Source organism: Gossypium hirsutum, chromosome D13 (genome assembly GCF_007990345.1).
Source record: "Gossypium hirsutum isolate 1008001.06 chromosome D13, Gossypium_hirsutum_v2.1, whole genome shotgun sequence".
Taxonomy (NCBI): domain Eukaryota; kingdom Viridiplantae; phylum Streptophyta; class Magnoliopsida; order Malvales; family Malvaceae; genus Gossypium; species Gossypium hirsutum.
Window position 1 is genome coordinate 24,410,440 of NC_053449.1, and position 144,179 is coordinate 24,554,618.

The 144,179-nt window shown below is 32.2% G+C and overlaps 6 protein-coding genes and 2 long non-coding RNA genes across 10 annotated transcripts; 5 read left to right on the plus strand and 3 right to left on the minus strand.

Annotated features, from left to right (window-relative positions):
* Positions 1-6,981: 6,981 nt before the first annotated feature.
* LOC121225077 (uncharacterized) lies at positions 6,982-8,617 on the minus strand. Its single transcript, XR_005922872.1, has 3 exons — positions 8,549-8,617; positions 7,992-8,075; positions 6,982-7,221 (listed from the first exon to the last, which is right to left on the minus strand). It is a non-coding gene; the product is annotated as an uncharacterized lncRNA (long non-coding RNA).
* Positions 8,618-15,821: 7,204 nt separating this feature from the next.
* Positions 15,822-19,579, plus strand: LOC107920064 (bZIP transcription factor 29). The gene is made up of 5 exons (XM_016849572.2): positions 15,822-16,139; positions 16,269-17,673; positions 17,748-17,880; positions 17,968-18,052; positions 19,001-19,579. Exons 2-5 carry the CDS (start codon positions 16,409-16,411, stop codon positions 19,219-19,221), a joined length of 1,704 nt encoding a protein of 567 aa, XP_016705061.1. The 5' UTR covers positions 15,822-16,139; positions 16,269-16,408; the 3' UTR covers positions 19,222-19,579.
* Positions 19,580-33,053: 13,474 nt separating this feature from the next.
* On the plus strand, positions 33,054-37,466 carry LOC107920288 (tRNA-dihydrouridine(47) synthase [NAD(P)(+)]-like). Of its 2 annotated transcripts, XM_041108918.1 has the most exons (10): positions 33,054-33,481; positions 33,626-33,742; positions 33,829-34,065; positions 34,182-34,425; positions 34,512-34,867; positions 35,231-35,503; positions 35,712-35,993; positions 36,120-36,240; positions 36,808-36,977; positions 37,061-37,466. In XM_041108918.1, the coding sequence occupies exons 1-10, from the start codon at positions 33,200-33,202 to the stop codon at positions 37,157-37,159; spliced, it is 2,181 nt and encodes a 726-aa protein (XP_040964852.1). In that variant the 5' UTR covers positions 33,054-33,199; the 3' UTR covers positions 37,160-37,466. The 2 variants fall into 2 exon arrangements, with proteins under 2 accessions (XP_040964852.1, XP_040964853.1); XM_041108919.1 differs by lacking the exons at positions 36,808-36,977; positions 37,061-37,466 and having other exon boundaries at positions 36,083-36,232.
* Positions 37,467-37,919: 453 nt separating this feature from the next.
* On the minus strand, positions 37,920-39,929 carry LOC107920287 (amidophosphoribosyltransferase, chloroplastic). Its single transcript, XM_016849908.2, has one exon. It carries the CDS (start codon positions 39,927-39,929, stop codon positions 38,160-38,162), a length of 1,770 nt encoding a protein of 589 aa, XP_016705397.2. The 3' UTR covers positions 37,920-38,159.
* Positions 39,930-56,499: 16,570 nt separating this feature from the next.
* Positions 56,500-58,024, plus strand: LOC107920540 (uncharacterized). The gene is made up of 3 exons (XM_016850292.2): positions 56,500-56,776; positions 56,923-56,988; positions 57,692-58,024. Exons 1-3 carry the CDS (start codon positions 56,729-56,731, stop codon positions 57,737-57,739), a joined length of 162 nt encoding a protein of 53 aa, XP_016705781.1. The 5' UTR covers positions 56,500-56,728; the 3' UTR covers positions 57,740-58,024.
* Positions 58,025-58,725: 701 nt separating this feature from the next.
* LOC107920539 (probable ribosome-binding factor A, chloroplastic) lies at positions 58,726-60,722 on the minus strand. 2 transcript variants are annotated; one of them, XR_005922873.1, is made up of 4 exons: positions 60,278-60,722; positions 59,753-59,926; positions 59,446-59,660; positions 58,726-58,976 (listed from the first exon to the last, which is right to left on the minus strand). XR_005922873.1 is itself a non-coding variant. In XM_041108920.1 (3 exons), exons 1-3 carry the CDS (start codon positions 60,590-60,592, stop codon positions 59,511-59,513), a joined length of 639 nt encoding a protein of 212 aa, XP_040964854.1. In that variant the 5' UTR covers positions 60,593-60,702; the 3' UTR covers positions 59,243-59,510. The 2 variants fall into 2 exon arrangements, 1 of the variants encoding a protein (XP_040964854.1); XM_041108920.1 differs by lacking the exon at positions 58,726-58,976 and having other exon boundaries at positions 59,243-59,660; positions 60,278-60,702.
* Positions 60,723-75,912: 15,190 nt separating this feature from the next.
* LOC107918802 (auxin-induced protein 6B) lies at positions 75,913-76,836 on the plus strand. Its single transcript, XM_016848393.2, has one exon. It carries the CDS (start codon positions 76,068-76,070, stop codon positions 76,524-76,526), a length of 459 nt encoding a protein of 152 aa, XP_016703882.1. The 5' UTR covers positions 75,913-76,067; the 3' UTR covers positions 76,527-76,836.
* Positions 76,837-136,519: 59,683 nt separating this feature from the next.
* LOC107918398 (uncharacterized) lies at positions 136,520-137,794 on the plus strand. Its single transcript, XR_001690089.2, has 2 exons — positions 136,520-137,097; positions 137,388-137,794. It is a non-coding gene; the product is annotated as an uncharacterized lncRNA (long non-coding RNA).
* The last annotated feature ends 6,385 nt before the right edge of the window (positions 137,795-144,179 follow it).

Here is a 144,179-nt window from a genome sequence, read left to right on the forward strand (position 1 = left end):
TTTTTTTTGCAGGTAGCAGGTGGGGAAGGCCATGCCCTAGGCCGGCGGCCAGAAATTGTGAGGCAAGTGTACGAAATCCGCCGAATTATTGGGGATTTTTTGATAGAAGGACCAAATTGTAAAAAATGTAAAACTTCTAGGTCGAAATGTAATTTTGAAAAAAATTAGGGTCAAAATATAATTTTAAAAAAGTTCAAGGGTCAAAATGCAATTTCAAAAAAGTTTAAGGGTCACAATGTAATTTTAAAAAGTTTAGGGGTCAAAGTGAAATTTTAAAAAGTTGAGGGGTCCAAATATAATTTTTTTTTAAACAGGAAATCACGCCGGACAAAATTCAGTGATTAAAATAGTTTTAACGGAAAAACATTGACTCGATGTGGTGATAGAATCTACTATCGATAGTTGTATAGGATAGGTAGGCATCCACCCTTGAACCTTCCCTTATGAAAATATATTTACTTTACTAGCTGACTAGTAGACGTGATGTCCTTGAACTGTTCTACCGTTTGTGTAAACAATGATATACCTCACACAACTACCTCACTGGTAAGGGTCTAGTTCTCATGGGTATGTTCATATAGTCGTGAACATCTCCTGGTTCTACAAGAGTTTGAAAGAGCTATGCCCTAATAGTCTTCTTGAAGTGGCCCCACTTCACTCTCACATAGGTGACTTATGTTGCTCGGCTCATCGAAACACATAATGGTCATTAAAAGCATTGCTTAACTTATCTCCTTCTTAGCCACTGTTTACATCATAGGAACAGACTTGGGATAAGAACCCCCACAGTAACCTCACCAGGTCTATGCAATTAGGTTGTCTTTTTGAACCTAGATCTTCAGATCTCCAGTCAACTAGGTAGGGTTTTCCTTCACATAGCGCCTTTTTATTTTCATGGGCTTTACTTTCATTCCTTTTGATGTTTTATCAACATGATCTCGATTTAAGCTTTTAGTTAGAAGATCCAAAATGTTATCTTTTGATCTTACAAAATCAATAGAGATAACTCCATTTGAGACCAGTTGTCTAACGATATTGTGTCGACGATGCATATATCTCGACTTTCCATTATACATTACATTAGCAAGACACCCTCATACTTCAAGTGGTTATGGTTGGTTGTCTAATTTTCCATAACTTATATGGTGCCTTGTCCCTTTTCTTGGGCGGGGCACCTTATTTAAAAGGTAATTAGTTGATAGAAAAGCTTCCCCCATATTTCTGTGATACCTCAGAACTTCCTAGCAATACATTATATTTTCCTTTAGAGCCTGATTTTTCCGTTCGACTACTCCATTTGATTGAGGAAAGTATGGTGGTGTCACTTCATGAATAATACCATGTTTTGTAGAGTATTCACCAAATGGTTCAACATATTTACCACCACGATCACTTCTCACCATCTTAATCTTTTTTATTAAATTGGTTTTCAACTTCCTACTTATAGAGAATAAATTTTTCTATAGCTTCATCTTTGCTCTTAAGCAAATATACGTAGCAATATTTTGTGCTATCATCAATGAAGGTAATAAAATATTTATTCCCTCCTCTCGTTTGAACAATCTTTAAGTCACAAACCTCGCTATGTATTAGATAAAGTGGTTTTGTACTTCTTTCAACAGTTTGAAATGAAGACTTTGTTAATTTTGCCTCAACATAAGTTTCACATTTATGTTTAAAATTGATGTGAAATGAAGGAATGAGTTCTAAATTAATTAATTTAAGTAAAGTAACATAATTAAAATGTCTGAGTCTACCATGCCATAAATTGAATGACTCAAGCATATAAACAGAAGAAGAAGAAATATTCTTATTCATAGTTTTTGCTTTTATAGAAATTGCGTTACATATCCCCTTCTCACAAACATTCCTCCTTTAGAAGAAACATTCTTATTCATAGTTCTTGCATATGTTAGGCACATAAGTCCATATCGGACACTTCCTTGGAAATTTCTTCCACGGCATTGGCCTCATTAGCTCTAACTTTCTTTGAAATCCTATAGTCAGATGACTTGTGCCTCATCTTGTTTCAATTGAAGCATTTTCCTTGAAATTTTTGCTTCTTAGAAACACCTCATTTTGGTCCCAGTTTAGACCTATTCTAAGGTTGTTATCCTTTATTGAAGTCCTTCTTAACTTCTATGATGTTTGCCTTAGCATCATTGACATTTGCTACTTTATTGAGCCTTTTCCGTACCTCTATTGTCTTCTTCAATCCAAAGTCTGACAATTAAATCTTCCACTGACATTTTTTTTCTTTTGTGCTTTTGGTAATTCTTGAAGTCATTCCAAGTAGGAGGCAGCTTCTTAATAATGGCTGCCACTTGGAAGGATTCACTTATCACCATCCCTTCAACAAGAATTTCGTGAATGATCAGTTGAAGTTCCTGCACTTGATTCACAACTAGTTTAGAATCAATCATTACAAAATTCAAGAATTTAACAACTAAAAACTTTTTAGCTCCAGCATATTCGGTTTTGTATTTATGGTCCAATGATGTCCATAATTCCTTAACTGTTTTCTTGACGCTATACACTTCGTACAATGCATTCAACAATCCATTTAGGATGTAGTTTCGGCACAAGAAATCAGAATCTTTCCAAGCTTCAATAGTAATGAAAGAGGTAACTTTATCTACCTCACCCTCTTTAACAGTAAGAGGGTCATCTTCAAAAATTTGGCCAAGTTCAACATGGTCAAATAAAACAAAATTTTCTGTTGCCAAGTCTTGAAATTTTATCCCGAAAATTTTACAGGTTTCTCGTTGTGGCTTATAGCAGTTGCCACCGGCAACACTGAGTTTTAAATCGAAGATTGCGTTTGAACCAAAGCTTCAAATTGCGAATTGATTGAATTGGTGGGAGTTTCCATTTTTTGTTAAGAAACAAAACCAGAATTAGAAAAATTATCAACTTTTGTTAGACGACAGAAATCTAATAAAAACCCAAAACAAAAGTTTATACGGTCTAATAAAAAATACAATAAAATAATCTACCAAGTAGGTAACCCTAAAAGAGAGGTGGTGCACTTGGCACGCTTAAATACCAAGTCTTTCAAAGAACTAATTCTAGATATGCATTCTCATATTGGCTTTTTTTAATTCACTGTTGATTTTTTTTTCTTTCATGTCACAATTTTGAAGCTACAATTTAAACTTTCACAATTTAAAGCCACATTAAGGTCACCATAAACAGAAAAATTTCCCTTGGATTTGTTAAACGGCAGGATTAAATCCTGAAACAAAATTATTTAATTAAATCTTGTTTGGAAACAAAATCAAAATAAAATCTGTTAAACGGTGGGAATTAATCCCGAAACAAAATTATTTGATTAAGTCTTCGTTTGGAAACAAAATCAAGATCGAATAAAGACTGTTAAACTGCGGGAATATATCTCGAAACAGATTTATACGATTAAGTCTTCGTTTGGAAACAAAATCAAGATCGAATACAGATTGTTAAATGGTAGGAATAAATCCTGAAAAAGATTATTCAATTTAATTCTAATTTGGAAACAAAATTAAAATCGAATAAAATCTGTTAAACAACGGGAATAAATCTCAAAACATATTTTATTTAATTTTAATTTCTGGTTTGGTAACAAAATCAAAAATAGAATAAAATATGTTGAATGGTGGGAATAAATCCCGAAACAGATTTTATTTAATTTTAATGCTCATTTGGAAACAAAATAAAATATGTTGAACGGCGGGAATAAATCCCGAAACCGATTTTATTTAATTTTAATACTCGTTTGGAAACAAAATAAAAAATGGAATAAAATCTGTTGAACGGCGGGAATAAATCCCAAAATAAATTTTATTCAATTTTTATTTTGATTTTCAAATAAAAATAATTTTTTTTCTTTTCGCTTTGGTGTCTCGTTCGTCTCGGATTAGAGAATTGCAAAATAATAAAATTTGTATTAAGATTATTTGACAAAACACGTTAGCGATAAAATATATAAATATAAATAAACAAATATTTATATATAAAATAAAATAAATTGAATAATTTATATTTAAAATATCATATACGAAAAACTAATAAATAAGATAACGAAAACCATAAATTGAAAAGAACAATTGATTTTTACTAAATGTTGAGGCATGTTTTACACAGTTTCCTTAAAACAGATTCAGCCGCTCCTACGGTACTTGGAGAAACGTTGGTCAACTGTCTCACAAGATACAACAACACGATTATTAAAGCAGTAGCACCTCTACAGTGATCAACGAACAAACCTTTCCTTCTTCCATCACCGGAATGTTGGAAAAGATGGAGAGGAAAAAAGAAGAATTTTGGAGAGGGAAATAAACTCGATGTTAGAGAGAGTGTGTAAAAAAATTTTGAAGAATTCAGATTGGAGGAATTTTGGAAATATCCATGATTAAAGATACAAAATCGCATTAAGAAGCAATTAAATCAATTTGATTAAAATCAAATTAAATTGATTGGAATCAAATAAAATCAGGATATATGTCCTTTTAATTCAAATTTTGTATATTTACTGAGAAAAATAAATTTCGTGTTGGGCTAAAATATCCGCATGCCCATTTTGGGCTTGACCGGTTCAAACATTTTGCATCGCCCACATCGTGCGAGTGTGCTCCAACCCCGATGGGTTTGGATTTGCACCCCCTGCGCGTGAGGCAAGGTTTTAAACTTAATCATTCAATTATTCTTTAAGTGGGTTCTCATATATATATACATCTCACACTTGGTATTTAACCAGTGTGGGATCTAAGCTTTGCTTTTCCTCAAAAAATATTCACAAATAGCTTATTTTGAGCATATGATATACCATTGTAAAGGTCTCATGGAGTAGAATATAAAACCATAATTTTATAATTCAATTCTCCACCTTTACCAATCGAGAATATGCCTCAAAATTTTCAAAAAATTACAATTTTTTCAACGTTATTTATAAAACTCTTTAATTAGGAGATTCAAAATTAAAATTAATAAAATTAATTAGTTTGAGATATCATATTTGAGCTTATCTATAGACGATAACGATGAAAAATGAAAAACATTTTGTTTCCTCTAATGCAAGATTGATTTAATTGCATAGTAAGAATACAAGCAAAACGTGCATGCATAGTTACTTGTTAAATAGAATTATTTTGGTAGCAGTGAGACTTGTTGTTGAAGTTAAATCCCTAAACTTAATTAAGCAGGAATGTAGGCTGCCACTATTTCATTTGATTTCAATTGGAGATTCAATTTATTTCTTTATTAAATGCTTGAAATATGATTCCACAAAGTTAAGTCTTACTTTTAATCCTAGAATTAAATTTTATATTTTCTTTTAGTTTAAGTGCAAGAGGGAAATTAAGAATTCTTTTAGGGGTTAGAATTGAATTGTAAATTTTGTGAGAGGTTAAAGTGTAACTTCATCGAGTATTAATTTAAGGGACTAAACATAATTTCTTTTATATTATAAGGTCAAAATATAATTTTATTATCCCTAAAGGGACCAAACAAAAGAATATTTGAGTATAATTAGAGCACTTCAATTACACTTTCCAATTCTTTAAGAAGGATGAGAATTGAAGTAATAACACATGTAACTACACTCAAATCTAATTTTTTTCAAATTTACTTTTATACAAGTTAAAAAAAATTATATTATAATCATGAACATGCATAAATTTTTGGGATGGTTATAGCAAATATATATATATTATAAATCCTAAAAAATATATATTATAAAAAATAATTTATGTATTTTATAAAGTTATACCAATAAATTATATTGTTTAGATACTAAAAAAAATTCTAAATTTATGGTTAAAAAGTTTATTATAAAAAATATTTTACATGTTATAAAAGTATTGTAATATATTTATTTATAAAACTTAGCTAAGAAGTATGCACATAATTTATTTTTGTTCATGTTATATATTATAAAAATAATATACTCATTCATAAAAAATGTTATAATTTTTTTATGATAATTTATTTATAACAAAAAAAACTTTCTAAAGTTATGAAAAACATTTAACTATTTATAGGAAGTGTTATGACAGTCGTTGAACAATTTATAGACTTTTTTTTTTATAAAAGTTATATATTATAAAATTTATATTATTATTTATTTATTTTACGTATTATAAAAATATATAACCTAACATAAGTCTTTTCTCAAATTAAGTTTATATAAGCTTTCATAATTAAAGTTATAGAATATTTGGACTGTTAACTCAAATATTATACAACCAATGCTAATTATATAAACTAAAAAGGCTTTCTTGTACCATATCATGGGATATGATACCATTTGAGAAAATGGTGCCAAACACAAGCACAATAGGCAGCTCGTGAACTCTTTAATTTTAGACTATTGCGGTTTAGGGTTATTTGATTCTTTTTAATTTTTTCGAAATGTGATTAAGTGTAACACCCCTAACCCATAACCGTCGTCGAAAGAGGTTAAGTGGCATTACCGGACTTTCAACTCAATTCAGATCGATAATTCATCAAACATTTAACAAATACCATTTCATTTCAGAAATTTTCAATCATTCATATTCATAAGATGCTTAAATTGAGCATACAAATCTTAATTCATACATTTGGGACCGAATTGATAACATATAAAAGTTTTGAGAAAACTTAGAAAATTTTCGAATAAGGATCACATGCCCGTGTACTCAGGCCATGTGGCATGAAATAGGCTTGGTTTAAGCCACTTTTCACACCCCAAAACACATGTACCTAAACCATTCATATAGTACCAAATTCACATACAATATGAGCAACTATAAACAACCATTTCAATGCATATATATGTCATTTCAAACCAATCATTTACAAACTCAAATCAATACCATTTGTGTATTTAAACACATATCAAACTAATATGATTCAACTTCGTTCCTATCCTAATATCAAATAACATTCACACATTTTCCAATCACCAACTCATCACATACCAATATTATCATATGCATCAAATCCTTCATAAACAAACTTGCCAAAAAAATATCATCTTATACACATCTGACCGTTATAACAACTAAGCCAAATCTCATGGCTTAAGAACATCAAAACATATAACTATGCAATAAACTAAAGTAACCAAAAACATATTCCCATAAACTAGCCTATACATGCCATATTTACACAACTTCCATGAGTTTAAAAGTACCGAGAAATCGACTGGATAGTGTGATGCTTATCTCCGACGTTGTCCGAATCAAGCTAGCTAACGAACCTCTATAAAACACGAAGAAATAAATTGAGTAAGCATTAAAGCTTAGTAAGCTCGTATAATAGAATTAAACTTACCACATTGCACAATTTAAGTAATTAAATCAATATGTCCAACTCGAATATTCAAATGCCTATCACACATACACCTCAATAGGTTAGAGTCTTAAATATGCATATAATTAACATTTCATCCATGAATGATTCAATTTGGCATTCAACTCACATAGCATTTCATTCATACATTTCATAAAATCTTGTTTCCAGTTCCATACATCCTCATAGCACATCTCATGTTTCATCTGTACAATTCACATAGATCATATTCCATTTCATCCTCAATCATATAATCGGTAACAGTATAATGCCCGTTGAACCTAATGAAACATCGAAGGATACTCAGATGATACACATTATGTACATTAATCGGTAATCTATCAATTCATTATCATTTTCGCTCTTTCGAGCCATGATCGGTAAGCTCATTCCGAGCTGAAGAACGATAAGCTCTATCGAGCTGAAACGGTAAGCTCATACGAGATGTGGTGAGTCCACAAAAAAATGCAAGAGCTTGACCAAAACGGTAACCCTAGTGACATGTCACTCGTATCCTACGATTTTCTATAGTTCAAACGGGGCTCGATATTACTCAATACATTTCAAATTAAGCAATTCAATATCGTTTATTTCAACCATTCAATTCACATGTATATATACCTATTCATTTCATACAATTGCAATTAAATGAAATTTCGATTCTAATTATACGAACTTACCTCAAGTTGCTCGGATGGAAATTATCGACTATTCGTCTGCTTTTCCTTTTCCTCGATCTAATCCCAATCTCAGCTTATCTTGATCTATATATTATCAAAATTAGCTTATTTAATCAACTATTTATTCATTTTAGTCCAAAACACACATTAGGGCTATTTTACACATTTTCCCTTTAACTTTCACATTTTCTCAATTTAGTCCCTATTTCAAAACGACACAAAATACACATAATTTCATTAAACCCATGCTTGGATGAATCTTCCCTAGGTCCCTAGCAGCCCATTAATTCCATTTATTTTACATTTCAGCCCCTCAATTTGCAAATTTCACAATTTAATCCCTATTTGACATTTTTGTCAAAAATCACTTTACAAAACATATTAATCTATCAACAACTATTCATTTTCCATCATCAACATTCAAAAACATCAAGCTATCATCAATGGAAACTCACAAATTCATCAACCAATTCAAAAATTAGGACATGGACTGGCTAGAATACGGAACAACGATCTCAAAAACGTAAAAATTATCAAAAACTGAGCTCAAACCATACCTTAATCAAGCTATGTATGTGCCGAACCCTAAGTGTTCTTCAATGGAGTTTTTCTTCTTCAACATTCGGCCAAGGAAGAAAGATGAACAAAATTTTGGCTTTTGTTTTATTTATTTTATCTTTAATTTACTTATTTACTATTTTACCATTAAAAAAATTAGTAATTACACCAAATGCCACTCCACTATCATCCACTAATGCATAAATGGCCTATTTACTACTTAAGAACCTTTACTTTAATGTTCTATAGCTATTAGACACATTTATCTTATAGAACACAACTTTTACACTTTAAGCGATTTAGTCCTTTTTACCGAATTAAGCATTCAAATAGTAAAATTTCTTTACTAAACTTTCTCACATATATATTCACATGTTTTAAATACCAAAAATAATATTAAAATAATTTTTTTACCTCAGATCTGTGGTTCCAAAACCACTGTTTCGATTTAACTAAAATCGGGCTGTTACATTAAGAATACATTTGCTGTGCTAAAAAGGTATTATCCATATTAACATCGTCATCTTAGTGTAGCATAAAAAAACAAGGTCAAATCATACTATCATGTTGCATATTCTATAACTTGAATCATAGGTAGAATTGAGATGATTCATACTTGGAAAAGTACATAGAAGAAAAAGATATTGATAATCTTAAATTAATGATGCAGATTCAAATTCAGATGATGATAAATTTGGTCAAGAACCAATAGATAATAATAGGGAGCACATATTAAATATTAAAGAGGGAATAACCCAACAAATATGCACTAGAACATTCATAAAATTGCATATGATGTGTATTTTCTTGTTATTTTTATTAATAATCATATTATTAACTATTTTTTTAGACTAACATAATATCTATGATTATTTGGTTTTAATTGTTGTTACTTAATGAGAAATTATTTTTTTGGGTAAATTTTTGTTACTTAATGAGAAATTATTTTTATGGGTAAACTATCCAAATAGTCACTTTTGTTTGACTCAGGTTACATTTTAGTCACTTATGTTTGAAATGTTACATTTAGTCACTTACGTTATCGCGTTGTATCATTTTAGTCACTGAGTCGTTACTGCCGTTAATGGTTTAACGGTAAGCTGGCGTGACACGTTAAATAATTATTTCAAACAAAAATTTTAGGTTAATTTATACAAATGGTCCCCTTATTTGTTCATGTTGAGCAATTTAATTTTTTCTTTTATGTTTTTTAACTTTACTTTTTTTTCTTTATTTTTCATTATCTTCTATTTCTCCTTTTTCCTCCCTTCTCCATTCATTTTAACGTAGTTTCTATGTTTTCCATTTGTTAAAACTAGTCCCTATACTTTTATTTTTGCGAACAATTTAATTTTTTTGAGTGAAGCGAGCTTGTGGACTAATTTTAACAAATGGAAAACATAGAAAAACTACACTAAAAGAAATGAAGAAGGGAGGAAAACAGAGGGAGAGGCAGAAGAGAATGGAAAAAAATGAAAGTTAAAAGAACATAAAAGAAAAAAAGTAAATTGCTCAAAATAATAAAAAAAAAAGAATCAATTGTAGAATTTAACCTAAAATTTTCGTTTGAAATGAGGATTTAACATGCCACATCAGCTTACCATTACACTGTTAATGGCAATTAACGGCTTAGTGACTAAAATGTTACAACGCGATAATGTAAATGACTAAAACATAACATTTCAAACATAAGTGACTAAAATGTAACTTGAGGCAAACAAAAGTGATTATTTTGGTGGTTTACCCAATTTTTATCATACTAAACATTTTTTATAGTAATTAATATTTCTTAAAATTATAAATCATATAATTATTTGTAGGGTAAACTACACCCATGGTCACTTTTGTTTACCTTAGGTTACGTTTTAGTCACTTATGTTTGAAATGTTACGTTTTAGTCATTTACGTTATCATGTTGTAACATTTTAGTCACTAAGCCATTAATTGTCGTTAATGGTGTAACGGTAAGCTGACGTGGCACGTTAAATCATCATTTCAAACAAAATTTTAGGTTAAATTATACAATTGATCCCCATATTTTTTTCATTTTAAGTAATTTATTTTTTTTATTTTATGTTCTTTAAACTTTCCTCTTTTTTTCCATTCTCTTTTGTTTCTCCCTCTGTTTTCATATCTTTCCCATTTCTTTTAACATATTAGGAAGTCGAATTGGCAGTGAAAAAAGAAGTAGGAAATCGACTATCATCATTTGCCTACAACCAAAACCCTAAAACCAAAACCCATAAACCCATACCATGCTTCTTTCTTCACTACCAATTCGACTTCCTGGTATGTTAAAATAAATAAAGAAGGTAGGAAAACAGAGGGAGAAGCAGAAGAGAATGGAAAATAAAGAAAATAAATAATGAAAGTTAAAAGAACATAAAAGAATTAAATTGCTCAAAACGAAAAATTATGGGGACCAATTGTATAATTTAACCTAAAATTTTTGTTTGAAATGATAATTTAGCGTGCCACGTCAGCTTACCATTACACCATTAACGACAATTAACGGCTCAGTGACTAAAATGTTACAACACAATAACGTAAGTGACTAAAACGTAACATTTCAAACATAAGTGACTGAAATGTAACATAAGGTAAACAAAAGTGACCATGGGTATAGTTTACCCTTATTTGTATTACCAAATATGGCATAACACACTCTCTATAAAATTATAATTTTTTTTTTTGTAATTACAAGAAAATATCATTAAATTACTCTATCCTATCTAACAAAAGTTATGTTGTAATTGATGAGTTAGGTGACTGAGTAAAAGAAGAAATGTTTTATGAGTGTTTATTTGTCACACTGGCACGCTAATATTTTCTTACAATACTACCAAATCAATAAATTCCATTTAAAAGACTATCTCCTCTCCACAAAAAATAATGTCCAAATCATTATAATTTGGCAATCTTTAATGTTTTTTTTTTCACTTTCGCTTTAATTTTTTTTGATTATTTTAACTTTTAAATTTTAATTAAATAATTTTTTGGAAAGATTAAATTTTCAACGTTGATAGTACACACATTCTTCATGCAACTTTTAAAATACATAAAAATAGTAAAAAATTATTAAAAATAATTATCAATGTCCGCACTCAACAATAAATATATTACACAAATTGTTACGTAAACTATCATGTTAGTATAGATAAAATTTTAACAGTTCGATCAATTTTTCTATTAAAAAAATTAACTAAAATTTTAAAGTTAATAGCCCATGAAAAAAATTAAAGCTAAAAAAAAGATAAAATAGAAACTAAATTTATTATTAAACTTGTATGAAAAATTAGATTCATGATCCTGGAGTTTATCAAACAATACATCCTAATGTGATTAGGGTATTATTTAATGTCATAATAAAAATTTAGTTTCTTGAGCTTTATATTCTTTTATCAATTTAGTTTTTTTTTTAATTAATTTGACTCTCAACCTTTTAAAAATAGTCGAATTTGATTATCAATTTTTTTTAAAAAAAAGTTGAATTGTTGTTTTTTAATGGAAAAATTGACTAAATGTTAAAATTCAAAAAACGAGAGCATGCATGACAATTCACATACACTTCATGCTATTTTATTGAATTTTAATATTTATTATTTTGAATGTGTTTATAAATTTTAAATTATTTATTGGCATGGCATGGCATATAGGATAAAATCGTGTCATGTTAGCATGAAATACATGTGACTTATCAAGCAGGTTTGCCAAGCCAAAATCATTAAAAATTAAAGTTTTAATTAACATTTCCATTAAAAGAAAGTGATTTAATCTTTTTAAAGATTAATGGTCAAATTTAACCAAAAGTTAAAGTTAAATTAACAAAAAATATAAACATTAAAAACTAAATTATTTATTATTATTATTATTATTATTATTATTATTATTAGATTTATCTAAAGATGTAGTTTAGTGTTAAAAAAAAACTTAGCTTGAATGAAAAAATAGTTTTGATTTGGTTAAATAGTAAATAGGGGCGAACCATCATTTATATTGGATTTTAATAGAGTTGGTCATGTGATTTCTTTAAACAAGGTATAAACATTAAACATAATTACAATTGTATTATATTAATATTTTAGACAATAAAAATCTAAACATAACACAAATTTGTTGGGCTTGAATTAAAAAAATTTTACATATCAACTCTATATGTTGGCCCAATAGTTAGGATATTCACTGTCCCAAATGAGATTTGAACTCAAGTCGCATTAGTCGCATTGTTGTTAAGGCTTTACCCTACTCTTAAAAAAATGACTTATAGAATCCCAGAAACTATTGATTCATAATTTCTATTTAATAATGTGTTTTTGTTATAATCAAATTTAATAATTCCAATACAAGAATGGGTGGAAGGTGGAAGAGATGTTGAGGTATTGAGACAATGAAACAACAGTATGCGTAACAAATGGGCTCATACTTGAGCTTCCTACCTTCTTCCTTACTCAACACATTATGCTTGTGGAGATCAGTATGTTCTTTGTCTTGCCATTCTTGTATGTTTACCCTATCAATCGTCTTTATCAGAGGTTGCTTGGCTTGTGAAATCAACCCCTATCTCTCCACCAATATGATAAAGATAATTATTATATAAATATTGGAAGACTAAATTTGTTACTAGATAAATAAATAAATAAATCTCACATCGGCTTTTTGTCACTCATCTAATGACAATTAACAAGAGAGTGACTCAAATATTTAATTTTAAAAAGTTTAGTGACTAAAACAAAAAAAAACTAATAGTTAGGTGGCCAAAATAAAATGAAAGGTATAATTGGGTGACTATTCTTGCATTTTATCCTAATTGTTTTGTCAAAGTTTCTTTTTTTCATATTTGATAGTTATATTGAGGTTTGATTAAATTTGGAATGGAGTCATGTCGTCGGAACCTTTCTTATTACTGCTTTCGCCAGTGATAGAATTTGAACACCTAATTTTAGAATATAAAAAATTTTCACTTCATCCAACAGATGTTGATATAAGAGAGTGTTTGTTACAATGAAAAATAATTGATTACAATATTATTCCAAGTTTGGTATCAGTGTGGTCGGTTTCACACTGGCAATGCTAAAGCAGAATAGGCAACACTTTTTTCCACATCGATGAAAATTTCGGTCCGCACTTGTTTCGGTCAATTTTGGTTGCACCAACTAAAACATGGTGCACGTCCATTAATAATATTAAAAAATATAAAACTTTTAACTATTTACTATTATACTACAGACTTAATTAGAATCTATTAACTAATGAAAAAAATATTACATTGAAAAATAAAATTTAACATTTTTATTTTTTTAAACATATTTTAATATTTAAAATATAATAAAAAAACCACACAACCAATTATCAAAGAAAAAAAAAATTCTTATTGATCATTCAGTTTCTTTTATAAAAAAAAATCCCCTCACCCTTTTGATTTTTTTTCTTTTTAATTTTGAATTTATTGAACAATGATTTTTTTATTTGTGAATTTTTAATGAGTATTTATATAATTGATGAATATTTTATATTTGAACTTTATATAGGTTCTGTTTGTTTTACTGAAAATAGCTTTCAAAAAATAATTTTTGTAAAATGACTTATTTTTCTAGAAAAGCCATTACTTTTTGGTGTTTGAATGAATCTATGCAAAATATTTTATGTTATTTGGCAGATTTCCTAATAATATTTTATAAAAGTTGTTTCCAATAAAACAAATATACATTTGAAATTTTCTTATCTTTTCATTGTTTAATTGAGTTTATTTTATATTTATAAATTTATATTTTATATTGTTTTTTGTAAATTAAACACAACATAAATATATTTTTTATAAAATATTATAGTGCAATTTCCTTTTAATAGTTGAAATTTATTTTATAATAAGAAAATAATTTGTAATAATCAATGTCATATATAAACTTAATCATAAATAATGTTTAATTAAAACTTAATTTAAATTACATATATTACACATATGAGAGTACATATTGACACATTAGAGTTGTAAGGGATAAATGAAGCTAAGCATTATTTAAGCAAATACTCATATTTATATAATTAAAATATTCATATTCTTATACTAGGTTAAAATATGTCATAAGTCATTGTACTCTTCGTAAATTTGAAATTTAGTCCATGTACATTTATTTTTGGGTTAGTCCTACTTTTTAGATATCAAAATTCAAGTTCAGCTATTAGCATTATTAAAAATATTTTGTTAAATTCATGTTGTCATTTTTTAGTTACATGAATACCGAGTATTTATTATTTAAAAATATGACATCAACAAAGTTGCCAAAAAGATTTAACAAGGTTAACAATTAGACATGATTTTCAATTTGAAAGGTAGAGGGACTAAATTCTAAATTTGTAAAGAGTATATAGACTTATATCATATTTTAAGCTTTATACTACAAAATATTTATTATTAAAATATTATTTAATAATAATTTTAAATAATATTAAAATAAAATTGAAACATTAAATAATTTATTAAAACAATAAATAATTTATTATATGATTAGATATATATAATTAAATAGGTATGTTTAATAATATTGAAAAATATAATAGTAATGGATTTAATAGAAAGTACATAAGAGTTGGTGCGACAAAATTAACATTTTTTTTATTCAACTTATTCATAATGAAAACATAATTGTTGCATGTTCTTCTGACTTCTGTTCTCTATCTCTATGGTTTTAATTTATTGTTTAAAAGTAAGTAAATATTTTATAATAATTTTAAAATATATTTTTCATTAGCATTAAGATGATTCCAATTTATATACAATTATGAATAAAGATTAATACTATTTACTTTTAGGATATGATAATGTATAGGTAATTTTAAAAACATATTTATGTGTTTCTTTTTTAACATTTTACTTAATAATTGTAGGGCACTTATCAGACCTTTAACAACAATGTAGTAAATAATAATTAAATAATTGAAAAAGACACTGAAATTTTTAAAAAAAAAAAATCTGAATAGTACCTGCATTTACAAAAATTATAAATTATTTACGTTCACAATAGCAAAATACATTGATGCACCATATTTCATCAAAATGTGAAAATGTTAAATTAAATAATTTAATGAATCACATTCGATTGGAATATATTCCATTGAAACACATAGTAAAAGTGGAAAAATAAAATATGATTGCTAAATAAGCTGCGGATATAGAGGTCGGAATGAAATTGAAATGCAAACCCCCCTAAATGCAAATTCAAATGAAATTCCTTTTTCTTCTTTAATTTCACGCGTCGATTACGTGCATGTCATGAAATCCGTGTCCCCTTCATCGAAACCCCCACAAATTAAATTAAATTTCACAAGAAAATATTTCCTTTTTTTTCCCTTTATCAAGGTTTCTAGACCGAGAAACCCAAACCCAAATTTTCTAATATTTTAAATCATTTTTTTCCACTGTGAAATTAAGAGAGAGAAAGCGCCTGCCGCTAAATTCGGCGGAGATTTTGGTGGTGTTGCCACCTTGCTAACTTGCACCTCCGCTGCCCCATTTGTTTTTTTGCTAAATTACGCCGGACGGCCATTGTTTTTGCTCATTTCTTTCCCCTTGCTTTGACCTATAATTACAAGGTACTTAAGACATTACTTTTATATTCATTGTTCTAAATTCTGCGGATTCCACTGTATCTTTACCCCCCCCTTTTTTTTGTTTCTACTGTCAAATTCTCTCTATCTCACATTTTCTTTTTTTTTTTGCAGATTCTGGTGAGTTTGATTTGCTCATATTGTTGTTGTTTTTCTGTTTTGGAGTGAACTGGGTTAAGCTTTTAATTGTCCAAAGTTTTCATCTTTTTGAGTTTTTGTGTCATCATTGTTTGTAAGAAAGAAAAGAAGAAATTATGGGTGATGGTGAAGAAGGTAACACTGATGTGATGCAAAGGATTCAATCTTCATTTGGAACATCATCATCTTCAATCCCTAAGCAACCTTTATCGATGAATCATCTTGAGATACCTCAGTTGAATCCTAATCAAATCAGAGGAGCTGCTAGACATTTCTCTCATTTTGGCCAAAACTTTAACGGCGGTGCTGCTGCTGGTACCGGTGATGGTGCTACTAACAAAAGAGTTGGTATCCCTCCTTCACACCCCAACCAGATCCCACCCATTTCACCTTATTCGCAGATCCCCATGTCCCGCCCTTCAAACCAGCAAATGGGTTCTCAGAGTTTTAACTCGGGACCAACTCATTCGCGGTCTTTGTCTCAGCCTTCATCCTTCTTTTCACTCGATTCATTGCCCCCTTTAAGCCCTTCCCCGTTTCGTGATTCTTCATCCATGGCAGTCTCAGACCAAGTTTCCACCGATGTGTCGATGGATGAAAGGGATGCAGCTGCTTCACATTCTTTGTTGCCACCGTCGCCTTTTTCAAAGGCGAATTCTCCACGGCTTGGGGAAAGCTTGCCGCCGCGAAAATCGCATAGGCGCTCCAGTAGTGATATTCCGTTTGGGTTTAATACGATAATGCAATTTTCGCCGCCTCTTATTCCTTTAAGGGGTTCTAGTAAGCCAGCTCAGTTGGTGAAAAAGGAAACCAGTGATGGCAACGGTGAAGGAATGGGTGAGAGGAAATCAGAAGGGGAAGTTGTCGATGATTTGTTTTCGGCTTATATGAATTTGGATAACATGGATGCGTTGAATCCTTGCGACGGTAAGAACAATAATGGTAATGAGAATCATGAAGATTTGGATAGCAGAGCAAGTGGAACGAAGACGAATGGTGTTGATAGCAGTGATAACGAAGCTGAAAGCAGTGTGAATGAAAGCGGGAACAGTTCGCGTGGCGGAATGAATTCGACCGAGAAGAGGGAAGGGAACAAAAGGGCCGCAGGAGCAGACATTGCTCCGAGCGGTAGACATTATAGAAGTGTTTCAATGGATAGTTTTATAGGGAATTTGAACTTTGGTGATGAATCTCCAAAGTTACCACCTTCACCGGGGAATCGGCTCGGACAACTCTCACCTAGGAATTCAATCGATGGGAATTCGGCTGCCTTTAGTTTGGAGTTTGGAAATGGTGAGTTCACCGAGGCTGAATTGAAGAAAATTATGGCAAATGAGAAGCTTGCTGAGATTGCAATGACTGATCCAAAGCGCGCAAAGAGGTATCCTATTGTTCAAGTCTATTGCTTGATAACAAAAGCATTTCACTTAAACATATTTTGTTTGGCTTTTGAAGGATTTTGGCCAATCGTCAGTCTGCTGCTCGTTCCAAAGAACGGAAGATGCGGTACATTTCAGAGTTGGAACACAAGGTTCAGACTCTGCAGACTGAAGCTACCACATTGTCTGCTCAGCTAACACTTTTACAGGTTGAGGATTTAGAGTGTGGCATGTTATAGCAATATTTTCTATTTTTAGTTTTCTTATTTCTTATCATCAACTTTAAATTTATGTAGAGAGATTCTGTTGGGCTTACAAATCAGAACAATGAGTTGAAGTTTCGTCTTCAAGCCATGGAGCAACAAGCACAACTCCGTGATGGTATGATTCGATTTCCATTTCCTTAAAACTGTACCTTTCTTTTTTGGACAAAGTACTAAGACTTTTGAATTGTAAAGCATGCAATTATGGTTGACTGATTGGATGTGTTGAGCAATTATTGGCTGTTTGTTTAACATGCTTTTAACGAGTGTTTTGTGTTCTTAGTTAGCGTGTTCGCATTTTCATGCTCGCAGCTGCACATGCTACAAAATTTTGTCCTTGCGTTAAAACCGATTCAGGAAAAATGTCCCTTGTATGGTAGTGTCCAATTGTTCTTCCCATCTTATGTGCCATTTTTTTTGGGTAATACTGCAAATATGCTGCTTATACTTTTACAGAACTAGGAGAACAAAAAATTAGTAAACCATGCCAAGCTTTTAAGGTTGCAATAAATATTATTATCTTGTATAGGAAACATATGGATTTTACTTTTAATTGATTATGGTGCGCCATTTCATTTCATTTTTTCATGGTGCAAGTGCATTTTCCTTGCCCTTTCCATCATCCTCATATTTAGCATCTTCGAAGAAATGATGTTTCAAAGATGGTAAGTAAGGTGCTGCAGTATTTTTTATATTTCACGCTAGGAATAAAATATAAAAGACTACTATTAGGAAAGTTGTGCCATAATCGTTGGTTTCGTCTTGAAGCTACATTATAGATCAATGGTGGAAGCTTAAATTGCACCAAAAATCATATTGCATTGATTAGCCATATGCCTCTGCCTGCTACTCATGAAGTCTCATATAGGTCATGGCATTAAACCTACTGAACTTTGTGATAACTTTTCTCCTAAGCGGAGTTGGTTCTTTGCATATATGTTGTTCTAATTCATCCTTTCGATAACTCTGATGATTTGTTGTACCAAGTTCTCCATTCTATAACTGCATTGCCTGAAATTTTATGCTCGAGTGTCTTATCCTTCATTTTTGTGTTGCATTTGGAAAGCTCTAAATGAAGCATTAACTGCGGAGGTCCAACGATTAAAACGTGCTACTCAACAGCTAGGTGGTGATTCCGACCCTTCAAAAGGCATGGTTTCCGAGCCGCTTTCTGTTAATCAGCAGATGTTCCAGCTTAACATATCTCATCAGATGCAGCAGCAGTCACCTCCACAGCCCCAACAACAGAATGGGAACACAACTGCAAAAACTGAGTTGAATCAGTAGCTTGGTCTCTGGGAAGCTTTGGAAACCCATGATATCCCCGTCTCTCTTCACCTCGGGTATTCATTAGTTTTCAATTTCCCGACTTCGGAGGATTTCAACCTGCATCAGATATTCTCCATCTTTAGATGATGGGACGAAGTAAAAACATACATCAGCTTGAATAATCATAATATCGGTTATAATCAAATCTTTTTAATTTATTTATTTATGGTAGATAAATCATATTGGAATGTAAGCATTAAGTTGACATACAAGATTTGTTGCATTAACATTACAAGAGTTTATCTTTAACTCTTCTGTTATATTCTTTTTTTTATTCTCTTCTCATTTCAGTAAAGAGTTTGGGCATTTCATTTTAGCGACTGTGTTTTTTTTTTTGTCCAGTTTGTTCTATCAATTGATTTTCAATGTACTTTGGGTATTTGCACAAGTTCAGTTTTATTGCACCAAAATGTAGCAAAACCAAACTTGTGAACTGAGAGAAGGAAAGCTAGTGTTTTCATCTCATGTCTGTGTTTAATCATTCACTAAGCAGGCATTGTGATAAGATTGGGGCCTGGAAGCAATTAATCTGAAACCTTTCTTTCTTAAAATATCAGATCAGCAAAAACTATCACAGAAGAGGTTTCTTTGTCATATTGAGAACATAGTTTCTTGTTTATTTTTGTAATCTAGGTTTATTGTTTTTTTTTTTGAACAATCCAGTAGAAAATAAAAATGAAGTTATAAGAAATCTGTGATGAAATTTCATAAATCTTGAAATCCCATTATTTACTAAGGACAAAATAAAGAGGATTAAAAAGAAATATCCTCAAGTTAGATACATACATCTAGGAATAATAATGATAACTGTTAGAGCTTTATTTAGAAAAGGTCATGATATACCTATAATAGAAGTTCTATTAGATAAAAGATTTGAAAATCCAATAAAAGCACTTATTGGAGGAATTCAATCAAACATGTGTAATAGGATTTAAAGTTAAATCAAATTACTTTATATCCATTACAGACCCTCTAATAGAAGAGTGTTTATGTTTAAGAATTCAAACAAAAAATTTTGAAATTAATGATTTAGCAGAAGATCTAGCAATAAGTTGGACTTCTATTAATGAATATACAAATACTGCAGAAGTAGAAATAAAAGAGATTAATAATAAAATTATTGAGCTCTTTGAACCTAATAAATTTACTACAGAAATACAACTACAATTATTATATCTAAGAGATCTATCAATACCAAAAGACTGGATGATAGAGAAAATAAGTAGTTCAAGTACTTCTAAACCTATAGTACTATAGAATACATGTCATCTGGTGATAAATTATATTTTGAAAACAGATGCCTCACAAAACAAAAATAATATCTGATACCAATTACAGACATAAGTTCAAGTTCTACACCAATAGGAATGAAAACAGTTCATATACCTATTTTTCAAATTTTCTAATAACCAGAAAAATTTATAAGTTACAAGACTATCAAAATTTTAAAATATATAATAGAATTTCTTTTATTAAGAACTTGTTCATATACCTGAAAAATTTCATCTATTTTTCCTACAGAACCAAGTAGAAATTCTAGAAACACTAGAATGAAAGAAATACAAGTTTCAACAATCATTCAACAAATGAAAGTTGGTAAAAATGATGTAATTACATTTTCAAATTTCCAATCCAGGAAATATTAGACATATATTGAAATTACATTTCAATTTAGAGAATATAAAACATATTCTTTACATGTTTTATTAGATATAGGAGTTACAACCAGTAGTTGCAGAAAGAATGTCATTTTTGTAGAAAAATGAGAACCTACAAAACATCCAATAAAGGCAATAGGAATAGATGGTAATGAAACCACAATTCAATATAAGGCTAGAAATATACCTATATACATAAACAATGTAAGATTTGTGATACCAAAAATATTATGTTTTCCTGCAATGCATGGAGATATATTATTAGCAAATAATTTTATATATCAGCACTTACCATTTTCTATTGATAAAAATTTTATTATATTATCTGTAGAAAAATCTTCTATAGAGATACCATTAATAGAAAATCATAAATTTTTGTGTGATAAAAATTTTACACCACAAAGAAAAGAACAGATTAAACAACTAGAAACAAATCATTGGTTGTTAAAAATTTTAGAAGATAATTTTAGTGAAGAACCATTAAAATTATGATAAAATAATCCTAGATATTGTGAAATCAAATTGGAAAATCCTAATAAGATTATTAGAGTTAAACCCATGATCTATACTAAACAAGATATAGATGAATTTGATATACAAATTAGTGAATTATTAGAAAAATGATTAATAGAAAAAACTAATAACCCACATTCTAATCTTGCTTTTATGGTAAAAAACCATGCTGAAATAAAAAGAGGAAAAGCTAGAATGGTTATTAATTATAAAAAATTAAATCAAAATATTATTTTTGACGGATATTTTATTCTAAGAAATGATGTTTTAATTAATCAAGCTAAACAAGCAAAATATTTTAGTAAATTTGATTGTAAATCGGGATTTTGGCAAATCATGCTAACCAAAGAATCTAAACCTTTAACAGCTTTTAATGCTCCTAATGGACATTATCAATGGAAAGTAATGCCATTTGGATTATGTAATGCACCTCAAATCTTCTAAAAATGGCTGGATTCTATATTTAATAAATATAAAAAAATTTGTGTAGTCTATATAGATTATATTTTGGTATTTTTAGACACATTAGAAAAACATAAAAAACATTTAAATATTATTTCTCAAGAATTCATAAAACATAGAATCATATTAAGCCCTAAGAAAATAGAGCTAGAAAAAATAGAAATAGAATTTTTAGGATTAAAATTGCTTGTAGATGGTCTTAAATTACAAGATCATATTATATTAAAAATAAAAGAATTTCCTGAAAATATTGAAGATAAAAAGCAACTTCAACAATTTTTAGGAATTATTAATTATGAAAGAAACTTCTTTCCTAACTTATTTGAAAAAATAGGTAAGTTATATGAAAAATTAAAAAAGGATAAACCTTTTATCCGGTCTAAAAAAAACTCCGAAATTATACAAAACTTAAAATCTGAAATAAATCATATTTCAAAATTATTTTTACCTAAACAAGGTGATAAATTAATTTTGGAAACAGAAGTCTCACAAAACTATTGGGGATGTATATTAAAGGCTAAAACAATAAGTAATGAAGAATTAATATGTGGATATAGTTCAGGTAAATTTAAACCAAATGAAATTAATTATGTTATATATGAAAAAGAATTATTAGCAATAAAAAAGGGAATAAAAAAATTTCTTATATACTTAGCACCTGAAAAATTTATAATAAAAACTGATAACCAGGCAGTTAAACAATTCCTTACTAATAAAAGTTTGGAAATTGTACCTAGAAGAATTAGATGGTATAATGAATTATGTACTTTTAATTTCGAAGTTTTATATATAAAAGGTACTAATAATATTATTGCTGATTATCTTAGCAGGCTTGATGGATAGAAGTAAAAAACTTCTAGAAAAAGCTAGTGAATGGGCAACTGTCCATAAAAGACCCAACAAAGGGTAAACAACAAATTCCAATCAAGGATTTGTGAATATAACTATTCAAGCACCATTTTATCATAACCAAGGATATTATGTGCCATACTCAATGGTAAGACAACCAGTTTTATCATCAAATACTGTAAGCCAATTACCTTGGTCCCAATATCCTAATTCAGCATTCTAAGCCAGTTATGCTGAAATGATAAAGAGAGCAGAAAATTTGTTGAAGCAACAACAAATTCAAGAAATAAAATATTTTTACAATCCAGGTTTATCATTAGAATTATATAATTTTATTAATGAGATATGGAAAAACTATATTTTTACAAAATTTTCACAATTTTTAGTTGAAAAAACAGCTAAAGATAATGAAGCTGATAATTTATTATTAAAATCTATTTTATATAGCGATTGAGATGAGTTTGAATTAGAATATAAAGATATTAAGGAGATAAACAATCTTCTTGATATATTTTAATATTTTATTAATAAAGGAAAAAAATAGTCCCATTATGAATAAGGTATTTAGACTATGCTTATATAATAAAGCTAGACAAATATTACCAGTAGAAATTTTTTACAAAATAAATGGAGCTATTTGCAAACAGCAAGCTCAATTTCAAAAAACTCTTTCAGAATATTTTTTACAAACTTATATTTTTACTAATGATATAGAGGAAAAATTTCCTACTATAAAATTTAGATTGGATCATGAACTATTTGATATAACCAGTATTGAATGGGATTTTACTAAAGAAATAATAGTTTAAAATTTTTCTTTTTATCCTTTAAAAGGTTTTCCTGCGTCCATTAAGTCTATTAACAATGATGATTTTTACTATTATTTTCATATCGAAATTAGTAGCCTTATTGATATAGCTGAAAAAGAAAAATTCTATCTGCCATATGAATTATGGATTATTCAAAGGATGATTGGAAGCCCCCGACTATCGGCAGTAAAAGAAGACAGAGAACACTCGAAGAAAAACATTGACAAGTGTTACAACAATCCCAGATATTATCAAACTCAAACAGGGATAGACTTGACAAAAGCCCAATATTTACTTCATCAACAAATTTATAAACTATGGACTGATGGAAGAAGAATATTGGCATACGACACTGGAAACATCCAGAATGATAGAGATGAAGAATCTTTGCGGTTATTAAAAAAGATAGTCGAAATGAAGATCGAAGATTTTCCATCTCACATTATAGAAGAAATCAGAAGCACATGGGAGACTTGGAATTCATCACCAAGACTTTCATTAAATTCACTACATCTAGATGACATTGAAGAAATGAATCTAGATAATATTCAAGAAGGATAAAGCCAAAATAGGCAGTTGTAAAAGACAAAGTGACTTGAAAAACAAGGCATCCAGATTGCAAAGTGGAACTATCAATTAATAAAAAATTAATGATAGAAGCAACCATGATGCAAGCAATGATGGAAGTAACCATTAAAGCAAGTTAATGATGTGGAAGAAACCATTAATTCATCTATGAAACATGGAAAAAACCAGGACAGGATCCTTATCAACAAACTGTGCGGGATTCAAAAAAGAATTAAATAAAGTTTTATAATTTTATAAATAGAGGATGAAGGAGCCTAGAGAAGGCATCATTGTAATCTTAGCTTTCTTTTCTTTTTAGATGATAAAAAGTTTTCCTTTACTTCTGTAAAATTCTAATAGTCTTCCGCATTCTCCACTCCCTATAATTGTAGTCTTCCACATTTTCCACTCCTTGTAATTAGTATCAGAGCATCGGAGTAACGATTTTTGGAAAATAATATCGTAGTATTCATTGTAAGTCTTTATCTTTTATTTACAATTCAGTTTATTTCATGATTATTTATCTTAAAACCCATATATCTGTCATTCTGTCTTTCTATTGCCTGTTTATGTCTGAGTGAGACTTTAGGCCTTTGAAAGAAAAGACGTAAAAGATAATAGAAGGTTTTAGGTACCAAAGATAAATTTCATGGAAGAAACTGTAACACCCTAACCCATATCCATCGCCAGATTAGGGTTATAAGGTATTACTGGACATAGCACAGATTAAAACAAACATTTACTACCTTTCTTGTTTTGTACTTCAATCTTATTAATACACAATTTATAAATCATAGCACATTCAAATAATTATAATACATATAGTTCATTTAACCAACTAAAACTCAAACAAGCTTCACGACTTAAAAATCATACGCAAATCATGCTTTACAATTTTAAGCATGTCAATGTCCATTATTACTCTAATATTCGAATTAACTAATGTGCAACAAAACCATGTTACAAATACTCAATGCATATCATGTTCGAATTATATGTCTTTAACATTATTGGCCTTTGCTTCCTGAATACATGTTCAAATATATATAACTTTACATTTCATACATCGAATAAATGTCAACACAAATATCTCATAGACTATCTGTTAATCATAACATCTTTATAAATTCTGAACATGCACATATTAAAAATGTAACAACCATATTACAAGGCCTAGTTTTTATTTTGTTCTTATACATATATGCGACATTAATTAATGTTATACTATGACCAAACAACTTGAACCTATTATAAACCATTAATTAAGTCACCGAATAATACACCATATTTAACCACAAATGATAGTTTCAATAATATACATAATCTACTAAAATAATCGAATAATAAATATAATTACTACGAACACTTTATGCTTAATAGTATACCCACTTTTAATAGATTTAATGAAACTTAATATAAGGCTTAATAACTAAAAACATAATTAACATTTCACAATTTTTTCTTTAAAACTTTCATAGAACCAAAACATGCATATTTTTCATTTACAACTTGCGCATATATGTACATAATTAAACCATTTCCAAGTGTCCATATTTCATTACCTTACAAAATTAAAGAATACCTATTCGGTTTTGTATATATACATATATCAACCCCTTAACCTAATATACATATACTCATAAACTATCATTTCTAAACCCACTTATGCATTTGTAACATGCCATTTCCAATTTCATAACAAAGCCACAAATCTTAATTCATTACTCACTCAAACACACAAACATTCATATACTCCATTAATAAGCCGAATATAAGTAGTTACCAACCTTTACAAGCATATTTCAATTTATAAAACATAACCTATATTTACTTAATTACTAAATCCAAACATATCATACATATCGTTTATATATATATAACAAATAACCCAATCATTTAACTTAACATTATTTATCTTAATACATACATCAAACACATTTACATCATCTACTTTAATGCCAAGACACATGAATGAAACACCACCATATATATATGTGTGTGTTTTACCATATAATTACTATCCATTTAAGATTAAACCATGATCAAAATATACTTAAGCCATAATTCAACCAAAATCGAACACAAACACGAGACTTAAGCCATTTTCACTTGGCTTTAATACATACACTTTCAAAATTAAGCTAACTCCAAAGCTAACCTATACATGCCATGGTTTCAAAAGAAATTTCAGCTTATAAAATACCATAGTTAGTCGATAGTGTGATAGGCTTTACTGACGATCCCCGAGCTCGTAACAACTTCAAAATCTATAAAACAGAGGTAAACAAATACGAATGCACAATAAACTATTTAAAGCTTAGTAAGTCATAAGCATAAGAATGTATTTTAATTAAGGCAAATAACATGTTAACTAGTAAAATTGAAGTCATATAATTTACTATATAAAAATATCATACACTATAAAGTCATACTTTGATCACATATACAATTTATATAATCAACTGTATCCTTTTATAAGTGCATACAAAACTTTCACCTTAAACAACATAATTAACACCAACAAGGTCGAATCATATATATCTATATATGTCAAATATGTTAATTCAAAAATTATATTCACATACTTTATATAATTACAAGGAAACAACTTACCTTATTTTCATACTTACATTTAACTAACACATACCTGAACATATAATTAAATTTCATATTCGATCTTCGTTTAACATTGCCCGATGAACCGTTCGGAATTAAAAAGGATACGCGGATGGTTGGAAAGCTCATACAATGCCAACGTCCCAGACGTGGTCTTACATGTAATCACAGATCGACACTACTGTCCCAGACAAGGTCTTACATGAAAACATAAATCGATGCCAACGTCCTAGACGTGGTCTTACACGAAAACATAAATCGATGTCAATGTCCCATACGTGGTCTTACATGAAAACACATATCGGAAATCCTAACATATCGGAAATCCTATGTCATGACATAATTATCCTATCTATTCCTAGGGTTCGTACGGGGCTTTCGGATACTGAAACTTGATCAAATCAAACTCAAAATACATTTCTTATGCTCAAATCACATTTGGCCAACACCAATTAAAATTCATAAAATTTCATTTATCATGTAACCTATATATACAGTCAAATTTAACAGCATTTATATGCTTATAGACTTACCTCGGATATCGACAGACAAAATTGACTAATCGACTACTTTCGACTTTTCCCGATCTAATTCCGTTTTCTTCGGTTCTCAATCTAAACATATTCAAATTTAACCCTTTTATTCATCAAATCATTCACTTTTATCCAAAAACACATAAATGGGAAAATTACCATTTTGCCCCTAATATTTTACACTTTTTGCAATTTAGTCCCTATTGCATAAAACACAAAATACACAAAATTTGCACACATCATGCTAGGGCCAAATATTCATAGTCTTCATACAAGCCCACACATTTCATTTATTTTTCATTTTAGTCCCTCAAAAATTTATTTTCACAATTTAGCCCTAATTACTCAAATTCACAAAAAATTTAAGGACAAAACATGTTAATCTAAAACATATATTTCATAATCCATCATCAAACATCATAAAACATAATTATTCATCAATGGCATAACTCAAAATATTCATCAAAATAAAAAATTCTAGCATGGATTTTGAAGAATACGAAGCAACGATATCAAAAACGTAAAAATTATCAAAAATCGAAACAAAAACTAACCTTAATCAAGATGAACAAGTGCCGAAACCTACTAAGCTTTCTTCTCTTTTTATTTCTTTAATTTTCGGTGTAAAAAGATGATAACAATGGTTTAATTTTTGTTTTATTTTAACATATATCAACCTTTTATTGTTTTACTAATTTAACCTTTAATATTAAATATATAAAACATATAATCTAAGGATAAATTTGACCATTGCCGCCCACTATCAATTAAATGGCCTAATTGCCACATAAAACCTCCATTTTATAAAGACAACAACAATTAAGCACTTTCATATTTAACCCTCAAATTTTCACTTTACGCGATTAAGCCATTTTCTCAAATTAAGCACACAAACAATAAAATTAAATCACGAAACTTTTACACACGTAAATTCACACATAATTAACACAGAAAATAATATTAAAATATTTTTTTAACTTGAATTTGTGGTCCCAAAATCACTATTTTAATTAGGGTCAAAATCGGGCTGTTACAGAAACAGATTGTCTATATAAAGATAAAATTTGCAATCATACTATGCATATTGACTCTAAAAATGAAAATAATATTTCAGCTCTAAGTAAAAGTTTTAATAGTTTAATAGATATTACTTCTATATATTTTAATAAATTATATAATAAAGTAAGTAATATAGAACAACAAGTAATTAATTTAGGAGAAGTAACAGATTTAGATTTGAACAATGAATCTAAAAAAATATTATCTAATGTTAATAATAAATTAGAACAAGTTCTTATTAACAAAAATATAGAACAAGAGGTAGATTTAGGTCCTTTATATTATGGAAATAGAAATATAATCTTAACTTTGTTTGAGGAAGAAGACACTTCTTTAGAAAAATCATCTTCTACTAATAAAAAACATGAAAAACATAAAAAAAAAAAATACTCATCAACAAGAATATGATTTCCAATCCTATAAACAACTTATAGAACATTGGAAATATAAATTTACTAAGAGTTCAGATAAAAATGAAAGAGTAGAATATTTAAAATTAATAAAATAACTTTATGAAAAACATAAAAATTTATTTACTTTATTTAACAATATTATATATTAAATTATAACACTACAGACAATAGTAGTTCTAGTAATTCTGATAATTATATAAGCATAGAAGACTTAAAAGTTACAAGTTATAATTCTGATGAAAAAAATACTTCAATAGATGAAGATGAAAATATAGAAACACCAGAATCTATGGATACCGATAGAACAGATCTATATGGAAATAGAAAAATTGAGTCAGATCTTCAAAAAGATGATTATTTGAGATCTTTTAATAAAGACTTAGAAAAAGTTGAAAATACAACTAGAATTTTTGGTAATAAAACCGAAGATATAGCTACAAATGATATAAAACCTGAATATCTAAGAGAATCATCTACTCAACCAGTTCCACATAGTATAGATGATTTAAATAAAAGAAATGTTGCTCAATGAGGAATATATTTAGACTTAACTAATATTCCTATATCAGACTATGAAAAAACCATAGATGATTGGGCACAATCTATGACTATTTTTGTAAACAACAATAATACATGGTCAAAAGAAAATTTTTTAAATTATTTTGTTAGAACATTTCAAAGATATGTTTTACAATTTCTCAGACGATGGGAAGGATCTGAGAAAGGAAAGGAACAAAAAGGGTAGTATAGGAACTCCTAAAGATTTTCTAAAAGGCTTAACTTTTATTCTAAAAATAGAATTTTATGGTTATTTTGACAAAAAAAGATCAAGATGATATATTAGTTATATTCTGTCAAAAATTAAATTATGTGATATTAGATATTTAGAAGAATTTTCTAAAAAATTTCTTCATGAGTATCGAAAACTAAAAAATGAAAATATAGAATTTTGAAAAAACTAATATTTTCATAAATTGACACCACTATGGGATAAGATATGTATAAAAAAACATATCTCTTATCTAGAAAAACATAATAAAATAGCTGGAGTACCACCAGAAAATATAGATTCGATAGGAAATAGGATAAATTTTGCAAAAGAGAGAATAACTCTACATTGTTTGCAAAGTAAAGCTTCTAAACAAGTCAAGCATAATTTAAGTACTAAATATTGTACAAAAATCCTAGAAAATCAATGAGAATTTGGATGTAAATCAATACGTCGTAACATTTATAAAAAAACATAAGAAGAAAAATAGAAGATATAAATTAGTTAGATGGAAACCAGGAAATAAAAAATATACTGGTTATAATAAAAAGAAAAGATTTGTTAGAAGAAAAACTTCTAAAAAACCTAAAAAAACAAATTTGTAAATGTTTTATATGTGATGAAGAAGGTCACATAGCACTAAATTGTCCTAATAAAGGAAAAAGTGCAAAGAAAATGATAAAAACACTTGAAGAACAAGATTTAGAAATATGTTATGAAGAAATATTATATGAATTAATATCAGAAACAAATTCTGATACAGAGGAGGAATATATATTTATGTTTAATATAGGAAGTAGTTCTAATAATCAATTAGAATAAATTCCTAGTAATGAATAGCAAGATATAAAATTAGAAAATTTAATTGGAGAAGAAAAAGACATTTTTTGATGAAATGATAGAAAAAATAAATAAAAATCATATTTCTAAAGAAGAAATATATAAAATATCTAAATTCAAAATATGGAGTCAAAGACATACAAAGAAAATAAGAGAAAATACGGTAGCAAAAGATACTAGAGGAGGATTAATAGAAAATACTAATAGTTCACATTATAGTCCTTGAAATGTTCCAACAAAATAATTTAAATTTTTTTCTTTTGCCCATGTATTATTGTTGTTTACAACAATAGTCATAGATTGTGATACCAAAAATATTATGTTTTCTTGCATTGCATGGAGATATATTATTAGGAAATAATTTTATATATAAGCACTTACCATTTTCTATTGATAAAAATTTTATTATATTATCTGTAGAAAAATCTTCTATAGAGATACCATTAATAAAAAATCATAAATTTGTGTGTAATAAAAAATTTACACCACAAAGAAAAGAACATATTAAATAACTAGAAACAAATCATTGGTTGTTAAAAATTTTAGAAGATCATTTTAGTGAAGAACCATTAAAATTATGGCAAAATAGGTCTAGATACTTGGTTCTGTAGGAAAAATAGGTATATGAACTGTTTTCATTCCTATTGGTGTAGAACTTGAACTTACATTATCCTCTTCTTCCTCTATTTGAGTATTCGAGGGTAAAATTAAATTCTCATTTGTTTTTATTATAGCAGTATTTTTAAAATATAATTTATCACCAGACGACATGTATTCTATAGTACTTACAGGTTTAGAAGTACTTGCACTACTTATTTTCTCTATCATCCAGTCTTTTGGTATTGATAGATCTCTTAGATGTAATAATTGTGGTTGTATTTCTGTAGTAAATTTATTAGGTTCAAAGAGCTCAATAATTTTATTATTAATCTCTTTTATTTCTACTTCTGCAGTATTTGTATATTCATTAATAGAAGTCCAACTTATTGCTAGATCTTTTACTAAATCATTAATTTTAGAATTTTTTTTTCTGAATTCTTAAACATAAACACTCTTCTATTAGAGGGTCTGTAATGGATATAAAGTAATTTGGTTTAACTTTAAATCCTATTACACCAGTATGTAAGTTTGATTGAATTCCTCCAATAAGTGTTTTTATTGAATTTTCAAATTTTTTATCTAATAGAATTGCTATTATAGGTATATCATGACCTTTTCTAAATAAAGCTCTAATAGTTATCATTATTATTCCCAGATGTATGTATCTAACTTGAGGGTATTTATTTTTAATCCTCTTTATTTTGTCCTTAGTAAATAATGAGATTTTTATTAATCCTCCTCTAGTATCTTTTGCTACCGTATTTCCACTTATTTTCTCTATGTCTTTGACTCCATATTTTGAATTTAGATACAATGAGATCGGTTGCCACGACGATGAGTTAAGAATGAAAAATTCTGAAAAAATCAAAGTTGGTTCACTAAAGAAAAAGAGAGAACCAGGGAGAACTCCAGAAAAAAAGAAAGAGATAAAAGTAATACTAAAATAAAATTTTATACTTTAATAAGTAGAATTTTAATAATATTTCTAAATTTTTAAATATGATTTTTAGATTTATTTTTGAATTTAATAAATTATTGGTAAACGTTATTATTATTGAATGTAAAAGGTTGGACATAATATTTATAAATTTATTAAGAAAATAATATATTATACAATTAAGTATATTTATAATAGATATTACTAAATTATAATATTTAAATTTTCTACATATATTATTTTTTATGAATTATATTAATGAAATTAATTTAATAATAATAGAATAATAAAAATATTATTATTTAATTTAAGGGTAATAATGTCATTTAATACATATCTAGCTAACTTAATACTATTACTTGTTTATTCTATTCAATCAACCAAACATCGTAATATCTATTATTTTTACATTCTATTTCTGCACATAGTTATTACATTTTTTATTTATTCTATTTTATTGAACCAAACATGGGGATTGAATGGTAGAGTGGTTTCAGAGGTTAGACTCAAAAGTTAATGGTATGGGTTTAAATCTTTCTAATAATATTATTTTTTCCCTTCGAGATGAAACAACGCCGTTTGCTTTACTGTCCACGTCGTATTCGTCCTCACTCTCCTCATGAAAACGGCATCATTTGCTTCTCAGGATAACAACAACATCGTTTCATTTCTCACTGTCCGCTTAGTAAAGGCGCGACACTTTTGCCCTATGAATATGTGGTTACTAGAGGTGTTCATGGACCGGGCCGGGCCGGGTTCATAAAAAAATTTCGGCCAGCATGCTAGGCCCGGGCCCGGCCCGAAATATGGGCCTGAAATTTTGTCCAGGCCCTACCCGGGAAAAAATTTCTTAGGCCCGAGCCCGGCCTGGCCCGTTTTTTAAAAATAAACACCAATTTTTTAAAAAAATTTTAAAAAAAGTATTTTAAAAATATTTTAAAAATATTTAAAAATTTAAAAATATAAAAAATATATATTTTATTATATATTCGGGCTGGGCCCGGGCCAAAAAAGTCGTGCCTTAGGCCCGGCCCTTTTTTTAAACGAACCTCATTTTTTGCCCAAACCTATATTTCGGGCCTATATTTTTACCTGAACCCTCCCATATTTTGGACGGGCCATCGAGCCGGGCCGGGCCGCCCGGCCCATGAACACCTCTAGTGGTTACCCACGTTGTGTACACTTACAACAACAATCCCACTGAACATAAACCCTAATCGGGAGCCACTCCTCGTTACTGGAAACAGAGCTTTAATCACTGCAGGAGATTGACAGGGAACTGAGTGCCCTCACCCAGTGAACTCGCCATCGATGGATGACTGTCCGAAAGATATCTGTGCGGTTACAGACTCTTCGACGGAAGGGGTCCCGGCTTCACAGCCGCCTTTGGACCCGGATGGAACTACTCAACGTTCACCGGAAGAGTTAGTAGCTCGAGCCATTGCACCAGTAAAGCGAGAGTTTCTTCGACCTCCACCATCCTCTAGAACCACCCAAAACAACCCCGCCTCTGACGCCAACGTCAAGCAACCTCAGGCAAACCTTGTCCAGGAAAAGAAATCGAAGCGGCAACTCAAACGAGAGCGTCGTCAGGTCCCAATTTTCTTAACCTAATCTGTTTCCCTTTACAAAAGCAATTGCTATTTGCAGGCAGGGAAAAAAATCTTTTTTTTTTTTGTTGTTGTTGTAGAATGTAAATTGAAAAGTGATCGTTGAAGATTTGTTTTTCTCCTTCAGGAGCAAAAATCTCCTTTGAATCTATGTCCTGAGATAGCAAAGACGGGAGATGTCAATGCATGTTCTTATAAAGATAAATGTCGTTTCAGCCATGACATTGAAGCCTTTATGGCTCAGGTATTTGAATGCCCATTTCCTGACTTTATAATTTGATCAAATTTTGCTAATTGGGTTTTTTAATAGTTTTTTTTTTTTGTATGTAGAAACCGGCTGATCTAGAGGGTGACTGCCCATTTATAAAAGCTGATGCACCCTGCCCTTATGGTTTAGCCTGTAGATTTGCAGGCACGCATAAGGATAATGCTCCCGCTGCTACTTCTAATTTATTGAAGAAAAGCTCTGAAGTCAATGGACTAAGCAAAGATGTTCAGAAGCTTTTGTGGAAAAACAAAATGCGCTTTACTAAAGCGGATGTTGTAGTTAAATCTCTTGGACTAGCGGTACAATGAAATAATTCTTTTATTGGTCCTTATTTCTTGCAATTATGTTCATTCCATCTTGTTGTATCATCATTATGGCTTATTGTTAGTAACTTGTTATCAATGCGATAATTCAGGGGCCCAACTGGAAAGTAAAGAAGCTGGTAGATAAGGAGGAAGACGAAGTTGGATTAGATGGTTCTCATGCTGCCGATAAGACCGATTGCAAAAAGGTGGTTGATGATTCAGTTGACTGTTCTGAGTGTCCTTCAACATTTCCAGCAGCAGTTAATGCTGAGGAGGCATGTGAAACTGATAAGTTGAGACCCTTGAAGAAGGCCAAGTTAGTGGTTGATGAAAAGAGCTCTGATGAAGGGGAAGGTGATAGACTTCTTGTGGATTTTTTATTCTTTGCTAATTTTTGAACTGATTAGTCTAGTCTGTAACTCAGTTGTGTAAATTGACAGGTGCAACTGTTTTGGAGAAGGATAATGAAAAAAATTCTGCTGAAACTGAACCGGCAGATAATGTACTTGCAGAACCTGATAGGAGCCCCAAGATATCTAATTTGAAAGATGCGACTGTTCTTGAGAAGTATAATGAAAAAAAATCTGCTGAAACTGAACCAGCTGATGATGTACATGCAGAACCTGATAAGAGCCTCAAGATACACCCTCGTGAAAAGATGCTTATTGATTTTAGAGAGAAGTTGTATCTTGCTCCTCTAACCACAGTTGGGAATCTTCCTTTTCGTAGGGTTTGCAAAACACTGGGAGCAGATGTGACATGCGGTGAAATGGCAATGTGCACCAACCTTTTGCAGGTATGTATATCACAACTGCCTAGTGATTTTTGGATCAGGGGCAAACTGCTACTTTTTCCTTCCAATAAGTGTCAGAAATTGAAATAATAGGCTGTGGTTAGCCAGTTAAAGTACACCCAAGGGAACAAATAGGCATAATTTTCTTCCTCAGCAAGGCATCCCAAATAAGAAACTAGTGATGTCTTGCATTAACTGGTTTGCTATTAGAATATACATCTTGATTGGAAGCTAACATTTAGTAGTTGAACTTCTTTTTGGCTAGCTCTTCTGGTGGCCTTTTCTTGTTTTTTACATTTGTTATTGCTATAAAAGTGCTTTCTGTGCTTCATATGTTTCTCTGTGGCGCTTATCCTGTGGCAACAGGGTCAAGCTTCAGAATGGGCTCTGCTGAGGCGACATTCATCCGAGGATTTGTTTGGAGTCCAGATATGTGGGGCATATCCTGACACTATAGCACGTACTGTTGAACTTATAGAAAAGGAGTGTACGGTGGACTTCATTGACATTAATATGGGGTGTCCAATTGATATTGTTGTTGATAAGGGTGCTGGATCTTTTCTTCTCACAAAACCATTACGTATGAAAGGAATCATTCAAGCAGCTTCTGGCACTGTAGATAAACCTATAACTGTTAAGGTACTTGCTGGCATTTAGATTATTAGTTCATTTGAGCATGCCTGTCATTTACATGTGTGCTCAGTTGCTCACACATCTGGATCTCTTTTTTTTTTTTTTTTCCAACTTTTGCTTGTCAATATTGCTCCTTTTTCTCTCTTCTTTACATGCACTTGTTACAATCATCAAGCAGTTTCAAGATATGTAATTGTACCTTTTGTTGTGCCAGGTGAGAACAGGTTATTTTGGAGGTAAAAACCGCATTGATTCGCTAATTGCAGATATTGGCAGTTGGGGTGCTACTGCATTGACAATACATGGTCGATCACGTCAGCAACACTACAGTAAACTTGCTGATTGGGATTATATATACCAGTGTGCTCAGAAGGCCCCTTGTACATTGCAAGTTTTGGGTAATGGAGATATTTTCTCATATTTAGATTGGAACAATCGTAAAACTGACTGCCCTGAGCTTTCTACGTGTATGATTGCTCGAGGGGCATTGATTAAGGTATGTATTTAGATTTTAACATGTTTTTTTATCTTTGACATTCTGCAAACATTCCATTATTTATCATACTGCTGAATTGTGCTTTACAGAATTTCAGTCTATCATAACAACTAAGTTGCTTTGCAGCCTTGGTTATTTACTGAAATCAAGGAACAGAGGCACTGGGATATCAGTTCTCAGGAGCGGTTGAATATTCTGAAGGAGTATGTACGTTTTGGCCTCGAACATTGGGGATCTGACAAAAAGGGTACGCAGTAATTCTTCAACAGGCATTCCTTTTTCAGAATGGAATGCATGTGATTTAGTTTGAATTCTCATACGTTAGCTTAGTGACCAATAACATTATGCTGGTCCTGTGGTTTGAGAAACGTTGTTCTATCTGCTGTGACTGAGTTGATAAAATAGAAACATTTTTCTTTCTTCTTTGGCCCAAAACTGTGTTGGTTTTAAGCTTAAACCATATTGTTAATTAGCATCACACTACCCCATTGGAATTTTAGCTTCCTGATTGAAGTTGTGAACCCATCCCGAGAAAATTTATGATATTCTGTTTTTCTGGATGAGCATTGATTTTATCACCCAAAATAAAAGCAGCAGTGGCTTCTACAATAGTACAAATTCAAAATTTATCGAGCATACTTGTACTGGTGCATAATTTTGTGGTTCTCTTTGTAATAAGGTTGGAGATGCCAAAATGTCGTGTAAATTGTTTTCAGACATTAATAATTTTTTATTTCTGCTGCTGTGAACATATACCTTGGTATTTTACAACTATTATGGTTTAAAGTTCTCTGGTATTTGACTGAATTTCCAGGTGTGGAAACAACTAGGCATTTCTTGTTGGAATGGCTTAGCTATGCATGTAGGTATATTCCTGTTGGTCTTTTAGATGTCATCCCCCAACGTCTGAATTGGCGACCTCCCTCATACTATGGACGAGATGATCTTGAGACGCTAATGGCCTCTGATTCTGCAGCTGACTGGGTATGCAGTTGCTTCTTACTATATGTCTAACCGTAATAACGCTAGTAGTGATCCTCTTATTAGTTTCGTCTTCACTCGTGCAGATCCGTATATCTGAAATGCTGCTTGGCAAGGTTCCAGATGGTTTCACATTCGCACCAAAGCACAAATCCAATGCTTATGATCGTGCAGAAAATGGCTAATTTTGTGCCATTTAATATTACTGCATTTTTATGAATGCAAGTCTTTTGGTTTGCAGATTATGTTTTTAATTCCTTAGGTTTATTTAATTGCAGAAACCGTATTGAGGTGATATCACTATCTTTCAATTTTGTAGTGAAGTTAGCGGTATCTGATACTAGCTCGTGCTGCTATCTAGCTTCTATTATTCAAGGGAGTATGCTCATCTTGCTCCAAATTTAGTACCATTTAACGACTATAACTATTAAATAATGTAATTGTACAAGATACTACAGATTACATTTTCATTTGAATGGATGCTTTGTGCCACTTGTGATTGAAAACTGTAGTTTTAAGATTAACAAGTTTTATCACGGAAAACTATTCAGAAGAGTGCAGTATTGATGAGAATAGATAACGTAAACATGATATAGCTGTTTGTGACTTGAATATGAACTTGATCCTGTAAGTATATTTATCATCGTACACAATTCTGGTTGTATTCCATTCCTTGGAGCTATTTTTGACGGTAGCGGATGAGCCTGGGGCGAGGGCCTAGTAACCAACTCTAGGTTTTAGGGGTGGTTTAGCTTGTGGTGGAACTGCTCAACCATAGAATTAATTGTCCTTTTGATGATTAGAATGAGATGGTCTAAGTACTACGTAATTAAAGCAAAAACCTTGCACGCAAAATCTGAATCATTAATAAAGCAGAACCCTTGCTGTAATGCCATGTTAGGGAAGGGATCTTCATTACTAATGCACTGCATCAGCTTGCTTCCATTTCCAGAATTTCTTTTTTATTAAATATCAGTGATAGAATGAAAGTAGGAAACTCGACTTCATAAAATGCATAAACAAAGCAAACACATCAACCCAGCGTCTATTAGAGATTAGTTTGTAGAGCCAAAATAGTGGGTCAAAATTGTATAAGCTTTAGAATTTAGATGAAAGCAAAAAGCGTGTATTGAGATCCACCCAAAGATAGATCTTTCTCCCCTCTAAAGTCATTGCTTGAAACAGCTAAATGTTGCTCTTTTGATACAGGGGATCAATTTCTTTCTCAACGTTCAAATCTCGTGGGCCTTGAATCCACCCTCCATCAATGGAATCCATAGGTCCATTCAGCCCATCATCCAAGAAATCCCCAACCCGTTTCACTTTAACCTCCCTTGGCATCACTGGGTATTTTCCTGAAAAGCAAGCATAACAGAAATTTGGAGACTCACTGCCCAACATCTTCTTCAAGCTTTCGAATGGCAGAAATGCCAGTGAATCACATCCAATGAACTCCCTTATCTCCTCCACACTCATTCTATTCGATATCAACTCCTCAGAGCTTGGTGTGTCCACTCCGTAATAACAAGAACCGATGATCGGTGGGCTTGCGATTCTCATGTGAACCTCCTTAGCCCCTGCTTCCTTAATCAACCTAACAATTTTTGAAGATGTGGTTCCTCTCACAATTGAGTCATCCACCACCACAACCCTCTTACCTTCCAATACACCACGAACTGGTGAAAGCTTTAGCTTCACTCCAAAGTCTCTAATCTTCTGCGAAGGCTCGATAAAAGTTCTTCCTACATAGTGAGACCTGATCAGGCCTTGCTGGAATGGCACCCCTGCTTTGGCTGCATAACCAAGAGCAGCCACCAGGCCAGAATCCGGAACTGCAATCACGACATCACAGTCAACGGGAGCTTCGGTAGCAAGTATTTCCCCAAAATCATGCCTTGATTCATAAACAGACCTTCCAAAAACAACAGAATTAGGCAAAGCAAAATATATATGCTCAAAAATGCATTGTTTTGGTTCAGGGTGGGGCATCAAGCAAACTGATTGAACCCCATCTTTTTTATCCACCACCAATACTTCACCAGGATACACCTCTCTCTCATATGTTGCCTCGATCAAATCAAGAGCACATGTTTCAGAGGCAAAAACCACAGCACCATTGCTCCTCCTTCCCATTACCAAAGGCCTAAATCCATGGGGGTCACGCACTGCAACAAGCTTATCCTCGGTCACAAACACCATTGAATAAGCTCCTTCAAGCTTCTCACAAGCTTCAACAATCCTCAAAAAGAAAGGCCTAGCTTTTGAAATAGCAATCAAATGAAGTACAACCTCAGTATCAGAACTAGTATTGAAAATTGAACCATTGTCTTCAAGCATAGCTCTCAAAGCTCGGTAGTTTACCAAGTTTCCATTGTGTGCAACCCCAATGGACCCAAACCTGTACCCAGCAACAAAAGGCTGCACATTTTTTAACATAGAAGAACCGGCAGTTGAATATCTAACATGTCCAATAGCCATTTCACCAGGTAATTGATCAAGTTTAGACTCGTTAAACACTTCAGATACTAAACCAACCCCAGTAACCGACTGAAGAACATTGTTATTCACTGCAACAATACCTGCACCTTCTTGTCCACGATGCTGAAGCGCATGGAGGGCCAAATAGCAGAGACGTGAGGCTTCAGGGTCACCAAAGATACCCACCACACCACACTCCTCACGGGGCTTATCGTCGTCATCATCACTAAAAGGAGGCACCAAACCGTCTTCATTTTTGTTTGCTGAAATGAAGTCAGAGATGGGGTTTTTAGAGGAGGTGGTAAACTGAGATTTCTGGGGATGAAGAACATGATTGCAAGGGAAAGAAGAGGGTTTTTGAAGGGTTTTTGGGAGGAGAGGAAAGGTGACTTTTTGAGGGGTGTTCAGAGAAAAAGAATGGTGTTTGGAGATGGGTTTTGAGAGAGCTGAAGAAGAAGACAAAGGAGAGGCTGCCATGGATGGTTTCCCTGCTGTTTTAGGAGTGTTTTCCCTGGGAAAGAAAATAGGAAGAGAGTTATGTTAAAGCAAAGATGGCTTAGGAAAAGCAGTGTCAATAGGCGTATAGGACTTAGGGTTTTGAGTTTTGACTAGTGAGGTGGCTTTGTCCCCACAATTTACTCGAGTTCTAAAAAATTTTGTTTTTGACCGGTTTGCTTCAATTAATTAGTCTATTCTCAACTATCATTAAGGGAAAATATCTTAATAATAGATTCAATATAAAAAAAACTCTTGGGATAAATTTTAAAATTGAATATGAATTTTAGTTTAATATGTAATTTTATTCATTAATTTTTTTTTTGGTGGAATACAAGAATAGAGTAAAACTTGAATAACAAACACGACTAGCACGACTCGAACTCAGTCTATACTTGGAGTGGTGATCACCCTGACCATCAGGCTATCACATTGGGTTCAATCCATTAATTTTGATTTTGTATAATTTTATACATAAAATTTTGATTCAATTCAATTCTCTCAATTTATTAACATAATTAGTGATATAGTATCATTTTATGTTTATATATTGCATATAAAAATAATTATATTTATCTAATATAAAAATAAATTGATGTATTTATTTCTTTAAATGTGTATGATTGAATTAAAATTAAAATTTTATTTATACATTTGAATCTCAATCAAAATTTCATGCGTATAATTACACAATCATAATTCATATATCAAATTGTACATTGAAACAAAGTTTATGTATAATTTTAAGATTTATTCATTTTAAAAATAATAATATATTAATTATATTATTTGATTGTACATTTATGTAAATGAGTTTATTGAGCCTTAGCATAGTTGTTATTATTGTTATTGCAACAATCAAGAAATGTGAGTTCAAACATACTAAAACATAATTTTACTCTTATTTAAAGATCGATAAAATAAAAAATTATACTCGTAATAGTTATACGCAGATAAGTGATTAAAAACAAAACTATGACTTTCAAATTCAAATTTTACTTCTATTTTGGGTAAAAATATCTCTTAATTACCTCTCAATTTCAAAATCGGGTAAGTTAATCTCATTGAAAAATAGAGAGTATTGTAGTTCATGTAAAATTTGAAAGTAAGTAAATAAGAACAATTACTTAAGTTATTGTTAAATTTATCCTTCCTGATAATAAGTCTTTCCATTTTAAAATCGAGCAAGTTAGACCCTATAAAAAAAAGAGAGAAATCTAATCCTTATTAATTTTGAAAATAAACAAATAAAAATAATTATTTACGTCATTAAATTTTTTATTCAATTTATCCCATGTGACAATAAGAAAAAAAAGATAAATTAATCTAAAAGAATTAACCGACCTATCCAATTTTTAGTACTATATGAAAATATTTATTTTGATAAATATTCTTTATATTATCCAAAAAGAAAAGGGCAATGAGTTGCTATAAATAAAAGCAGTAGCGGCTAAACAGCAGATCACTAGTTACATCACTCAATCTGTACAAAGTCTCATGTTTACACTACCCCTCTATTTATATTTTTCCCTATAATCCTCATTCTCACTATATATCTAATATTATTTACAATAATCATTTCACTAGCTTGTTGCCTCAAGTGTTTCATGTTTCTTTCGTTTTATATATTGGGAAATATGTTCATATTATTGTAAACATGTAACTATTATTTATTTATTTGAACGATAAATAAATAAAGTTAATTTTATATTTTACTATTATATATTTTGTGTTTTTACCTTTTATATTTTACATGCATAGTAGAATTGTGACAAACAAATATTAGCTCATTGATGGTCTAAGTTCAAACTAATAATAAGTGGCACTGTAAGAATGTTTACATTGCGAAAAAAACAACTTACTTCAGTAAACAATCTAAAGGAGTCTGTAATCCGTAAAAGAATCAAAGTAAGCATTTGATTCAAATATTGAGAAGGATTATTATGTCTTCTACAATTCCAATTGAGGAGATAGCTAGTCTTAGCTATCGGAGCAGTTGACTCCACGGGTAGAGATATAGATGTATTTATTGGCAAAATGATACATTGGACTACACTCAAGATGAATTAATTCTGAATCTGTTTGTGAATTAATTCACTTGTGACATTCATGGTGTGATTTACCTAAATCCTGAGTGAATCATTGACCATGCGTATGTAACTTATGTGCTTTGATATAAGTGGAGGTTTATACTCTAAAGATGATCGAGCCGATAGCCGGTATGTTGGGCACATGACTTGTGTATGGCATGTCTTTACTAGTAATAGTGGAATTCATAGCTCAATTAAAGAGTTAACGGTATCCTCTCATTGGCCTTGTGTGGATTGATAAATATAGAACGTGGTCACGGGTTACTTGTTCTCGAACGAGAAATTTATCACAATAATTTGTTGACAGTGATCATATTAAACATTAAGAAAGCACAATGATGACAATGAGATAAAATAAGATTGTATTGAGTGAACGGATTTAACTCAAAGGAATCAAGGATATCATATGAAGGTAACACACACATGACGAGGTCATTGGACAAAATAGTTGAATGAATTGTTTTTGTAAAGAGTATGCAATAAGGAGTTTTCAATTATGGTACTTCTTGTGGACTGACTCCATGATTAAGTAATTGTGAATTATTGGAACGATGCTTCTGGACATAATTGCAATTACTAAAGCTTAATTGTATATGTTTAATTGGTCCCTCTGCAAGCTCAACAAAAGCTTGATCAGACTGTATTTGAATCATAAGGAGATTCTACGATTTTAGAAATAATTTAATTGAGTTGATTTATTCGATGTGAAATTAAATTAGGCGATTGTAAAAATTGTTCAAGTAGCGAATTTGATTAAATAATTTTTTTTGAAAAATTAATTTGAAAAATCTAAGTGATTTTTGAGAAAATTAATTTTGATAAAGTAAAATTAAATTAATTAAAATTAACACGATATTTTTGAAAATTAATTTTCAAGTCAAACAATTGGCTCAATGGATAATTAAACTTGAAAATTGGACCTGAGATCGTAAATTGGGCACAAGAGCCCAAAACCAAGACCAAGACCCAAAAATTGGTCGAATCGAGCTTAGTATATGAAACTGGGCCGATGGTCCAACTAATAGTTGGACCGGACTGGTCGGACCATTATTGGCCCAGATCAAACCGATAAAAATCGAACCTATAATAGCCCATTTTCAGTGAAATCAGAATAGTAGTTTTGGGACCACTGATCTGACGTAAAAATATTTATTTTATTATTATTTTAATGTTTACATCATGTTAGTATCACCGTATAAAAATTTTGTTAAGAAAATTTATCGTTTGCATGCCTAATTCGATAAAAATGACTAAATTGCAAAAAGTGCAAAATTAGGGTCCTATATGCTAAAAGCACTAAATAGCTATGAAACATAAATTTTTGACCACTTAGATGGTAAATATACTATTTTTAATTTGAGTGGACAAGGATGAACATTAATTAGATGAATTTTAAGGTTTATAATAAAGGTTATATATGTAATTCAATAAATAAAAACAAATTAAGTAAAACAAAGGCAAATTTTCTTCTCCATTTCATCTTCTTGCCAAAATTGAAGGGAGGAAAAACACCATTTTAGGGTTCATAGCATTCGGTCAAGTCTCCTTGTGCATGTAAGTGATTTTTGGAGTCGTTGTAGCTTAATCTAGTTAGCCCAGGGATTAATTTGCAAAACTGTCAAAAGGTTAGGATTTTTCCATGAATGAAATCATTTTTTTTATGTTTGATGAAAGAAAATGGTTAGTTGTTGTTAGATAAACAACTTTTATTAAGTAATTTTCGATGAAATTGCCATTTAGGGATCAAATTGAAAAATAGAAAAAATATACATGGTGAAATTGTGAAATAAATAAAATGTAGGGCTTGCTAGGGACCTACATGAAATTTGGCTATGGTGGTTTGAGGGTGAATTGCATGAATTTTCATTTTTATGAGCTAGGGACTAAATTGTAATGAAATCAAAATTATAGGGGAAAATGTAATTTTGATAAAATTTGAATTTGGACTGAATTGAATAGAATAATTATTAAATTGGTCGAATTTATTCATTTAGATCAAGATAGACCACGTACGGCTCTAGATCGAGGTAAAGAAAAAGCTTCGGATTAATTGACTCCATTTCTACGCTTATCGTCGAGGTAAGTTCGTACGTTTAAATAGCATTTTTAATTATGTTTTAAATGCTATTATTTTATATAATGTCAAATTGTGTTTCAGTGGAAAAATTCAATGGCATTTCGTTGATTATCAGCTAATGAAAAGGGATAGCCTCGGTTATCAAAATAATGAAAAGGGATAACATCGACTATCAAATTATGAAATAGGATGGTGATGATCATCAAAAATGAAAAGGGATGGTGACGACCATCGAATAACGAAAAGGGATAGCTTCAGCTATCAATTAATGAAGAGGGATGGTGACGACCATCAATAATGAAAAGGGATGGTGACGACCATCAAATAATGAAAAGGAATAGATTTGGCTATCGAGTTGCGAAAAGGGATAGCTTCAGCTATCAAGCTATGAAAAGGGTTGGGACAACCATCATGATTTTATTCGTGTGAGCTTCGGTAAGATTTATTGATGCAATTTACCTTATTATTATGGAAGGTAGTAAGTATGTGATATCCACGGCAATGAGAAGTATAAATTCACTTGAATTAAATTTATTCTTATGTTGAATTGATACATATGAAATTTAAGATATGCAACGTATTGATAAGCATAGATTATATACTATGAACTTACTAAGCATAACGTGCTTACCTTGTGTTATTTCTCTATGTTTTGTAGTTAATTGGAAGCTCGTTTGGGTTGGAAAGTCGTCGGAGACCTATCACACTATCCATCGGCTATATCGATGGATTATGATGTTTTTAAGACTTGGTTATAATGACATGTATAGTTGTTTTGGTTAATGTTGAAGTCATTATGTTTTGGCTTGTAAATTTGGTATTTTGAGTGATGAAATGGTGTTAAGTTGGCATGTATATATTTGGCCTTGTAATGGTTGTTGTTTTGGTGTTTATGGTAACTATATGATGGAAGTTAAAATGGTAGTTAAACATGTTTTTTTATAAATTTTCTTTTGATATGTTTGAATGTGGTGATTTGGTAAATTGGTTATAAATGACATATATGACTAATGGTGCTAGCTGTTAAATAGCATATTAGGTACTTTTGGTGTGAATTCGATTGACAAACATGGTGGTAAGTTTTGACATAAACTTAGTTGTAAGTTAGTTGAACTTTTGGCCAAACTATGCATATGATTATACATGTTTAATTATAGTGATTGTGGTGCCTTTTAGGCATATTGGTTGTATGCTTATGTACCTTAATTGGATAGCTTGATTATGTATGTTTTTAATGCAATTTGAAGGCTTGTTTATATGTGGAAAATTGATTGTAGGAACATACATGAATAGGTGAGAAAATGGCTTGGAAATGACCTATTTTTTGTCCACATGGGCAGTGACACGGGCGTGTGTGACACACGACCATGTGACATAGCCGTGTGTCCCCTGTAGCTTTCAAAGGGTTGCAAGTCAAGTTATTACATGGCCTAGCATACGGCTTGTGAGGCCATTTCGAATGGTACATGGCATAGCACACAGGTGTGTGGCTTGGCCGTGTGACCCAAGTCAGAGAGTTACACAGGCTGGGACACGGCCGTGTGTCCCTACTTCAAATGTCCACATGGTCTAGCCAGAAAATCATGTGACCCCTACAGTTTGAAAATTTTCATCTTTTTCCCAAAAATTCTATATGTTTCCAGTTTAGTCCCGACTTGTTTCTAATGTGTTTTTAGGGCATCGAAGGCTCATTTAAGGGAAAATATGTATGTTATTGATTGACTTTGTTATGATTGATGTTGTGATATTAAATGTTTAATATTTTTGATCGTTTTGAATTGAAATCTCTGGTAATGCCCGTAACCCAATTCTGGTGATGGATATGGGGTCGGGGTGTTACAGAACCAACTCGAGGTGTCGGCCACTGGGACAGTGACATTTCGATAGCTAGAAAATGGTCAGTAGCGGTGGGTCTTCGGTGGTTGAGCAGTGAAAGTATTGCACTCCTATTGGGACTCTACTAGAGAATTTGATTTCAGATTAACTATTCCAAAAATAATATTATTTTAATATATTTAATACTTATCTTAAAATTATTTTATTACTTTAATATTAAAGTGATTATCTTAATATTTAATTTAATTTAATATTTATCTTGATAAATATTATATTAATTTAATAAGATTTAATATTAAATTTAATCTAATATTTATCTTGATAAATATTATATTAATTTAATATTAAAATGATTAAGTTTAATCACAGTTGAACTCTCTAAACCCTCCCTATATAAAAAGTGTCTTGGGTCATTATTTTTGACACACTTGAATTCAAGAGAAAGTTGTAGAGAGAAAAATCTCTGAAGAAATTATTTTAAAAAAATTTAGAGATATTTTTCTTATTTACAACTTGACCTAAAAGTTTAGAAAAATTATAAAATTACCCTATTGGTAATTTTTGTGAAGCGAGCTTACACTCGGAAGACGTGAGCTTAAGGATAGCAGAGAAGACTACTCGGTCGAGGCGTTCATCCTAGACGAATTGAAAAGGTATAATTTTGATTAAGTGTTTATTACTTTAGATATCACAACCAAATTCTAGTTTTGGAAAACTTTTAAAATTCTGGTTTTTCCCTAAATTTATTTTCAGTTGCGTTTTCCAAACTCGATTTTCCAACACCATATCATACGTACATATGCATTCAAAATAAGAGTAAGCAAAGATTTGCTAAGTGCCTATTGAAACTCTCCATCTAGATATCTAGCATTTCTTCTTATTTTGTATAGCTTTAGAATTTCTTCTCACACTTTCTTAGAGTAATCACACTAAACAAAAAAGATTTCCTACAATCCTGACCCTTGCTATAACAATTGCAACCTACTTCCACATGCAGTCCCATTTTTCTTAATCTCTCTTTGGGGGAAAGCCTATCTAAAATAGCCATCCAAGCCACAATAGAGTAATGTGAAAAGAGTTCCACACCAACTTCTCTCATTTGACCTTATCTCTCCTATTCCTCAACCATTCCAAATCTTGGAAACTGGCTGTTTAGAACCTGAGTTAAGATTTACAACATTAGCAACAATGGTCTTTAGCTTCAATAATTTCCTCCATAACCAATTTTCACCCTTTGTAATAGTGAAATCCCAAAAGGTACCTCTTTTCTAACATAAGCATATAGTCAAGCAATTCATAAAGATTCACCTATTACAAGAATAACTCTAATAAGTTGTATTAAATTGGATTGGTTCCATGTAATTAGATCTTTCATGCCTAATCCACCTTTAAATTTGGGATTACTAATGAAATTCCAGCTCACCTAAACCCTTTCTATTGGCTCATCTTTACCTTTCTAAAAAGACCTAGAATAGATTTGATTAATCTTTTTAAAAGCAACTTTAGGAAAAATAAATTGCCTACACCAGTAGTTTTGCATATTGAAAATTACTACCTTAATAAGTTGTATAAACCCTACACAGGACAGTTACCTTGCAGTCCAACAATTGATGTTAGCAGTGATTTTGTCTAATAAAGGAGCACAATTAGTAACAGTAAGCCTTCTTGTAACTAAGGGAACACCCACATATCTAACTGGTAATTTCCCCTAATTGAAACCAATAATACTTTGGATATCATCCAAATAATTCCTAGAAATCCTAGTAGAGTAAATTTCAATCTTGAAAGGATTAACTTGAAAACCAAAATAGTTATAAAACTATTGTATCACTTGCCAAACCCCGCCACAAAATCAACATTCTTTTTTTTAAGTCAAGAGATCATCCACAAAACAAATGTGTGTGAGCTTAGCTCCGTAACATTTAGGATGATAACTAAAAAGCCCAACTTCTACTACTTTGTTTAAAAGATTAGATAGAACATTCATTGGAAGGAAGACAAAGGACCCCCTGCCTTATTCCCTTAGCACCATTGAAATAACCTACTAAGCCTCCATTCAAAGAAATTGAGAACCTTGGTGTGGTAATACACACCTTAATCCACTCCAATTCCTTCTTTGGAATATTAAATGCTTCCAACACCCTAAGTATAAAATCCCAACTGAGAGTGTCAAAAGCCTTCTGCAAATCCACTTTTAATGCATATCTAGTAAAGAGGGTAGCACTTCCATGACCCTTTACAAGTTCCTGTGCCATTAAGATGTTGTCTGTAATGCTTCTAACCATGACAAATGCACTTTGGCTACTAGATTTCACTATTGACAAAAAATTTGTAAGTCTTTCAACCAACACCTTTGTTATACACTTATAAACAACTAAACAACAAGAGATTAGCCTAAATTCCTTCATATGAGAAGGATTTGACACTTTGGGAACTAACATAATGGTAGTTGTATCAAAGGCAGGAAGCAATGATGAATAATTGAAGAAATACAACATGCCTCAAATAAAATCAAATCAACACCAACTATAGACCAAGCTTTCTAAAAAACAGAGTCGAATACCCATTAGATTAGGAGCTTTATTTCTATTTTGTTCAAATATGGCAGCTTTGATTTCCTCTTCATCGACTTCCTTTATAAGTTCAGTCTGAGCCGTAGTTGAAAAAGTAAGATTTAATAATTCATTCAAGATATTAGGATGACAACCAATAACTTTAGTATCAGGTGTACTAATAATTTTCTTGTGAAGCTCAATAGCTTTAGAAATTTTCTCAAATGTATCCAACCTCTTTCCTGCATCATTAATTTTTTACTCTTAATTTTCATTTAAGCAAAAAAAAAAAGAAATTGCCATCCCTATCCTGAAATCTAAACCCATAACTAGAAAATAAAACAAAATAAAACATAAAAAATAATGAACAATTGTATATATTCACAATGTAAACCATAACTCATAGTATATATTCATAATTGCAAAATTTGTTATATATCTAAGTGACTATTCATAATCTAAAGCACAATCTCTTTTTATTCCTAGTTACCAAGCCAATGAAACAAGTAATAAAAGTCCACCCTCCATTGAAGTGAATCTGGTTCAAAAGCCATTGCTTTCTTAGTAAAGTAATGATAATTAAGTGGAAAGGTTAACTCTAAATAAATGAATTTTGGTGTACGATGGAATTGTTCCATGAATCAATAGAAAAAGCACAATAAATGGTTTGATTATGGGTGAGATAGGGAAGCCAAGTCAATTGGTAACAAGTATAAAAGAAACCAAGAATATTTGATTACGAGAAGATGTTCCTCTTGATATGGGGGATATGGTGGTTACTTCACAATATGTCCTTTTGCGATAAGCTAATGCATTCTTTTAAAAGTCAACAAGTGGATTTTAAGGATAAAGATCTTGATTTGATGGAAGGAGATGTGATAATAAATGTTATTGATGACATTCCTACCATTACATTTTTGAAAAGTGTAAGCATTGGTAGAAAAAAGCATGTCCCAACTCTTGGGAAAGAGAAATATTAAAATAATGCATTCTTTTAAAGGTATTCAAAGTCAACAAATAGATTTAGGGATGCAAATCTTAATCTAATGGAAGGCGATAAGATCAAAAATGATGTTGATAGCATCTTACCATTATGTTTTTTAGAGAGAGTGCAATAACTAGTTAAAAAAATGCCCAAAAATGTTATTCTCAACTCATAGGAAAGAGAATTATATTTTAAAGGCATTTAAATCAACAAGTGGATATGAAGGATGAGGACCTCAATCTAATGGAAAAAGATAATATCATAGAGTTTGTTACCATTACATTCTTAGAGTGAGTGTAATAACTGGTTGAAAAAACCATGTTCAAAACTATTATTTTGAAACTATTGAGAAGGAGAATTGGTTTCAATACTCTTTTGAATAAAAATCACACCCTTTGAAAACTTGAACATGAATACCCCCTACCCATTTTCGTCGCCGAAATAGGGTATGAGGCATTACCAAATTTTACCGAATAAATTTTTCGTAAAATCCCAAAGTTTTTTTTAAAAATTCAATATAACCCCTTTTACAAGTATCTAATCTTCCCTGCAATTTTAAACCGAGACCAATCTAACACAACCAATCAATTTCAACATATTTTAAAGATAGATTTAACGTATTCATAAGATAACCTCATCACATACCAAAACCAAAATTTGTTAGCCATACCAATGGCTAACCATACATTCATTTCACATTAACATTTACTTTACTAGCTTATACATGCCTTTGATTTCCAAAATAAAGTTTCTTTATATATCGAGATCTTGAGGTTGATAGTGTGATACGTCTCTAACCGAATCCGACCTCCGAGCTTTTAACACTACAAAACAGGGGAAAAAGAAACAGGGTACGCACTTTGTGCTTAGTAAGTTCATGTAACAAGAATTATACTTACCTAATATTTTCAATACAATGCAATAAACATTCATACACCCATTCCATACATTATTCTCATATCATGCACAAACTCAACATTCAAATTAGTCCAACAATTTCCATATATCAATAATTTATACCATGATTGATGAGCTCATCAATTCCATGATTTCCATTTCCTTGTTATTTTTCCATATTTATCCCGTTGAACTTCTCGAAATTTCAATGGATTTTCAGGGGTACACCTAAGTGTACAAATCCGGGTCCGTCAATTCATATTCATGTGCACACATTTCCATTTCAGAGAGCACACTCCCGCGAACCTCATCCTTACAGCGGGATTACCAGTCCAGGCTAAATCCCCTGTAATATAAACTCATAGAGTATTGTCGGGATTACCAGTCTAGGCTAAATCCCCTGCAACGACAATTACTCTAATGAGCTTGGATCTGAATTACCAGTCCAGGCTAAATTCAGACCCTAATTCGGATTACCCGTCCGGGCTAAATCCATTTTCTACATATTCTTCGAGAGGGCTATATCAGGATAGGACCACCCGTCCGAGCTAGATCCATTTTACCGCTAATTTTTTTTCAGAGATCCATTGAATTTTCCTTCCATTCAACCGAGATTTCTTCCTCTTTTTATCAAATATATCAGTGTTTCATCAATTTTCATACAATGAACATTCAAATCTTATTCACATCAATAACAAACATTTCAGGCATTTAAGAATATAATTCAAGTTACACGAACTTACCTCGATACTTGTTCGTAAACAAAAATCTACTAATCCCGAACTTTTTCTTTTCCTCGATCTAGCTTCGTATTTGAATTTTCTGGATCTAAATAAATAAATTTAATCATTAATCTAATACATTTCATGTTCATATGTAACATTCTCAATAATTCCATTATTATTTATAGTGCATTCAAAGCTGTCTCACTGAGTCATAGTCACTAAATTATTTATATCTTGAGCTACCGAACTCCAAATTAAGATCCGCTAATTTTCCCCAAAACTAGACCCACATATATTCTTACCATAAAATTTTCAGAATTTTTGGTTTAGCCAATAAGTACAGTTTATTCTTTAAAGTTTCCCCTGTTTCATTGTTTGACAGTTCCGAACCCTCTTCAATAAAAATTAATTATCTTATTGTACAGAACTCAGATGATGTTTCCGTTTGTTTATTCTGAAAATAGACTCATTAAGGATTCTAATCATATAAATTATAACTCATAATAATTTTTTTATAATTTTTAATGATTTTGCAAAGTCAGAACAGGGGAACCCGAATTCATTCTGACATTATCTCACAAAATCTATTATATCTCATGATTTCCAATTCTATTGCTTACACCGTTTCTTTAAACTAGACTCAATAAGATTTAATTTAATATTTTATTCATCATATAATTAAATTTCTAAAATTTTTTGTGATTTTTCAAAGTTAACCTACTATTGCTGTCCAAAATTGTTTTAGTGCATGATGTTAATTACCATTTTTCCCCTAAGCTTTCAATAAATGATAATTTCATCTCTTCTCAATTACCCTCTCAATTGAGATGATTTTTCTGAATTAACACTTTATTATATCACTTTAAACTATATTATGACCTTTGGAAATCAGAATTTTAGCACTAGACTTTAATTCCAAACTTTTTCACAATTAAGTCCTACAAATCAATTTCTATTGAAATTACCTAATAAAATCATCTCATAAACAAATTAAAGCTTCAATTTCATGCTATTTCATCATAAAATTCCAACACATATTCGTAGCAACTTTCAATTTCATTCATAAAATCAAAAACTAATGAATTTAGTAATAGGACCTAGTTGTAAAAGTCTTAGAAACACAAAAATTACAAGAAAAAAAGGCAAGGATTAACTCACTTGGTGAAAAAATTATGAAAAACCAGCTTGAATAAACCCTTAGGACATTTTTGGCTGATGAGATTGCAAAAAAATAAAGAGAATTCTAGATATTCCAATTTGGTCCCAATTTTATGTTAGTAAAATTTGTTATTTTCCCATTTTACCCTCATTTCACTAATTCTTCTGATTTTTCTCAGCTTATGCCGCCGAAAATATCTCCTTTTGGGCTTATTTACAATTTATGTCCCTCCTCATTTAACAATTGAGCTATTTAATCCTTCTAGTAACTTTTACACCTTTTCAATTTAGTCCTTTTCACTTAATTGACTACCCAAACATTAAAATTTGCTAATGAAATTTTAATACCATATTACTAACATTTCATAAATATTTATAAAAATATTTCCGACTTGGTTTTACAAGATCGAGGTCTCGATACCTTGTTTTTACCCAATTTCTTCAATAATTTCTTTTTCTAACTAACCACTAAATCGGTAAAATTTTTCTATCGATATTTTCATACGATTTTCCTATCATATCAATATTCATGAAAAAATATTAAAATAAATTTCTCTTTAAATCGAATTTGTGGTTATGAAATCACTGTTTCAATAACCTTGAATTTAGGCCATTACAGAACAAGTTATCCACCTTATGAATTTGAAAAATGACTATTTTATGGTCAAGTTTCCCTTAAAAGAGTACTGTATGAAGGTTCTATCTTAATCTCCATGGGTGGCCTATGGTTAATATTTTACAATACAACCTAGGACATTATCTTTCTCTATATCTTAACGATTTCCTTAGAATGGATTCGATTACTAGGTCTTTTTGAAGAAATGTACAAAAGGAATCTTCTTAAGGCTATAGGTAATGCAATTGGGAAAATTATCAAAATTGATTATAATACTGATAGTGAGATGAGAGAGGAATTTGAACATCTGTTGGTTCAAAAGTGAAATCAATGATAGAACTCAAATTATTGAATATGAATCTCTACTTAATGTGTTTTTTTTTGTGGAAAGTATGGTCATTCTAAGAAGTTATGTGCGATCATGTCGAAAGACAACCAAGTGGCTCATCTTTCTTGATGCTATCAAAGGTTGCAAAATTTAAATGAAAGCTTGCTCGAAAAATGTTTAAGTGGAAGAAGCTACAATTAGGGAAGGGCGATGGAAACTTGGTACCGATTAAAGAAGATATGGACTTCATTGTTGAGCCAATACTTTACAATGTGGAAGCAACTGATGTCAATCTAGAAATGGAACAAGTCACAGAAAGTTTTGGCGGATCGGACGAGGAGGTTGACATAGAGTGCTTATTAAATTGGACATTAACGGTGTAAGTAATTGTCCTTATTCACTCATTCTCGCAATTTATTAGAGATTAAATTACTCATTTTTAGAGGGACCAAATTGATTGATTTTGAAATCGAGAAGGACCTAAGAGATCTTTCTACATTTATTTAATGTAGTTGAATCTAATACTCTATTATGTTGAAATTTGTACTTTTTTTTTGAATGAGTTGAAATTTGTACTTAATCCTTCTTAATTGGGTATAATTTTTTTTTTTGCTTTTATGATATTATTAGTAGGTCTATATTGACAACATTATAATGCTTCATTTGATAGGAGTATTATTTTTTTAACACATCTTAATAAATAAATTAACAATATACTTTTTTTTTCATTTGGTAATTTTAGCCACTAAAAGGAAATTATTTTACTTATTTTGAAGATGTTTATTTTTACTAGAGTTTGACTCATTCTTTTAATTTCAAGCTTGAATTTTACTAAATATTCTTTATGTTATGACAAGCTATTTTAATATTTATGTTATAATTAAGCTTCTCCATGTGTTAATGCATTAAATCTGTTGAACATCATAAACTAATTGAATGAAAGTGTAAGTATTAAGGTAGTAATTACACCCTCTAGTAGTTACAAGAAGTTCTAATTATTTAGATGCATTTTGTTGATGGAGTGTAATTACATTATAATTACGTATGTCATGTGGGTATTGTAAATTGTAATTACACAACTATAAAATTTTAAATTTGAAAAAAATACTAATTATTATAAAAATTATCAATATTACTTTAGGGAAACAAATTTCTCTAAAAAAGAAACAAAAACCAAATCACCTTATGTAACATGTTAAACAAAAAGTTTTCGATATGATTACTAATAAAATTTACAAGGAAAATAAATATTTCATGCAATTTATCTAATTACTCTAAAAATTTATATTTGTTGGGCTATTTTGTTTCTAACATTAAACATACTAACAATAAATACAATGTAATTTAGTTAAAACCAATACAAATAAATTATAATAAATACAATGTAATTTAATTAAATATCTAGTAGATAAAATATAGGTGACTAAATAAACAATCAACACATTATTTTTTAAAATAAAAAATATTAATGTTTTTTTTTAAAAGACATAAGTTTTTTTAGTTATATAATTGCTATCATTAAAATGGCATCAATACAGTGAGAATGTGAATTTCTTTTATTGTTATTTGATAACGTAATCATTATCATCGTGAAATTCAATCAATCACATTTAATTTGTTGATGTATGGAATCAACAAGGAGGAATCACGGAAGAGGAAGTGGTGATGTTGATGGAGGTTAGTTCACTCTATCTGGGCGGAGGGCCGGAGAGTAGAGAGAATGAGAGTGGTGAAGGAGAAAGCTGGGAGTGAAGTGGCAAAGTGTAGGGCTGTAGGCTAATATGTTGAAGAGTCGATAATTTCTTCATCATTTTGTGGGCTATTTATAGGCAATGTCTTGTGTTAGGTAGCATTAATATGGCGAACCCATCATCAAACCATTATTATGGATGCGTGGGGCGAATTTCCTTGATGGGATAAGAATGTCTGTGATGGGACATATTCTTATCATTCCTTCTAATTTGAAGTACAGAGTAGTTGAGTCCATGTGGGGTTTGATGACTAGAAGGATCACGTTTTTAATAGAAGGCCAAGTGCTTGGAAGAATGAGTGGTGGCTACATTCTAGGGAGCAAGTGGTTAGCTTCCTTGAATAGCTACCTCCCGTCTAATCTGGTAAAGTATGTTATTGAGGTGGCCTTTCGTGCTGCCACGTGTCTTCGATTGGCGAGGGAGTATAACACAATTAATAATAATTTATGTGTCAATTGAATGCATTAGATTATTTTAAAAATTCACACCATTAACAATATTATTAGTTTGGATATACCAATAACATTTTTAAAAGTAAACAAGTTAAATTATGTCAAATTAAGATATATTGAATCCTAAATTTTCACATAATAAAAAAATTAAAAAATAAGTAGTTCTCTATTTATGGTTTAATAATAAATTCTCAATAATAATAGTAAAAATAATTTTTTTAAATAAAACCTTTTAAAAGAATAATTTTGTTAAATAAAAAAGACTTAATGCTTAATTTGACCCCCAAATTGTACTAGTTTTTCCACTTTGGTACTTAAATTATTTTTCATCTCAGTTTGGTACTTCAACTATCACCCATTACCCAAATTAGCCCATGGGGTTTAAAAAAAATCAAGACTACCATGTGACGCTATTAGAATGTGCAATGTCTGACTTCTTTTTGTTTTTTAATATTATTTGCGTTATATTGATTAAAAAGTAAAATATATATATAATATATATAAATAATTCAAAATTTTTTAAAAATAAAAAAATAAAAAATCTATAAAATTCTAAAATATATAAATGCAAAATTTAAAAAGTCAAAATAATATATAAAAATTGAAAATTTTATAAAAATATTTTAAAAAAATTCAAATAAAAATAAAATTTATATATTTTAGAAATTTTGTAATAAATTTTAATTTCTTTTCAAAAATTGGAATTTCTAAAAATTCAAAACAATAAATCAAAATTTCAAAAATAGAAAAGGTTCAACGAAAATATAGAAATTGAAAAAGTTAACATTAAAAATTGAAAAAATTAAAAAAAAATCAAAACATATAGATATTTAAAAAATTTAAAAATTGCTATTCTTTTTAAAAATTGATATTTTTTAAAAATATTTAAAATTTAACGGAATGGTCGGTCAACACTTGGTCAATGTTTTTCTACTTTTAATTTAAATTTAATGTTTTTAAAATAATCCTCACGTTGCGCATTCTAATTGGCATGATTTAATTTTGTTCCAAAAAATGGACTGAACCGGGTAATGAAATGATAATTTAAGTACTAAATTGAAATGAAAAAAATTTAGGTACCAAAATGAGAAAATATGTATAGTTTGGGCCAAATTGAGCATTAAGCCAATAAAAAATAAAAAAAAAAGTTCGGCCGAGAAGAACAACCTGAAACGTTGTCGTTGCAGTTAAATTCCCACGCTCGCTTAAATTAGAACCCAAATCTCAAGAGTCCAATAAAGTATCTAGGGCAACCGCAGATTGTTTCATCTGATCTGAAACTCCGTCGCCCAATTCCCCAAACAAAGCAAATCGATGGCGTCTCCTCCTGGACCATACTCCGGCACCAGCACTCTCGCTCTCGTATTTTCTTTTCTTTTCTTTGTTTATTTGCTTAGATCGAATGCAGCAAAAATATTAATTGCATTTGTAGATAACAGATCCCAGTTTTCTTCTTTTCCAGAAAGATCATATATTTTTTAATTGATTCGTTATTATCTATGTAATAGGTGGCTCGTGCATCTGCTTTCTCTTTTGGACTCGTTTATGGTAGCATTAAGCTCAAGTATCTCAAGGTCTTTTAATTTACTGCTTTTAGTTTAGATTTATTTCCTTTTTTTTTTAAATTCAATTTTGTTTTCTCTTGGTTTGATTTTAAATTTTTACTTTTGATGGAATTGTTAATTTTGACCTGTTCTTTTTTTCTCGTATGGGAAAAAGGGTGTTGGTCATTGTAGCTGCTTACAAGAGGCATTCTTGTCATTTTTGTTTGTTTGATGTTTTAAGGCTACTATTATAATGGCAGTCTCATGTATTGCTTTACTCGAGATATCAGGAACAATTTTTAGTAGATAAACTCTGCTGGGAACAATTGTTTGATGGAAATTGTTGTTTTGGGAACAATTTGTGAATCCGTTTCCTGCTCTTAATCTTGTTTTGAAACATCACGGATAGAGTATTTTGAAATTGCGATATTAGGAATGTACATAATGGTGTGTTAAAATCCTAACATCTATTGCTTCTAAAACATTTGTTTTTGAGAATTTGGTCTACATTCTAATTCCTTCCCTTAGATACATAAGATGCTTTATCGAGTTTGGACATTTCACTTTAGGCAACATTTTGATATTTGATAGGGAATTGGTTTGATCTTACTGATCCAAAATGTGTTACATGAATGGTGGTTTCCTGTTTTTATTTCTGAGATATTTTGAGAGTAATATTCTGCCTTTGTTTCAGAGGCATGCTTTTACTTATTGCTTTGCTTTTTACTCTCAGGCCAAGGCAAGGTCTCAAAGGAAAGCTGAAGCAAAGGCTCACCACTGAAGCAGGGGTGGTTTTTGTTCATAGTTGGTTTGCATGAGTGAATTGAGTTTGGTGTAGGAATAAAGCATATCAATGGTATTGTACCAGATTTTCATTTCGGCTTAAAGCTTCTACGGACAATGACATTCTTGTCCCCAAATTTTTTTAGTATTACGAACTTGGCATTTCAAGTATTAGTTTTTCGGTTGGCAATGGCACTACTGATGTTTAGTGTCTTTAGTTAAGATGTTGGATGATTATATGCTTCCCTGTTCAATGTAATAATTCTCACTTTTTGGCTCCCAAGCATTGTCTTCCTGCACCAGTAGTTCTTACTTGATCCTGCGTTTATTACCAACAAAAGTGGCATAGCAATCAAAGCATTCCTGCATTATAATTTCATTAATTATCTTGAATGATCCAGATTTTGTTCAATTCTTTTCTAGTCTGGATTTGTATATAAAGCATCTCTTGCTAGGTGAGGTACCCAATTCCTTTATGGATGTGATACAAGTTGTGTTACTCTGACTGGGTATGAATGGTGTATATCAACCTGTATATCATATGGCAGGGTTAGACTATTCTAAGCTTTGTCATGTATTTAGCGGTCATATCTCCGGTTCATGTGTCATACACGAGTGTCAAACATGGATACTTAAATAAATCTCTGTATTAAGGTGTTAGACAGGAATGTGTCAAGGATGAAAAGTCCGAGGTTAGAACTCTTTTAACCTTTTAATCTAGTTTGGTTTGTTGTGAGTTGTTGCAACTCTTTTAATCTAGTTTCTAGTTCCTGTTAGAACATTGGCGTAAATCAGTATTTCTCATCATTCTTAAACCTTTTAAAAGATTGTCTAGTTTCAAAATTCATATAGGCTTCCAACATTGGTTGGCTTGCAATTCCTGGTATCAACATCTCATGTTAAGGCAGGAAGTGTTTCGTCTTTACTATAAATCCTAGCCCATCAAAAAGGCATGGAAAGAAATAATCGTTGAGCAGAAACATATTTACATAGCAACTTCATGAAAATTGTCAGTTTCAAGTACTCTCAGCAATTAGCATCCAGAATTCTCAATCTAGACTACCATTCAGCGTTTATAAATTGATCATTATATGATGTATATTGCACAAGAAAGAAAAAGTGAAACCAACAAGGCCAAATTTTGGATAGAGATTCAGGTAGCATGGAGACACTGAATGAGAAGACTTGTTTGGAAATTCTACACCGAATGAGAAGACTTGTTTGGAAATTCTACACTGCAATACATTCATAAATGCTTCAAACAAGTAATCATTCATAAACCAATAGCTAAGCAGTTATGCAAAATGGCAAACATGCCTTAGAGATGCTGTTGAATGTAAAGTATTTTGTGCAATCTCAAAATATGTGGATATTCTGAGATGACTGTAATCATCTTATCATGTACCCCACCGTTAATCACTGCCAATGTCCATGTCTCAGGGACACCATTCTCAAGTCTAAGCACTTTAAGTTTCCAACTTTCAGCATAACAAGGATGAGGTTTTCAAAATCCTATCATGAACCAACCATATTTTACCGAAAATGACTTGAATTGTACATTCACCTTCCAGTCATAAGGTTTTATGCTATATACCCTTAGACTAGTAAACTAAGAATCAAGTAAGAGAGCCTGGGTTCAAGGAAAGAGATCAACCTCCAACACCATTGAACAAAGCATAACTAAATTCACAAGGAGAAACAAACCTGTAAAAATGTTACTACAACTACTTCATTCAGCCCTGAAGAAATGCTGAGAGAAAGCAAGGAGACTACTTTACGTAAATAATATCTTCATCGGGGTCATCACTCTCCCAGTCCGTGTCATCTTGAGCCGAAACAGATGATTCAGCTTCTTCTTCATAATCTTCATCTGCCAAAGTCTTTTTCTCCGCCTTTATTTTATCTAATATGGCAATTACCTGAAACAGGTTATCAAATCCGATCAGCTGAGGAGAGAAATGTGCTGAACCAACATTTTTACAGCAACAAACAAAAGGTTGCAAGCACTTACCCTGCTTCCCCTCTCCAGAGATTCATCTTCGATAAAACGTATCTCTGGCGTAAGCCGCAACTTCATACGCTTCCCCAGCTCACTTCTAACATATTTAGCTTTTGACTTCAATCCGGCAAGCGCAATCTCCTTCCCTCTCTCATCACCAAAAACAGATACATACACTTTAACAACCTACTACCATGGACCAATAAAAAGAAACACATGAATTATTAGGTGGCAATGTTTTATACTAATTTGATGTGTTGGGATTGGCTAGTTCAAGTGGTACATCCTTGCACTCATGAACTCTATATCCTAGGCTCCCTGCTTTTGTCCCCAAAAAGGACAATGATCTCTAACAACCCTAATAAGTTGTGATTACATTTCCTTTCAATCAAGGCCTACACGCATTTAGAAAATTTTCAAAGAAACATCAGCCGCTAAAGCCAATCCTATATTATTACATTCTTGACATTTCCCCCTTTTTCAAATTCAGAACCCTACAAATTAACATTTCTAATTCACATGTATGCCAAAGGGTACCTGTAAATCAGCTGAAACTTCAACATCACTTATGGTAGTAAGGGAAGAGAGGTAGCGGTCGGCTCCTAAGGCGGCTTCAGGCAATATAGCGTATTGCAACACTTTGTCAGTTAAGAGCATGTCCGAAAGCTCTCTCCTTATCTGTTTCGATACCATTTTAACTCTCCTAGGATTGGCCATGCACTTTACGGTCGCGCCTGGTGTTGGGTTGGAGCGTAGGTGAATATGGGCCGTTGGTTTAGGGGAGGGGAAAGAACATGATCTGAGATGGACGGTTGTGATTGGAGTGTGATAGTGGAGGAGTAGGTGGGGCATTGCTGCAGCCGAATATTTGGGGGTCTCTCTTCTGGTTCTTGAGAGATTTGGGAAGAGAGAAGGGAAGGAAAATAAGGAAATATCCTTTCATATAGATATGAAGGGTTTTAGGGCCAATTTAAGTTTTTATTTCATAACCCAAGAAGATAGAACATCACGAGTTTTTTTTAGGTGTAAACACCTTTTAGCTCCTATCAATTTTAAAAATAAACAAATTAGTCCTTCTAAGAAAAGCAATTTATCAAAAGTGGATAAATGAGAATAGTTAATCATGGTGTTAATACATTATAGAAATTCAAATATGAGGGGTTGAATTGAATATTGAAAATTATATCATATTTTTAAAAAAATCTAAAAATCCAAAAAAGGTTCAATAAATATTTCTAAAATTTCAAAAAAAATATTCTTTAAAAAATAAAAATACTTAAAATATTTTAAAAAAGTTAAAAAAATAAATATTAACAAAATATTAAAAAAATTAAAAATAAAAAAAATATATTAAAAAAATTCAGAAACGAAATTTAAAAAATGTATAAAAAGTATTTATAAAACTCAATAGAATTTAAAAAATAAAAATGATATAGTATTAAAAAATTCTAAGAAATCATAAATAATAAAAATTTAAAAGATTCAAAAATTTTGAAAAAAATAAAAAAAGCAATAAAAGAAATAAATTGGTGATTTTTTAAATTAAAATGATTAACATTTAAAAGTGATACCATCTAGCCACCTTGGAATATTGATGGGCATGGAAGATAAATAAATAAAATATCATTTTACGAAACAGTGTAAAAAATAAATTTTTTTTGTTGATTTTTCTTTTTGCACTTTTTACAATTATTTTATTTTTTAGATTTAGAATATTTTTTGGGGATTGTACAATTTTTTTTCTATTTTTGAATATTATGTTGAATTTTTGGTTTTTTTTCTAAACTTCGGAAAATTTATTAATTTTTTGAATTTTTAAAAAATATTTAAAGTTTTTTTAGTTTTAGTTTTTAATTCTTTGAAAATTATACTGAAATTGTGAGAAATATTAAAATAATTTTTGAATATTATATAAATTTTTTATCATTTATTTTTTAAACATAAACTAATAATAAATTGACACTTATCATGCATTAACGAAAACAATTAATTCTGTCATTGTTGGTTAAGGAATGTTTACACTTTTTTTTATACAATGCGTTGAGATATTTATAACCCTTCCAACCTTTAAATAGGACATTTAATTTCATGTCCTCCTATATTGACAACAATACTGATGCGAACTAAGTTAAGACTCAATTGACGTGATCAAATATTAACAAATAAAATAAAAGAGTATTTCTTTATATTGCACACGGTTAACATACTACTTTAGTTAATGACAACAAGAAGATGGTTGTTATATAAACAATAATTTTAATATTTTTAGAATAAATCTCAAATTATATTATTCTAGAATTATTTTAATACTTCTAGAATAATATAATTAAAAAATGTAGAAAATTATTTTATACGAAATTGGAATCTTTTCCTTTTTATTGCACAACCCTTAACGATGAAAGGTAGAGGGAGGATTAATTTATAAAAATTAAAATTTTGTTTTGTATAAACCACATGTGTCCTCATTTGTCTTATGATATGAGTATAGTCCTATTTGGGTGGGGATGGTATTCAGGCAAAGCCCTTCCAACAATGTCGATTCCAAGATTCATACTTGGTTAAAATACATGGGGAATAAGTCCACTTTCACTTCTTCCAACTACTCAACTTTAAATTCATTATGTTGATCAAGTAACTAAATGAACATCTACCATGGTCAGTTTGTTTAAAAAAAAAAAGCTTTTCAAAAATAATTTCTAAAAATTGAAATATTTTATTTTTATTTTGAAATTTGAAATTTTTTAGTATTTAAATAAAATTGCTTTGATAAATATTAAATGTAATAATGAAAATGGGATTGGGCAGGTAACATGTTTATAATCTACAAATAATATATTCAAGGAAATAAGTGGAGAAGAAAAGAAAAGAAGGAATATATGAAAGTTATTTGCAGTTTAACTCTAACTAAGAATACATATTTTCATGTTGTAATGAGAAAACAAAGACTCAGATTCATCCCATCTTCCTCTCTACCATTGCCTACAATTACCCCATACGTCTCCTACCATCTTAAATAAGTTTTAAGTAATAAGTCATAATTCGGAATCATATTGCAAATAAAAGTAGTAACCATCAAATGTTTTTAGGAATTTCAATTAAATTTGATTTGAAATATACAAACATATAATTTTTTTTGAACAAAGCTTTGCGTTTTTAACAATCTTTGTGATAGTGTCATTCTTTCTTAGAAAAGTGACATTTAAATTTGTTGATTTTCGTCTTAAGTAATTCGAGAGCTCTTTAATCGACAATGTTAATATTAAAATTACTCCCTTTGACTCTTTAATTTTGGTTTCATCCTCAACAAGCTTACTAACTATTTCATTATCATCTCACTTATCTTAAATAGTGTTATAATTAATTTGAAATAATCCAAAATTAAAATGAATTGCACTAAAAAACAGTTATGCATCCCATCCTCAAATTTTTAACTTTGTTGCAATATTAGTCATCTAGATAATATGTTCTTACATTCCCCACAATAGGTAATGTGGGCTAAGGCCCCCTAAATAAATTAAAAATTTTTTTTAGACCCTTAAAACTTTAAAAATTTTAGTTAACCTCCTAAATTTGGAATTTCTCATTAAACTTTTTAAAAATTTTAACTACATCCTTTTAATATTTTGTTCACTCATTAAGCTTTTAAAAATTTGAAAATTTTAATTAGACTTACAAATTTTTTTGAACATTCTCATTAAATCCTCCAAATATTTTAAAATTTTTAATTAAGCCCAAATCTTAACATCAAGATCCAACCCTACCCCTAAATCATCAAACTTCATAATCATGAGTTATGCCATTAAAGTACCCTCCTTCGATCACTATAGGAAATTAAGCTTTTAGCGGCTTTTGGACCAAAAACGCCGCAAAAGTTATACATTAGCTGCGCTAATCGGAAAACGCTGCAAAAGGTCTAGTAGTAGCGGCGCAAAAAGTCAAACATTAGCGCTATTTTTGACAAAAAGGCCGAAAATAATCATTTTATTTTAAACAAAACGACACCATTTTGCTCCCTGCATTCTCGCCCATGCATGCACTCTTTCATCCTCTTCTATTTATTATTTAACTAGTTTCTTTATATTAATTAAAATACAATTTATTTTTAATTTAATATTTAAAATCTTCAAAAAAAAAATTAATGATACATAGAAAAATTTTGAAAGTAAAAACATAGAAAAATATATGTTAAAAATAAAAAAATTTAAATACTATTATTTAAAATAATTTTGAAGTTTTTTGAGTATATGACTGATTGTTTTTTAATTTATATATTAAATAATTTCTTATATAATTTTAAAAGAGATAATATTAATTTTAATATATTAAAATTATCATTATAGTTTAAATTATTTAAGAGATAATAGATAAATTTTATATATATTAAAATTTAAAAAATTGCTAACACATGCATCTCTAGAGAAACAAAATTAATTAGTAAATTGAAAAAGTTATTTAAATTTCCTAAAATATTGAAAGAATATATAATTACAAAAGAGAAAATTTTTTTAAAGCTTTTTCCCTTTTTCATATTTTGAAATTTTTTGTTTTCGTTTTCTTACATAAAAAATTATAATTTTATCTAATTCTTTTAAATATTACTTAAATTTTCAAAAATTATTTATTTAAAATTGATATGAAAGATACAATAATTTAATATAAAAATTATAAAAAAGTCAAGTATTAGTAGCGTTTATGAGAAAAACACCACAAAAGGTAAGCAATAGTGGTGTTTTTGTTCGAAACACCACAAAAAGTTAAGCAATAGTGGCGTTTTTAGTACAAACGCCGCTAATATGTATTTTTAGCCCCGAAATGCCTTAGTCTTTTTCCCAAAATCGGTTCCCCCTCCCCAAAATCCCTAAGTAATTTCCCCAGAACCCTTTCCCTTTTTCCCACTTCATTTCCCCTAGATCAGACCCCCCGAAATCCCTAAATTTCACCCGAAATCCCTATTTTTTCCCCATTTTATTTTCCCCAAATCATTTCTCCCTTACCTTGAAATCCCTAACAATTTTCCCAATTCCCTTTATTTTTTCCTCAACTTTTTTTCCCCAAATCAACAGTCCTTTGCATCGCTGTCGCCAGCCCTTTGCTGCATCTCCGTCGGTAGCACTCTACTGCTTCGCCTGCCTTGTAAGTTTATTTTTTCATTTTGTTTGATTGTTATTTTTTTTTATTGTTAAATGAGTAAAACTATATTTTATTTGATTAGTGCCATCTTCGGGTCAGTAACAATCTGACAACACTTATTCAACAATCTGTATATGTTTTGAAAATGACTTTGCTTATTTCTCTTCTCCAACTATTGATTGATGGATTAGCAAATTTTAACAGTAGGGTAAGAATAAAAGTGGACTAATTGAAGATAACATGTCTGCTTTATGGGTGTTTTTGTATCATATTATTTGTCAATGTGTTTGTTTGTTTGAGTAAGACAATGTGTTTGTTTGATTGTAAATTCAGAACTTGAAGCAAAAAGGATTAAATTCATAAATAGTTTAATCAACATGAATGGCGAAACAATTTTTTGAAAAACAAAAAATTTAGTCGTCGACTTAAAAACAAAAACGAGACTCGCCACCGATCTCTTAAAGAGATGTGATCGGATTACCTTGAAAACGATTTTTTGGTCTACGAATTTTGAGAAAATATGTTCGGGAGTCGGTTACGCACAAGGAAGGGTTAGCACTCTCGTAACGCCCAATATTGGTACCGAATTGATTGTTTAATGTCTTAGTGTCGAGAATTTGAATACGATCCTCCCTTTTTTATTAATGTTAATTTTATAAAAGATGCTTGGATAAATCGAGGCGAATGCCAAAGACCTTCTCGCCTCAGAGTAATAAAATGTTATGCCCAATACATTAGGACACGACGTTTTTAGTCCTCGAGAATAAGCTTGTCTTTCGATTTTCAAAACTCTTGCGGTTAAGTTAAAAAGGGATATTCAATTGCTTTAAGTTAGATGAAAAATTGAAACCCAATACGTTAGGGCACAATTTCTCAAAATTCCTAGCATTGAATATAGCCCTTATCATTTTTTTTTAAAATCTTCATTTCGAGAAAACGAGATGTCAAGTCCAATACATTAGGACACAACGTATCGAGTTCCCGAGAATGAGTTTTTATTTATGTGTTTTGATTAAAGAAAATCTTCGATTATTTAGATTCAACGAGGAAAATTGGAACCCAATACGTTAGGGCTCAATTCTTTCGAAGATTCCAAATACTGAACTTTGCGTTATCTTGAAAGTTTTTGAATAAATTGGTTTTGATACTTAAACCATATTAAACACAACTTTTTGAACGAATAAAGCACAATGGAATAACAATGCACGACGCGAGGCGATAATTCATGAACCACAATATATGTTAATAAACACTAATAATAAATGAATACCAATAAACAAATACCATACGCATAAAGACAATTAACATTTAAAAGCTAATAATAATAATAATACTAAGGAACAAGCGAATTAATACAAACACCAACCCAATATACAAGTTTGAAATAACTAAAAAAATACGAAAGAAAGGAAATTATATATTAAAATAAATTTAAAATAAATAATATATAAATGAAAATTTGAAATAAATTAAAAATACGGTTAAAGATAAATACTACATAAAATAATAGTGTCCAAATAAATTTTAAAGTAAGTATTATGTAAAAATAAATCAAAGTACCTTAAATAATATATATGTACGTATGTTTATAATAACAATACATAACGAAGGTTAAATAATAATACGCAATAAATTTTGAAGCAAATGTATAATAAATCCAAAGTGGTAATACAATTTTATTTATAATATAAAATAATACTACAAAAATACGTAATGAAACTAATTATTAATATAAGATGATAATCCAAAACTTAAAGTAATAATATAAATAATAACATATGTACATAGGTAAATAAACATATAAACTAATATAAATAATAATACTAATAGTTATAATAACATTAATAATAATAACAATAATAATGAAAATAATTGAGTAATTAGAAATTGCAAAAGGGACAAATTGCAGTCAAAACAGAATTAACAGGCCACAAATGTAGTTTAAAAAACGGAGGGTCAAACTGCAATTTGCGAATTACGAGGGGGCCAGATTGGAAATTATTCCATCCCCCAAAACGCAGCGCAGTGACGTGGACTAAAATGAGACAAAAATAAAATGAAAAGTTAAATTTAAGAGGAAATAAAATATATAAAAAAAAGTCAAATTGAAATACTATTGCAAGGTGGAGGGACCAGGGTTGCAAATAACCCAACTAACAAAAAAAATGCGGATCCCTCATGAAGCGGGTCAGGTCGTGCGCGGGCTGCTAGACAATGGCCAATACGGTGTCGTTTTAAGGCCACTGAAGCAGGCCTTAAACGGCGTCGTTTTTTACACAATAAATATCAACTTTAAAACCCTAAAATCACCAGCAGCTATAGTTTTAAACAAAGTTAAAAAAAACCTAACATCTTCCTCTCCAAAACACCGTTCGCACTATTTCGCTACTCCCGGCTCCCCCAATCTGAACTCCGATCATTACGAAGCGAACAGGGGTTCGATACACAGCTTATGAAGGTAAGACTACTCCCTGTTTCTTTTTTTTTGCTCGAAATTCGAAAAAAATAACTAGAAGCCAAGAAGCCAAAAACAGAAAAATGAAAATCTTCAGAAAAAAAGAAAAGAAAGAAACGAATCACCTCATTTCAATTTTGATTTTTTTATTGATTCTATCCGTAACCCCTTACAAATTTCGTATTTGGCTTTATATAGCCCAAAAAGAAAATACATAAATCCCTATTTTCCTATTTTTCCTTCTCTTTTTCTCTCTTGTTACAAATTTTTAATTCGCTGTAAATCTGTTGCTCCTTTGTTGTTTTTTGTTTTGTCCTTTTGGTTGCTTGCTGTTTGCTGCAGGTACGACCTGGAGGAGCGTGGCGTAGAGGCGCGCATGTTGCGAGGAGAGCCAAAAAGGCGCTGGAACGGCGGCTGAGATATTCTGAAAACCCTAGGGGTTTTTGAAAATTGTTTTCCGTTTTGGGTTTCAATGTAATTGGGCTGGGGTATTTGGGCCATTGTAATTGGGTTTAATTTTTGTTATAATTAGGCAGTGTAAATGGACTTATGGATTTTTAATAATTTTTTTGTTTTTTTATTTGGCCGGGCAAATTGGGTATTACAATGAAGATGTCACTTCACTTTAGTATGTACAAATGATCATCTTGATGCCATTGAAGGATTAAACCAAAAGTCTTATCATGTTTGCGGTAAATCTTGTTAGATGAATAAGAATACAGAGGATGTGAATGAGGATGAAGTTGAGGCACATTTAAGAAAGAAGCCAATAAAGATTTTGCGATATTTTCCACTAATACCAAGGCTTCAAAGGCTTTTCATGTCTTCAATGACAACCGAGTCTATGAGGTGACATCATGATCAAAGAATCGATAATGGATTATTAAGGCATCCTGCGGATTCTTTAGTTTGGAAATCACTTGACAGTAAATTTCCAAGCTTTGCAAGTGGTCCTCAGAATGTGAGGCTTGGGCTAGTATCTGATGGATTTAATCATTTTAAAATCATGAGTACTTCGTACAGTACTTGGCCTATAGTGCTTGTTCCTTACAATTTGCCTCAATGGATTTGTATGAAGCAATCTTCTTTTATCTTATCTATGATTATCCCTGGAGAGAAAGGTCCCGAAAATGATATTGACATTTATATGTAGCCACTTATTGAAGAGTTGAAACAGTTATGAGCGGGTGCTGAAACATATGATGTCTTGAAAAAGGAGAACTTTTATTTACGTACAACTTTGTTGTGGACTATTAATGATTTCCTGGCTTATGCCAATTTATCTGGTTGGAGTATAAAAGGACGTTATGCTTGTCCTTGTTGTGCGGTGCAAACATGTTTGAAGTGGTTATATAATGGGAAGAAGTTCTCCTATATAGGGCATCATCGGTGGTTAGATGAAAATCATAGATTAGATTTTAGAGGACTCTATTTGATGGTATTGAAGAGTTCAAAGAAGCTCCTGAGTAGAAAATTAGCTCTGAAATCTTGTTCATGTTAAAAGATATCAATTTCAATTATAGGAAGATGAATCAACCACCCAACATGCAAACAAAGAGAAGACCAAAGGAGGTGTATGTTGGCGATGTTGATCGGCAGATTGATGATGAATCTGATGAGGAGGATGATCCTAATGAGGCGGACTTGTGGAAAAAAAGAAGTATTTTTTTTAGTTGCCTTATTGGGAGCATCACATTTTGTGACACAATTTTGATGTCATGCATATTGAAAAGAATGTTTGCGAGAACATCATCGGGACAATTCTGAATGTCGATAGAAAATGGAAAGACAATCTTCAGAGTCAACTTGATCTAGTTGACATGGGAATTTGGCGTGATCTTCATCCCCAATTACTTCCGAATGGAAAATCTCGGCTGCCGCCTTTTATTTTTTCAATGTCGAAGAAAGAAAAAGAAGTGTTCTGCACGGTGTTGAAGGATATAAAGGTCCTAGATGCGTATGCATCAAATATATCTCGATGTGTGAGTCTTAAAGATCGAAGACTATATTCACTAAAATCACACGATTATCACATCTTGATGCAAGATTTACTGCTAGTTGCTTTACGATATTGTATGTAAAAAAAAGTGACGTCTTGTATAATTGAACTATCCAATATAATGAAAGCTATTTGTGACAAAGTTTTGATTGTTGAAGAACTTGAGAAAATACAAGACCAAGCCGCATTGACTTTATGCAACTTGGAGAAGACCTTTCAACCTTCGTTCTTCACTATTATGGTGCACTTGCTAATCCATCTCCCTCATGAAACAAAACTTGGTGGACCGATTTTCTATTGGTGGATGTATCCTATAAAGAGGTGCTAATTTATTTGCAAATTTTTCATTCATTCATGAATATAGCTTTAATTACAACTTTTGATAATGTTGTATATAGCGTTTAGGTTCCCATGCAAATTGAAGTCTTATTGTCGTAATAAGTATTATCCAGAAGGATCAATTACTGAAGGTTACTTGGCAGAGAAGTGTATGACTTTCTACTCTAGATATTTAGAAAATGTTGAAACAAGATTGAATAGACCAAGTAGAAATGTTGGGCTCACTAATCATAACTTAGCCGAAACTTATCTATTTCAAAGTTATAGAGAACCAATCGGTAAAGCTGAAATTGCACACTTAGATGATAGATCTTAGGTACAAGCACATCGATATGTTCTTTTTCACCACGATTCAATTGAACCATTACGCAAGTAAGTTTTATAATTTGATAAATATTCATCTTTTTAATGTGTTTATCTTCTAACCAAGTAATCCACTTTTTAACATAGCGAGTACAAACAAGTCTTAAGATCTCGTTCACGCTCCCGAAGATTACAACATCGAGAGATTCATAAGTTATTCGCATAATCTTTTCATGAATGGTTAGGGAAAACGGTATGCAACTAGAGTTTTCATTGACAAATAATAATGTTTTTGTATAACATTTATAATTAATCTATTTACTTTTGATTCAATAGGTTTGGAGTGGAAACGATGTCAAAGACGAAGTTAAATGGCTTTCCTAAGATCCGAATAGAGTAGTAAAAAGATATAGTGCCTTCCTCATCAATGGATTCATGTTTCATACAAAATCTCGCGAAAGATTGAGGAGGGCTCAAAATTGTGGAATAGTTGTTAATTCTTCAATTACAAGTTATGCTAGTGCTAGGGACAGTAATCCTGTTGAGAGAAATGTGGAGTATTACGGACTTCTTACTGACATTATTGAGTTGGATTACTATGGCAAACGAAAGGTTGTCTTATTTCGATGTGATTGGGCTGATGTTAATACTGCTCGCAGAATTAAAAAAGATTAATTTGATTTTAAAATGGTGAACTTCTCTCGATTAATTCACACTGGACAACAATTGATAGACGAGCCGTATGTATTTTCTTCTCAAGTCAAACAAGTTTTTACTCGAAAGATCCAACTGATGAGGGTTGGTACGTTGTACTCCGTAACACCCCTAGAGACTTGTTTGACATGGGTAATGGAAGTAGAGATGACATCGATGAAAGATCAGAAACTTTGCCTTTTCCAGAACAAACTTAAATGAAACTATTCCTAGTACTAGTACACAATTTTAATGGGTTTGCCAGGATGTGGATGAAGATATTTACGGATTATGATGTAGTAAGATTTTATGATTTTTTAATTATATGTAATATTATAATTTAAATCTTGATCTTGTTAAATATTTCAACTCTTTTATATGTACTATTATTGTCGTAATTAGTTACTAAAATTTCAACTATTTAATGTGTATTGTCGTAATTAGTATTGTTCAAAATCCTCCAAATTCGGAAGAAACAAATAGTGAACAACAGACTGCTATTGGATCTTCGAATGTTCCGAATACAACTGACGAAACTGCAGAAATTCAAAGTAATGTTAACTTTAATTTACATGCGTGTTGACTTTTATTATTGATTTTTGTTTCAAATTCTTATATTATAATATATCATTTTTTCAGTTGAAATTGGTGGGACGCACAAAACTCAAGGACGTACGCTATTAAAAGATTTATTCGAGTTAAATTCTGTCGAGCGTGTCAAAGTAGCTAGAAATAGTCTTGGTCAGCCTATTGGATCAGAAGCTCAACTTTTAGCAGGATACTTGGGCATTATAGCACAAAATGTCAATATATTTCCTATCAACTACGAGTCATGACATCATATGCCTGATAGTAACAAAAATCAAGCTCTCAATAATATTAAGGTAATAACGTGAATGTAATTTATAATACATTGGTTTAAGTTTCATTTATATTTACTTTCTAAAGTTGTGTTATTTGCAGGAGAGATTTGCTTTAGAGGTCTTAGATAATTATGTGAAGAAGACATTAGGAAAAAAATGGAGAGACCATAAAAATGCTTTAAAAAAGGAATATTTTAAGAAAAATATAAGCCTCAAAGAGAAATTGCGAAATGTCTCGCCGAGAATGCTGAGGTACCAATGGGAAGATGTAGTTAGATTTTGGAATGCAAAGAAAGGAGAGGTATTACATACTTTCAAACTCTTATAATTATTTTGATTTATAGTATTTACTATATACGTAATAATAATTTCATAATGTAGGATCGTGAGCTAGTTGAAACTACAAGTAGGCAAAAATAAAAATTCACGCACACAACTGGGTCGAAAAGTTTTGCTTGTGTAGCTAAGGACGAGGTATTTTGAATTTATTAATTGTGTCAAAAATTAATTACTTTCTACTAAATAATATTTTTACTACTATATTGTAGGAACTGTTGTTTGGTCAAAAAGTTGGATGCCTTCAGCTTTTTGACATTACATATACAAAGAAAGATGGATCTCCTATGACTACTGAAGCTGCAGAAATTATGATATATTTACTTAATAAAATTTGAATTATTTTAAATATTTATCATGTTTAATTATAATGGTTTAATTCATCGTTTGTAATGCAAATAATGTTAAAGTTATGTTGCATTTGTTTTAATTATATATTTCGTTTCTAACTTTTTGATTGATTTATTAGGAGAAACTAAAAGATAAAAGGGCGGAGTATGAAACGATCGCTTCGAGTGATAGTTTTATTAATCTTGACGACATTGATAACCAAATTATTACTAAATTTTTGGGTCTTGAAAGATATGATCGGGTTCAGTTTCAAAGATCTTTTGTTAACCCAACCCAATATTTTGGATCCAACTTGCAGCAATACATGCCTTCTGGGAGTCAGGCTCAAGCTGAAGTTCAGAGGTTAAGAGACCAGATGACTTAGATGCAAGCAAGCACAGTTGAGCAAATTGCTCAACTTAAAATGAAGGTAGAATTGAGAGAAGCAGAGGTTCGAAGAGAATATGAAGAACTCCAGCTACAACTTAAAGCGGAGGCAACAATGAGGGAAGTAGAGGCAGCAACGAGGGAAGCAGAGCAAAGCAGAAAATATGACGCACTCCAGCTACAACTTCAGAATATGATGAAGATGTTTCAGCAGTCTCAGAATCCGTCATTTTAGATGTTTGTTTTCTTATTGTAAGAATATTTTAACATTATAACTTTTGAAAATAATAAATTTTGTTATTTCATTTATTAATTTAGATCATATACATATTTCTTTCGTTGGATTTGAAGTATCATTTAGATTTGCTAATATTTAATTTATCATTATTTTGGGAAAAGTATCATTTAAGTATCATTTAGTATATTTAATTCGTCATTTTTGGGAAAAGCGCCGCTAAAAGTAATGTTTTTTAGCGGCGTTTATAGGGAAAGCGCTGCTAAAGGTCATGTTCTTTAACGGCGTTTGTCGGAAAAACGCCGTTAAATTTAGACCAAATTTATTGTTCCCCAAACATGACCGAGTGTAGGAAAATGCAAATTAGGTCCAAGTTGGGGTTCAAAGTAGTGGAGGATGTAGAGAAATATATTGGGATGCCCTTAATTCACTAAAGGGTAACCAAGCAGACATATCGGTTAATGATGGATGAAGTTGATAAATGGTTTAATGGGTAGGATAGTGGAGTTACCTTGGCGAGGTCGATCATCTTAGTTATTCCCAATTATTTCATGTAGTTGCCTTGAATTCCGGTGGACATCTGTTGAGAAATTGCAAAGATAATAAGGAATTTTGTTAAAGGTTGTACAAATGAGCATCGAAAGATTCAGCTAGTTGGTTGGGAAACTTGTTGACAGCTCGCAAACTTGAGGAACAAAATGTAGCTAAAATTAGGCTTTAATAGGAATGCTTTTTGGGCAAGTTTTGAGTAAGTATAAATTAGGTACTGGGTGCCCTGATGATAGCGTATAGGCCTCTTTCTTTACGACAACATTTTTTGGCTACAAGATGGGTGGTGTCAACTTTGCTCCACATGTTGGCAATCGGCATGTTAATCAGCTGGATGAAGGAGCTGTGTAATAATGGATGGCAAGCTGGATTATCCCATATATTTAGAGATGCTAATAAGGTTAGCAAACATGTAATGAAGCATTGTCATGAAAAAAGATTATCCCATATATTTGCACTACTCCTCCATATGATCTGTATATTTATATCAATGGTTACTCAGAATGATTGAGTTGAGTTGTTTGACCAAGTCTTTTATCTTCTCTCTATTCAAAAGTCTTGGTGCTAACTTAATCCCTCCCAAAATTTTCGCTCTTTTTACTTTTTTAATGGATAGTGGGATTCCTTTATTATGATTGAAATCATTCTTCAAAATTTTATAAAATTGAGATCTGATTTACTAATAAAGCTGTTTAGAACTTAAAAGAGGATAATAATAAAAAATCTCAGCTACATGTTGATGGTCTTAACCTCCGAGTTAGATGAAAAATGAGATGTGCAGCAAAGACAAAGTGGAAGGTAACCCGAAAAGATTCAACCGGTTTTAGTTTAATATAGTAAAGCTGCAAGTTGCCTTTGCTCCACCCTACAACCAAACATCATTCCACGCTTCTCCTGCTAATTTTATTTGTCCATAGACACAGATCCAAAAATTAACCATAGAATCAGTTTGAAATTAAAGCAGGCCCCAGCATATATTCCCCAAATCTTGGATTATTGCTTATTTTAATCAGGATTACTGCCTTAAAACAAAAGCTAGCGAGGGAGACAAAACATGAAACGGCCACAGCATGTTATGTTTTCTTTTCATCATAGTTTTTTTTTTTGGGAGGGGGGGGGGCGTAGATGATGAACATTGTTGTTTGCTCATAATTCATATAAATATCATCTTGTAGCTAGCACAGGCAACCAGTTATGGTTTAATTAATTAACTCTATATATATTGTTAGTGGAAAATAATGTAGTTGCATGATACAGTAGTAGGATTTTGACATGATACAAGGTTTTTGTATTTTAAAGACGCACAGAATCTAATCCAATCATATCATTATAACTATCAACCAAATGTCAAAAAGGGTTACAATATTTTTAAAAAAAAAATCTGATGTTAGTTCACTTTTTAAAAAGTTCTCTGGTTTTTTTGTGTTAAATATCAAGTATTTATTTATTTTGTTTCATCTGCCCTTTAAACTTGTTTTTTTTATATTAATAACTTATTTAAGGCTAAGTTAAAAATTAAAAGTTTGTTTTATTTATATAAAAGTAATTAGAATATTTTTTTTCACTTTATTTATTCCTTGTATATTTTTCTCTACTCCTCATGCAATTTTTATTAAAATTAATATAAGAAAAATATGTACAATAAAAAACTCGGGATCATGAGAAAAATTAGGAATGTCTCTTATTTACATTCTTTTTTATATACTCCTACTAATATATTTTTCTTCTTAGCTCATATTTTTTTGGATAAACTATCAAGGTCATTAAACTATAAATGAGTTTACATTTTGGTCACTTAACTTTAAAAAGCTAAAAATAATCACTAAATTTTTCAAAAGTTTTCGTTTAAGTCATTGAGCTATTTGGAAGATTTCATTCAAGTCGCAGAATTGTTAAGTTTTTTTCTTTTTAGAAGTCTAACTAGTAAGCTCCAAGCGATAGTTCGACGATCGATACGATGGATCAATACGCTCGACAAGTACAATAACACACATTAGCTCCAAGTCAATCTGACAGTCAATGTTGAAAATTAAAGAAAAAAGCTGTTTGAATTTTGTTTCACAAATTAGCAACATTAAAAATTGTTTCATGAAAAAAAATTGAACTATAAAAAAAAGGAGAATGAAAGCTTTCGATTGATATAAACAATGTAATAAAAGAAAATCATATAACAACAATTTTAATAGCCTAACAACTTAAATGACCAAAATATAAATTTACCTTCAATTTAATTTAGGATTTTCTTTTCAATTCAATTGAAGTCCACACAAACACTATGAAGATTAATAATCATTTCTCAGTTAAATTTTTAATCATAAATTTAAATAATAATTTAAATAGATAATGCACCACCATCAAGAAACTAACTAAACACTAAAGAAATTATGTTTTAATGAATTAAAAAATGGATTAAAGCTAGCTAAAGTCTCATTACCTTACTGTAGATCACATGGCCATGACACCCATGGAAACAGCAGACACAATCTCGTAATTATCTCAAAGTCCAAGGGCAATATCTTTTATCCTTGACCTTATAATTCCTCCCTCCGCCCTAAACTTTCAACTCACAAGTAAATTTTTTTTTTCTCACGCCACCCGAAACTTCCTTCTTCTACTTCACTTTTTCTCTTTCTCTCACATTCTCGGAAAGTATTCTCTTTTCCTTTTAACGTTCCTTGCTCATTTTCTGTCACTTTCTTGGGAAACGAATGTATCACGGAATGGGAAAATGCCAGAAAATTCGTCAGATAGTTCGGATCCGACAAATGCTGAAGCAGTGGCGAAGGAATGCCCGGATAACGGCCAACAACAACAATAACGGACATGCGCCGTCTGATGTTCCTGCTGGACACGTGGCGGTCTGCGTGGGCACCAGTCTCAGGAGATTTATCGTACGCGCGACGTACCTTAACCACCCCATGTTCAGAAAACTCCTGGTACAAACTGAAGAGGAGTACGGTTTCAACAACATTGGACCGTTAACCATCCCATGCGACGAGTCGTTGTTCGAGGAGATTCTCCGAGCCGTATCCCGATCCGGCTCGGGCCGGTTCTCGACATTCGAGGTTCTTCAGAGATGCTGCCACGTGGGCATGAAGAATAAACTCGGGGGTTTCGGCGAATCTCGACCGTTGCTTCATGGGGTCGCCGATAAATCAGTGTACTAAAAGCTAATGCAAGCATATAATAAAAACGACTGATCCTCCTTGGTTGACTCAACCCGAGTTGGAAGCGCTAACAGTTTTACTGAGTTGGTTAGGTTTCATTATGACTTATTTGAGTGATTAGTGGGTAATTTTGAAGTTCTTTTCCTTACAATGATTATGAAGGAGATGGGAAAGAGGGATTGTTTTAACCGAGTCATCCCGAGTGGAAAAGAGTGACGAAGCTTAAGAATAATTTATTTATTATTTCTCTATTGTAAATCCAATGACTTTGAGTTATTATTTTATGGAATTTTAGAGATATTATATATAATTTGTCGTGTCTTTGAGAGAGAGTATAATATAAATTGTAATTTATATGAGCATTGCCAATTTTTTTTTATAGTTTCACTTATATAAAGCTGCAAGGTACACATTATAATAGCAACCTTTTAGCATTGCAATTTTAATACTGTTAAATGGAACCACAATGCTTAACTCTATTAATTCAATTAAAATAAATTCAATTATTTTTATAATTACCAAATAAGAATATACAAAATTTATCAAACTTGGCTGGTGAAATTTTAAAAATTAAATGGTTAAGATCCTCGGTGTTTGAAAATGAAGTTGGATAAATGATGTATATTGACAACTGAAATTTAGTAATGATAAGAGATGCTAGATGTTGTTTTCCATTATAGTGAAAGTAAAAATTGAAATGGTCAGACAGACATAACCTCCTAATCCTATAGTGGAACTTTATAAAGGGAAGATAAGATTAATGTATTAATTAGCCGATGAAAAAGTGTGGAAAAAGAAAAAAGTGAGGATAAGGAAAATGAAATTTGATATTATTACTTTTTCTAATAATCATGGAAATAGCAATGTGATTCAGCCAATTACAATTATGCTATTTGGGTGGTTAGGTTATTCATCAAATCACCCTGCCTTTTTGTTACAACATGGAATGAAAGGTAAAGGCTGTAAGGAGTCGTTGTAATGGGTGTGATTTATATCCAAATTGTGCTCACAGTCGTTAATCTTGGTACATGATACCCTTCATCAGACTGGCTTTTATAGATAGATCCAAGCTTGAGGTGGGCTCCCTTTCATGATGACTTATGTTGGGTTAGATCAAAATGGGTTTGATTTGACCCTGGAACGGATGTAATTGCTTTTGGGGTTGATAAACTTGCAACGTTAGAATCATTACATGAGATTGGACCTGACATGACAAATCCCTTGATGACACTTTGGCATTGCCTATCAAGCTGCCTGTGCTGGCATGTCATCTTGCAAGTGTTGTGGCATAAGCGGTGTTGATGTGTAAATGTATAACAATTGTCCCCCCTTCTCAAGCAATTTAGGTGTACTTTCTTTACTTTTGTCAAATTTTAACTTTTGTTATTAATAAATGATTTTTTATTAGTTTTATACCCTCTTCAGGCCAAAATTGGCCAAATGGTGCCATTGGGAACCTAACGACGTGATTGAGTTGGCGTAAGAAGTTGATAATGGCCCGAAATCAAGGAAATCATCATTCAGAGTGGATACTGCGAACTGAGATCATGGAAGTCGTGATACCCCTAAAGGTGCTAAAGTGAAGAAAATTGAGGTCAAATGCAGTGATAACGTGACACTTAGGATGGGTATCGCGACACCGGGACCCCTAATTTTGATATTGTTTTTGATATCACGACATCGAAGCTTGGGTATCGCGATACCGCTATTGGACGAGGAGAAAATTGACTGTAGAGGTAGTTTTTGTCCAATACCAACCCCAATCAAAATTTAATGTCTTGGGGCAATTGTATCCAAAAATTTTAGGTTGTATTTAGCTGTTGGCTGATAATTGTTAGTTAGTTAATTGTTACTCTAGCTAGGTGTTATTTATATTTTAGTACTCAAAATTTAGCTTGTATTTTCAATTTCATCCAAGGGTTTTAATATAACTCAGCTTCATTTTCATTTAAAAGCTTAAAAATATGATATTTTCTGATATTTTTTCACCTCCATTGTTGCCTACATCTTTTCCTTCAACCATTCATCAAGAAACCACTAAGCTTTCTTATCCCTACTTTTTGTACTTAATCTAATGCATGCTTTGAATGTTTATTGGGCTGTTGTTTGTATAGAAATGATGTTAGGTAACTAAATATATGATGGTTGGTTGATGGAAATGTTGTTTGATTAGTTTTTGGTACAGAGACTAAATTGTAAAAATTGGACTAAATAAAATAGTCTTCGAAACTTAAAATTGACACCTCTAGGTGAATATTTAGATAGGTGAGATCAAGATGAGATCCTATTAAACACCAATTTGGTTGTACCGAAGTAGTTTGGTAAGGTCGAGAGATAAACCAGACTAAATTGTTTAATTTGGTAAAATGGTGACCGAGAGGTAAAATTGAGCCAATTAGTAGTTTAAGCATTTTAGATCCCTAATCCAAAGAATAATTGACAACATGAAAGTCAACCAACACTTGTGTGTCTTGAATTGTTAATCGTGTAATTTTGCATGCTTTACAATTTGGTCCTTCTTAGTATTTCTTAGTTAAATTAGTGTAATTACCTTTGATTATGAATTGCTGTAATATAGTATTTAGTGAATAGTTAACTAGACTTCCTATTTGCATACTTGTCGATTAGGGATCACTTTGTCCCCGACTTTCTTGGGTTCGATCCTTGGAATACTTAGGTGTTCCATTATAACACTACAAATATTATAACTGACATGTCACACTTGCAATAAAGCCGCTAGATATTTAAGTATAATAGTGTTGATTCATAGTCCTGGTGCATGCACGTCGGTGTGTGGTCACTATTGGAAAAAACGAGTTTGAAAAATATAGCGAAAAATAAATTTAGGGAAAACAAAGTTTTTAAAATTTTTTCCAAAACAAGATCTTAGTTGTGATATCTAAAGTAATAAACACTTAATCAAAATTGTACCTTTTCGATTCATCTAGGATGAGCATTTCGACCGAGTAGCCTTCTTTGCTATCCTCAAGCTCACATCTGCCGAGTGTTGCTAGCTTTGAATTAGAAATTTTTTCACAAAAAATTACCAATGGGTAATTTCATAATTTCTCTAAACTTTTGGGTTAAGTTGTAAATTAGAAAAATATCTCTAGAAAATTTCTAAAATAATCTCTTAAAGGAATTTTCTCTCTACAACTTTCTCTTGAATTCAAGTATGTTTCAAATAATGACCCAAGACTCTCTTTATATAGGGAGAGTTTAGAGAGTTCAACTATGATTAAACTTAATCACTTCAATATTAAATTAGTATAATATTTATCAAGATAAATATTAGATTAAATTTAGTATTAAATTTTATTAAAATAATAAAATGTTTATTTGTAAGATAAACATTAAATAATATTTAATATTAAGATAATTAATTTAATATTAAATTAATAAAATACTATTAAGATAATTATTAAATTAAATTTAATATTAAACTATTAAAATAATATTATTTTTGGAATAGTTAATCTGAAATCAAATTCTCTAGTAGAGTCCTAGTAGAAGTGTAACTCTTTCACTACTTAACCACCGAAGACCAACCATCGTCGACCATCAGAATGTCGCAGTCGCCGGTGCCGCCATGTCTGGTGATGCAGGTGCGACACCTTTATGACACCCCGAGCCGATTCGGCTACTGCTAGTTCGGTCCGGATCAGTGACGACTTGACCAGTCTAGTCTAGCCACCGGTTGGACCGTCGACCCAATTTCACATGCCAGGCCCGGGTCAACTAGTTTTTGGGTCTTGGTCTCGGTTTTGGGCTCCCGGGCCAAATTTAGGATATCAGGTCCAAATTTCAAGTTTAATTACCTATTAGACCAATTGTCTTACTTGAAAATTAATTTCTAAAAATATCATATTAATTTTAATTAATTTGATTAATTTAATTTTACTTTACCAAAATTAATTTTCCTAAAAACCACTTAGATTGTCCAAATTAATTTTTCAAGAAAATTATTTAATCAAATCCTCTAGTTGAACAATTCTCACGACCACCTAATTTTATTTCACATCGAATAAATCAACTCAATTAAATTATTTCCAATGTTGTAAAATTCTCTTTTGATTCAAATGCAGTCCGATCGAGCTTTTGTTGAGCTAGCAGAGAGACCAATCAGATATATATAATTAGGCTCTAGTAATTGCAATTATGTCTAGAAGCATCGTTACGAAATTTCGCAATTACTTAATCATGGAGTTAGTCCACAAGAAGTACCATATTGAAAACTCCTTATTGTATACTCTTTATGAAAACAATTCATTCAATTGTTTTGTCCAATGACCTCGTCATGTGTGTGTTACCCTCATATGATATCCTTGATTCCTTTGAGTTAAATCTGTTCACTCAATACAATCCTATTTTATCTCATTGTCACCATTGTGTCTTCTTAATGATTAATATGATCATTATCAACAAATGATTGTGATAAATTGTTAGTTCGAGAACGAGCAACCCATGGCCACGTTACATTTTTACCAATCCACATAATGCCGATGAGAGGATATCATTAACTCTTTAATTGAGCTATGAATTCCAATATTGCTAGTAAAACCATGCTATACACAAGTCATGTACCCAACATACTGGTTATGGGCTCGATCATCTTTAGAGCATAAGCCTCCACTTATATCAAAGCACATGAGTTGCATATGCCTGGTCAGTGACTAACTTAGGATTTAGGTAAATCACGCCATGAATATCACAAGTGAATTAATTCACAAACGAACTCAGAATTAATTAATCTTGGGTCCAGTCCAGTGTATCATTCTAAATGAATACATCTATTTCTTTAATCATAGAGTCAATTGCTTTGATAGCCAAGATTAGCCATCTCTCCAATTGGAATTGTAGACAACATAATAATCATTCTCAGTATTTGAATCAAATGCTCACTTCGATTCTTTTACGGGATTACAGACTTATTCAGAGTATCTGTTGAAGTAAGTTGTCTTTCTCACAATGTAAACATTCTTACAGTGCCACTTATCTTTAGTTTGAACTTAGACAATCAATGAACTAATATTTGCTGGTCATGATTTCGCTTATAAAAGACAGAAATACAAAAGGCATAATAGTGAAATGTGAAATTAACTTTATATTTTTATTCATCGTTCAAATAAATAGAAAATAGTTACATGTTTACTACAATATGGACACATTTTCCAACAATCTCCTGCTTGTCATAATGAAGTAAATGTGTCATGTTTCGCATTCTCATATTCTCAACGTGTTTGTTAAAACTCCTAGTTACAAAAGTCTTAGTAAACGGATCCACAGGGTTATCTTTAGAAGCTACTTTCATCATATCTACAATTTCTTCAGCTACTACCTTTCATAACAAGTGAAACTTCCGATCAATTTGTTTCGTTCTCTTGTGACTTATCATTTCCTTCGTATTAGCTATTGCAACATTGTTATCACAATACAGTATTATAGATTTTTACATACCAGGAATGACTTTAAGATCCATTAAGAACTTTCAAAGCCATATTACTTCTTTCGTTGCCTCAAAATTAGCCACATACTTAGCCTCCATAGTAGAGTTAATAGTGTAAGTATGTTTTACACTTCTCCATACTATGACTCCACGGCCTAGAACTGTAACACCCTAATCTCGAATACGGAGTACTCGAATACTAAGGTGCTACATCAGGTCACCGGAGTAACCCAACAAAATTTTTAAATAATTTTAAAACATTGAAATACATTTTATATAAGAGAAAATTTCATACATAGTTATACTGAAAATAGTAATAAAAGTAGTTATACAAAATATGTAGAGCTCCAATATCATCGTATATCAGAATGTCAAAATAAAAAAAATGATAAATGAGTTACAGACTTAAAAAAAATACAAGTAAGGCCTTATGAATACAATGTCCACTAATAGATAAGGTACTGTACTCTGAATACGTGATGCTAGGAGTCTCTCGTCGATGATGTTCCTCGGACACGAACAAAAGTCTACAAATTTGAACATTAAAACAATTTGAAGGCTGAGCTTTACATGCTCAGTGGTACACAACAAATCTACCATACTTCAAGCCATTCATAAATATAAGCACGCAAATCAAATGTAAACATAAAAACATGACATGAGTATCGAATAATTAAATCGTGAGTCATTAAATCTACATAACCAAATCGCTTGCATATCAAACTTGTCAAACTTGTTAGATTGCACATACTGCTCAAATAATTGGGTATCCGGATAGTCCCGCGCCACTCATAGCCGCTAGTTAAATAATCCCGGGTGTCTTTAGGGTTATCCTGAGCACCACTCATGACCGCTAGTTAGGTTAGAGCCCGAAGCTGAATGCAAACAATGCATCAAACATATAATCACAAAAATAAAACCATAACATTCGAGTTTCATACTCGTTTCAGGTTGCTTATTGTAATAGGCCTAATTTGCCCGAGCCCGATAAATAAACAAAACCAATATAAAATCAAATAAAAAATGGTCCCAAAACAGTCCATTTACAATGACCCAATACCAACCCAATGGCCCAAAATACAAACTAAACCCCATATAAGAAACCCAAATCAGCCCAGCCCAGATCCGATTACAATAGGATGGGAAGCCCTAGCATCAGCCCCAACCAGCGCTGCAGCAGACGTCCCCTCGTACGTAGCACCGCTCGTACGAGCCTCGTACGCGCACCTTCGCCTCCGTACATGCAACATCCTGACTCTGCACTCCGTACCTGCAAGGGACGCGCACAAAAGCAGCAAAAATAGACGCAAAACAGAAAGGAGAGAGAAGGAAGAAATACGATTGCGGGGGAGGGATTTGATTTTATTTTTCTTTTCTTTCTTTTCATTTTTCTGTAAAAGGGGCATTATAAAAGCCCAAGAAGGTTGTAAAAGCAAAAGAAACGATTGATAATACAAGAAAAAATATTAAAAGGTGATTTTCTAGACTCATATTCTTCCTTGTTTTGCTTTTTTTACATAGTGATTTTTCATTTTTTTCTTCTGTGTGTCTACTAGAAGGAATAAAAACAGTAAAAAGATAGAAACATACCTCGTGACTGAACCATTGCTCTCCCTCCATCGTCATCGGAGCCTGGGGGCAAGGTTCAAAGAGCCTCTGAAAATGGGCGATGATCCGTCGTGCGGCGCCTAAAGGATAGGCTTAGGTTTTTTTTACCTCTTTTTTTACAGTCGTTTCGGAAGCAAAAAGGGAGAGGGGAGGACAAACTATTTTTTTTTGTTTTCTTTGAATGACTGAGTGATTTAGGGTTTTTTTTCTTTTATTTTTTGTTTCCCCGTGGACACTTAAATGGCGTCGTTTGGAGTCTGATCAGTGACTCCAAAACGGCGCCGTACTGTTCCAGATCGGTGCGCGACCCGACCCGCTCCATGGGGGATCCGCGTGTTACGATCAATGGGTTATTTACAACCCTGGTCCCTCCGCTTTGCAAGTGTGTTACAATCTGGTTCTTTCATTTATTTTTATTTCCTTTTAAATCTGATCTTTTATTTTGTTGTTATTTCGTTTTAATCCGCTGTGAAGTGCTGCGTTTTGGGGAGGCGGGTTATTTCCCAATCGGACCCCCGATGTAATGCGCGTTGCAGCATAGTCCTTCATTTTTTTTTAATTTTAGTTGCGCCTTGTTAATTTGATTTTGTTTAGGATTTAATCCCTTTATTATTCAGTTTTTTTATTTTTCTTATTTGGAAATCTACTATTATTTTCCTATTATTTTTATGTTTGTTTTCTATAAACGTAATCAACCTATATTTTTATAAAGAGATAATTAATAATAATACTTTATACTATTATATAATATAGATTTTTCTCATGTATGTATATATATAATATAAACTTCAAAATTTTTAACAATAACACTGTATATTTTATATGTATACATAGTATTTTAATAATATATTTACATATATAACAATATATTGTTATTGATTCCAAATGATAATTTTTTTTTTACACAAAAACTTTGTTCCTTTAAGTTTATTATTTCATTTTATTTATTTAACTTTTATATATTATTGTTGGATATACCATTAATTCTACTAGGTTTTATTCACATAAATTAAAATGTATACACTAATTTCAAGTTGTTTTGTTTCCATTTTACTACGTTTTATTTCTTTGGGCTTTTAAAATCCTTCATTATATTTTTATATATCTTTACCAAATTTGTATCAAATATTTGTGTTATTTTGTTGTTATCACTCTTTGTTTTATTGTCTCATTCTTATTGATTATGAATGTATGGGCTGCTTTAATTTTATGAATGTTTGTATAATATGATCAAAGTTGATACTAATATTTGCTTTATTAGTTTAATAGTCACTAGCTTAAGTTTAAATTTTTATCGTCTTTTATATTACGTAAGTTATTGATTAATCCTATCCTTTTTGTGAAAGTTTATTTTTTAAGCTCTTAGTCGTTTTATTTTACGATCCTAAAAAAAGGGGCTTGGTGTTTATTTTCCCGAGAGAAACGAGCCCTAACTTACCGGGCTTCGATTCTTCTCGATAATATTAGACAACCAAGCGCTCATTTTTATTAAAGCCGTACAATTATTTAAATAAAATTCATAAGATTTCAAAATGTTACATCCTAACTTACTGGGTATGACATTTTGTTATCTCGATTTTAAAAATAAAAGCAACACTCGGTATTTGGGATATTGTGAAATCGAGCCCTAACTTATTGGGTCTTGATTTTCTCATTTGATCCAAATAATCAGATATCCTCTTCAAAATGCATAGGTTTTAAAAGACAAGAGATAAATTTAATTTTGAAGATTTAAAATGTTGCACTCTAACTTACTGAGTGTGACGATTTATTTCTTTGAAATAAGTGAATCTCATCGTCTAATTCATTTTATCCAAAAGAAAAGGATCGTATTTTAAAATCTTTTCAAAATTTCGACATTAAGACGTTAAACAATCAATTCGGTACCAATTTTGGGCGTCACGAGGGTGCTAACCCTTCCTCGTGCGTAACCGACTCCCGGACCTGTTTTTTTCAAAATTCGCAGACCAAAAATTGTTTTCAAGGTGATCCGATCACACCACAATAAAAGATCGGTGGCGACTCCGTTTTCATTTTAAAAGTCAATCCTCGTTTTTTAAACCTAGATAAAAAATTGTTTTTGTTTTATTTTTATTTTTATTTTTTTATTATTTGTTCAAGATTCATTTATTATTATGTTAAATTTGCTCTACATTTTATTTATTTTAATTTGCTCTATACCACTCATTTTGAAATTGTTATATATGTTATTTAATTTATTCATCCCTTTTTTTATTAATAATGATGTTTAAATAATGTGTGTTGAGTGATTATTTTCATTGTGTGTGCCATTGGTATAATTTTATTCATGTATCATTCCTCTATGTTTATTATTGTATTGATTAGTTCACGTCCTTGTATTGTAAATTAAACTCCGACATAGTTATCCAATTTAGATTACTTTATTTTATTCTAAGTGAGATAAATGCATACCTTCAAATAGATTACCCGCTATTATTTAAAATGAATTTTGCTAAATAAGGCAATATTTTGCATTTTGGAAATTTGAGAAATTGTACCCTAACTTACTGGGTCTCGATTTTCTCATTAAACCCAAATAACAAAATATCCTTTTAAATTTCAAACACATAAAATTTCAAAAAATAAAGGCAATATTCTATATTTAGAAAATTCAATAAATCGTGCCCTAACTTACTGGGTTTTGATTTTCTTCGTTGATTCTAAGTAACCGAATATCATTTTAAAATTAAAATAAATGAGGTTTAAATAAAAAATAAAAGGTAAACTTACTCTCAAAATACGAGGTGTCGGGTCCTAACTTATTGGATGTGACATCTTGTTACTTCAAGATAAGAAGGCATTTCTCCATTTTGATTTATTCGAGTAATTTTAAAATAACACACATAAAGAAGGATCGTATTTTTAAATTCTTTAAAGTTCTCAATTTTCGACACCAAGACATTAAGTAATCAACTAGGTACCAATTTTGGGCGTAACGAGGATGCTAACCCTTCCTCGTGCGTAACCGACTCCCGAACCCATTTTTTTTCTGAATTTCGTAGACCAAAATCGCTATTTTAATAAAAATTAAATCGCTTATTAAAAGTTCGGTGACCCGATCACACCTCAGCAAAAAAGATTGGTGGCGACTTGTGACAGCCCAAAATTGACCCTAGTCGGGAAGTGGTTTCGGGACCGCTAAACCGAGTCACCGAAATGTTTGAATGTGATATTTATTGTCTAGAATATGTATATATGCATGTGTTAAAATTTCATGGTTGAATTTTGTAAATTGTAAGTGAAATTTTATTAAATAGGACTTATGTGAGAAAATTTAGAAATGTGCTAGGCTAATGTAAGGTGGCCCATTTATGCATGTTGCAAATAGTTGTACTTGCATGTCAAATACCCCTTTTATTTTAAGTGGTGGCCGGCCATGATGGTCATATATATATAATATGTATTAAATCTTAATTAAATGGCCATTATTTTATGCAAAAGAAAGGAAATAGATTAAAGAAAGAATAAAAAGAAAAGTAATAAAGACAAAGCATCATCTTTGTCTTCTTGGCCGGATTGAAAGAAAGAATTGGGGCAAACATTCGGTCACTTGAAGCTTGAGAAGGGGGGGAAATGGGTGAAGAAAACTAAGTGTTCATCTTTGTTTCTTCTAAGCCGAATGTGAAGGAAGGAATAGGGGCAAAGGACTTTCGGCCATTTGAATGCTTAATAAGGTTAGTATATTGTGTTAAAGTTGTGAAATTTTAGCTTGTTTTAGGTTAATTATCATGGTTCTTACTTAGACCATGCAAAATTTTTAACTTTGATGGATGGATGGAGCATTCGGCTATGGCTATTAAAGAAGGAAATTTGATTACTTCCTTTAAGTTTTGATGAAGAATGTGTTGAGGAAAGAAATTGATCTTGCTAAAAATATAAATTCTAAATGCTCATATATGTAATACCCAAATAAAAATGCTTGATGTCTTGAACAAATATTGTTTCGATGGGTGGAATGAGTAATGTCATGTATAGGTTTCGGCTATGGATTTTCATGTTTAATATTTTATGTTGGTGTTCAAATTGAAAATGGATGTTAGTTGTGCTATAACACTTGCTTAATGATGAAAGGATCATGAGCTTAGGGCTTGAGAGGCATTCGGCTTTGGAGTAAAAATAATAGAAATGGTGTTTAGTCAATGCAAGTGTCCATACTTGTAGGATGTATTGAGTGTTGCAATCGGCCTTAACATAGACATGTGTGTTCGGCCACATAAATGAGCACCTAAGTTGATGTGTATGTTCGGCCAAAGGTAAGCATGTTGATGGCTTTATCTTGACTTAGAAGGTTCGGCTAAAGGGAAAATTAGCTAATATGTCGAATTCGATTCGTGAATTCGTACATATGTGACTCTAATGTCTAATGTGTATATGGACTAAGTACCTTGAGGTTCTCTTTTGATGTTCGAGTGAATTGTATTGAATCATTTGATGTGATTAAAAATGCATATGACCATTGTGTACTTGAGCTAAAAGGTGGCCATATGACCCATCAAACTCCTTGTCATATTCGGCCATAAGCTAGCAAAATGAGACTTTAATGAGTTAAATTTGTTTGATTTAGCTCAAGGAGTTAAAGGAGGTGAATCGAGCAAAGGCAAAGAAAAGGTCATCGAGTAGCCGAGTTGGAACCGTCTTACCCAACACGAGGTAAGTCATTAAGCATGTAGTTGGTATTATTTCAATGGTCATAATGTTTATGTATTGATGCTGAATGGAATGAATAAATATACATATATATGTATATGCATGTACGTATGTGATGATGAAATTGTTGAATGAAAGAAAAGAGGTAAGATGTACTGAGTTGTTGATCTCGGTACTAAACGTGCGGGATAACCATTTATGACCATGAGATTGGCGCTAAGTGCGCGGGATTAAATTGTACAGCACTAAGTGTGCGATTTGACTATGTTGCACTAAGTGTGCGAAATGAATATGATGCACTAAGTGTGCGAATTGACCATGCGGCACTAAGTGTGCGAGTTTGACTATGTAGCACTAAGTGTGCGATTTGATTACGTAGCACTAAGTGTGCAAGTTGATTATATAGCACTGAGTGTGCGGGCTCAATATACATTTGTGAATCATTATGGACACTATGTGTGCGACACTATTGAGTCGATCGCGGACAGCGGATCGGGTAAGTGTCTTGAGTACATGGCTAATAGGTGCTATGCTTATACTTGGTGTTGAGCTCGGTAAGTTGAACCTATGTGACAACTATACTTGAAGTCACGTACATAAAATTTATCGTAGGATGGGTGAAAGGCCGTTTAGTCGTTTGATTGTAACGAAAATAAATTGATTTATGAAAATGCTTCAATGTCCTATTGATGAGCATATGGATTGTGAATGCATGAATTGATATGAAATTGAATCGATAGGTTGGAGGAACTATGGTATGGTTCGGTATGGATGGAGTAAATTGTCTCGTTCCATTTTGTTTCCTCTTGTGATAATGTTATTGATGGATGGTAGTGCATTGCTTATGACTTACTGAGTTATAAACTCACTCGGTGTTTCCTTGTCACCCATTATAGGTTGCTTGGACTCATCTATTTTTGCGGGGTCAGGCCGTCATCGAAGTCATCACACCGGATAGCAAGTTTTGGTACTTTCTTCTTAGTTGGCTTAGTAGAACATTTTGGCATGTATAAGCTATTACGTTGTGTTTGAATTTTGGCATGTAAACTTTAAGCCATGCGAAAATGGCACGAATGTTCGATTGAGTTGGATCAAGGGTAGGCATGAGATGGACCTAGTTACTTTCGTAACAGATGCTGGCAGCAGCAGTGTCATGAGATTGAAAAATCACTAAAAATAGTAGGAGTGGAATTAATTGATGAATAAATTATGTAATCGAAGCTCGATGAGTCTTCTTTCATGAGGAAGTAACGAAAAGATCATATGGGCAGTATATTAAGAGATAATCAGATTATTGTGGGACAGGGCCAGAACGGTTTCTGGATTCCCTGCTCTGACTTTGGAAATTCATTACAAATTAACCAGAGATAATTAGGGGTCGTACCATATATGTACAGATTCCTCTCTGAGTCTAGTTTTCATAGAAACAAACGACATCAGTATTGAAGCCCCGTGCAGGGAGATATCCAAGTCGTAATGGGCAAAGGTCAGTGTAGTCGACCCCTGCAACTTGGGAGACTTTGACTAATAAACTGTACTAATTGACCCGACCAAAAATTCTAGAAAAAAATACATAGATGGGCACATGAGTCTAGTTTCTGGGAAAAATTACGAAACTGATTTTTGAGTTACGAAACTCAAGATATGATTTTTAAAACGACTAGTACACAGATTGGGCAGTGTCTGGAAAATAAATTTTGTAAGGGGTTAAAGTCAGTTAACACCTCGTGTTCGACTCCGGTGTCGGTTTCAGGTTCGGGGTGTTACACGACTCCCGTTTTTGTTTTCATTTTTCAAAACCCAAGTCGACCCCGTTTTCACAAAAAAATGGTGTCAACACTTATCATTCCAGCTAAAATATTAACTAATGAGATGTGTTAGTCTGCTACCTTAACATTCTAACATTTTCTCATTAAAAAAATTAATAACTATTAATATATAACTCTAAATTAAGCATATTTTGTTTTAAACGAAACTAGACTTCTGTACGGTTATAGAGATATAAGGCTCACTTCCTATTTTATCTTGTGAAATTTTTGGTAATTTTTCAAAGTCACTGCTAAATCTATTTTATAAGAATTCTGCTGCCAGATTTTTATGACCTTTCAACACTCAAAAAATCATATCTTTTAAAATACAAATCAAAATCAATCTTTTTTTGTTCTAAACGAAACTAGACTAACTCGCGATTACAACGATGTATAGATAACTACTTAATTATTTTTATAGAATTTTTGGTGAATTTTTAAACCTACTGTTCATGTAATAATTTGTTTCTAGCAGATTTCACAACTAAGTTTTTAGCTTCATTTTAAATCATCCAAACAAGATTTCCACCAAAAAACATATAATATGCATGCATTATCACACAAGCATCATATTTATGACTTATCAAGAAGTATAGGAGAGTTAGAGGGTATCACCTTGATTGAAGAACACTAACAAAGTTTCTTGCCTAGGTCTCCACCACTTTGCCTTTACCCTTTGCTTTAGAAGATTCACCACCCTCTTTAACTTCTTTTAGATTTGGAGGATGAAAAAAAAATGGTGGGAACCCACTCAAATCTCTCTCCCTCTACATGCCTTGTTAAGGAAAAATAGATGGAGAAAAGAAGAAAAGAAATGAAGATGTAAAAAGAAAAAAAAATAGGGTGATTATAATATAGGAAAAAATAGGGACAAATCCACTTTATCCCCTCAATTTACCAAACCATCTTTTCCCATTAATTGGGAGAAGATTTTTATTCAAAAATGGTAAAATCACCATATTTTCCATTCATCTTCCCCATACTTCACACAAGCTTCCCAACATCCTTAATTTCTTATAAAAAGGTCTAAAATTCACCCAAATTAATTCCAACAAAACCCAATCCCAAAATAAATTTATCCATCGCCAAACCAGGTCAACACTCAAACATTGACTCGAGAATTTGGTGTCGTTACAAGAAAGAATACATTTCTCGATGTTGATTTCCTCGAATCTTTACAGGTTTGAAAGTTTGAGTCTGTGTATCCAACAAGAGTAAGGTTCTCCCCAGAATACACAAGCATATAATATCTGGTTCTTTTAAGATACTTTAATATATGTTTTACAACTTGCCAATGCTTGAGACCTGGATTCGCCTGATATTGACTAACCATTCTTACTACGAAATAAATATCTGGACGTGTGCAAAGTGTCGCATACATAAGGCTTCCAATTGCCGAAGCATATGAAGCTTTACTCATATGATCTCTTTCTTCCACTGTCTTAGGACAGTCATCTAAAGAAAGATGAAAATCTGATGCAGTCGGCTGAACGCCTGGCTTCGCATCGGTCATTAAAAAATATTCTAGTATCTTATTGATGTATGAAACTTGAGATAAAGCTATCGTTTTATTCTTTCGATCCCTAAAGATTCGAATTCTAAGAATATAACTAGCTTCACCCAAGTCTTTCATGCTAAACTGTTGAGCTAACCATAGTTTAACCGATAACAATTCTCCTACATTGTTTCCGATAAGTAGAATATCATTGACATACAAAACGAGGAAGACCACATTTTTTTCCTTTATATGCTTATAAACATAAGGTTAATCACCGTTTCTCTTAAATCCAAAAGTATTAATTATTTGATCCAATCTTTTATTCTATGAGTGAGACGCCTATTTAAGTCCATAAATGAATCTTAACAGTTTGCAAACTTTCTGCTCCTTTCCTTTGACAACATAGCCAATGGGTTGAGCCATATAAATGGTCTCATCAAGATAGCCATTCAAGAATGCTGTCTTGACATCTATATTCTAGATCTTGTAATCAAAAGTAGTGACAATGGATAAGAGTATGTAGATAGACTTGAGCATGGCTACCGGAGAGAAGGTCTCATCGTAATTGATGCATTCTTTCTATGTGTAGCCTTTCCCTACAAGTCTAGCTTTATGTGTTTCTACTTTCCTTTCCACATTTCTCTTCTTCTTGTAGATTCACTTACATCTTATGGGTTTAATTCCAATCGGTAAGTCTACAAGTTCCCTTACCGTATTGGATTTCATAGAATCCATCTTGGCATTCATGGCCTGTTTCCAGAGCTTAGAATCTACGTCTTGCATAGCCTATTTGTAAGTGAGTGGATCATCATCCTCATGATTGAATTTTGTATTATAAATACTACCATCATAGATGAAAAAAATCCTATTTCTTAAAAACTCTCTCACTACGACAGATTCCCTTATCCAGTTGATTGTTTGTAGGTTTTTCTACAACTTTCTCGAGAATTGAACTTGGTGATTGTTTTACCACTTCCGAAAGTTCCTCGAGTACCACTTTACTTTGAGACTTAAAGTTATCCGTGTAGCTTTCCTCGAGGAAAGTAGTATGAGTAGAAAATTTAATCGTATTATCTTTTAGATTGTAGAATAATCCTCTATTTATTCCTTTCAGATATACTACAAACATGCATAATTCTGTCCGTGCATTCAAATTTTTTGTATCCTTATCCAGAACGTGTGTTGGACAACCCCATATTCTAAAGTGATTTAGAGCAGGTTTCTTTCCATGTCACAGTTCATAAGGTGTCTTACAAGCAGACTTGGTTGGCACATCATTTAGAATATAGTAAGTCATTTGTATCGTATATCCCTAGAAGGAAGTAGGAAGTTGTGAATAACTTAACATTGAACGAACCATGCCAAGAAAGGTTCTATTCCTTCTTTCAGCCATGCCATTCTACTGTGAAGTGCCCGGCACAGTCAATTGGGATAAAATCCTATTCTCTATGAGGTATCCTAAGAACTCATCGGACAAGTATTCCCCACCTTGATCACCCGAAGATTCTTTATGGACAAACCTAATTGCTTTTCCACTTTCGCATAAAACTCTCAAAATTTATCAAAGGTTTCACTTTTACGGTGCATTAGATACACATATCCATATTGAGAATAGTCATCGATAAAAGTCACGTAGTAATCGTAACTTTTTCGGGCACTGATGCTCATGGGGCCACATACATCAGTGTGCACAAGTTCTAAATGTTGGTTGGCCCTTGTACCTTTCAAATTAAAAGACCTCTTAGTCATTTTACCTTCCAAGCAGGATTCAAATTGTGGAAGACTAACTTTCTTAAGCATACTTAAAAGACCATCTTTCACGAGTCTAGTGATTTTTTCTTTGTTAATATGACCAAATCTTAAGTGCCATAGGTAACCTTAATTAGAGTGTGAAGATTTAAGCTTTTTATTCACTATTTTAGTTTGAAGCATCGAGTAGTTATTTGGTTTGATAAATTAGAGATTGTTTTCCATCCATCCATTATAGATTAAGGAACGCTTTATGTGAATAGCAATCCCTTTATTGAATGTCACGGTATAACCATCATTAAATAAACATGCTACAGAAATTAAACTCCTCTTAATTAGGTACATAAAATACATTCTTTAAAACAATATTTCTAAAATTATCAAAGTGTAAAATGACTTCTCCCACTGCTTTGGTTGAGACATAGCTCTCATCTCCGATCTACAACGATAGGCTCTTGTCACACAGACTTCTTGTTTTGCTGAACCCTTGTAAAGAAACACACACATGGTTAGTGGCTCTAGAATTAATAACCTAGTTATCAATTGATTATTCCACTAAGTAAGCTTCAACCATAAAGAGTTCCATACATTTTCCCTTTTTGGTTAGGTAATCCAAATACTCCTTATAGTTTGATTTGAAATGCCCTTTTCCTATTGCGGAAGAAACATTTGACCTTTTTAGGATCTTTTGACTTCTTAACCTTCTTCCTATCCACTCGAGGTGGAACCAAAGACTTAATCAATTTCTTCTTTCCCTTAAATTTTTGCTTTCATTTAGAGGACGACGGACCCACATCTAAGTTTGCTTTAGATTTCTCTTGAATTGACTTACCACCATTGAACATCAACTCATAGGATTGTAATTCCTTCACGAACTGAGTGAAGGTAAGCGCCTTGTTCCTAAAGTTATAAGCGACCCTACAACTAGAAAACCCATTGGTTAAGTATTTGAACACCATTTCAATATGAATGTTCACGTCTATTTCAACACCATTGACCTTCGCTTCCACAAAGAATCCTATAAGCTTAAGCATATATTTTTTGACCCTAGTGTTGGTTTTCTATTGATAATTCATCAAATTTGTAAAAGCGGATTGTCGAGCTAATTCAACTTGGCCTCTGAACAAATCCTCCAAATTTGTCATGACCTCTTTGGGAATATAAAAATTCTTGTGTTACTTTTACAACACATTACTCATGCCTGCTAAAATATAACATCGAGAAATTGAGTCAGAATCTCTATAGCAATTTCTCGCTTTGGGCTGAGCTTCCGGAGGGTACTTTTTATCAAGAACAAATTTGTGTTTCTCACAGCTGATAACTATCAGCAAGATTTGTTTACGTTCTCAAAACTTATCCTCATTTAATTTATTCTCAGTAAGAATGCGAATAAGAGGAATAGGAGACATATTTGAACTGAAAAAAATAAAGATTCTCTAATTACTACATTTGTATTAAGCAAATATTTTTCATTTCAGCAACATATCAAGAATGCAGTATGATGCATGTGTCTTGTATTAAAACCTTGAAAATATTTTTTTGTTGCTACGATCATTCTTACGCCCACCAACCATGTCTCATTGGGGTCCCATGATCAACTAGCAAGAATATGGATTACATCCAATTAGTTCGTGAATCTTAATTCTCAAGACTCTACATGAACTAACGATTGTTTAACGTTTGGTCATCATCTTTAGCTTAAATATCGTTTATTAGGAAACTACTTAATAAGAGATGGTCTTGAGTGTGTAACCATTGATTCAACAACCATCATGAACATGTTCTTATTTGTGAGTCATCTTGAGACAACCTATTTGAAAGTCATGCATGATTAGTTGTCCTTAAAAGGAAATCCTATCTAGTGAACCCACATGAAAAAGTTTACTTCAGGGTGCAGCCAAGGTAGAGATCGGCTTGAAACTTTATCATGTTATCACTCAGGGACCATCAATGGACGCCGTAGGTCTTGTTCAATGACGTTCTCTCCCACTTAATATTTTAAAAACATGCAAGGTTTTTTTTATCCCAAATTTAAAGAATGATCATACAATAGTCCTAGTGACATTCTTGCCTAATCTAAATGACATGCTTCCAATATATACATGGCATGCTACGACAATTTTATAATATTCACATTTATTCACAAGAATCAATCAATCATAAAAACAAACAATTTTGATTCTCCACAATTTTTCTTTTGAGGGAAAAATCAAAAAAGTGAATGTGAATCGTGCACTAGGTAGGGTCCCAAGAAAGGGAGGTGAGTCAAATTTGACCGCTTAAAAATCAAACATTTCCTAGCCAGAGCCAATTTTAGACGTGCACCTTCTCATTACCATATTTCTCATAGTTATTGAATAACGTAAAGAAGTGAATGGAACAATACAACATATGTATTTTTACATTACCACACTTCTTATTTTTAAACGATCAATTTTGGATCATCTCAGATATATATCACAATTATAACATTACTTAATATAAATATTATAAAAAATTATAAAATAGATATACAATGAGATAGGTAATTAAAATAAAATTGCCAGCCAAGGTTTCCATGGTTCTATTTCTAGAAAATAAATGAAAAAAATAAAATTACATAATTTTTTGCCACATGGCATTCCTTAGGTCTTCAACCGCCATCACATATTTTCCTTGTCATGGACTCCTTTTGAAAAATTACATTTAAATCCTATATATGTTTTCGACTCACCAAGATTCTATGAATTTTTAAAAAAATAGACCTACGTGGAGATAATAGTCCACAGTCTATTTCCTATAAACCACAACCTCAACAATAAAAAAAATTATATAACAAATATATAATATCACATCCATTCTCATATTTAACTCAAAAAATGCATAAGATCTAAAGAATGTCACTTTGTATGCAATCAAAGCATTCAAGAAAAAGAGAAAATTATTTTGATTAGATGTTTATACTTATAAATAGAACACAACCTAGCTTTGATACCAATTGTTGGAAAAAACAGGTTTGAAAAACGTAGCGGAAAATAAATTTAAGGAAAATAGAGTTTTAAAATTTTTGTCAAAACAAGATACTTGTTGTGATATCTAAAATAATAAACATTTAATCAAAATTGTACCTTTTCAATTCGATTAGGATGAGCGCTTTGACCAAGTAGTTTTCGTCGCTATCCTCAAGTTCATGTCTGTCGAGTGTAGGCTCACTTCAAATCAGAAAATTTTTCACGAAAATTACCAGTGGGGTAATTTCGTAATTTCTCTAAACTTTATGGTTAAGTTGTAAATCAGAAAAATATCTCTAGAAATTTTTTGAAATAATCTTTTCAGAGAATTTTCTCTGTACAACTTTCTCTTGAATACAAGTGTGTTTCAAATAATGACCAAATGCTCTCTTTATATAAGGGGAGTTTAGAGAGTTCAACTATGATTAAACTTAGTCACTTTAATATTAAATTTAATATAATATTTATATTTAATATTAAATCTCATTAAAATAATTTAATGTTTATCAACAAGATAAATATTAAATTAAATTTAATATTAAGATAATCACTTTAATATTAAATTAATAAAATATTATTAAGATTAGTATTAAATTAAATTTAATATTAAACTATTAAAATAAAATTAGTTTTGAAATAGTTAAACTAAAATCAAATTTTCTAGTAGAGTCCTAGTAGGAGTGTAACTCTTCCACTACTCAACCACCGCCGGCCACCAGAATGCCGCCATTGCAGTCGCCGACACTGTTGTATCCAGTTAGTGACGACCCGTCCAGTTAGAGTTAGTGATGACCTGACCAGTCCGGTTTAGCTGCTAGTTGGACCGTCGGTCCAGTTTCACATATCGAGCCCGGGTCAACCAATTTTTGGGTATTGGTCTCGATTTTGGGATCTCGGGCCCAATTTAGGATCCAAGGTCCAATTACCGATTGAACTAATTGTTTGACTTGAAAATTAATTTTCAACAATATTATATTAATTTTAATTAATTTGATTAATTCAATTTTACTTGATCAAAATTAATTTTTTCAAAAATCACTTAGATTTTCCAAATTAATTTTTCAAGAAAAATCTTTAATCAAATTCTCTAGTTGAACAATTCTCATGACCGCTTAATTTAATTCCACATCAAATAAATCGACTCAAATAAACTATTTCTAGTGTCGTAAAATTTTCTTCTAATTCAAAAGTAATCCAATCGAGTTTTTGTTGAGCTAGCAGAGGGACCAACCAGACATATACAATTATGCTCTAGTAATTACAATTATGTCCAGAAGTATCGTTCCGATATTTCACAATTACTTAATCATGGAGTTAGTCTACAAGAAGTATCGTGATTGAAAACTCCTTATTGTATACTCTTTATGAAAATAATTTATCCAACTATTTTGTCTAATGACCTCGTCATGTGTGTGTTACTCTCATATGATACCATTAATTCCTTTGAGTTAAATCCGTTCACTCAATACAATCCTATTTTATCTCATTGTCACCATTGTGTCTTCTTAATGATTAAAATGGTCATTGTCAAGAAATGACTGTGGTAAATTGCTCGTTCGAGAACGAGCAACCCCTGACCACGTTCTATATTTATCAATCTACATAATGCTAATGAGAGGATATCATTAACTTTATAATTGAGCTATGAATTCCAATGTTGCTAGTAAAGCCATGTCATACACAAGTCATGTACCCAACATACCGGTTATGGGCTCGATCATCTTTAGAGCATAAGCCTCCACTTATATCAAAGCACATGAGTTGTATACGTCTGGTTAGTGACTAACTTAGAATTTAGGTAAATCACATCATGAACATCACAAGTGTATTTATTCACAAACAGATTTAGAATTAATTAATCTTGGGTCCAGTCTAATGTATCATTCTACCAATGAATACATCTATGTCTCTACTCGTGGAGTCAACTGCTCCGGTAGCCAAGACTAGCCATCACCCCAATTGGAATTGCAGACGACATAATAATCCTTCTCAGTATTTAAATCAAATGCTCACTTTGATTTTTTTTTACGGGATTACAGACTTATTCAGAGTACCTGTTGAAGTAAGTTATCTTTCTCACAATGTAAACATTCTTACAGTACCACTTATTTTTAGTTTGAACTTAAACAATCAATGAGCTAATATTTGCTTGTCACAATTTTGCTATGCATGCAAAATATAAAAGACAGAAATACAAAATGAATAATAGTGAAATGTGAAATTAACTTTATATTTTTATTTATCGTTCAAATAAATAGAAAATAGTTGCATGTTTACTATAATATGGACACATTTCCCAACAGTCACCCTCAAGTCAATGGGGGCTTCATAAAGTGGAGGCCCTTGATTCTACTTTACTTGTTGTTTTAGGTGTTTGGTTGTTATCATTGACATTGGTAGTGTCACTGGGTGTACCAAAGTAATACGTAATGATTACTAATGACACTAGCTTGAATTTTCAAAACCACATCTTTAATGAGCATAATGGTATCATACAATGTGGTGTCATTTGGGTTGTTTGGACTGTCATTTTTATTATGTTTCTTTCCTTTAATCTTTTTAGACTTTTGTTGCTTCTTTGTTCATAAATAGCCTTTTAAGAGTCTATGCATTTTTCTTTGTTTATTTTATTGTTGCTTTTCTTTTGAGTCTCTTTTTTGTTTTTTTATAAATTTTTTCTGAGTTTCTTCTCTTGTTGGTAAGTTTTTGTTTGTCATTATTTTTCCTTAATTATTCTTTCACCATTCTTTTCTATTAGTCCTTTCATAATTAAAGGGTGGACTTTAACAGTTCGTTTTTCAGTGGTGTTGAAAATAATGGTTTCAAAATTTCATTTTTCGATTATCGAGTCAGTAAATATTATTATTTAATATTTACTAGTCTATTATGGCGTTATATTGATTTTTGGTCCCATAATTTTGTTGAACGATTAATAATTAAGGTACAAGGATTAAATCGGAAAAACTGTAAAGTTAATCGCTATTGATTTTTATTAGTTAAAAAGACTTGAATGGTAATTATTCAAGGATTTATGTGTAAAATAACCACTTTTTGAAAGACATGGATAGTTAGTGGGAATTTTCTTTATGTTTAATTGTTATATAAATTAATATTAATTTTGATTAAAAGAGATTCAAACACAATAACATAAAAGAAATGTGGCCATCTTCATCTTTCTTTCATTCTCTTCACCGTTTCTCCATTGTTAAGAAGCTAAGAAATTCCACCAAGCTTCTTCCTTTGCTTGTAAGTTCAAACCAAGCTCTTTTTTTTTTTTGTAAATTTTATGTTTTTGAAATCGTTGTAGTTTGATTTAGCTAGCCCAATGATTAATTGTGAAACTGTTAAAGTATTCTAATGTTCCATTGATGATTTTTGAAGCTTTTAGTGTTAATGTTAGTTTATAAGCTTAGAATGAAAAAAAAAGACTAATTTATAAAGTGAAAGTTGTTAGTTGTGAACACAAGGACTAAAGTGTAAAAAATTCAAAATTTATGTTAAATTTCTATATATATTGATATTAGAGAGTTGCAAAAGGATGAGATTGAAATTAGATTGAAAAATGAGGTTTAAATGTGAAAGATATGTTTGTTTTGATTTTAGGGACTAAATTGAATAAAGTAAAAAACTTTAGGGAATTTGTGGAAAGTGAAATTAAAATGTCATATGCATAGAATAAGAGGTTATAAGATAATTGAAACTGATAATTTGAAATGAATTACCGTATAAATCAATATTTGAATCAACCGATAGATAATCAACGAGAAAGAAAAGTTACAGATTAGTCCCTGAAACTTATATTATCGTTGATTGTACTTGGTAAGTTCATATGGTATAGTTATATACATATATGTAATGTTTGTGGTTGAATTGTGAATTTATTATATTTGAATGTATTTAAACTATTTAAAAATTGGTACAAAAGGTTAGTAAATGATTAAATAGTAAAGAGTTGTTGTGTTATGTTATTTGTGCCCATATGAATGTATGATATGATAGGATAATCAATAAGATCTTGGATAAATTGGAAAAAAATAGAGGTCCTGAGTCTTTAGTACCCAAATTTAAGATATATGTGTGGGTCTTCAAGTCTAACTATGTTCTTATTAATATCTGTAAAACTAACGTCGACAATCGCAATATAGAATGATTGCAAAAAAATAAAAATAAAAATAAAAATAAAAATAAAACACACATATTTTATGTGAAAAACCCTTTTGGGAAAAACCACGAGCAGAGGAGAAGAAAATTCACTAATGTCGAATTCAAATGATACAAGGGGAGTTTAGACGACATTTATTTATAGGTTGAAAAACCTTATTCTAATCAATGTGAAATAAAATAAGTATAATTCTATATGTATTTTACTTTTATTTTATTTTACCACTATATTTTGTTGTAATAAGGATTCGAGTTACTTAACTCTTACAATCTCCACTTTGATATGAATTCTTAGCGAACAAGTTCTTTACCACGAACTCTTAACGAACAAGTTCACCACCTTTCCACGAAACCCCCTTAAGGGGTGTTCTTCAATAATGAACACCAACTTGGTTATAGGAAGTGACTTAGTCACCATATCTATAGGATTTTCATGAGTACCAACTTTACTCACAAAAATATCTCCACAAGCAATAATATCATGCACAAAATGACTTTGAACATCAATGTGCTTTGTTCTCTCATGAAACATTTGATATTTCGTAAGGAAGATGACACGCTGACTATCACAAAACATTGTACTGATCTGAAAGTCTTTACTGAGTTGACCAAAAAGTCTCTTTAACAAAATAGGTTCTTTACAAGCCTTAGTGTTCTTTACCGCAATTCTCCATGTATCTACTAACTACACTAGCTGCTTATGATAAATTTGGATGTGAGCAAACCATAAAATACATAAGAGATTTCATTGCACTAGAATATGGAACACGTGACATGTAGTCAATCTAATCATCTAATTGTGGAGACAAAGTCGATGAAAGTCTAAAGTGGGCTGCTAATGGAGTACTAATAGGTTTGTCATTCTGCATATTGAACTTGCAAAAAACTTTCTTAATGTATCATTTCTAACTTTGGTACAATTTATATGTTTTTCTATTTCTTAGAATCGTCATCCCAAGTATCTTCTTTGCTGCTCCCAAATATTTCATCTCAAATTTTTACTAAACTGGGCTTTGACCTTTCTTATCTCTCCTTTATCTTTGGCTACTATAAACATGTCACTAACATAGAGGAGTAAATACACAAAAGAACCATCACTATTTTTCTTAAAATAAACAAAATTGTTTAAGCTGCTTCTTTTGAAATCGTGAGTAGTCTTAAAAGAATCAAACCTCTTGTACCACTTCCTTGGTGACTGTTTCAAGCCATAAAGGGACTTTTTCAGCAAACAAACATAGCCTTCATTTTTCTGAGACTATAAAATCCTCTAGTTGTTTCATGTAAATATATTCATCAAGTTTTCCATGCAAGAATGCTATTTTTACATCTAATTGCTCAAGCTCTAAATTATACATGACCATAATACCAAGCAAGACTTGAATCGAACTATGCTTCACAACTTGAGAAAGGACATCATGAAGTCTACAGCTGGAATCTGATTGTAACATTTTACAACTAGCCTTGCTTTATATCTGGGTTCTTCAACTCCTAGAGTTCCTTCTTTTTTTTGAACACCTATTTACAACGAACAACCTTTTTACCTTTAGGAAGCTTTACTAGATGCCATGTTCTATTCTTATGGAATGATTTCATCTATTCTTGCATGGCAACCATCCACTTTCTTGAATTTTCATAGCAAACTACCTCAGAATAAGTAGATGGCTCTTGGTTTGCATTTATATATTCAGCCACATTTAAAGTATAAGCAACTAGATCAGCCTCAGCGTACCTCTTTGGAGGTGTAATTTCTCTTCTAGGTCTATTCTTGGCAATAGAATATTGTGGTGAAGAAGCAACTCTACTCTGAGTTTCTGTACGAACTTGGGGAATAGACTCTGTTGTAGATCATGGATCAATCTGAAGCTTCACCTGCTTTTGTCGGTCTTTATTAGAAGAGTTTTTAAGAGATAAGTTAGGTAGCATAGCAGTTTCATAAAAAAAATAACATATCTGTTAATCACAACTTTTCTATTTTCGTGACACCATAACTTATACCCTTTAACACCAGCCTTATAACCAAGAAAAACACATTTAATGGATCTAGTTTCCAATTTCCCATTATCAACATGAGCATATGCAAAACACCAAAAAATCTCCAAATCAGAATAACCAGCAGGATGATTACCTGACCATACCTTTTGTGGAGTCTTTTTCTCAATGGCAATGGACGGAGACTGGTTAATAAAAAAAATGCAGTAGAGTCGCTTCAGTCCAAAATGAATTTGGTAAACAAGCATTCGACAACATACATCGAACCTTTTCCATGATTGTTCTATTCATCCGTTCTGCAATGCCATTTTGTTGTGGAGTATGATGAACTGTCAAGTGGCTCACAAGTCATTCTGATTTGCACAATTGATTAAACTCATCAAAACAGAATTCGAAGTCATTATCTGTGTGGAGGTGTTTTATCTATTTTTCTTTCTTCTTCTCGATCATAGTTTTCGAATCCTTAAATGCAAAAAACACATCACTTTTTTACTTCAGGAAGAATGCCCAAACTTTTCTGGAAATATCATTAATGATTGTCAGCATAGAATTAGTGCCACCCCTTGAAGGGATTCTGGATGGTCCCCAAAGATTAGAATGAAAATGATCCAGTGTTCCCTTCGTGTTATGGATTCCTTTGGTGAATCAAACTCTTTTTTTATTCCCAAAAATGTTGTGCTCACAAAAATTCAATTTGCTCATGCGTTGTCCATCAAGAAGTCCTCTTTTGCTTAATACCACCATGCCATTCTCACTCATATACCTTAGATGCATATGCCAAATTTTAGTAACATCATCATCTAACAAGGAAGAGGAAGTGACAACTGCATCACCAGTAATAGTAGAACCTTGCAAAACATATAACTTGACAATCCTTCTCTTCCCTTTCATCACAATGAGGGAAGCCTTGTTAATCTTTAGAACCCTACTTTTAGCTGCGTGCTTGTGCCCTTTTGAATCAAGAGTACTAAACGAAATCAAATTCCTATTCAATTTTGGTACATGTCGTACACCATTAAGTGTTCTAATGACTCCATTGAACATATTAATTTTGTTCGTGCCAATACTTGCGATTTTACATGAATCATTATTTCTTATCAAAATAACACATTCTGATACTATTTCATATATTGTAAACCAATTCCGATTGGGAGTCATATGGAGGGTGCAACCAGAATTGAGGATTCACTCCTCACTTACTTTAGATTTGCAGAAGTTACAAGTTTTACCTATGTTTGAATATCTCGATCTACCTTTATATTTACTGCGAGGATTTCGTTCTTGTGTCTTCCTACGATTATTATCAGTATTTTGTTCTTGTCTCCTATGAACAATGAGATCCTCTCCCTGAGAGCCGGATCTAACCACAAGATGTTTCATCCTGTTATACAAGGTTAAAAAAGCATATAATTCATCAACTGGGAGAGATTTGCGGCTATAAAAAATCGTATCTCTAAAGGTTGAATAAGACGGGGGCAACGAACAAAGTAGGATTAACCCTAAATCTTCTTTATCATACTGAACCTCAATGGCCTCTAGGTTTGAGAAAATTTCTTTAAACACAGTTAAGTGTTCGTGCACGGATGCATCTTCCTCCAAACAATTAGCTTAAAGACGTTGCTTCATATGCAACTTGCTAGCTAGGGTTTTCAACATGCATAGCTTTTGCAACTTTTCCCATAATGCAGCGACAGTCTTCTCCTTCATCATGTCTTATAGCATTTCATTCGAAAAATGCAGATGTAATTGCATTAAAGCCTTTCGATCTTTACGCTTATTCTCTTCTTCCGTCAATGTCAAATGCATCTTATCTATCCCTAGCAGGGCATCCTCCAAATCCATTTGCGCAAGAATTACCTGCATATTTATTTGCCACAATGCAAATCTAGTGTTGCAATCCAACAACAAAAATTATACTTCAATGTCGCCATTACCGTGGTTGAGACAAGAAACCCGAAAAGCTTTGATATCAATTTGTAAAACTAATGTCGATAACAACAATATAGAACGATCACAAAGCAATAAGAAAAAGAAAAAGAAAACACATAGATTTTACGTGGAAAACCCTTTCGAGAAAAACCAAGGGTAGAAAAAAAATTCACTAATGTCGAATTCGAATGATACAAGAGGAGTTTAGACGACATCTATTTATAGGTTGAAAAACCTTATTCTAATCAATGTCAAATTGATGATGTGTAGTAAGGTTGAAAAACCTTATTCTAATCAATGTAAAATAAAAAAGTACAGTTCTATATGGATTTTGCTTTTATTTTATTTTACCACTGTATTTTATTTTTACAAGGATTCGAGTTACTCAACTGTAACAATATCGTTTAGTTACAATTTCAATGGTTCATTTGTTAAATAAATGAATTTTATGTTAAAATTGAATCATTGTAACAAATTAACAAATTTGTATTTTATGAAATCAAACAAAGTAATAAAGAATAATATGAGATGAAGTAATACACAATATAAACACAATATGAAAAATAATAATTAAAATGTATTTTATAAAAAATAGCATGAAAACACATAAATAATACATTAAACAAAATAAGCAAAATAAACAATTGTTAAAGCAAAATTAAATCACTATGATAAAATATGCAACATATGAGATTAATTGAGACATAGCATGAACCAAATGAAATCATAAATATATTTGTTTAAAGTGCAAAAATGAAATAAATTGAGACACATGGGCTTATTTAATGGGGCATTTGCAGTCAAGAATGAAAAATTGTTATTTCAGTCTCTTCATAAATAATGAAATTATAAATTAATATATGATGAAATTGCATTTCGGCCTCTGAAAATGAAAAAAATCTTTTTAATCCCTTGAAAATGATGAATTATAAATTAATAAATGATAAAATTATATTTTGACCTTTCAAAATTTTATAATTAATTTTTGGTTCCTCCTAAAAAGATTTCTAGATTCACCTGTGTTAAGATATAACACAAACATAAAATAAAATAAAAGATAAAAACCAATACAAAATAGTATGAACACGATATGGATGCACAAATACAATGAAATCAACATAAACAAATTATTAGTAAATGAAATTTAAATAAATTTTTTTAAAAATACTAAGAAATTAAATAACTCCATTTTGTTATTCTTCATGCCTGTTTTACAAACCATGTTTGGGGCTCCCTCTCCCAACAATATCGTCTCCAAAGTTCGAACTTACGTTTTTCTGTTGAGAGTGCAATGTGGCTTATCATAATTATCCCCTTAAAATCATTAATGACATTGTTGATTTGGCTGAAAATTAACTAAGTTCAACGTTGAATAAGTTATTTCATGCATCAAGATGATTTTTATAAATTATGGAATAATACTTGATGGCCCTCAGTGCATAACTTTCACGCACCATTAATGAATAATAATATGACCTATGAGCCTCTGACAAACAAATAACAATATTGACTCCTTTTTGTTTAAGGAATTTTATCGTGAATTAGAATTTTCAATTAAGGTTGAAGAATCACTTTTATTAATATTTAATTTTTTATTAAGTAATTCTGATTAAGAATGATACGACACGCGTGCGGAATAGGACTGTAGCATGTCTAAGTTGCGGATTTAATCTAGATCTCTAGACGAATATAAATTGAAACGAGAAACAACAAAAATAGATTAGTTGTCACAAAGGAGAGTCAAACGAAATTAAAACAAAAGAAAGATGAACTGAATGGTAAAGAGTCTAAAAGAGAACGAATCAGGGTTTCTTGGATGGAAAGAAACTGTCATTGGACCTCAAGAAAATGCCCCAATCAGATCCGGAAAAACAAAACACAAGCAGATTTGTTAGAAGTGATTTTAAAGACAAAAGTAAACTATTTTATGCAAGAATGTTTGAAATAACAAGAAAATATTAAAAATCCTAATTTTGATGTGTTTTTTGATGGAACAAGATAAGAGAACGTCTTTCTTGAAGTAACTCTAACGTAGAACGAAAATCAATAAAATTAGCAAGCCAAAACACCAAGAACTAACTTAAATAAGTAAGAAAAGATAAATTAAGGATAAAAAAAGAAGATGACATCCTAAGAAGCCTTGGAAACATTAAGAATCCAAAACTCCTTTTCATGGCTCTAATTTCCCCTCCAATAAAAAGATCTTGGCAAGAAAAAGCTGATGATTCCTACAACTTGAAAGATTGTTAAAACAACTTTTAAAAGAAACTCAAGAGCAATTCTTGAAGAAAAACTCAAAGAGAATTATTATAAACTCAAAAAAACATAAATTAATTGTGTATGTATAAGGGTGAACGTCCATGCTACTTATAGGCCCCAAAAATAAGTTTTCCTAACCTTAGCAGAATAACTAACATGACAACTCACTAAATAAAAAAATAAAATAATTCTAAGTGTGGACTTTTAATGGGAATTCAACCAAATGAATTAAATGGGCTATTTGGGCTGAATTTGTAACGCCCCGATAAATTTATTTCTGTTTCTGTAAATTCTGACACAACTATGTATCTGCTTTAGTGGTTAAGTGTTCTGAGTGTGTGTGTGAGGTCTTGGGTAAAAGTCCCACTTTTGCAAATTTTGTTATTTCAGATCCAAGCCTTACCCTTGTTGAGTGGGCTTATATAAACATGTCTATTAATTTATATTAGAATGAGTTTGCTAGTTCGAGTGGTAAGGGGGTTAGTGTGTTGGAGGTCCTGTGTTCGAATCCCTACGTTAGCAAGAGTGTTAAGTTTTGCTCGGTTGTCTGATAGATTTTTGATGGAGCTAAAATTCCGTGGTAGTGGTAAGTTAGTGGGTTAGTGGGAGAAAAATAGGGATGCGGGATATCTTATTTATTATTTTTTTTCAAAATTTCTCTCTTTTTAGAAAAAAAAATCCGACGTCAATTGTGTTTGCTTTCCTTTGCTCTTTCGTTTTTCTCTTCTTTTGCTGCTTCCTTCTATTCTGTTTTGATCTGTCATCAAATCTTTGTACTTTGCTTCTCTGTTTTTCCTTGGTTGTTTGGTAAGTGAGATTCTAGTGTTTTTGTAGTTTCTGATTTCCAAATTGCCGGTTGGAGCTTTACTTTCTGTTTTGGTAGAAGTGAATCATGTATAACGGGGCTCTCCTTTTGCAAATCGTAGTCGAAATTATTCAAGGTGTTGGGGTAAGTAATATACTCTTGAATTGAACTATAGTCGGTTTCCTAGTTTCGGTTTAATCATGAATTAAGACTGATTTTGGTGAGTTTAGTTCGTTGATTTTAGGTGCTGTGTGGCCCAAGAGTATTTTTGCATCAAAACTGTAACAGGTGTGTTCCAAAAACGCAGAAAAATGAACTTTGGTGAAAGCCAAAAAATCACACTGTCGACGCGACACGGGTTTGTGCCTGGTCGTGTGGTTGGCTGTGTGCGAGACACGGCTGACTGGTGGTGCGGGTGTGGCCGTATGGGTTACATGATCGTGTGGGTTTAGGTCTAGGGCGTGTGTGCCATACGGGCAAGGCCAATCTAGGCTTGTGGGCCCACACGGGGATGTGGGCCCATAATTTTAAAATTTTTCCTAAGGTCGTACGGTTTGTTTCAATCGACTGTGTGCCTACTATAAGGTTGGTAAGGGATAACCAAACCCTAAACTATGTGATCGAATATTCTTATTGTCTGCTTTGTGTAGGATATTGATGAATATATATGTTATAATTAAGTATATATATGACATTTTTTTATGAGCATGTTATGCGTGATATTATTGTATCTGTTATTTCTGTATCTATGACTGGGTGAGTTTTGTTTATGTGGAGGAAGTGATTTGTACGACGACACTTCGCCTATATTCTGGCAGCTTGACTGCATGTTATCTGTAATGCGTCGCATTTACACTATATGGTGTGTAGGGATGGGTGGGTGTTTTTAACCTTACATGGTGTGATGGGATGGTCAGAGATGGTGTGTAGAGGATGGGGGTAGGATTCTGTATATTTGTACTGCTTATCTGACTCTGTTATCTGTATTTGAAAAGGAAATGAATCTGAATCTGTATTTGACTGTATATGAAGGTTCTGTGTGTTTTGCATGTCTATTTCTGTTAGGTTACACACTGACTTTACGAAAACTCACATCTATTTGTTTGTTCAGTTCAGGTAATCCACAGACTTAGGCGGATCGGTGTGATGGAGCCTCACGGTGACCACGAGTTCATAAACTGTTTAAGTTTATGGTTTTTATTTTAATTTAAGGATTATTTCTAGAGTTTTGTAATAATTGGACTCTACGGACTATTTGGTTAAATTTTTAGACTTGGATTTTTGTTTTAACATTTTATTTGCGACGGATATCTAAAATCATGGTTTTTACTAAAACGAAGGTTTTCCAAAATTACGAATGGGATTTGTAATAGGCCAATTTAGCCCGGGCTCACAAAAAAAAACTCAAAATAATAAAACAAATTCCAAGTCCAGTCCAAAATTATATCATTTGTCCCGATCGGAATGGCCCATTACTTAAAAAGGTTGAAGGTCCATCTAGAAGCTTGACGCATATGGAAACATAATCTTCAAGGATATACAATCTTAGATATGATATGCAATCTTAGAAGATATGATTTTATAATCTTAGAGATTTAATTTGTAGATACCCTTTAATCTTAGTCGTTGATGTAATTGATTTGTACCGTTGGATTTGGGGAGACTCAACTATAAATAGAGGCCTCTCCCTTCATTGTAAAAAGACTGGGGTTTGGAGCAATAATAATTCTTAAGAGCATTCACTCAAATTTCTCCCTCTCTTGCGTTTTTATTTTCTGTGGCTTGTTCTTATTTTGTTCTTCGTTCATCTTCGTTTCTTTTTAAGTTGCTTTCATTTGAGTTGGATTTTGGTGGAGGAATTTCGTTGAATCTCCATATTGTGAGAGTTAGGCTGACTTAAGCTTTTTTTTAACCTTTTTTATTTGTCCACTTAATTGTTTAATCATTAATTATTCATTTACTTTTATTCGTTTATTTATCCATCAACTTTCTTATTTACATATTGTTCATTCATTTAACCATTCTTATCATTCTTTTATTTTCTTCCATTAATTATATACTTTATTTGTTTTTAATATTATGTCACACATGTTGTTTATTTTTTTAAAAAAAACTCGTGTTATAAATCATCCATTTTAAATTGTTAGATTATTTGCTTTAATTTTTTTTCCATATATTATCAATTGCAATTTTTTTTATACTATCTATTTTATATACCATTTATTTTTAAGATATTTTGTGTATAACTTGTTCTAAATTCCTTATTACACAATATTTATTTTTAAACTCGTTTATGTATTATTACTTTATATATTACCTATTTTCATTTTTATATATTATTTATTCCAAACTTATACATATATTACCTACTTTTTTATATAATTTATTTATTGATTTGTATATTGTTGATTTCAAATTTCTTTTTCCCTTATTATTCATTTTCAAATTCATTATTTTTAAATTTGTTTACATTTTATTTTGCCTTATATTTTTTTATACTCTTTGTTTTAAGTTCATTGGTCTTTGATTATTGATGCTAGTATTTAAATAATTGCCATTATGTGTTTTATAAATTGTTTATTTGTATTTTCATATTGTCATTTTTTATCAAAATTTTTACGCATCGTTTTAATATTGCGTCAATTTTCCCCAATTTTAAAAAAAGAAAACTTTTAAAAATAAGGCAATATTCGGTACTTTGGAGCTTTGAGAAAATCGTGCCCTAACTTACTGGGTTTTGATTTTTTTTATCCAAATAACCAAATATCCTTTTCAAACTTTAATGCATGAGACAAGCTTAGTTTCGAGGGTTAAAATATCGTATCCTAAGTTACTGGATGTGACATCTTATTACTTTGAGACAATGAGGTCTTAACATCAAATTCGATTTATTCAGGTTTTTAAAGAGAATCGTATTTTAAAATCTTTTCAAATTTTTGACACTAGGACGTTAATTAATCAATTAGGTACCAATTTTTGGGCGTTACAAGGGTGTTAATCCTTCCTCGTGCGTAACCGACTCTCGAGCCCGTTTTCTCGAATTTTGTAGACCAAAACCATTATTTTAATAAATCAAAATGTTTTATTAAAATGATTATTCTCAAGGTGACCCGATCACACCTCGAAAAAAGATTGCTGGCGACTCCATTTTAGTTTTAAACGTCGCCCCGTTTTTCAAAATAAAAATGGTTTCGACAGGATTTTTAAAAACAACGTTTTTAGGACTTCTGTTGTAAATCACGTTTTGGAAAATAAAATAATTAAATAATGCTTTTGACAACAAATACAATCGAAAAAAAAGTTATATAGCTGGAATGGTTTATCATAACGAATCCGTTTTCAAATCCCTTCTTTGTGACATCTCCAAATTCGGCCATATCGTTTAAGCCGGGTTTGGGGTGTTACAAAATTCTTACATGATGATCCACCTATTGAAATAAAATTGGACTTATAGTTTAAATATTTTACAATTTGGGCCACTTTGATAATATGTCTTGATATTCAATTAAATTACTTTCCAAACTTCAGGATGGGCCTGTGGACATCTTAATGGACCATTTTTTCAATAACTTGGTCTTGTGATCTTTTTGCTCTCGATATTGGCTCATTCAAGCTCAAACATAAAATCTAATGTGTCTTAGCTGCAAGATTCTGTTTCTTGGACCAAGATTTCTAAGATTTGAAATATTGATTTTCTTGATTCTTGAAATTGTTTGAAAGAACAAAATTGGACCAAGATTTGGTTTCTTGATTTTGTTGAAAACAAGAAAGTTAATTTTGATTTTCTTTTTCGGTCGTGTGCGCATATAGGGCCTTGGTAATGAAGTATTGGATGGTCCCATTGAATCTTGCTCGAATTTGCTTGGCATTCGACCTCGTTATTGGGCCTTGAGGAAATTTGAGCCCATTACGTTCATGAGCCTGATTAGAGGAAATTTTAACATTTTATTCGCGATGGATATTTAAAACCATGGTTTTTACTAAAATGAAGGTTTTCCAAAATTACGAATGCAATTTTCAGAAATAACGTTTTTAAGACTTCCGCTGTAAATCATGTTTTGACAAATAAAATAATTTAATAATGCTTTTGACAATAGATACAATCGAAAAAGAGTTATAAAGCTGGAATAGTTTATCGTAACGACTTCGTTTTCAAATCTCTTCTTTGTGACATATCTGAATTAGACCATAACATTTAAGCCGAATTTAGGGTGTTACATTAGTGGTATCAGAGCTAGGTTGTAGAACTCGGGCTGTGAAATTTTAGGTTCCAAAGTTTTTTTCAAAAAGAACTTATTTTAAAATAAGTTAGATAATTTTGAGAAAGTATGTGGTACACCGAGTCTCCGGCGCTGATCCTGCAAGTATTTCTGAACATAGATAGAATATCCTGAAAACATTGTAGTTAGTACTTTCTAAAACTATTCTGAAATAATTAGAGACTGAAACCTCTAAAAACATATCTGAACTTCTGATAATTTATGCATAAAATATGTGCTAATAAATACTGGGACTGATGCATACAATTTTATAATGTAGAAAAAATTAAAATTTACGATGAGCGCTCGTGGAACTCGCAGTTGTGGTATTTATTAGCATGGTAGAGGTCGTAGGGGCCTTGAGTTGAGTCTTCCTCTCTAGGCAGTATGCTAAAATTAGACACGAGTGAGACACCAGATTCACCTACTACTGAGACTGGGTCTCAAAGTCGTTTGGCTGGGGAAAACGCATTGTCCCAAGCCATGTTAAGGGTATTGGAGAGGGTCGTTGGACCCCATTCTAGATATGGTGGCCGTCGGTCGGTAACTGAATGACTCTGGTCCAATGGTGTTGAGCTGTTTAGGGGTGTCACTAGAGTCGCCCCTACTGTGGCCGAGTATTGGTGGGAGGCTATTGAGAGGATCATGAATGAGATCGATTGTACTCTTGAGCAGCAACTTAAGGGTTCATTCTCTTTGCTTCGCGACAAAGCATATTAGTGGTGGTTATCGGTTGAAGAGGGTACTCAGCATGATCATCTGAACTGGGGCTTCTTGAAGACTACTTTTCAAGGGAAGTGTGTGAGGCGAGCTATGTAGATGCTGGTAGGCGTGAGTTCATGAATCTTACGCAAGGTGATAGATTAGTGGCTGAGTATAAGGCCGAGTTTCTGAGGTTGAGTCGCTACACTTTAGGCATTATGACTTTTGAGTACGAGAAATGTGTTCACTTTGTGGACTATCTGGATGACAGTTTGAGGGTTTTGATAGCTCCGCAGAGGGAGCGTGAGTTTGTTGTTCTAATTGATAAGGTGAATGTCACTGAGGAGGTTAAAAGCGTGGAGCGTCAAAATAGGGATCGAGAGAGAGGTAAGAATAAGAGGGATTCGGAGCCCTCTAATTTTGTTCAAAGGCCTAAGAACTGGGCCAAACCTGATAGATCAATTAGAGTGGAGGTTCTTGTTGCTCCTACTGGGATTTAGCCATGTGGAGATTGTGGTAGGCACTATCTGGGTGAGTGTTGAAGAAGGTTAGGGGCTTGTCTGAGGTGTGGGTCTTTAGAGCATCAGATTCGAGAGTGTCCACAGCAGGCTGATCAGTTTCAAGCTTTAAGACTGGGTTCTTTACAACCTTAGACGGCAGTTCAGCAATCACCCAGAGGTCGTGGACCGGCTAGGGGTGGTAATGGTATGGGTTGAAGACAGAGAGCACTAGAAAGAGTTGCTAGTCAGACTGAGGGGAGGCAACCTGTGTTGGTTTATGCTGCTCGTTGTCAAGAGGATAGAGACGCTCTTGATGTTATCACGGGTACGTTCTTTATTTTTAATGTACCTTATACTATTCTAATAGACATAGGTTCTACACACTCCTATGTAGCTAGTACTGTTTCTAAAAGCTTGGGGACTTCTGTTGAGAGCACTTCTAGTGAGATTAATGTACTGAGTCCGTTGGGGCAGTTTGTTCGAGTTAATAAAGTTTATATGAATGTACCGTTAGAAGTACAAGGGGCTATATTTTGGCAAATCTGATGGAGCTTCTGTTTGGAGAGTTCGACTTAATTCTGGGTATGGACTGGTTAGTTGAGCACCGAGTTAGTTTGGATTACGCGGCTAAGAGGATCGTTTTGAAGACTGTGGAAGATAAAGAAGTGGTTGTGATTGGTGAGCATCGAGATTATCTGTCTAATGTGATCTCTACTCTTATGGCTGAGAAATTGGTTCGTAAAGGGTGTGAGGTGTTTATGGATTTCTGCAGTGTTTCAGTTTTTAGGGACTCTTCTGTCAAGGATATCAGAACAATGAGGAATTTTTCAGATGTCTTTCCTCAAGAGTTATTGGGTTTACCTCTAAATCGAGAGGTTGAGCTTGACATTGAGCTTCTACCGGGTATAGCTTCAGTGTCAATAGCTCCATACCGTATGGCACCAAAGGAGCTTAAAGAGCTTAAGGCTCAACTTCTAGAGCTTCTGGATCGTGGTTTCATCTATCCTAGTGTGTCTCCGTGGAGGGCATCGGTTATGTTTGTAAAGAAGAAGGATGATACCATGAGGATGTGTCTTGATTATCGACAGTTGAATAAACTGACTGTGAAGAATAAGTATCCACTTCCGAGGATCGACAATTTTTTTGATCAGTTTCGAGGGGCTTCTGTGTTCTTGAAAATAGATCTCTGATCTGGGTATCATTAGCTTAGAGTTAAGAAAGTTGATGTTTATACTACATTTGGGACTCGTTCTGGGTACTATGAGTTCCTAGTTATGCCCTTTGGTTTGATGAATGCTCCGGCAACATTCATGGATTTGATGAACCGAGTCTTTCAGCCGTATCTGGATCATTTCGTCGTAGTTTTATTGACGATATTTTAGTTTACTCTAAGACTAAGGATGAGCATGATGAGCATCTTAGAGTGGTGTTGCAGATACTCCGAGAGAAACAACTCTTCATTAAGTTGAGCAAGTGTAAGTTTTTGTTGCATAAGGTAACTTTTCTTGGCCACGTGATTTCTTCTGAGGGGATCTGAGTTGATCCAAGAAAGGTTAAGGCTGTGCTTGATTGCAAACAGCCTAAGAATGTATCTGAGATTCGCTGTTTTTTGGGTATTGCGGGATATTATAGGCGGTTCGTCAAGGGGTTCTCTCTTATTGCAGCTCTTTTGACTAAGCTTCTGCGCAAGGGTGATCCTTTTGTTTGGACTAATGTACAATAATCGAGCTTCGAGAAGCTCAAGTCTGTTCTAACTTAGGCTCCTGTTCTGATACAGCCTGAATCTGGTAGAGAGTTTATGGTGTATAGTGATGCGTCGTACGTCGGTTTGGGATGTGTATTAATGTAAGATGGTAAAGTTGTGGCTTATGTGTCCCATCAACTTAGGACACACGAAGAGAATTATCCGACGCATGATCTTGAGTTGGGTACTGTGGTTTTTGCGTTAAAGATTTGGAGGCACTATCTGTATGGTGAGAGGTGTATCATCTACACTGATCACGAGAGCTTCAATTACCTTCTCACCTAGAAGGAGTTGAATCTTAGAAAACTCGATGGATTGAGCTGCTCAAAGATTATGATTGCACGATTGAGTGGTAAGGCTAATGTGGTGGCCGATGCTGTCAGCCAAAGAGTGATGACTAATTTGAGGGAGATGTTCACTCGTTTTAGTTTATTTTATGATAGAGGTCTGTTAGCTAAGTTACAAGTTAAGCCGACTTAGATTGATTAGATTCGGAATAAACAATTAGGGGATGAGTCTCTGGGTTTGCGATTTCGTCAGCCTGAGAGTGGCAGTACTTCTGATTTTGGCCTGAATAAGGATAAAGTTCTATCTTTTCGAGGAAGAATTTCTATGCCAAATGATTATAATTTGAGGCAGTCGATTTTGATGAAGGCGCATAGTAGCCCTTCTGCTATGTATCCCGGTGGTAGTAAGATGTATTGGGATCTCCGTGAATTATACAAGCGGTTGGATTTGAAATGTAGGATTATAGATTTTGTTGCTCATTGTTTGACGTGCTAGCACATTAGGGCTGAGCACCAGTTACCTTTGGATTTGCTCCAACCCATTAATAGTCCCTTATGGAAATGGGAACAAGTGATGATGGACTTCGTTAGTGGGTTGCCCTTGACACCCACTAAGAAGGATTCTGTTTGGGTCATCGTGGATAGATTGACCAAGTCCACTCATCTTATTCTGGTTCGGATGGACTATTCTCTGCAGAAGTTATCGAAGCTCTATATCTCTGAGATTGTAAGACTGCATGGGGTTCCTGTTTCAGTAATTTCTGATAGAGATCCTTGCTTCACTTCTCAGTTCTGGAAGAAATTGCATGAGGCTCTGGGTTCAAGATTGGACTTCAGTACTGCGTTCCATCCTCAGACCAATGGTTAATCTCAGAGGGTGATTCAGATACTGGAGGATATGCTTCGAAGTTGTGTAATAAATTTCTAAGATAGTTGGGAGAATTTTTTGCCGCTAGTTGCGTTCGCCTACAATAACAGTTTCTAGGCTAGCATCTAGATGGCACCTTATGAGGCTTTGTATGGTTGTAAGTGTTGTACTCTGCTATGTTGGACTGAGTTAGGTGAGCGTCGGGTTTTGGGTCTTGAGTTGGTTTCTGAGACTAAAGATAAGGTTAGACTGATTCGGGATCGTCTAAAAGCGACTTCAGATAGACAGAAGTCTTATACAGATTTGACGAGAAGAGATATCGAGTACTCTGTGGATGACTTCATTTTTCTTAAGGTTTCTCTGTGGAAGAAAATTCTAGGATTTGGTCGTAAGAGCAAGTTGAGCCCTAAGTTTGTTGGGCCGTATAGGATTCTGAAGCGTATGGAACCAGTTGCTTATCAATTGGAGCTACTTTCAAAGTTAGACCGTATCCACAATGTGTTTCACGTCTCGATATTGAGGCTGTATCGGTCTAATACATTTCACGTTGTTTCCATTGGGGAGATCGATATTAGACCAGATTTAACTTTTGAGGAGGAGCTGGTTCAGATTTTGGATCGTGATATTAAGGTTCTGATGAGGAAGTCTATACTGTTAGTGAAGCTTCTGTGGCAGAATCATGGCATTAAGGAAGCCACGTGGGAACCTGAGGATTCGATGCGTCAGCAGTATCCTTATATGTTTTGATCAGGTAAATTTCGAGGTCGAAATTTCTTTTAAGGGGTAGAGTTGGAACATCTCGATAAATTTATTTCCGTTTCTGTAAATTTTGACTCAACTGTGTATATGCTTCAGTGGTTAAGTGTTCTAGGTGTGTGCGAGAGGTCTTAGGTTTAAGTCCCACTTTTGCAAATTTCATTATTTTAGATCCAAGCCTTACCCTTATTGTGTGGGCTTATATAAAACTTTCTGTTAATTCATATTAGAATGAGGCTGCTAGTTCAAGTGGTAAGGGGGTTAGTGTGTTGGAGGTCCTGTGTTCGAATCTCCGCATTAGCAAGGGTGTTAATTTTTACTCGGCTGTCTGATAGATCTTTGGTGGAGCTGAAATTCTGTGGTAGTAATGAGTTAGTGGGTTAGTGGGAGAAAAATAAGGGATGTGGGATATCTTTTATTTTATTCTTTCTTTTTAAAAATTTCTCTCTCTTTTCAGAAAAGAAAACTGACGTCAATTGTATTTGCTTTCCTATGCTCTTTTGTTTTTCTTTTCTTTTGATACTTCTCTCTATTCTATTTTGATCTGTCATCGAAACTCTATATTTTGCTTTCCCTTGGTTGTTTCGTAAGTGGGATTCTATTATTTCTGTAGTTTTTGATTTCCAAATTGTCTGTTGGAGCTTTATTTTTTGTTTTGGCAGTAGTGAATCACGTAGAACATGGCTCTCTTCTTGCGGAACCGTAGTTGAAATCATTCAGGGTGTTGGGGTAAGTAATGAGAGCTTGAATTAAACTATTTTCGGTTTTGTAGTTTCGATTTAATCATGAATTAAGGCTGATTTTGGTAAGTTTGGTTTTTTGATTTTAGGTGTTGTGTGGCTCGGAAGTGTTTTTGCATGAAAACCGTAACATGTGTGTTCCAAAACACAGAAAAATAAACTTCAACGAAAGCGAAAACATCACACTGTCGACGTCACACGAGTGTGTGCCTGGCCATGTGCGAGACAAAACCGTGTGTTTAATGAAGGCATGGCCGTGCGTAAGACACGGCCATGTGGTGGTGTGGGTGTGGCCGTGTAGGCCAGACTGGTGTATGGGCCACATGGGCGTGTGGGCCCACACGGGCATGCCATACAGGAGTGTGGGTTTAGGGTCAGGCTGTGTGGGCTACACGGGTAAGGCTAATCTGGGCGTGTGGGCCCATATCGGTATGTGGGCCCACAACTCTAAAATTTTCTCTAGGGTCATACGGTTCGTTTCAATCGATCATGTGCCAGCTATAGGGTCGGTAAGGGCTAAGCAAACCCTAAATTATGTAATCAGATATTTTGATAGTCTGTCTTGTGTAGGATATTGATGAGTATATCTGTTTTGATTAAGTGTATATATATGATATCTGTTTATGAGCATGTTATGCGTGATATTATTTTATCTGTTATTTCTGTATCTATGACTGGGGTAGGTTTTGTATATGTGGAGAAACTGATTTGTACGGCAACACTTCACCTATATTCTGGCAGCTTGACTGCACGTTATCTTTAATGTGTCGCATCGACACTATATGGTGTGCAGGAATAGGTGGGTGTTTTTAACCCCACATGGTAAGATGGGATGGTCGGAGATGGTGTGTAGGAGATGGGGGTAGGATTCTGCATATCTGTATTGCTTATTTGACTCTGTTATCTGTATCTGAAAAGCACACGAGTCCGAATCTATATTTGACTATATATGAAAGTTCTGTGTGTTTGGCATGTCTATTTCTGTTGGGTTACACACTGAGTTTCCAAAAACTCACATCTATTTGTTTGTTTCGTTCAGGTAATCCACAAACTTAGGCGGATCTGTGTGACGGAGCCTCACGGTGACCACGAGTTCGTAAACTGTTTAAGTTTATGGTTTTTATTTTAATTTAAGGATTATTTCTAGAGTTTTGTAATAATTGGAATCTCTAAACTATTTGGTTAAATTTTTGGACTTGGATTTTTGTTTTAACATTTTATTTGCGACGGATATCTAAAACCATGGTTTTTACTAAAACGAAGGTTTCCAAAAATAACGAATAGGCTTTTTAAAAACAACGTTTTTAAGACTTCTACTGTAAATCACGTTTTGGAAAATAAAATAATAAAAATAACGCTTTTAACAATAGATACAATCGAAAAAGAGTTATATAGCTGGAATGGTTTATCGTAACGACTCCGTTTTCAAATCCCTTCTTTGTGACATCTCCAAATTTGGCCATAACGTCTAGGCCGAGTTTGGGGTGTTACAAAATTCTTACATGATGATCCACCTATTAAAATAAAATTGGACCTATAGTTTAAATATTTTACAATTTTGGCCACTTTGATAATTTGTCTTGATATTCAATTGAATTACTTTCCAAACTTGAAGATGGGCTTGTGGACATCTTAATGGACCATTTTTCTAATAACTTGGTCTTGTGATCCGTTTGCTCTCGAAATTGGCTCGTTCAAGCTCGTACATGAAATCCAATGTGTCTTGGCTGCAAGATTCGAATTCTGGGACCAAGATTTCTAAGATTTGAAATGTTGATTTTCTTTATTCTTGAAATTGTTTGAAACAACAAAATTGGGCCAAGATTTGATTTTTTATTTTCTTGGAAACAAGAAAGTGAATTTTGATTTTCTTTTTCGCTCGTGTGTGCATCTAGGGCCTTGGTAACGAAGTCTTGGATGGTCCCATTCAATCTTGCTCGGATTTGCTTGGCCTTCGACCTCGTTTTTGGGCCTTGAGGAAATTTGAGTCCATTACGTTCATGAGCCTGATTTCGGGGACTTGAGACTCACACTAAATTATTTTTTAAAATTTCACTATTATAAATATAATATGCATATATCTACAATATAATTAAAAATATATGCTCAAATTATTACAATTAAGAATTAAACTAGTATCAAGCACCGCAAATGAAAAATTCGAAAAGAACTTAATGAAATTCATTCATAGCATACGCACATGTTAACATTGAAGACCACACACTGCATTGCGAATAAAAGGAATCGAATTTAAATGTTTAAAGATCTAAGGTCTTTGCCTTAAATAGAACTGTCAATGACTCATTGGATTAAGTGTTACCCCTTTTAACGTTTATGTGTGAAGCCTAAAATATTTGTTAGTTGGAGAACAGCCAAATTTTATTTTAAGGGATTGAAATTAAGTTATAAATTTTAAGAGAGTAAATTATAATTTTAATAATTATATTAATTTATTGGTTCATAATTTTAAAGAAAATAAATTGAAATTTTATCATATTAGGGAGTTAGAATGCAATTCAACTATTATATTAACTTATAATTTCATATTTTAATGGAATTAAAATTAAGTCCCTACCATTTTTAGGGCCAAGGCCTCTATTTATCTCTTGGCATTGTCCCTATATACTAATAGTGTATCAAATAATTTAGGGTTACATTATTAGTGAAATTTCTTTACTACACGAATAAAGTTGCAAGACACTTGTCCGTATGGTAAAAATAAAAAAAAGATACAAATATAAAAAATTATTATTAAGAAAAATAGACATGTGGTAGTATTTTAATATGAATTGCAAGTTAAAATATTTAACCTGCAATATATCAAATACTAACTTTTGTATCATTCATTTAATTTTGGTTTGATTTAAAAAACTATAATACTATTTATCTATAATCTTTAATAATTTGTGGGAGAATATTTGATGCACTGTCAGTGCATAAATCCCATGCACCATTAGTGAATAAGAATATGAGGAGGACTTATAAATAAATATTACTAACTTTATTTAAACATAATTAAAAAATAATTAATTATAAAGAATCCCTAAAACCCTACAACCTAAACACAAGATCTAAAACAAAATAAATCCTATGTACCGCTGATCGTAAAGGTTTTATTAACAAGCTAAAAAAATTAGTTAAGCCATTTTAAAAATTTAAAATTATTTAAAAATCATAAAAAATTATTTAAAAAAGTTATAAATTTTAAAATTATAAAAATTTTATTAAAAATAACAATACCGACCCATTAAAATCTAATGGTTATAATATTTTAGAAAATTTGAACCCTACTCATTTATTGGGTTGGTATTGTTATTTTTTAATAAAAATTTTAAATTTTAAATTTGTTATAAATTTTTTTATGAAGTTTGTTTATAATTTTTTTAATAATTTTTAAAATTTAAAAGGGTTTAATTGATTTTTTTTTGAAATTTGTTACAAAGGGCTTTTTTTTTACTCTTTAGCCTTATTAGTTTCAAGAAAAAATTCTAGTTTACTTCTAATGAAGGAGTAGAAGTCAAATTGAATAAATGTGTAAAGATTGGGGGACTAAATTTATTATTATACCTTATATATAAACATCATATTTTAGCGGAAGGGTTGTTCTGTTCACTTAACTAACTTACAAGAGTTGATCTACACATTTTTTTAATAAAGAAGCTAAAATGCAATCTAAGGTATATTCAAGGGTTTTGTGAACATTGATAATTTTTAGAATTCGGACCAAATTAATAGAATATGTAAATTAATTAAAGATTTCATAAGGTTTAATTCCTATCATTGTTTGGATTTGTCGTCATTATCAACTGTTACCTTTGCTAAGAATCGGTAAGTGCGTTCGTTCCAATGATTAAACATCATATTTCCGTGATGTCATCATTCCACATTAATTTTTCAGTTTAATTAATAAATTTTTTTATCTTGTCAAATCTTTGATAATCTTGTCAAAATCTTGATACTAACTGTTAATTCATGTGTAAATGTCGTTTGAAGGACCGGATAGAGGTGAATCAGATCAAAATAGTGTGAGGAACATCGATCAGACCCGAGGTGAATGGTATGTGTTCTTTACCAAGCGAATCGGAGAAAATCTTGTGTAGTTTAGGGCCACACAGTCTCTCACACACGTGTGTGGACCATACAACCATGCACGTTTGTTATTTTAGGATCCTTCATTTCTTACACAGCCACAGCCTATTACACGGACTTCCACACGGTCGTGTCTTTCTTGTAGGGTAAAGTATCATTATTCACACGATCGTGTAACCCTTTTACATGGCCTCAAGCCTCTCACACGGCCTGGCCACACGGCCGTGTGGCTCCTGTTTTACAATTTTACCCAAAATTTGGTGATATGTTTAATTTAGTCCTTATATAGTCCTTAAATTGTTTTTAATGTTTTTATTCACTAATTTGAGTCCCTGATATTCGTATATGTTGGAATTTAGGATTTAAAAAATTAAATTGCTACTGTTATATGCATGACATGTGAATGATACATGCCTATTGTCATTGTATTTCTGATAAACTATTAATGCAATTTCTGCTTTTGTCTTACTGATTGCAAGTTAAGCATGCCCATTGCTACTGTTGAACTGAATACATGTTAATGTTTACTGTTTCTGTATTGTTACAAGCATGATATTTTGCATTGCATGGGGTGGGACGATATGAATGGAGAAAGCACCATCAATTTATTTGCAAACTTTTTATTTGAAAATACTTGTTCCTAAAAATCGAGTTAGAAGAATCGAGTTTGTGAAAATCGAGAGTGGTCATGCCCCAATCTATAAGGTTATCTTCGTACGTTTGTAAAATAAATCGAGGGTTTGAAACGGATACTGAAATTAAGGTCATAAATAATTAATTTAAAGTATTAAAATAATATAATCAAGTTTTATTATATTAATTAATCTAAAATGAAACTTGATTACGAGGTATAATTACAAAATAGTGTGTTTTAATTGAGTTAAAACCTAATTGGAAAATGGGTGAAATGAATTAAAATATTAATTATGAAAATTGACTATGAGTATTAATTATTATATATAAACTAAAGTGCAACGTGATAGGAACTATAAATTTAAATAAGTTCATAAAAAATTGAGGCCCAAATACTAGAATTTGGGATAGACGTGATAGGAACTATGAAGAGGCGACAACCCTAGTAGGAATACTAAGGGTGTGTTGCCCACCCTAATCCTACTCTAAGTAGGGAGTGTTTTTCTATTTGAAATAAACTTCTCTAATTCAATAAAGTTCTACCTTCTCTCCATATAAATAGATGACACCGGTAGGGCTATTTACACATCTTTCAGATATCGTTATTCTACCCAAAAATAAATAGGCTTTTATTCTCTAAGAAATAAATATATTTTCTAGAATAACGATTCTACTATTTTTTATTTGAAAAGAGAATTTTTGTTTTTACCCCAAAAGAAAATAAAACTATTTTTAGTTTTTGTGTTTGATTCTATTTGATCGAACCCACGTTCGATGCAATTTGTGGTAAAAGAATAGTGAAGAATGTCATTTGGTTGAATGATGGGAACGACAATGATTCATCTATCCGAAAATCCAACTATGATTTCGGTCTAGGGTTTATTTCTACAAATATTATAAAATGAGTCAACTTTCAAAATTTTATTTTTTGCTATGCAAGAAAATCATTTTCAAACCAGATTTTTTCCAACACCTACACCACGAGAACCTCCAAAGTTTAGGGTGAACATATTCCTAAAGTTGGTTGAAGAAGGTGGTTCACAATGCCTTTGACAGTCGAAAAAGTACAATACTAATAACTGCCAAGAATTTCCTAGTAATTATCTATAGTAGACCTATTTATGGGCTGAGCTACCCGCCCAAGCTCGAAGGCCCATCCAAAATTTGGGAGGATTTGAGTAAAAATATTAGGCCCAAAAAATGGGCTTGGGAAAAAAAATTAGGTTTGTTTAAAACATGGGTCGGACTTGGGCTTGAACTGTAACACCCCAAACCCGGGCTAGACGTTATGGTCGAGTCTAACGTGTCACATTAAAGTGTCTTTCGAAAATTTAACTCGTTGGTAAAAGTTTGTTTCTAAGCTTACCATAAACCCCTTTTTTAATTAGTTAACAAATCAACTATACAAAACGTTTGTCTTGTTATCTGATATTGTTTTAATAAGTTGGTCTAAAATTGCGAAAGCTTTTTAAACTCTACTGTTTAAAACTCGTGTCTTTGAAATCAGTAATTATTTTTTTAAAAGTTGTCTTCTCCTATCTAGCTGTTTAACATATGTAAGTAAAAGCCCAATTAAAAATCTAAACCAACTCTAAGGCCTTATTACAAAAACAAAACCCAACTTGTAATTTAAATTAAAATAAAAGCAAGCGTGAATAGCAGCAGTCGTGTGGCCACCTCCAAGTCTCTTGCAGCACCAAATCGCCTAAGGCTAAGGATTACCTGCACAGTTAAATGGAAAGGGTGAGTTTACGAAACCCAGCGTGTACTCCCCTAACAGTCAATCAGTAGTCATGTAGTACTAGTCTCGGCCTGAGTCCTATACAGTAACAGTACAGTGTGGGCCTTAGCCCAAAACGATAACAATGTGGGCCTTAGTCCAATACAGTAATAGTGTGGGCCTTATCCCAATACAGTAACAAGTACAGTGCAATAATGCAACCCATCCCAATCCAGCCAACACACCACACCATGTGGGGATAAAATCGACCCACCTAGCCAACACACCAATATCGTCACAAAGCTGCTAGTAATAGAATCGCAGCGAAGCTGCCAATAACAGTATATGTGGCAAAGCCACCAGCACAGTATACTTCCCCCATATCAGTCATCTTAACCTTTGGGGGTATTTCGGCCATTTGCCCACGAATCCTAAGTTGGGCAAACCATTCTAGCGATTGTACACCCGTGTGGACTCAAATATTGTATTTACGGCTTTTCAGCTTTTTGTCGATCTACGGTTACAGTGGGGTGATTACACACTTGATCGTGAAACCGCACGAAGATCCACGAACACCAAAGCCTACATTCAAATAAGGTTTTTCGTAAGTCGCTGAACAATAGGGTTAAACTCCCTCTTTATACCCTTAACCAACACTGAAATTAAAACTTGTCTCGATTAGTCAAAAGTGACTTAACCCACCTATACTACCGACAAAAGTATACTTCAATCTTTTTGACGGATATTTGCAGTACAAACAAACTTCATTAAATAGTATTGTTTAATCATGTGGTTGAAATCCTCACATGATCATTTATAGAACCATAGGAACATTCGGCCTACACTTAAAAGAAAGACTAGCCTACTTACCTTGATCAAAGAATGAGAGAGTGGTTCGACGACTTTAATATCACTTACACTCCACCCCTCCTCGAGGAAAACCCTGAAACCACAACAAGCAGCACATTGTGAGAAAAGCATTAGCAGTCCATAATCAAAGATTACGAAGGAGGGTATTCGATTTTATGAAAAAGAGAAAGAAGAGAACAAAGTGAAGAGCATAACACTTTACCGGTAGTCAACAACACTTGAAGCACTGGAATAAAGAGGAGAAGAAGAAAAGAGAAGAGAGAAGAGAAAAGTGAAGGTTCGGCAACAAGAAAAGAGGGGAGAGCAGAAAAGAAAGTGGACAACCCGAGAGGTACTTCCCAAAGTTGCTAAATTTGGCAGAGAGAAACAAAAATAACCCCAAAACCGATACTCTAATGCCTAAAGACCAATTTCCCTTAGATGCTACCCCAAAAAGTCCCTCCAAAAGCTGAAAATGGCAACCTTTTTCCCCCCTTAACCGAATACAAAAAACTAAAGTCCCCCAAATGGCACAACACCTCCCCTCTAATCAAATTCCTTGATTTTCTCCTAATATCTCTCCCTTTATCCCTCATTGATTTACTCTACCAAAATCTCCTCAACTCTCTCTATGACCAATTCAAACTTCATTTAGCAATATTTTAGTCCAACTCCACCACTTACCCAGCTCAATCAGCAAAATAAATTCTCTATTGCACAACCCAGGACATAAACCTCAGACCTCACAGTTACACAACACACCACCTTGCCACTAGACCACAAGCTCTTTTTATGTCATAAAACAAATACTATTAATTATAAGGCCTGTATACCAATGTCCAGATTCATTTAAAAGCAAAACTAAAAATTCTGCCAAGGCCAAGACTTGAACCCAGGCTCCTCAAACACTCCCAAACACACCCAAATTACTTAACCACTAAAGCAAACAAATAGATGTGTCAAAACATGCAAAAATTAAAAACTTAAATTTTTTTGGGGCGTTACATGAACATTCAAGGCCTGAGCCCGACCCATTTTTAAGTTTATAATACTTTGTATTATATTATTTTTATATATTATATAATTTATAACACATTCAAAAAAATAAACCTATACAAAAGATATAATACTACTCTAATGTAAACATTAAAATAATGTTAAGATGGCTATATAAAAATTTCAATAAATAAAAAATGTGTAAAATTATTAAATATTAAAATAATATAATATAATATAAATATTTTTCAAAAAATTCAAAAAATAATATGGGCGGGCCCAAATGGGCTTGGGTTAGTTGCAAATATGAGCGGATTTGGGCAAAAATTTAAACCCGTATTTCAGGTCAGGCTGGGATTGGGACAATCATAAAGTATGTTAATATCATGCTAAGGCTCGACTCGACCAGACCCATGAGCACCTCTAGTTGTAATACCACAACATCTCTACAATCTAAGGATGAAAGGGTAAGTGAAAACTCGAATCAAGTAGGTGTAAAAGGAGAGAGAAGCTTTTCCCGTTAGTCTTAGCTTCACTTATCTTTTATGTCCATAAAGGAACTGAGAACTTATATTTATAATAAGGATGCTTGAAATAATATAATTTTAAAATAGCTAGCATTTTTACCTCAATAGTAGAACACAATCATTCTTCAACTACCCTTGAAACCTCCATTTCTTGGAATATCGAGAAATTGGCTACTATTCCAAAAAAAATAACAAGCATAAAATGATAATAAACTAAGAAGGAATCACTTGAAAAAACACAATAAAAGAAGAAAAAAATCAAGTACAAAGAAAGAGAACAGAAAAAAATAAAGGTTTTGAATTTACAAAGAAGTCATCTTCATAAGGATTTAAGGAGGAAATTGGAACAACCTTTAAAAAAACAATTGTGATGAAGAAATGACATTATCTTAAAAAATCCCAATCAAATATGAACATGTGTCTAAAAATAATCAACACAGAGGCTCCGTGATCAGAGCATTAATCATGAGACTTTGAAAATCTTTCTGTGCCTTGCTAGAACTTCTAGAGACTCACTAGAGATTTGACTCAACCCATGACAATTTATAACCCGTCTTTCGACTATGGGACAATTGTTATGTCCAAGTAAGTTAAACCATTGCCATGTTAGCCAACGCCTAAAGATAGAATTTGATGAAGCACGACCATACTAGAATCTAGACTCAGCCTCACTAAGTGCCATGTCACATAAACACATTGATTTTAAAATTTAAAAAATGGAAATGTTTAAAACTTTTTGACAAACATAACCTTGTATGAAAATTAGTCGTAAATGGGGTAGGAACGAGAACACATTACCTTATTTGAAAATGTTTTCTTGAAAAAAAAATTGCCTTGGATCACTGGCCACTTCTCACTTTTCTATTTCGTTTAAATTTATGTAAATAGTAGATAGAATGCCTCCTAGACGCAGACGCCCGACTGTTAATGCACTGGTGGAACCACCCCTAGGGCAAGCTGCACCTGGAATTGGTTTTGAGCCATTGGTTCAAACGATGATTGGGACGTTTCAGAGGATAGCTGGTGGGAATGCTGCCCCAGCTTCCAGAGGATTGTCACTCTAACAATTTCGAGCTTTGGGTGGTAAAGAATTCTAGGGAGCTAAAGGAGCTGATGTGACCATTGCTGAATACTGGTTAGAGAGTATTGAAAAGATCCTTGAGTAGATGGGATGCTCAGATGAGGAGAAGCTGGGTTGCACCATACCCTTAATAAATGATGAAGCTCAAAGCTAGTGGAATACGGTAAAGAGTGGGACCGCTGCTGATTACCTGACTTGGGAGTTTTTTTGGAGTCTTTTCGAAATAAGTACTTGGGAGAGCAATACCTGGGTGCTAGAAAGAGGGAGTTTTTGGATTTGGTCTAGGGAAATATGTCTATGGCTGAGTACAAGTCAGAGTTTGTGTGATTCAGCCAATATGCTTTAGAGATGGTTTTCTTTGAAAAAGAGAGGTGTAAGAGGTTTCAGTTTGGACTAAATCGGGACATTCAAGTATATCTAGTAACACAAAGCACTGAGGCCTTTGATGATTTTTTAGAGAGGCTAAGGTAGTAGAGGAGACACTAATCGAGCCACCGAGACCAATTGTATCCAAGTCTGGGAAGATAGGCTCTAATCGGTTAGGATCGTCGGGAAGGTTAGACAAGAGAGGCCATGATTCCCGAAAGTCTAATAGGGGTGCTCGACAGGACTTTCAATCGAGCCAGATTAGACCATAGAACACCGTAGTAGTTTCTAAGAGTGGATCGACTGAGGTAGCAACTTACGAACATTGTGGACGTGGGCACCCAATAGTGTGTTGGAGTGTGTCGGGGGTGTGCCTGTGTTGTGGATCAATGGAGCATCGGGTTCGAGACCGCTCGAAGAGAGTTAAGTTGGATCAGACTACCGCACCTATTAAAGGTCGAGACTGAGGTCGTGGTGGTAACGGGAGTTCGACGGGTCTGAAGACAGTTGCCCATACAGTAGCTGTACCGATTCAGTTTAGTGGCCCTACTCGTGTTTACGCTGTGAGAGAGCCGTAGGATCACAAGACGATGAATGTTATTGTAGGTAATTAATATTACAATATTTTTTTTATTTTCGTTAGTAGACTCGGGTTCCACCCATTCGTATATTGTGAATGATCTGGCTGATGAGTTGGGGATTTTAGTAAAGATTTTTAGACAGGGTATGATAATGACAAATTCTTTGGAAGAGAGTGTTCTAGTTGATCGACTCTATCAGAGGTGTCCGTTGAAAGTCTAGGGGCATGATTTTCCCGTCGATTTGATGGAGTTGTCATTTTGTGGGTGTGATATGATTCTCAAAATAGATTGGCTGACTGAGCATAGGGCAAAGATACATATTGAGACAAAGCGACTTACTTTGAGGGTTGAGGATGGATTGGAAATTGTGGTCGTTGGGGAGAAACCTGAATTCTTCTCTAATGTGGTACTAGCAACCAAGGTTGAAAACCTGTTAAGTAAAGGTTGTGAAGTTTACCTAGTTTATATGCTTAATTCGGGTAGTAAAAATTTGAGGGTTCATGATATCCGCACCGTGAGAGATTTTCCTGATGTGTTTTTAAAGGAGTTACTTGGTTTGTCGTTAGATCGGGAGGTTGAGTTTGGTATTAAGGTTTATCCTAGTACCGCACTGGTGTTAATTGCACCTTATCTAATGGAACCAAAGGAACTCAAAGAGCTGAAGATCCAATTACAAGAGTTATTGGATCGAAGGTTTATTCGACAGAGCATATCGCCTTGGGGTACGTTGATGTTGTTTGTAAAGAAGAAAGATGGTACCTTGAGGTTGTGTATCGATTATCGACAGCTGAACAAGTAGGACTCTTTTGTGTTGGTCCGAGCTGGATGAGAGGCCTATTATGGGTCTGAATTTGATTTGGGAGACTGAAAAGAAGGTGAAATTGATTTGTGATAGACTGAAAGTCGCTTTTGATAGGCAGAAGTCTTGCGTAGATCTGAAATGTTGTGATATCGAGTTTCAGGTTAGGGATCGAGTGTTCCTTAAGGTTTCACCTTAGAAGAAAGTTTTAAGATTCGAACGAAAAGGAAAGTTGAGTCCAAGATTTGTTGGACCCTATGAGGTTATTGAGATGATTAGACCGGTAGCGTATGGACTTAGGTTAACGACTAAACTTGAGTGTATACACAATGTGTTCCACGTGTCCATGTTGCAGAAGTATCGATCCAACCTATCGTATATTGTTCTGATAGAGAAAATTGATGTTCGACTTGATCTATAACACCCTTACCCTATCTCTGCCGCCAGACTAGGGTTATAGAGTATTATTGTACAAGACAGAACCTTTAACTTTAAATTTGAACAAATAATTCAACTTAAATATAATTACCAATAATTCATTCCAATCATAGCAAACATACTTATTTAGGCTTTAAATCAAACTTTCAGAGCCTTAAAAACAACTTAAAAGTAATCAAGGATCAAAATGAATCAAAACATAAATTTTAGGAAAAACTTGAAAATTTTGAAAACAAGGGTCAAACGACTATGTGGCCAGGCCGTGTGACATAGGCCAGCCTGTGTGGCAAAAAACATGGTCGTGGGTCTAACACATATGCCCGTGTGGCTAATCCAAACGTTCGTGTTCCCAAACTATGTAACTCACTAATTAGGGTCACATGGCCGTGTCTCAAACCGTGGGAAACTTGCACCTAAAACTTAAAAAGACACACGGCTGTACGAACAGATCGTGTGTATCAAAATGTAGCTTAAAAATCAAGTTTACCAAAAATGTTTTCTTGGGCCACAAATATACCATTAGCCAACTCTTAGACTCATTCAATAATTCACTACAAGAAGACCAAAACATGCCAAAATGAAACATACAAAACCTATTTCCATCAACCAACCAATGTACCCTCATTAGTACCACATGTAAATATTTAAATCAACTTAAACTCAATGCCATAATTTTATATTTTAAACTTACTTCACACATCTACTGTATAACTACTTCATTTACACTTCAATGAACCAAAAGTCATCTAAATCACAAGGCATTTAAAAATGACCAAAACTCATGCTTACATATACATTTATAAGCCAACATCAAGACATATAGGCAAGTAAAATTAAACCACATCACATTGGTAATTAGCATAAAATAAATTCATATTACATGCCATTTATAACCAATAACTAAAACAACCAAAATAATGTATGGATAGTGTGATGGTGCTCCGATGAGATTCCAACCGGTCAAGCTTTCTGATGATCTGCATGACAGAGAAAACAACAACATAAGCAACTAGTGCTTAGTAAGCTCGTATCAAGGAAACTTAAAATTACCGAAAATTTTAAGTTAAAAAACCAAGCATAACTTCATTATATCATAAGCCAATTTTCCTTTCGTATACACATCACCTCACAAGGTCATTTGGTGTAACATTTCATATACAAATCCAATCAAAGCAAGGTGTAAAACATATTTAACATTTCACTTTTGTAATTCATCTCTCATACACTTACATTAAACTAACTTTTCCTTTCAATTGCATATTTCATCGTTCATTTTATTTTCATACCTTTTTGTTTTTAACCAATATCTTTCCCGTTGAACCAAATAGAACAACATCGGATAATTGAAACAATATTTACTATACCAATTACCTGATATATCACAGTGAAACAAAGCCTGCTAGACTCGAGGCCTGATACAATTACACCAGCACAAAGCCTGATATAAATCACTGGCACGAAGCCTGCTAGGTACAGAGCCTGATACAACACACCGGCATAGAGCCTGCTAGGTAGAGAGCCTAGTATAAATCACCGGCACGAAGTCTGCTGGACTCAAAGTTCGATATATTATCTCTAATACAATTCGATTTCATTATTAATTTTCAACAACCAACATTCAATAATTATAATTACCACAATTATTATAATAAAATAAATACCAATAATTTAATATAACATATTACATGTATCACGAACTTACCTCAACTAGAACTGTTGTTAAAACGGAGTCAACAATTAATTCGGAACTTAAGCTTTTCCTCGATTTAACTTCAATTGTAGCGTTTATTTATCTAAATAATAATTTGTCAATCAATTAAATCATTCAATTAACTTAAAATATTTAAGTCAAGCTTATAATCCATACTATTGCGAAATTAAAAATTATCCCTAATATTTTAACTTTTATACAATTTAGTCCCTAAACCCGAAACTTGAAATTTCACCATTTTTAACCATAATTCATGCTAGTCGATTTTTACCCAATCTTGTAACAACTCATATTTATCAAAAAGTTACAATGTTTTCCTTGAATTTTACCATTCTCACAAATAAATCCCTAAACATTAAAATCACTAAAAATCATTTAACAGAACTTATTTACTTAACAACCAAATTTAATAATCAGTAATCTAAGTTCATAACACATCTATTATATCCATGACATAATTCTAAACATTTAATAACTTCACAAATTGACCCTTGGGCTAACTAAATTAAGTTAATACGAGCTCAAAAATATAAAAATCACTAAAAATAGGGCTCAACAACATACCATGCGTGTAAAACTCCATGGCAAAAGCTTCATCTTCTCAACAAGGGTTTCAATTTTAAAAAAGTTAGCAATTTGGAGAAGATGGTGCTATTTTGGCTTATTAAATTAAACTTTTATTTATTTAATTACTTATTTAACCTTAACTTTTAACTTATGAAGTAACTAGAATATGTCCATTTTTGTCCACCACTAATATATATAGTATAATTACCATCTAGATCCTTTAGTTTGCCTTTCTATAGCCATTTAATCCATTTAATCAATAGAAACCTACTTTTGCAACCTTTTGCAATTTAACCCTTTTTAATTAATTAACTATCTAAGCTTTAAAATTTTTTAACCAAATTTTAATACAACCTTAATAACACTCCGTAAATATTTTATTAATATTTATGGGCTCAATTTATAAAAATGTGGTCCCAATACCTCATTTTCTAAACCCACTTGACTTTAGGGGCACCACTTAAACTAAATTATTTATTCAAATAACATAAATTACCATATTAAAATAAAATATAATACAATATTTGACTCGAGACTCACTCGTTGAATTTGTAGCCTCGAAATCACTATTTTCGACAATACTGAAACCGAGTTGTTACATTAACTTACCTAATAGGAGGAACCGATCAAGATCCTATCTTGTGAGGTTAAGGTGTTGCGTAATAAGACCATACCTTTAGTAAAGATTTTGTGGCGCAATCATAAAACTGAAGAGGCTACTTGGGAGATAGAAGATGCGATGAGACATCAGTATCCTTATATATTTAGTTCAAGTGTGGCTTGTGAACCCCCACTTATGGTATGAGAACCTTGACTTCTTCCTTGTGTAAATCCTTGAAATTTTGGTTGAATCGTTGAGTATATACACTATGCGATTTTAATAGTGCAAAATACTTGAACTTATAATATATATACATGGGCTTTATTTTATATATAGTATATATATTGATGGGTTTTGGTGTCATATATATAATATACATATGCATGGTTCTATTGTATGCGGTATATATATTAATGGATTTTGGTGTTATATATAATAAATATGCATGGTTATGTTGTATACAATATATATTAGTGGATGTTATATGTATAATATATATTTGGGTGCATGGGTATTAATATAATATATTTGCGTGGGTCTTACTATGTACATATATGCATGGGTCTTATTATATAACATATATAATTACGGGTATGGTTTTATATAATATATAAATTTATGGGACTTTTAATGTATGCTAAAATTTGACGTGACAAAAGTCACTAAATAGGTATGTATACATATGTAATATATATTCGTATATGGTTATGTAATGCTTGTGAATGGATATAAAAATAAATAGTATAATATGAATTTTTATAACATATGAATTTTATTAATAATGTGCATTTATGTATGCATGAACCCGTAAGTGAATTATGAGATTTATGATATTGCGAGTTTTGATTAGTGCAAAATTATATTATTGCAAAATGCTAAGTGCGAGCTCAACAGTAATGCGAGCCAGTTATATTGCGTAATAAAATGTGATTAATTAGATATATTTGCAATGTGAACACTTGAAACCGTTGGATATCATTGGCATGCCATAGAATTGTGAGTACTCACTCCTTTTTATTACGTGTTGGGCATTGTGGCCTGGAGATAGCGTTGGAGAGATAAGGGAATGTCGAGCATAGCTCCATTCATCGTAGATAGCGTGGTGTGTTTGGAGAGTGTGAGCATATGTGCTACACTTACATGGAGATAGCGTACAACTTTATGAGTCATGTGGTGTGTTTTGGTGATCCGTTTATCCAATGAGCATATAATTTGACTATGTTTCATATTCACGAATTGACAATATATCATTGTGTTGTGTATTGTGTTATATGTGAATTGTTCAAGTATGTTCAAATGCTTACATGTTTGGTGTGTTTACTTGTGTTGTATGCATGTGTACTCACTGAGTTTTACCAAGCCCACACTCCTTACTTTACCTTGTAGATAAATAGTTCGTGAGTTAGTGAAGAGGGTGGTAAATCGGTGATCCATCACAATGCATTTTTTTAGACTATGTGTGTTGAGCTTTTAAACTCCGAAGTGAAAGCAATGTTGGTCATTCCAAGGGTTTAGTGCTAAAATTAGACTTAGACTTTTTAAATAAAATTTTCAACGGTCGTAAACAGACATTATGGACTGCTTGATTTTTTGGGATTTTCTTCAAACATTATAATTGCTTGCTTGATTGCTTATGTAGATGATTTTAATTACTTGTTTAATGTGATGATAATTAAATGAACTAACAAATTTTTGCAGCTAAGGGAGACCGCCGAGTATTAAGGTACACTTTATACCTTCTGATTGTGTGAATGAAATAATTAATTTAGAAAAGCATGCACTTAGGTCTAATTTCCTATATGAATTATTCTGCAATTGTGTGGTGTGTATGGTTGGTTGGTGTGGTTCGTAAAATTTTAAATGGAGAGTCACCCAATAGGTAATATGATGTTCGAAATTTGGGTCAGAGTGTCTTGACCGGATTTGGGGCATCACACAACCTACCTCCCTACCATCTATGCCTATAGAATAAAGTGCTTAATGATTAAAACCTAGGCCAAGCCAACGTTTCTCTGTAAATACCATCTTCCAACATCAAAGTAGGAAGATATAAGAACTCAACCACTTATTATGATCACCCTACAAGATCCCTTTCTTACATCCCAAACCTCCATCCTCAATGCTTTTTGCACCATATATGATGCGAACCACCATCATGATCTACTTAAATATTTTGTATAACTTAAAGTGTTATAAGACTTTTAATAATTCATATTATTTTATAATTTTTAAATAAAGAAAATTTAAATAACCACAGACACAACATTCAAATGTAAAATCTACCTAAAGTTCATTAGCAATTTATATTTTGCATCCACAATTCTTCAATGCAAGGAATGACCATTATATGCATTTTTATGTATGTATGTATACATGCAACCTTTGAATTGAATAAACGATAATAATTAATTTCCTAGTAAAACAAAAGCTTGAAAACAAATCATGGGTATTTATTATTTAAAGCTGAAAGCAAAGTTATTTAGGAAATTTGATATTCTTAGAAGACAACCACAAAATTAATCAAATAATAGAAAAGCATGTTCTTGCTTAATCAAATTGATTTGAATGAATTAAATAGTGTTTTGTATTTTAGGGCTAACATTTCGTTTGGGTTAAGGAGGCTCTCGAATTGATAAGATTTCATTTTCATCTTATTGAAAATCGACAAAATTATAGCATGAAAATTTTTTTGATAAAATTTTAATTTATAATTGTAAAATTATAAATTAATACAATAATGAAATTAAATTTTCCTCCTTATTAGATTTTTTAAAAAAAATTAATAAATAATACACTGATGACCTAACCAAGTGCTCATCTTCATGTTTACTTCCATAAAAACAAATCACCATTGAGATAACACATTCGATGGATTTTTTCTTGTTCCACAAGTCAAGTAACAGGAAAAAGTCTAAATTTAGAGGGCCCTCAACCTAAATTATCCATCTCCTTCAGTCAATGGAGGTTTTGGCATATAACCTTTGTCGAAACTACTTTTTTGAAATTTAAAAAAAACGAACGGGGATCGACTTTTAAAATGAAAACGGAAATGGGAGTCGCCACCGATCTTTTATTGTGGTGTAATCGGACCACCTTGAAAATAATTTTAGGTCTGCGAATTTTGAAAAAAAAAGGTTCGGGAGTCGGTTACACACGAGGAAGGGTTAGCACCCTCGTAACGCCCAAAATTGGTACTGAATCGATTGTTTAATGTCTTAATGTCGAAACTTTGAAAGGATTTTAAAATACGATCCTTTGAAAAGGAAATTTGAGTAATCGGATTGGGAAATAAGACTTACCTACTTTAAAGAAATAAATCGTTATATTCAGTAAGTTAGAGTGCAACGATTCAATCTTCGAAGTTAGATTCGTCCCTTTTTAAAATTTAAAACAACTCATACATTTTGAGAAGGATATTTGGTTATTTAAATCGATCAAGAAAATCAAAACCCAGTAAGTTAGGGTTCAATTTTCTTAAAATCCTTAAACACCAAATATTTCCTTTATTTAAAAACGAGATAACAAAATGTCACATCCAGTAAGTTAGGACCCAACATTTTGAAATCTAAAGAATTTTTTTTTTAAAATGTCTTAAAGAAAGGGGATACTTGATGATATAAATTCATCGAGAAGAATTGAGGCCCAGTAAGTTAGGGCACAATTCTCTCGAGAATTATTTAACACCAAGCCTCTTTTTTAAACTTTTGAAATGAAACGATTATAATATTTTAACGAAATGAAATTTTTACAACCAATATAATTAAATAACAACATGTAATGCAAAATATAAATAACAATTTAAACTTAAACTAGAAACAATTAAACAAATAATAGGCAAATACTAACATTGACCTTAATCATATTATACAAACATCCATATTAATAATTTGACAACCCGCCAAAACGAATAAAATAAATAAGGTTTAAGAAATACAACAATTATGTATAAAAAATTATGTGAATAAAAGGTTAATTTGAAGTTAACGATATACCCTATGTACATATATACTAAAATAGTCTAATTTAAATTATATGTATTTTTAAATAATATTGATACATTTAAAACATATTGATAACAATTAAAAAATATATTATTATTATATTTTTAAAAAAAAATAGAATTTGTGCTAATAATAAATTTGAAAACAATATCTATTAAAATAATATTAAAAATTAATTTATTTAAAAAACTTTTTAAATCAAAATTAACATAAAAGGCATTTTTTGACATTGAAAATAATAATCAACAATTTTTTTTTAAATCGAAGCTTAGATAAAATTAAAACAATAATGAAACTCGTTTATAAAAGTAGGATTAATTATAATTAAAGACATTTTGAGTAAAAAAATCTAAATTTGTATCAAATCGAAATCCGTTTTAACCTTAGAGGACTAAACCAACAATTAAACGCAAGCATTATAAACAATAACAATCAACCGCAGAACGGTACAGTATCTAGTCGGATCTGAATGGAAACAAAATTAAATGAGCCGTACAAATTACAATTAAAATAAAAAACAAAAAGTAATCTTAGTAAACACACAGGGACCTATTTAGCAAATAAACCATTCGACCCATATTGTGCGGATCCTTCGCGGATCGGGTCACCGTTCGGGTCGAGTCTCCAAAACGATGCCGTTTCAGTGCCATTACATTGACTCTGAACGGCGTCGTTTTAATTCCTGCACTTAAAAACTAAATAAATCCTAAAACCTAGAGTTTACATTAGCAGAACCTAAACAAAAAGAAAGGCTCGTCGCCGCTCTGGGGATTCATTGCCTCCAAAGACTCTCAATCTTCGCCCCAACTCCGATGGCTGTGGAGTGAGCAAAAATCCGGCCCTCAGGTATGCCCCTCTTCCCTTTTGTTTCCCCTTTTCTCCTTTAACAGATGACTAATGTATGTAAAAACAAAAAGAAAGAAGGAAAACGATCTGCGAAAAAGAAAAGATAACCGAAAATCACCTTTTGGAACTTTTTTTGATTTCTGTATTCCGAAAAATGTGTGTCCCTCCATTTACAGTGTTCGAATGGCTTCTTTAAAGCCCCATTTATAGAAAATAAAAAAAAATCAAATAAAAAAATGCTATTGTTTTTCTATTTGTTGCTGCTTCCGTGTGTTCGCATGTATTTGCAGGCATCACGCGTGTGAGGAGTGGCTCGAAGGGGAGCCCGTGCGTGGCAGCGGCGGCTGAAGGGTTCCAGAAACCCTAGTGATTTCTGGAATACTTTTTCAAAATGGGCTAATTGGGCTGAATCGGATTTTGGGTTAGGTGTCGGGCCACTGTAACTGGGCCAATCAGATTTAGTGTTCGGTCATGGGCATTTGGGCTAATTGGGTTTGGGTAGTGGATTTGGGCTAATTAGGCCTGCTGTAAAAAATGGACTGTATTATTATTTTTGAGACTTTAATTTTTAATTTTTAATTTTGGTTTACTTATTACGGGCCCGGGCAAAAATAGGCTATTACAACCTTGATTTTTATGTTTTTGTTTTGATTTCATAATAACAAGTCCCACTACAAAGAAAGATGTTACATGTCTATTTGAACAGACTTTTTCTTGTTCAAAGATTTATCATTATCTAATAGCAATTTAGAAAAGCACTGTATCAGTGTCAATGGTCTAATTCTGATTTTAATATCTTTATTATGCTAATTCTTTTATTTCTCCGATTTATAATATTATAAGTAGAACTAGATCGATAATACCGTTAATTGATGTTGTTAAATTGATGGTGCGATTATTCTTTTAAAATCTCAAGTATTTAGTTGAGATATAAATTTATTATTGGTTGAATATGATTGATGAATTTTCATGTTACTTTTAATTATGTAATCGAATAACAATAAAAAAATCACTTACCACTTTAACAATAACAATTTCCCATATTATCAATTTTAATCTACTAATAATACAATAAAAAAATTATATCTCAACTTTTAGCTAAAACCATAATTACATCTCAAATCAATTCATTTTGGGTGCGCATATAAGGGCAAATAACCAAAAAAGGCCACTTTTTTTCAAAATTTACCGAAATGGGCCGGTTTTTTAATTATTTACCGGAATGGGCCATTTTTCGTGAAATCGCGTCCACGTCAGCGCGATGTCAGGGTACGCGCAGGAAATCGCGTCCACGTCAGCGCGATTTGTTGACGTGGAAGGAAATCGCGCCCTCTAGGACGCGATTTGCTGACGTGGCATGAACAGTGTGTTTTTAGCTTGGAAAACTTTGAAAGGCCATAACTTTTGGCTCGGTTGTCCGATTGAGATAAATTTTTTTTTGATTTCGAATAAATTTTTGAGATCTACGCGCTGGAAAATTGCTTAGAGATGAATAGGGACTAATTTGTAAAGTATAATTTGTTAGTTACGAGTATAGGTACTAAAGTGTAATTATTTCAAAATTAGCACGAAATTTTTGTATTTAAGAATATTTGAATGTTATGGAAGGATGAAATTGAAATTGAATTGAAAAAAGAAGCTTAGAGTTGAAAATATGACTATTTAGGTTTTAGGGACTAAATTGAATAAAATGGAAAATTTTAGGGAACTTCTCAAAAGTGGAATGAGCTGACTTATACCTATAACAGGATGATATAAGACAATTCTGTAAAAAAAGATCCGGTGTTTACTTCAAATAAATGAGGAAAATAACGATTTGAAATGTTTCAAAATTCAATTTTAAACCGAAAAAATCAAAATTTAGGGGCAAAAAAGGATCTTTTTCGACGAAAAATTTGGAAAACTGCCTTGAACAGTTTGCCAGCGCGTAGATCTCGAAAATTTATTCGAAATCAAAAAAAATTCGTCTCAATCGGACAACCGAGCCAAAAGTTATGGCCTTTCAAAGTTTTCCAAGCTAAAAGCACACTGTTCATGCCATGTCAGCAAATCGCGTCCTAGAGGGAGCGATTTCCTTCCACGTCAGCAAATCGCGCTGACGTGGACGCGATTTCCTGTGCGTACCCTGACATCGCGCTGACGTGGACGCGATTTCGCGGAAAATGGCCCATTCCGGTAAATAATTAAAAAAACCGGCCCATTTCGGTAAATTTTGAAAAAACCGGCCTTTTTTGGTTATTTGTCCCGGATATAATTTTTATAATATTAAAGTAAATCATAATTTGGAATAGAAACACGTATACATTTTATTTTTAGAACGAGAATTAAGTTTAAACTTAAAAATAATATTATGAGCAGAAGAAACTACAAAACTGTAAAAGAGTTTATGTTTATAGATGATAAAACAATATTTAAAAAAAGGGTAAACTACCAAAATAGTCACTTTTGTTTGCCTTAGGTTACATTTTAGTCGCTTATGTTTAAAATGTTACGTTTTAGTCACTTACGTTATCGTGTTGTAACATTTTAGTCACCGAGTCGTTAATTGTCGACAATGGTGTAACGGTAAGTTGATGTGGCACGTTAAATCATCATTTCAAACGAAATCTTTAGGTTAAATTTTACAATTGGTCCCTATATTTTTTCATTTTCAACAATTTAAAAATTTTCTTTTATGTTCTTCCAACTTTTTTTTCCATTCTCTTATGCTTCTCCCTCTATTTTCCTCCCTTCTTCATTTCTTTTAACATAGTTTTTCTATGCTTTCCATTTGTAACTAGTCCACAAGCTCGCCTCACTCAAAAAAATTAAATTGTTCAAAAAAATAAAACATAAAATAACTACGTTGAAAGAAATGGAGAAGGGAGGAAAACAAAGGGAGAAACATAAGAGAATGGAAAAGAAAGAAAGTTAAAAAAACATAAAAGAAAAAATTAAATTGCTCCAAACGAAAAAATATGAGGACCGATTGTATAAATTAACCTAGAATTTTTCTTTGAAATGATGATTTAACGTGCCACATCAGTTTACTGTTACACCGTTAACAAAAACTAACGGCTCAGTGACTAAAATGTTACAATGTGATAACATAAGTGACTAAAACGTAACATTTCAAACATAAGTGACTAAAATGTAACCTGTGCCAAACAAAAGTGACTATTTTAGTAGTTTACCTTTAAAAAAATTATGAATGAATTATTGGGGTTTAGAGGCTGCTTAAAGCATGGATGGGAATGGGAGGTGGCCCTGGCAACACTGATTAAGCCAAATTGGTGGTGATTGGTTGGCTGTTGGTTTATGATTTATGATGGAGCAGAATCTGTCTAATCACTCAAAGATTGAAATAATTTGGTTGGTAATGTAAATGTGAGTTGAAAGATGAGCTTTTATTATGCATTGGGCCCAATAACCAGGTAAGTTTTGAAGGGATAATGTTGCACTTTTTACTTGACTAGCATGCTAAGTGGACCCACCATGCCCATTCTCACAAACCCCACTCATTCTTTTCAAGGACTCTCACAATAGCTACTGACTTCAAAACTTGGTTACCAATTATATTATGTATTATTGATTCATTTTGGTCTACTTTTTATACTTTCATGATATTTTTTTATATATGTTTGAAGTGTTAAAATACAAGGTAAAACCTGAATTTACACATTTATTGTGTAAGTACAAGACTTTTAGTGTTTCAGATTTTTTATTTGAAAATATCTCTATAAATTTATCTTAAAAAGAGAAAGTAAATAATTTCTTATATTTTAAAATTTGCTTTTTATTTAGCGTTTAATTTTTATTTTTTATTTTTGGTTTTAGGGCGGCAGCTCATTTTCCCTTTAGCCTTAATTTTAAGTTTTCATTCTATATATAAACCAAAAAAAAAAAAAATTCTTAGAAGGAGGGGAACGTTAGCCGCCAGTTGTTAATGTTTTAAGTTTTTTATCAATAGAATTTCATTGTTATGAGTAGCAATTTGAAATCATGTTAAGACACTTTTCATCTTGGTATTTGTTGATTCTCTAATTTATAAAAAAGATAGGATTTTGATACTTTGGAGCAATATTTTGTTGGTAAACTAATTCAAGTTTTATTTTATCGAAGAATAAATTGACTTGGTTCAATTGAGAGCAGTCGAGTGACATTAAGGGAACCAGTGATCTAATTTAACAGCTCGTGCAATTGAATTTATTAACTGGAGTTGGGTTCTTCTCGACTATTGAAAATTTAAAATATGAGAGTTGAGCTTAGATTGTTCATTTCGCAAGAGTTAATCATCGAGTTGTTATTGTGGTTAATTGGCAAGAGTTATGTGGTGAAGATTCAATTTGTTGTATAATAATTTTAGTTTTGTGTATTTACATGTCTCTTTTAATATAAATTAATTGTACAATAATTAATAGTTAATTTTCTAAAACTCCCATCTTTAATTGACACAACTAAAATTATTAATTATCCTCACCAGATACATGTAAAATTTAAGAAACCAAAATAAATTCAAAGATATTAAAAGCAAGGACTAAATAAAAATTATGAATTAAGATTAGAATTAAAATAAAGTTTAAAAGTGAAGGACTTAGCTAGCAAATATCCCAAATTAGAATAGCTGCTTCCCCCTATTGTTTTAATTTAGTAAAAAAGAGGTTTGATTGAGGAGCCGCGGTGGCATTTACAAGTGGCAACGCAATAGAGCATGAGATTGTAGGGTGCAGTGTTGGGTGATAAATTTTGGGCAATTTCTTAGAAAAAATTCTTTTTTTTCAAAATTTATTGAAATGGGCCGATTTTTTGATTATTTACCGGAATGGTCTATTTTCCGGGAAATCGCGCCCACGTAAGCGCGATGTCAGGGTAAATGGTAGAAGGTCGCGTCCACGTCAGCGCGACTTGCTGACATGGAAGGAAATCGTGACGCGGCCTTCTCCGCGCATGAACAGTACCCCAACGGTAAAAAAAAAATATAAATACCCCCACCCCTTTTTTTTTTTCACAAACAAATCCTATCTAATTTTTTCTCTCTAATCCTCTCAATTTCCTTCCAAAATTCTCTCAATTTCCTTCCAAAATTCTCTCAAACTCATATTTAATTTTAATTTCCTTCCAAAATTCTCTCAAATCCATTTTTTTTAAATAATTATAATTTTTTTATATTTTTTAAAATAATTTTAAATTTTTTTATATTTTCATCAATGGCCGGATCATTGACTCGTCTTGATAGCAATCACATATCGGTGGAGCAAATGAAAATGGTAAGTATTAAATTTAATTTGTAATTATTATTTAAGATTTTTTTTATTTATGTATTTTTAGATAATTATTAATTTATTGTTTGTTATAAAAGTCTGAAGATCGGGTATTGGAATGCCATATCCGGAATATGCATGCTCCTCCATCACCGTTAGTAGAGAACTACCTGCGGGAAGTGGGTTTTTGGCACGTGGCGACGGTAGGCCGGGGATTCAAGTTGGACCCGAAACTGATTAGTGCGTTGATCGAGAGGTGGAGACTCGAGACGCACACATTTCATCTTCCATGTGGAGAGTGCACTATCACTCTAGAAGATGTCAGCATGCATTTGGGATTGCCGGTGGACGGGCACCCAGTCACCGGGTCTGCCCAATCTAGCAATTGGGAGGCGGTGTGCTACGAGCTTTTGGGCGCTCATACATTCTTCAAATAATTGGAGGTTATCTGATGCTACCTTCCCCGAGCCGAATGTAAATTCAACCGAAATCCAAAGAATTTGATATGCTCGATCATACATTCTTCAAATAATTGGAGGTTATCTGATGCCGGACACGTCACGAAGCCGTGTACATCTAAGGTGGCTGCTAAAACTCGTTGATTTTAGAGGAGCCGGTGAATTTAGTTGGGGGTCTGCCGTCTTGGCAACATTATATCGGGAGATGTGCGGGGCGACGCGATCGAGGAGAGCAAACATCGGAGGTTGCCTGTCACTACTGCAATCATGGGCACGGTTTCGCTTTCCATTTCTATGTCCTCGAGTGAACCACCCATATACATTCCCACTTGTAACGAGGTAAATTTTATATTACATTTTTAAATTATTATGTAGATTTATACAATAAAAGTATGCTAAAAATTTATTTAATTAGGTGGAACCATCTGGCAAGTTTTCGTGGATTACCGTCTGAACTTGAAGATATACAGCTTCTATTGGACCAACGGTCGGAAGCAGAAGTAAGTATTATTGCAAATAGATATTTCTATACATTCGCTAGTCGATTGATATTTAGTATTTAGTATTTAGTATTATGTGTATAACTAATATTTCTATCATGTTCATATAGTTTCAATGGACACCATACGAGGATCTGGAAATTCGGGCAGTAATCCTGGAAGAGTTTTTACAAAATCCAAACGCTTGGCACGTGAAAGTGGTATTGATCAACTATGCAACCATGGAGCCTCACCAGACAGACAGAGTGCTACGACAGTTTGGATGTAGACAACCGATTCCTGCGGACCCTGAGGAGTTTGACGAGCACCACAAAATCGACCTTCGGCTATTAGATACGGATTGGCCTAGATACTGGTCCGAGCACACGAAAATGTGGAAAAATCGGCATGAATATCTACCTACTCGGGAAGCAATCATCGTTTCGGAGTTAGCGTGTGTTCCAAAATAGATGCCATGGTTTAGGATCCATGGCAAGCCGTATTTACTTACGCCAGAGGAGAGGCAACGGCAACTACGTCTCGGAAGGGAAAGGCGCGGGCCTCTAAATCCAAGACGAGAAGACTTTGAAGGCAGCCCCTCAACGAGGCCCAGACAGTCACCCAACGCATCATTAGCGGGCATGCAATCACCGGCCCCAACGAGAGCACCGACGCAGTCACCTGACGCAGCAATTCAACAGATGATACCCACGCAACCGTCTTTCCCTATGATGCCAGGTATGTTTCCTAGCCCTTATATGTACCCTAACCCTTACATGTATCCTTTTCCGAATACTATGGCAGGTTGGAGCCAAATACCCGGTTCAGTTCCATTTCCTGTTATGCCGAGCAGATCGTCGATATCTAGGCCAACGGCGCAGGAGGGATCGGCTATGCCTTCGGGG

Excerpts from the sequence above, each read along its gene's own strand:
- LOC107920287 (XM_016849908.2), bottom strand. The coding sequence starts at position 39,929 with ATGGCAGCCTCTCCTTTGTCTTCTTCTTCAGCTCTCTCAAAACCCATC.
- LOC107920288 (XM_041108918.1), top strand. The coding sequence starts at position 33,200 with ATGGATGACTGTCCGAAAGATATCTGTGCGGTTACAGACTCTTCGACG. Across the intron at positions 35,504-35,711 it reads ATAAACCTATAACTGTTAAG|GTGAGAACAGGTTATTTTGG; the intron begins GTACTTGCTGGC and ends TTGTTGTGCCAG. Across the intron at positions 35,994-36,119 it reads CTCGAGGGGCATTGATTAAG|CCTTGGTTATTTACTGAAAT; the intron begins GTATGTATTTAG and ends GTTGCTTTGCAG.
- LOC107918802 (XM_016848393.2), top strand. The coding sequence starts at position 76,068 with ATGTATCACGGAATGGGAAAATGCCAGAAAATTCGTCAGATAGTTCGG.
- LOC107920540 (XM_016850292.2), top strand. The coding sequence starts at position 56,729 with ATGGCGTCTCCTCCTGGACCATACTCCGGCACCAGCACTCTCGCTCTC. Across the intron at positions 56,777-56,922 it reads GCACCAGCACTCTCGCTCTC|GTGGCTCGTGCATCTGCTTT; the intron begins GTATTTTCTTTT and ends TCTATGTAATAG. Across the intron at positions 56,989-57,691 it reads TTAAGCTCAAGTATCTCAAG|GCCAAGGCAAGGTCTCAAAG; the intron begins GTCTTTTAATTT and ends TTTTACTCTCAG.
- LOC107920539 (XM_041108920.1), bottom strand. The coding sequence starts at position 60,592 with ATGCCCCACCTACTCCTCCACTATCACACTCCAATCACAACCGTCCAT. Across the intron at positions 59,927-60,277 it reads AAGTTTCAGCTGATTTACAG|GTTGTTAAAGTGTATGTATC; the intron begins GTACCCTTTGGC and ends CCATGGTAGTAG. Across the intron at positions 59,661-59,752 it reads CTCTGGAGAGGGGAAGCAGG|GTAATTGCCATATTAGATAA; the intron begins GTAAGTGCTTGC and ends AACCTGTTTCAG.
- LOC107920064 (XM_016849572.2), top strand. The coding sequence starts at position 16,409 with ATGGGTGATGGTGAAGAAGGTAACACTGATGTGATGCAAAGGATTCAA. Across the intron at positions 17,674-17,747 it reads GATCCAAAGCGCGCAAAGAG|GATTTTGGCCAATCGTCAGT; the intron begins GTATCCTATTGT and ends TGGCTTTTGAAG. Across the intron at positions 17,881-17,967 it reads CTCAGCTAACACTTTTACAG|AGAGATTCTGTTGGGCTTAC; the intron begins GTTGAGGATTTA and ends AAATTTATGTAG.